Source organism: Trichogramma pretiosum, unplaced genomic scaffold (genome assembly GCF_000599845.2).
Source record: "Trichogramma pretiosum strain Unisexual culture from Peru unplaced genomic scaffold, Tpre_2.0 scaffold22, whole genome shotgun sequence".
In the NCBI taxonomy this organism is placed as follows: domain Eukaryota; kingdom Metazoa; phylum Arthropoda; class Insecta; order Hymenoptera; family Trichogrammatidae; genus Trichogramma; species Trichogramma pretiosum.
Window position 1 is genome coordinate 11,342 of NW_019640932.1, and position 144,179 is coordinate 155,520.

Below are 144,179 nucleotides of genomic sequence, written 5' to 3' on the forward strand. Positions count from 1 at the left end.
AGCACCGCAACAGGTCAGCTGGCTTTTCTCATTTCGGTATATTTCTCTAGTTATAGTTATAAAAAAAATAAGCGAGAGGCATAGATAGCTGATTAGGAAATATACACATCATTGAACTCTTTGCAGGCTCGTATAATACATTATCTTTCACTTTTAACGAATCCTCTTTTGGGGCAATGCAATAATGCACGTAGTAGTAGTAGCTATATTATGTACAACGACCACACCATTCAAAAGGTCGTACGTATACCTGGCACTGGGCACAAAATTGAAATGTCGCACTTTTTAACGAGCAATGCATGCCTGCACAAATTATAACGATCCCGCAAGGATAAATAAATCAAGTCGGTGCACGGCTCTACTCCATAAATAAAAGTAACGCAGGCCCCGAGAGCATAAAGTCATAATAGACATGGACAATCCGCGGCCTGGGCAGGAAATGTTGAGCGACGATGCCGCGTGCATTCATGTATTTTTGAAAATTTATGCAGCTTGCGCGCGTGCATCGCTGTGCTAGCTCATTACCGATCATTCGCGAAGTGCGCTACATATGTGGCAGCTGCACATTCGCGACTCTTCGCGTGCGTGTATGCTGATCGCGAGCCAAGTCGGCTGATGTTCTCGTTTTTGGGCTAAACGACGGCGTTTCGCCGGCCAATTATTGTTATCTCAAGCAACATCTCTGTCCGTTATGAGAGGATTATGCGAGAGAACTTTTGGCACTCCACAGCCGCACCATAAATGTCTCGGGTACTTGTCTTTGATCTGATTCTGATAATGAATTCACTGTTGCCTCGAGCACTCGGTATATTATTGACTCGCCTACAAAGAATATTAATTACTTTTATTTAACAAGTGCATAATAATTTTTTATGATAATACGGTAAACACTTTTTAAAGTACCATGCTTATTTGGCATTTTCCTAAAATTCCTTTAATGAAGAATAACAGAATCTCTGATCCTATAAAAAAACATTTTGAGTTAAAAATAAATTAGCTGTCACACAAACAAACAAATTGTGTCTAATATAATGATTTAAGAACAGACACCATTGATTTTATTGAAAAGAATCCAAAAGTAGATAGCTCTAGTAGACACGACTGCATTAATATCAAGGTATTAAGAAATATGCTTGCCTATGCAAATATGCAAATTATAATTCAACCCATTTTAGAATTGTCGATGACTTCAAATTGAATTATTAAGTGTTTTTATTTGGATAAATTTGATGTCGCACCAAAAAAATTTGAAGCTACAGATAGTAACTCTCTGATGTTAGCTTTCGTCTCTTAGTTTATTTCTATCTCTCTCCCTCTCTCTTTCTCTCTCAGACAGCACAATAAGGCCAATTACTTTAATTGTACCTCGCAAGAAAGAGAAACAGAAAAAAGGTGCGATGGGCGCGCAAGCTCCCTACCAACCAGATAGCAGCAGGAAGTGAGGGTAAATGCTGTAAGACAATCATCCATTTTTCCCTACCCGCATAATATGTGTCTTCCGTCGATTTTATCCATTTTTAAAATTTTTATCCTAATATTTTCTTTAATTTTCAACTCGCTATTCAAGCTTTTCCTAAAATCTAACATATTTTTCTTCACACGAACAAAAATTAACGCTTTTAAGTGGCTCTAGCGACTTAATGGAAAATTATGAAATGATATAAAACTTACAAAACTGGAGTTAAAGCATAGTCCTTTTGAATAGTGCAAAATTTGACCTAGGTCATCTATCAACTTTTCGAGTAACCCCTGAATATAATAAAATTTATAATTTAACATGTAACCTTATGGTAGATGGCACTAAATTGTAAATAGAATTGTAAATAGAATTTTAAATAAATCTCGAATAAAATTAACAAATAAGCTTTCAAAAAAACTTTTAAAATTATTGGGTTAAAGATCAAAATCTAAAGCTAATTAATAACTGCCTAAATGATTGTAAAATTTCAGTGATTATATGAATCAAATCGATTGATACAAGTTTTTTTCTTTTTTTTACGGGCTCAAGCGTTAGAAAAAAAAACGTGTCTATAGAAAGGTCGATAGAAAAAAACCAACTCCCTAATTTATCGACATTCTTGGACTGCTATAATCATCATTTGTCGTCCTTCAAGTCACTATTCAAGCCCGTTAAGGAAAAATCGATGAACAAAAGAGACTTTGAAGGTAATAAAAATTATTATTGATCTTACTGATGGTGATCTTATCAATTCTTTCATTCATAAATATAGTAGTGATAAAATACATTGAGTAAAAATTTTAAATTTACGATTTTAAGATAGAAATTTGAATTTTATAAATATTTTGTTTTAAATTTAATTAGTTTTTTCCAAGACCATCGTTTAGTAAAAGTATCACAAGTTCATTCTTTGAAATGTTTGTTTCTAAAAGTTTTATTGACCTTTTTCTTAACATTCTTATTGGATCGACAGTCCAAAAATTAGAACAACAAAAAACGCATGCAATACTGTAGCAAATAGCTTTCTCTGAAGATCAGTGAAGATATTATTTAAGATCAAATAAAAATGCGGGGTTTAAGTATTTTTTTACCTTTTTCTTAATCCTAGGTTCTATTTGACACATAAGTTGTTTTTCGACTCCGCTCAGCCCCCAACTCTCGTTTCAAGCCCCCATGCCCTTTTATTAATATTAGGTTAACGTTTTCAGTCATGGATTGCATTTTGAGTCTTCTACTTACGCAGAAACGGCTCAATTCTTTCTTAAAACAAATGTACTAAGTCATTATTAATTTTGACCATTTTTACGATGATTCAGAATTCAACTATTGAAATAACAAACTCCTACGTTTTTTATCTTAAATTAATCTTAACAACTCCCTTTTAACATGAATTTGGTGACTCTTAGATTTTTAGAAGACCAAAAAGTTTTTAATGCCAACTACAATATTTTTTACCCTTGCAAGAGTAAAATTGTTTTTTTAAAGATACTATAGCATTCAAACTAGCGTCCTTAAAATCGCATAATAAATCTGAGCGCACCGAGTTGTGACATGACTGGTTCTCTTTAATTTTTGAATGTTTCACTGTCACTCGATAACTTGAAAAGTTCGGTCAGGACATGTGTTATCGAGGGTGAATGCGTTTCTAATTGTATTTTTGGTATCCGATATGCACCTGGGATATCCTTTGTATGTAATTTTTTGAAATAAAAACTTTTTTTTCAGAATTTTGAAACATTTGCTTGTCTTAGTTGATAAAATGGTTTTAAATCTTTCACAGTGTATTGTTTGTTGGTAGATACGTTTTCAATTGTATTTGTGAATATCTGATGTGCAGTTACTATGAATTGAAATTTGAAGAAATGTTCGGGATATGCAGTCGTCTGAATCGTTAAGAATAAATGATTTTCGGCTACTTTGAGTGTAAATATGATGTTGTAACAAACATATTTGTGTGATTTAAATACTATACTTGATATCAACAAAACCATTTAATTAAGCTCAGCTTTTTGTAACACCAGAGTGTAAAACTTGTAAGTAAATTAACTATGTTAAAAGCTCAAAATAATTTATTTGTTGGTTTTTCTTTTCTCCTGAAAATTCTGTATGAATTATATATTAAGAAAATTCTTTTATGTAATCATATGACATATTTATGAAATACATATTGTTTTATTTGCACGTAAAATTTTTAGTTTATTCTTATCACATGTGATACCAATCATGATTACTATTATAAAATCACATTTTATACTTATAAATAAGTAGAAATCCTTAATATTAAATATAGGATTGCCCTAAAATATTATTTAACTATTTCAGATGGAAATTCTTATCGATTTTTTTCGCGATACTTGTTTAAGATTTAAATACTGTTTTTACAATCCCGTTTTCGACGGGTCCCATGGTGTAATGGTTAGCACTCTGGACTCTGAATCCAGCGATCCGAGTTCAAATCTCGGTGGGACCTTGTATTTTGGATTTTTTACAGTTTTTTATTGCATATTTAAGTGGCTATGACTTGTAAGCAACTAAAACATATAGATACTGACTTTATATACGTGTTTTTCATTACTTTTTTAATGTTTCCGACTTAATTATAATTAACATATTTATGTAGTTAATTAAGCTACCTGTTCTCAAAGCGGTTCCATGGTGTAATGGTTAGCACTCTGGACTTTGAATCCAGCGATCCGAGTTCAAATCTCGGTGGAACCTTGTTCTTTTGCTGAAAATTAAACAAATAACATTGTATAAGACCTATCCAAGAATAAAAATTGAATTGGAAAATTTCCTTTTGTACTCTGACCTTCGAACCGTCAATCTTCTTATTTTAAGTTATAGTAATACCCTAATTCCGTAGTTTGGCGTCGAAACAATAAAGATTTTGTTATTTTTATTTTGAATTTCTTAGGCAATATTTATCAAATGTTTATTTTTTATACTTAACACCCGTATGCTTCGTCTACGCATGAAAGTCGTCCTCTTATCATTGAACATTTTCAAAAAAAGGGTTCGCATTAACTATATGACAACCTTACCTTCAGAGAAAATTGAACTATTCTGAACCAAAAAGTGCCTCATTTACTGCTCCCTGAATTAGATATTTTTTTAATCTTGACAATATCATGGTCGAAAACACACTAAAATTGTTGATAACCCATTCAATTCACCACTTTTGGTACCGACTTTCGTGATTTTTTCTCATTTTTGTCCTACAAACTTTTCATCTTGTTTTTTTATTTTCCGAGCAAAAAACAATACTAGCTTATCGAAAGTAAATTACATTTCTGACGCTTTCATATTATAAGAAGCGATTTAAACATTCCATAAAAATTCCCAGTGGTACTTTTACTGTTGGTATACCATTGATTATATTTTCACATTTTTTATTGTTTAATAGCATAACTGTTTTTTCCCGCACTTGATTGCAATTTTGAGCCCGAATATGAAAAGTTCAATAAGCCTTGATTTAGGATCGCAATATTGATATTTCATTCATATTAAAAAGGCCTGTGAGTAAAAATTTTCAAAACAGATGTATCTCAGTGCAAAACCAATAATTTAGGGTTTAAAAAAATTCAATGGAAACGAAAATACTTTCCAGATTTTTTTTTAATTTTAAGTACCATACCCCCTTAATGTTAATCATTAATCGCATATTTTATTTTGATAAGAATCAAGCAGGCACATTTCAGCTAAGACCATATAGATATTATGAACTTGACAAACTGCAGAGCATGGATTTACATTACAATTCAGAAGAACCAGCCAAACATTTCTTAGCTACTGATTTTCTACAAACATGATGAAAGAAGAGTGAAAATTGATCTGGATGCAGGATTGACCTAAACGACATGATCAGCTTGGTAAATAGCTTTACTTCAACAAAAAAATTTTTCTTGGTTTGAAATGCCGTTTAAATTCAATGTAATCATAAATATAATGTATATTGTAATAAATAAATTCGTTTGATAAAATAAACTTGTAGAAATGAGTTATGCAGAATATTGCTCTTTAATAAATAGAAAAAAACTGAAATAATTGCGCAAACAATTATAACAGGTAACTTTAGCGGCGAATGAGTGAATAAATGTATGTGTATGTGTGTATTGTGTTTCGTTGCAGCTTGGAGTGCGCTGCTATATACGTATATAGAAGTGCAAGTGTTGTTTTGTGTCGCGCCGCAACTCGCCACACCATCACGATGCCTATCGCCTCTAGAAACAACGCAGACTTGCCGGGCGATAACGAATATAATAGAGCCTGCAGAGTCTCTCGAGCGAGTTTGTGTATGTACGTAGAGGTGCATATGATGTGATGTATGGCGACTGGCAGAGCACAGGTCGTGGCTGTACGATAATTCAAGTGAAATAATACCCGACAAAAACCTGGAAAAGTCCCCTATCAAGTGCGACTAGCAAGAAGTCGGCTCGTGCTGTTTAAGCTCGCTTATCCTTCATCATTAGTCCGTTATCCGCAAGTCTTTTTTTTCGTCTTTCAAAGTTGTGTTTTGATTTAGCGATCGCTCGTTTCAAAGAAAGCTGATTCGCTCATGGGGCGGTCGAATCGCGTCATAAATTTGCTACTCCAACGCTAATGGTCGATTTATGTTCGACATTAAAATACAGACGACGTGACTGAGATGCAGCAATGAAAATCTCGTAAATATCTGCACGATAAAGTGATGAAAAGCAACGCAGTGGTCATTATCGAATCACGAAAATACTCATAGCCGAGGGTAAGGCTCGATAATTATCGTCCAGTACAGGCAGTTAATCGGTAAAAGCAAGCATCGAACGATGGCGGCTGCTGCTACTAAGCACATCAAATATTGAGTACATAACGCGTAAGAGGAAGAACGCGTGCATCAACCGCAAGTACACACACACACACACACACACAATAAAGGCGCGGGTGGAGAGAAAGAGAGAGAGAGAGAGAGAAAGAGAGAGAGAGGGTCGAGGCTCATTTTGCGGTTGGTCTGCCACTGCTCCGCCCCGCATTGGGGACCTATTAGACGGGATTCACAAACACAGCGGTTACGAGCAACAACTCGAGTCGCTGTATAATATACAGCTACTCCCACGCGATCTCTCTGTACGCCGGTATATACACCTATAATGCATTAGCTATGTACGCGATAGAAGAACGTACAAGTATAGACGCTCGAGCGCACCTCCGCGAGCGACAAGCTATGCAAGCGCAATAGAGCCGATTTTACGCCTGGACCACACAGCCGCGACACTCGCGGCACAGGCTCGGAGCCGCGCGATATCTATATGCAAAAAACAATTTTGCGCCATCGAAGCAAGCATCGAAGCAGATATCGCGCCGGACGGAGTTGCTCGCGTGTGCGTATAGGTACATAGGGGCGGCGGCGAAAGATCGAAGCTGATTTGTCAGCGAGACTCGTCGAAAAATCGATATGTATCGTCGTCAAAATTAGCGCGACCACTCGTCGTGTACATTATGTATCCCGTGCAAGCCCACATGCTTCTAATCGTTTTCCAGAACAGCATCAGTCAAACGTCCGCAGCTTTCTTTCTCTCTCTCGATCCTTCTCGGGGCTCTTCCACTCGGGCAAATTCCCGCGAAATCGAGTTAATTTTTGAAATAACCGGCAATATACGTATGTAGGTAAAACGAAGCGAGCCGTGTATATACCCACCGGTCCTCTTTTTCCCCCTTTCGCCTCCCCACCGCATCGGACGAACAACCCTGTATCTGTGTATTGCTATATACGTATACCACGGTGGAGGTAGAGCAGCGAGCAATTTACGTGTCAGGACTGCGCGCTCGGCGCAACTCACAGAGAGTGAAAGAGAGGAACAGAGAACTGTCAGGTTGTAATTTCAGAAATCAAGCGCGCACACTTGCACGGCTCACGTGTATGTATACACGCATTATGTGTGCTTACCTACATGGGCTCCTCGTCTCTCTCTCTCTCTCTCTCTCTCGCTTTCTGAATCACAAAAGACTGGCAAAGATAATTGGCCGCGCACAACCGAAAAACCACGTTCGGTTTCGTAAGACTCGACTTTTACGTATAATACAGCTTTGCAGATTATGCTCTGTATAATAACTTGCGCACAGCACATATATGTATAGTACCAAAACAGCATACGCATTCGATAACACGTGCCAATTCGAGGAGTAAATAATCACCGCAAAATACAACGCTATTTTGGTTTACGCAGGGCTTGCTATGCGCTGCTCGTATAGTTATGAAAACGTTGGTGATGATCATCCTATGATGTTTACTATGAATGACGATTTACTATCACGATTATTCTTTTGTACTCTGTAACATGTATATTTCCCTTGCTCCAAGTAAAACATTTCTCACGATAATTTCAAATATGACAATCTACCGACAATATTTTTTGACAACCTTCGCAAAGGTCATTCAAAATTTCGTAAAATAAATATTTGGGAGCTCTCTACATATCTTGCCTACGAAACGAATAGGGATTATATGATTATCAATGTTTTCCTTGTTTTCATGGCAATCATTAGGTCATTAGTAGTCAAAGATTGAACAGAGATTTATATGTCAACGATCTAATGAAATTTCATGAAAAATATAACAATCATAAATAATCAAAATTATGGATATAATTGAGAAACAACAATTTATAGTCAAAATTAACTTTCAAAATTTTATTTATCAGTTTTTTTATATATCACATGAGAATTATTAAAAAAAAAATAGATCATTTTACACTCATGTATAACAAGTAATAAATAAATAACTTTAATTCACCTAACTATCTTCTTGCATCAAAACATGCAACCAATTTTCATCGCTTTCATCAATTTCACATTGCAGTTCTGAAGTATATACACTATCTATCAATTCATCCAATTCCATTTTGGTAGTTTCAGTACTATTTCCATTTAATTTAGAAACTTTAGCATTAATTGAATTGTGGCATTCCTTATTATCAATATTTATGGCCTTATTAGAAGTAGAATCTGTACAATTAGTTTCTAAATTTATCATTTCTTTGCTCTCATTCTTTATATTTAAATTATCAGCATTAAACAACTCTTCAAAATTGATCTCATTGGTATTAGATTTGTTTGAATCATGCACGCTCTCATTCAATTCATTAACTTTGGCATCAAGCTGGACTAACGCATCTTTCACTTCATTTTCACTAGAATTATTTACAATTAAATTTTGACTATTTTTATGAACTTTAACATCTTCTGACAATAGATCAATTTCATTTTGATGAGGTTTGTTATCATTAACATCACAACAAGTTGCCTTAATAATTTCTTTCTTTTTTGTGGGTTTGACCTCATTGAATTTTCGTTTGAATATATCATTGAATTCAAAATTGTATTTTATATGTGGCGTAGATAAACTTGAAATAGATCGCCTAACTCTTAAATTTGATTTCATTTTTGATTTATTATTAGAAGGGTTCTCCTTTTTTAATAATAGAATCGATCCATTCTTTGTATTCGACTTTTTTAAATAAAAATTTGTAGAAAGGCATTCATTCTTTATAATTACAGGTGGTTCTTTTTTTATAATAACAGGTTGAATATTATTTTGGGAAGCGTCAGACTTCTCATTATTAACATTAGATGCAATGAATTCATTCTTAACTGAAAACGTAGGAAATTCATTCTTCACTGCAACTTGAGAAATTTCATTTTCACCATAAACACTCGATTGATTGAAGTTATCAAATGATTTAGAAAAATTGATTTTAAACTCAACAGGTTTTGTTTCACCATTGCAATCTACAAGAATAGATTGGGTGATACCATCCATTACTCCTGGAGCAGTTGTGGAATGTGAACTTTGTACATCGTTGATATTGGGATCAGAGCTCGGTGTCTGCGGTGGTGTACAAAATGTAAAATCCAAAGTATCTGGACAAATTTTATTATTCTTCAAATACCTCCTAGGAATTTCGTTCCAATCTGGATTTCCTGATGGTAGAATTTCCCTCTCAATTATGATGGAGTCTTCTAAGTTAAAAGGCCACATACACTTTGAACACAAGCATAATAAAAATCAATAAATATGTTTTAAAATAAAAATTTTTTTAAGTGATAGTAATAATATACCTTTTCTGAAGAACACATAAATGTGGCTTCTTTGAAATTAAGCTGAAACAACTTGATTGGTGTTTGTATCCCATTTTTAGAACAAGCAGCGCAAAACTGCTGCATCCTGTAAAATCAAATGTACAATTTATTATTACTAATTGACACTTGATACACTTGCACTCTTCAGTTTTTCATACTTCTGCCATTCAAAGTGTTATTGAAGTGCGCCAACACTTGTTGCAAAACTCCGAAAAGCAAAATCTTTCACGAGAAACTAAGCGCTAGGTAACACAATTCACACATGCACGGAGCAGTCAAGCGGGCTACCGGCACATCTTTCGCGAAAAACTGAACGCGAAATAACGCCATACACCCATGCACAAACTCCGAAAAGTTGAGCGGACTACCGGCACATGTGCGCGCAATGCATATTATAGGCGAGACAACCTCTAACAAACAAAACGCAAACGGCTAAGCAAATTAGTGAAGACTCGATGCGAATCAGAAATTGCGAACTTAGTTGTGTCTGTAAGCGTCCACGGCGCTTTTGTTGAGCAGAATTTCGCCATCGAGCACCGACTCCGACTTTGCACCGGGCAAAATTCGCTCGCACATACATCTAGCGACTAGTCCCATCTGTGAGTCAAAAGTCGGAGTTCCAAAGTGTCAAAGTGTTTCGAGTCGCGGACAGATGACGCTTGCACGCAACTTTTGACGTGCAGATTCTGCAGCGAGCGCAGCGCGATAATTTTATCATCGGCAAGTAAGCAAGGAACAATATGCGCTTGTAATATCATTTGACAATCTAGCAAAGATTTTCTACGTGAATTGTGCATTGCGTTACAATATTTGATAACCCGAGTCATCGCGACCAAAAAATCTATACAGCTCGTGTATTACGTATCGGTACAAACATGCGGCTGTCATCGTGAAGTTACAGTGCAAACGCGCCATCAGTACAACGGTAAATTTCGATCGGCAAGCTGCAAATTAGAAGATAAAGTTCGTTTACATTATCAATCCATGTAATACGTTTCGTGTGATGATAGGAACACTTTTAAATCGTGAGGCATTCCCGCCGCAGCGTTTCAAACGCTTCTTGAAGTATTCGAAAAAAAAAGTTAGTTCCATCTGCAGTTGTGTGGAAGCCCGACACGATACGCGCCACGCTGCCTGTCTGCCTGCCTGCAATAGTTATTGTACAAACGTCGTCGCGCTTGTACCTACTCCTGTAGTCGCAAATTGCGACTGTATGCCGTTGGCTGTATTGGTAATAATACACAGAGTCGCGCACACAACAACTGGCACTACTGGCAGTCAGTTTACCCTCACTCTTTGGCGCGCGCACAAACACACACGTAGTACACATAGACAGCGCGAAAATATAATCATAACATAGGCCGTCGCGCGAGAGTGTCTGTATAAACTACAGCGACGACTGTGCCTGTCTGTGGTGCGAGGGACGTCGTTGCTCCGTGTGTGCTACGAAACCGATGTATATATATACACAGACTTATGTAGATGTGGACTGAAAAAGTCGAGCATTACTCGCTGTTACACACGTGTAAACGCTTGTGAGACGTATTAAACGCGTTACCGAGTGCATTTTTCTGTTATATTGCAAAAAATTCCAAGTTTGCAGGATCCGGAGAGTGGAGTGCGCGCATGAGTGAATTGTCGCAACGAGGTCGTCGTCATCATCAGCAGAAGCAGCAGCAGCAGTAACATCAGCAATAGCAGCAGTACACAGCGAGCAGCAGTACAGCAACAAATCGACTTATACACACAGAGAATCGAATACAATAAGATATTAGTGCTGAGTGCTAGCTGCAAAGTGACTGTCTCGAGTTTGAGCAAAATCGGAGCATCGGACAGTAGGTGTAGCAGAGACCTCACGCGCGCGCACACACACACTTTTTTGTCGCGCGTCTGCTGTTGAAAAGTCTCTACTCGCAACGACCAGGGCCCGCCGCCCTCGAATTAGGAGTCGACGGTACAATCGACGGCGATCGACGTCCGCAAACGATTCGCGAAACGAGGTGGAGGTTATAAAGCCTCGTCAACAACAACAGTACGAGCAGCAACAGAGGCTGTTATATAGTTACAAAACCGCGAGACCAGTGGTGGTGCTTCAACACTTAAAATGGCTGACTCCAGGCAGCAGGAGTTTGCCGATAATCAAGGTAAGTCATCGTCTCTGCCGAGTACATGCTCTGTGCTTCGCTCGTGTGTGCGTTTGTGTGTGCATTAATACGTGGACTTTGTGCGGACTGCAGTGCAAAAAGCCCACCTAACCTCATTCATTGTCGACATTTCGCGAAGCATAGAAATTGAAACGATCCATAGTCAGGCAGGCAGGCAGGCAGTATTATACGTGCTTAGCTATATAGCAGTCTACACATATACCTACATAGTATATCTATAGAAGCGGCAGTAGCACACGTATCTACACACCCCATCGACGTGAATCATCATTATTATTATTTTTGTATACACACCCTTGCGCTCGTGTTTATGCGCTACGCCTGCGCGTAGAGAAGGTGTATCAAATATTGAGGGTGTCTGCAACGTCGTCGTCGTCATCGTCGCCGTTCGTTCGTTTTTGCCTATTCATTGTCGGTGCATTTGATTTTTTTTTTCGCTACTCGTGTGTCTCGTATTGGGGCCTCCTCTTCTTTCTCATCCGCCTTATCAAGTCCGCAGAAGGCAATATCTGTGACACGAAACTTTTCGTTTGTATTTGATATTTGCATTCGCATTGGCATTTTAAAAGTCGACATTGTGCAGCACTTGCGAATCATATGTGCGATTGTTTGCAAGCGTGTCAAGCTGCCGATATCAAGATTACGACGGGCGTGTGAGACATGACGTCGCGCTGAATAATCCGCGTGAAATATTTTCGCGTTTACACGATAATAATCCGAGACGAAGCAGCAGCACCAGCAGCAGCAGCAATAGCGTATAGATAGATACACGATACTTATAGGTATATAATGTCATCGTTATACGGAGAGCTACAGTACAGTATTGCAAGCGATAGGTATACGAGGAGTAGAAGGCATAGCAGCGGCGACGATGACAATATAATTCATAATCTAGGTTTCGAGTACGCGTTCTGCGTTACGTGTGTACGTGTGATGTGTGTATGCGCGCACTCCTCGTGTATACCTGCTGCAGTTACACTTACCCTACAATGTACTCGGCCCACGACCGCCTGTGCAAGTCTGGCGAGCCTAGTGTTGGTGTAGCCAAACGTAGTTAACGAGAGGTCAGTTACACTTGGCTCGAAAGTCACAAAAAGATTAAAAAAAATATTACAACGACGAATTGCTGCAAGGCTTACACGGTCTTCGCTGTATATGCCCATTCGCGCGTTCCTTACATGTACCGCGTTTGTGTGTGTGTGCGAGTGCGTGAATGCGTGCTATTTTCATCGTTATATTCTTCGTTATATACATCCTCGACACTCGACAACGCGAGCGAGAGCCTAACCTAGAATCTTGCGAGAAACATTCGGCACGCGCAAAAGCAGTCGGCAGCAGCAGCACTCGACGCACGAGGCACTGCGTAACTTTGCTTGCGCTTTGCTGCTTTCTTTGAAATCGACTCCTTTTTGCCGTTCTTTTTTCGATTTATCAAACGATGAGCTTTTCGCAGTAGCCCTCTTCTGCTATATTTCCCCATCTCTTAGAAGAGACTTTGCTCTTTACGTATAGCCCATATTTGTGTGAGTATACATGCGTGTACGGGCACGAAGGTGTATGTGTGCAAGTGCCTGCTTAACCGCAGAGTCCATTTCGCTCGGGTATCTTTTCTATATAATACACCTTATGCTGAATCGGGCATTATTACAGCTGCTGTCCGGTGTAATAACGACACGCATTACCGACTCGAGGCAAGCAATTTAAATGGCCCACTCCGACTGTACAGTGTACACGAGTGTCTCGTTGAACATCTGTTATCGTCAATTTGATTACTCTCTGCGGCCTGAGCTTTCTTTTTTCGACTACCTACTACTCTGCTCATCGCAATTTGCATCTAATTCTCGGAGAGCTTCCACCGAGTGCCTAAGACGTATGTTGCGACTCGGCACGAGCATCCGAGTCTCGGCGATGTATTACGACCGAGCGAATTCGAAGAAATTTTGACGCACGACAATCGACGTCGTACAGCAGTCGAACGTTCCAGTCCAGACAATCCGCTCACGATGTCATACGCAAGTCGAACAATAATGAGCTTACATCGGGCATATGAATTCGCTTCTGTCTGTATATAATCGTTGCGCTGTTTAGCCAAAACGGAAAAGCTCGCACGCGACGATACACTTATAATACGTATTTACAAGCGCGTGCGTTAATAGCGACGTTGGGATTCTTCGGTGCTTGCGACCATGCCAAAAAAGCTCTCCCCCAGCGCGCGAGTTCTGCCTCTGCCTCTCGTGCTCTGCTCTCATTCCATTGAGCTTTCGCTTCAAAACTTCTTTTTATTTTTCTTATTCCTTTCTCTCTACGGCGAAAATAAGATTCTGATGACTCACAGTACGTGTGTGTATGATTGTGTGTGTATGCATCGCCGCTGCCGACAACGCATACGTACGTACATCGCGCAATTTCTCTCACTTGCGCTATTCGTCGTTGTAGAAGACGGTAATTCACGATTTGCATCGAGATCCTCTGTAGACGTTCTGCAGGCGCAGAAGAAAAATCAGAATTATTTGCTTACAAAAAAAAAAAAGAAAAAAAAAAAAAATTAAAAGCGCATACTTACACGTTTCATCGATTTCTTTTCTCTCATTTTTTTCGCGCTCGTAATCATTTTTTCAGTGTATTCTATATACAGGTACCTGGTATAATGAGAGCGTTTACAAGCGTTGTTCATTCGATGAAATCAATTGTGTACAAGCAAAATTTAATCGCACAGACTGGGATCAGGTAGCAGATGTAGAATGATGAGTCGAAATTCAATTCTTGACAATCATTTTTGTACCATGTCGACAGTAAACTGTACTTCTCATGATACTACATTTGCGGTGGTGGCACACATATCCCGATATCCCGCTAACGAAGAGTAAAACTCGCCGTATTCCCTCGAAATATCGAGTATTTCCTCTCTCTCTCTCTCGCCGTTCATTGACGCGAGCTTTACACACACATGCCATTGCCTATACGACTCGTCGATATAAACTATATAGACGCGCGTATATATCGATTACTGTGCGTTGGATTGTATGTGTGTGTGTACGTAGATTTACGTCTGCACCAAGGCGACGACGAGCATATCTGCTTGCTCGGCTCGCGCACACGGATCGATCCCACACATACCTACCTGGCTGGATGTATAAATCGTACACTCGCACGCGAGATTTCGAGTCGGCAACGACTTATCGTACGACCTCGACCCTGTGTGGGTAAATTTTTCATGTTCTCTCTCTATCTCTCCGCGTCCGCAGCGGGACGGTCATCGTTCGTTGCATCATTAATTCCTTTCCAGTAACGGAGATCCTGTGGGATTGTGCAGCTATTCTTGACGGGAAACACCGCACGCCGACCCGTTGAATAATTTTACAGCATCAGAAATCGCTCGGATGTCGCATGATTTTTGTATTAATGTGCTTTATGTGCGTTAGAATCGATTGACCTTGAGATACATAGCCGTAACTCGGCTCGTTACAAACGATAACTGATGCTCGAATCGTTGCATAAGCTTTCTAATCTTTTGATTGGAAGAGAAAAAACTGCATAAATCACGCTCCATCAAAGCTATAATTTGAATTTGCCGTCTCTTATATATACACACGTTTCTACGTTTCCGAGACGTTTACGAGCTCGTTCGATTCAACGTGAATAATAATGGTATTTTTAGTTCCTTCTCGTTTTTCACATTCGGAGGTTTATGATAACTTTTAATCTTAGCCTCTTATAAAATCCTAAATAATATATTCACGCGAGACTGTGACTGAATGTAGTGACCGATTCTTTCGGTAGGGTCAAATTTATACATGTTCTTCGCGCGTACAAAATCCGCGTTGGACTAATCTTGCAAAATATTCACGTTTTTTCCCATTTTTTTCCTCTCGTCTTATTCTCGCAGCTGTTGCACTTTTTGCGGGAGACTTTTTCTAAATATAATTTCGACTCTTCGGAGCTCTGGACTTGCTTCGTAAGTTCCTCCCGGGCGCATATTGACCAACATTTATAAAAGTACCGATCAATTTTAATGGAATTTCATTGTCGAAAACCTAAAAAGTAACACATTATACAGTACAGTCTTGGACGCGCAGCAGACGGGCGTTTTCATAACATAAGCCGACAAGTGCATCTATACTCGCCATCTGCTGCGGAAGGAAGTCGAGTGATGGATTGTATTTATATTTTTGTACGCGACTGAATTCAGAAAGACCTCTAGTGATGCTCGATGCACTTGTTACGATCGAAAAGCGCGTAGCTACGACAATTTTCAACATTAAAAGTTGCGTTAACAATAAAACTCGTTTGGTAAATAAAATAATCTTTTTTTTTCCATAGCCGAAAAGCAACGTACTGATCACGTTAAATTACTACTTTCATGTAGAGCAAGTGCCCAGTACTCAATAATTTTCTGAGTTTCCGTGCTCCCCCATATATTCTTGCGTTGCGGTCGGCCAACGTACCAATGCTTACGCCTACGTGCAGTTAGTCATATCTACACCGGTGCACCTGTCATTTTTATATTTTCATAGGTGTGGACGTTTGTGGCCGAGTTCCTAAGCTTGAACTACTCGGTATAAAGAATAATCATAATTTATATTAAAAAAAAAGAAAAGGAAAGATTTGTACGTATTGTACAAAAATTCATGCATTTATTTGCTTATGTTTAATCACAATTACAAATATAGCACTGAAATAGAGATTGTTTGTAATGTGAAAATATAAACAACCTCTCGCATTCTTGTCAAAATTGTATTCCTGAATTTACGGAATTCATATTCTCTTAATTTAGTCTAACGAAATATTCCTCGACGACTCGCCAAAGTTTGCATATAACATGCGCTTTACGTCTCTTCATTTACACTTTCGCATATTGCACCAACGTGTTTCAAGGATATGATTTCTCTTGATAATATTTCGCTTACACCTTACCGCCACGCATCAACCCATTAATTATATTTTTAATTCGTACTGATGCCAGCGTATCTCTCTCGGTAGGAGAAATGTGAAAAACGATCACTCAACGCGTGCGAAAGCCACCACTGCCGCACACACCCCGTATAATGATCGAAAGAAGCCACTGCACATTTGCGATATTTTCCGAAATCCTGTTAATATTACGCATGCCCTGCCCTGCATGTAACCCAGTCATGAATTTCACCTCTTTCCCCCTCTACCTCTCTATGCCGTGTACTCAAGAATACCATTATACATACTAGCGAGTAATGAGCGTGTTTTTCTTGCATATACATGCACTTTAGTGTCTTCACGAGTTATATAATAATATCTTGAAGCTACATTGTAGTATTTTTTGAAATTTGAGATTTGCAATGAGACGTGAGACGTGCAGGAGAAAAAAATCAACGCTAGATTACTAATTTGCTGGTACGGCAGCTACAGTTTTATTCGCGCGTAGAGATATTGCAGTCCACCCACTCGATTGTGGCTAAACTTGTCTAGCTTCATCTTTACAAGAAGCGGTTTATTTGACCGCGCCGCCAAGAGAGAGTAATGGATCCCAAGTAGCACGCACTATTCGTGTCAGCTAGATTATACAACCCTGAAATGAGTCTATTAACCTGCGGGCTCGGAGCACATAATATTTCGAGCTGATTCTTCTTAAACTTTTAAGCATGCAGGTAAGAGATTCAAATTGCTCGCCGCCCGGCTCGTGACTGGCTGCTGGTAAATTATACAAATTAATGAAGCCATGATTATTTTTTTGTTGATCTATTGTTCATGGTGCCTTGATTACTGAAGAAAAATAATTCGGCTCGTACGTATAAACTCTCCAAGGTTATTCGTTTTTTTATATTGTTAAAAGTAGTTTTTAGGATAAAACAATTCGCTCTGTGGCCACACCGCCGCTGTTATTGTTGGTGCGCAAAGCTGTCAGTAAAGGTGCTAACCGTAGACCGTCTCGAGTACGTTTATTATCGTACTCCTTCAAACTCAATTTGAATAACTGAAAAAATACGCTCGCTGACTTGCGAATCCATACGGCAAACTGCACACTAAGCGCGAATGACAGTTGTCACGGCTCGACGCGATTTTGGACCTTTTTACGAGTAAAGCAATTAGAAAGAAAAAATAATTTACGGCTAATATATTGCGTACTTGTCAGAATTTTCTGTAAGCGCGAGGCGCGCGCGTAAGCCTAAACTCTTTGCTGCTGCCGCTCTGTGTACCTGTGGTGTATGTGCTCCGCAGTCACAGCCTATAATAGCTGGACATTATAACAGCCGCAAGACGCGTTGGACGAGTGCAGTGCGCATCGCAGGACCGCAAGACCAATTCGCGTAAAGATACTTGCCTCGACGCTGCAATTTCATAAATATTGTACACTGTACTTCCTATTTACCTCGAGCTCTGGCTACCTTGCTCGCTATCGCAGCACCCCGAGTTGGTTCTTTGTTTATAATCTCAACGAGTCAAAAGCGAAACATTCTGTCTGCTACTTAATTTTCTTTTCCCCGTGCAATCGCTTTTTTATACTGTCTTATCCCTCGCATAGTGCCTGCAAATTATGCACTTTATAAAATGCTCTTCAAAGCTCCTGTATCTAATACAGATTTGTAAACGTGCTCTACACGTAGGCTTACTTGTACATTATATGGTTAAGGAGATTCAGATAAGCTACACGGGATACACAATGTGCAGCGAATCGCTATTGAATATTAAACTACAATACGTACTGTAATATGTAATACCCTCTGTTGCGCGCAATATACACACGTACACACGCGATATGCAATTAAAATGCTATTTAATGAGCCCAGTCTGCTTATTACAGACGCCGCTGCCTCCACCGCTGACTTTTAAACGCATGCCAATTATGAGACGCGTGTTTGAATTTGAATGCAAAAATCTTATTTCATATTCTAGTTTCGACGTATGCTTGCCGCCGTATCAATAGAGACTCAACGCACTTTTTATATCAAAAGTCGAATCAACTGCGTGCGACATTAAGAATTATCCCCCTGCGAGTATATGCGTTTTCCACACGTGTTATTTCGCAGATCTATTCTATACATCGATTTTTACACACTGTTATGTAAATGCATGAATATATGCATAAAGGACCCGTTCACTCGCGCTTGTGTGTGTGTGTGTTCGCGCGCGCGTGCATATACATGCGCACATAGTAATTGAGGGTACTCACGTATCGTTCGACAGATTTAATTGGAACAGACGAAACGTATCAGACACGCGAAGCTTAATACGTTTACCCGAGCACACGGCCGGCTTGTTCTTCTCCGCGTTTATGCAGCGGCTACTAGATTCATCGCTCCCGCTTCATCTAATTATTCCATCTGAATTATCATTATTACCTATTTCTTCGGTTTTTTTTCTTTCCTCTTACTTCGGGACTTGACGCGAGCTTGGCAGTATTTATACAGTGCATACCGGTATGCCGCACTATGAGGCTCTCGAGTGTTGAGATCGAGCAGATTAAAACGGGCGGCTCAGTTTTTTGCACGGCTCTCCTCCGATAAGATAAGGTGGGCCGGATTTTCACTTTACAGTTATTAACAACTGTTAAGCTAAATTAATTTTTATTATAAATTTTTACACTCAATCAAAGACTCGTTGGCAATTTAATTTCGTATCCGATTGCAGTATCTCGGGCCCGATAAAATTTCTATTCATTGTTTATAATTAACGAAATAAACATATCAGCGAGGCAGCGCGAGTGAAAGTTTTCTTTGCGCACCCGTACACGGCGATCGCCACATCCAATCAATTATAATAGCGCTACTCACTATTTTAATAATTACTCCATTTGCCTTTGCTGCATTGTAATCTTTGGGAATCGATCGATGTTCATAATATACTAGGTATAAAGCAACAACTGTTTACGTTGAGAAATGATAATAAACCGATTTAAAGGCAATAAATCGAGCGAGCCTATGTATCAAAGCGCTCCGTAACACTCCGATTTCTAAGGCAAGAATCTTTTGAGGTTCATTAATTCAGCGATCGGAAAGTAGTATAAGTCTTCTTTATATTTATGTGCATGCACAGCGAGACCACACCTTAGCAAAGCCGACTCCTGCTGACCTTTTTTTGAAAATAAAACTGGTAGCTACTAATCAAAACGTAGGTAAGAATAAAAATAAAAGCATTTGGCTAAGTGATACAAGCACATTTCAATACTTTTTCTGTATGAACATAAACATACTTACGATAAAAAAATCGCTCTTTAAAGTAAACATTCAAAATTCTACCTCCGATACAACTTAGCCTCACGTTCTTCAAAATCTGTTGCGTCGTGGTCGATAACATGGCAATGAACGTAAAAGATTCGACTCGCCAGTTTGACAGCTTTTCGCTACGTAAATAAAAGAAAATAAACTCAGCAGACGGTGTATGAATCGTTCAAGCTTTCGTTATCGTAAGCTTTCAGCGGCGTGATTCGAGATAATAGCCAGCGCGAGCGTCAAAAACCCAAAAAAATATACCGAAAATATCGAGAAGCCAGACTAATCAGGAAAAGTCCCACCACATCACTGTATAATATAAAGTGCGACGAATGGCGCACGCCACCCGAGCGCGAGAGAGCCGTAGTAGGGGTCTGATTCAGCTTCGCGCTCGACGCGAGCGTAGGCTCGGTTTGCGGCCAGCGAGTCATGCCTCGCAGTCAGCGATGAGAAGTGCAGCACTCCGCGTTCTTTCAAAGACGCTCAGCTGTTGTTAATGTTGTTATTGTTGTTGGTTTGCTCTTGCGCTTTGAATGTGCATCATCGTTTCTTCACGATATCGTCGTGCGCGCGTGTGTCTCTCCGATTCCCTCCAATTGCCGTGGAAATGCGACGCGCGACGTGAATATTTAACTGTGCGTCCGCTGAGATTATAGATCTTTTCATTGGTGAAATATTATAGTTGTTAGAACAACTAGTTGTGCTTATCCATTTCATCGTGTCGGTTGAATGGAAAAAGTTCCGATGCAGTGATTGCGGCGCTAATGTGTGTTGTTTATCTGTGCCCACTTATTTACTGATCAGATAGAGTCCCACAGAATGGTCGTGGCCATGCCGGCTGACTACGACGAGGAGCATCGAGCTGATTTAGGTAAATTTCGCGTATAGTATAAATTGTACGTTGTAACACTCGCTTTCGCAGCTGCATTTGTCCCCTTTTGCCGCTGGTCGTCGTTGCGGTCCGGTGACGTCACGCGAGCGCTGCTGCTATATGTGCTCGAGGCCCGCTAAAATCGACGCGAATGCGGCGAGAAGTGACGTCACGTTGTATGTGTACTGTATGTACGTTGCGTTGCACGATGATTTGAAAAATGATTCGCTCGTAGACTAGCACGGCTGTACAGAAAAACTTGTGTATACATCGATATCGGGTCCAGTGTACGCTTGATTGATTTTTTTTCGTCCTCGATATGTTTCGCTACGCTTCTTGACCCGCGAGTACAACCTATTTTTCTATTTAACAAACCAAAAAACGATATTAAGCTCGCTCTCACCAGCAGTTTTTTTTTCTCCCTTTTTCGCGTGAGCCCGTTATTCGTTTCTTTTCTCTCCAAGTTTGACGATTATCATCTTAAGAGACAGGATACTTGATAATTTATTTGACCCGCTTAATCGCAGAATTACAGCTGAGGGTCCGAACAATTAATGCGGTACAATATGTAGGCTGTGTTACGTCGGCTCTTTTTTAAGTGAGCGATCAGTGCGTTCTTTTACATTGCGGTTTTTAATTTGGAAAGCTGAAGAAATATCGGCATCGAACTTTTAGCTGTTTCGCTTTTCTGTACTCGTATCATATTGTACATTTCAAATGAATGCAACTCATTGCAAATCGTTGCATATTATTATAATCATTGGACACTAAAAACTTGGCGCTGCAAAGTAATAGCCGTACGGCGTGTGATTTGGAAAACTTTCATAATCGTTAAATGAAATCATAGAAGATTGATTACTGTACACGGCGCGCGAACACCTTTGTTTTTCCCGAGATTTGAGTTAAAAAACCAATCGCTCCGATCCCCAAGCGTATACGTATCGGCTCGGAGCGATGGATTATGACATATAGCTCGAAATAATAGAATATACGCACGCCGTGCCTCGGAGTAATGAAACGCAAGTTGCTTGCGGGTATATTTTTACTTTCTATCGTACCGCACACACGTATGTATGGTGCTTGGCAATATGGATGATAATAATAATCATCATCATTGGGAACGACGTGCGAATTTATTGCAACGATATTATGTACACCGAGAGCGAGAGAGTACGAGAGAATCGCAATACAATATCGAATAAGTTTCTGCTATATCGATACTCGCGAGATCATCGGGGACACACGCAGCATGCGTATTATACATGTGTATTATATACGCATTGCTAAAAAAAAGAGAGAGAGAAAAAACCGGTGGATCGAGTTGCAATGATTGTTGTTGCAGGCGGAGGCAACTAATAGCTCTTTGGAGTTTCTGCATTCAACGCACTCGCTGCCGCGTACTCGTCTGCTGCTTCTGCTGCAGCTTTGTTGCGTATACTTTTTTTTCGTTATCGAGTATTACTTCACGTATCTTTTTTCCTCTCTTTCTCTCTCTCTCTCTCTCTCCCCTTCTACTATCTGAAAACTGAGATTTATTTTTTACGCCGGTCGCGCTCGTTGACTTTTTAAATATCTTCGCCTGGCATAATGATGTTTACCTTTAACATTTTCGAGCACGCGAGTGGATAGGATGTTTTGGGCTTTTATCACCAGCGACGAAACCGATATTCACATCGGAGACAGTTTCGTTAATTGCTTATTCGAAAGACACATTGGTTTCAATTAAGAAAATTGAATTAATCCCGCACGGCAAAAGAATTTATTGGTGTTTTTTAATATAGCCCCGAGCGAGAAAGCCTATTTTAAACGCCTCGTATACACTTTCAAGATTTGGTTTTCCTAATGCTGGTTTTGAATCGACGCGATCTCTCTTCCGATGCTGCCATAGGCACGCGGCATATTACCAACCCATTATCATTCACTTAACCAAATAATCCGTCTATCGCGCAGAGGGAATGATTTCATACACACCGCAAGTGACACGGAGCAATTTTCCATTTGAAAACTAGTAATATGAAAACAGCACTCGGTGCCTGTACTGTACAAGCAAATGACGACCGGCACGTGAGCGTGTAGCATGCCTGTGTGACAGATAATGCACTGTACCGCTCCGTGCGCCACGGCTCGAAAATCGAGAAAAAGTCGGCGCGTAGCCGATCGATGAAGTCATTGATTCAACCGTGAGGTAATACATCAAAAATCGATGACTGACACACATTAGAATTCATACCTATTATCGTTCGCCGTACCACATGACTGTAATTTCTTGCACTTACGAGTCTCATTTTTTAATGTTCGAATGTAGTAAATTTTTCTTTTCCGCGTAGGTGCTGTCACCGGGTTGACGTTTCTATTGAATTTTCCTCACGCGCGTTACGTGATTATTCAAGTTTATTACTCGTGAGCTCGTTGAACTAGCATATAGTTCAAAATGTAACGAAGCAATCGTTATTTGATGTCGTTTGTGTTCCGCGTACATTTTACGGATGTATAATCTTCAGACATCATTTGCGTCAGATTTGAAGTTTTTTTGTAAGACAAAGTGTAAAGGCTACTGATGCCGTGGATACTGCGAGTTCAGAAAGTTCATCAGAGAAACATTAGTGACTGTCGCTCGGGGCTGCTAATATTAAAGACGTTTATAATTACAAAGAATCATCTGTACAGTTTACACACGTGTGTTTAAACACCTATTCTTTCATTAAATTTATGACTTATGCTGCACAATGTATTCTATTCACGATACAAAACCTTATGATTGAAATAAAATTTTTTAATACATTATGGCATTTTTCTCACAAGTTTCACTATCGAATATCAATAGTTAATAAGCTACAAGCAAAATCCAAAAAATCTAACTTTGATTTTTTCTCATTGTTTCAGGTAAGAACTTGCGATTACTAAGTGGTCCGACTAATTCACGTGAGTTTCGTTGAATTTTCCTACTTCTCTACACTAAGCCATCACTAAACTCATCGTAGAAGCACGAGAGTCCGAGCGGCTTTGCCAGTTTCTTGACAGAAAATTGTGCGTGCACTGCGTATGCCACAGCTCTTTGTTGAATAATAATAAGCTCGCTCGAACAGAAACTTTCAGAGCCGTCCCGTTATAAAAGAAGTCCTGAGAGCGATTAAAATATAAAAAGAAAAAAGTGTTGGCTGCAACCGTGGCGGTACGCTCGTTATAAACAAGCGAAATTACCAGAATATAATTCTGCTTTTACCGGCTACGCGAATGCACTTCCAGACAGATGTGTGGCTCGTAATAAGCTAATGATGGGTAAAAGTGATTAAGAAAATAAAAAAATAAAAATAAAAAAAGGAATAGAAACAAAGAAAGGAACATTATGATCATTCGTGAAAGTGAAGCATTACATACATCTAATGGTCGATAAAACGAAAGATACTTTGGTTTAATTTTTTTGAGTTTTCGATCGCTCTAAGTGCAGCAAAGCACGACAATGGCCAAATTCATGATGGTCGCGCGTCTGCAGGCGCGAGTCGGCATAATCCACCCACGAAAAGCCGCTCTGCAGTTACGTATCGGAGGTCAATCACCCATCGACTTTATCCACGGCGAGCTTTGTACAACGTCGTTGTAATCGCGTATCTCGCGCTCGAACCCCCGAGCCTCTCCGCGCGCTACCACCTCTACATTATATATACTTGTATGCATAGGACGTCTAGCGGAGACCTCGCCTACACAGCAGGGCATGTACGCTCCGATGATTGCGCAAGACGCGTAGATGCGATAATGTGCGTACGCATATGCGCCGAAGAACACTCGACGTCATCGCTCCTGCCAGCGCTGCAGTGGCAAATTTACTTTCGCTTGGAACCTACGCATCGCATAATATATATATACACGAACTCGGCTGCGGACACGATTCCGCGATGTCGATCTCTCTCGAGTCTGAGTAAGCGAGAGCTCGGCAATCGTAGGTGTATTTTCTCAATTTCCAACGGCAATATATCGATCTGATTTTGCTGATCGAAGATCGAATGCGAGGTGAATTATGCAAGCCACCATGACCGGTGCAAGCAAAACATCCACGTTATAATGTTGAAAAAATGACAAACGCGCAACACCTATAGACGCTGCTTGCCCCGTGCTTATATTATAGCTAAGTGCGTGCGCAAGGAAGAAGAAAGAAACGAGGAATAGGATAGCCCTCGAGCATATTTTGCTTAGCAACGAGCAGCTAGCGAGCTTACGGAGGCGAGTCTAGCGAGTTAATCGAGCTCTGCGTGTACGCATACTTTAGTGAGAGAGAGAGAGAGAGAGAGAGAGGAGCACGCATTGTCTGGCTGGCAACGAGGCTGTCTTCCGCGCGCGCCCGTAATGCTCTTATTATTAGCCGTGGCGATGAGCCTAACGAGAGCAGCACACATACCCACATGCGCCTCGTTGCTTCTTCAATGTGTGTTGGCTGCACATATATTTATAAAATATGTAGGCTGATTATTTCATAGATTCGTCGCGGCTCGTATCGTTGAAAGAGACGCCCTTGCATCCTCGCCTCTCCCGCGCACTTTCGGTAAAATTTCAAAGTTTCTCGAGGAAAAAAAACTCTCCTTATGGCTACTTGCGATAGCGAACACGAAGCAATATATTTTGTCACGAACATTTCTTCGAGCGCTGCGAACCTGTTACCGTAAACCAAGATATAGGATATATTTACAGTCCTTTTCTTATCACAGGCAAATATACTTCTGATTTATGGCACACGAGTCCGAATTCTTTTTTGAATCGCTAGAAAGTCTATTTTTCATTTCGAATTCCACTTAGCCGCTATTTACTACTACACATCAGCCGAAGGAATGACTTACCTTGACTGCACGCTGACTTCATTGTCACAGGAGCAGGAGAACGATTTATGTTCTGTCGACGATTCTTTTGATCTCGAAATATCTCAGTCATATGTACACGGTTGATTGGTTGGTGACGCGGTTAAATTCTATTGTTGGCAGAAATTATTTCTCCAGCGCGACGTGCTGTCGTATCTCTAAACTCTGTAACATCGTGTCGCTCGTTTCAAGACGCTTCGCGCGAAAACCACCTCTTTTTGTTTCATTAATTTTACACGCGAGCTTATCGTTGGCACGCGTATTAGCCATCGCACGTCGGGAACGATATATTGATTTTGAAAGGCTTCGATGTCGTACACGATAACGTCAAGTGGCGCGTACGGACACGCGGAATAGAATAGCTACAGACAAAATGAAAACAGCTATCGAAGTTCAGGGTTTTGCACGGTTGGCGCGCGTTACATCTTCCATGTTCCACACACACACACACACACACACACACACACACACACACACTATAGTTACGTAAAAGAGAAAAAGTTTTCCCCTTAGAACAAAAAAAGGTACCAATGATAATGTAAATTATAGCAATTACGGACTAGGCTTCGACTCGCTGCGGACTCGCAATGGCGTTACACGTATCTGCCCACGAAGCAATTTCTTGCGCACACACACGTGTGTGAGTGCATATAACTCCTCAAGGAAGAATAATAATCTTTCTTCCTCTTTCAATGCTAATTCAAATTACTCGAGCATATAGCATTCAGGTATGCGAGCTCTGCTGTATATAGGCCTGTGCAACGCGTATACACGCCGGCCGCAGACTGTCTGGCTTCACCGCCTTATTTTTCTAATAAACTTCGGGAAAAGAAACTATTGCGCAAATCGAGTGATTGGCGCGAGATATCGTCGCTTTTTACTCTCTATCTCCTCTTGTACTCTTCCTGTAAAATTTAAGTCGCTCTTTACAACGCTTTTATCCTCTTAACGGTACGTGAATTACTACGTTCTACTTTTTTTGTCTATAACGCGCATACATTTCTTTGTTGCAACATGTGAAATGTATCATTTCGAACGCCTTTGATGGATGTATTGTTCGATAATTGTAACGCAATTTTATTAACTGCACAATGCTATCGACGTGATCGATTATGCCTTCCACGACGGAACTGCTCCGAAGACTTTTCCTTCGTGGCACAGTTTAGCTGAAAACAAATCGTGTACAAAGCGTAGTTTTGCAGCGCAGTTTCGCGTCGTTTTTGATGAACATTATACCTACAATGAAAACTAAAACGACCGTCCGTTGCGAGCTTTTATACAAGGTCACAATTGTAACGATGATTCAGAAAATATCACCTCGCGGACGATTGTATAAATAATTGTATAGAGTCTTTGCAAATACTATTATTAAATACCAAGAGTACACATACAATATTATAAAACAAAACAAATGACATCCGCTTCCTTTCGTACGAGTTTTCAATCGGTACCAAATCGTAATTCACAGTCGTTAAGATGGCGCGCTCGTTCTTATACGTTTCGATTCGAAATAGCAAAATACATCACGAGAAACGAACCGTTGCATACTCACGAAAAACGAGACAACAGCTGTTTACTTTGCCTTTAAGCATCGAAAACTTCATGACTCCTCACAAGTACGCGAACGAAAGCGGAGAATGTTTTTTTCCCTCACGTGTATTCTTCGCACTCGGCTGTTTGTGCACCGATTGTAAAAAAAGCTCTCGTTACCGTCACGTATACACATTTGCACGTTAGCGAATAAATCATGCCCGGTACTACCGCTGCCACGTGCATTCTTACGCAAGACTCGCGACTGCAATATCTGACGGATATTTTTGCTAATGCATAAATTACTCGCGTGCCAATATCATCTACGAAAAGCCTGCATTGATAAATTGCGAATGGAACTTTTAAAAGGTCAACTTGCTGGTTGTATTTTTAAGAAAACTATATCAGTCGTTAAAAAGATTTCTCATGCATTGTGTGTCTTTGATTTCAGTCTGTTTATAAGTATTTGTCGAGATCCGATGTTATCGTTGCATTAAACAATTTTTTTTTATCTGACTATCAGGGTCTGACATAATAGCAACAGACATTTTACGCAAACTGAATAATGTTTCCTACATTTATTATCTCATTTTTTTTTAAATTGGTCTCTCGAATGATTAGTACTAGCAGTATTTGTTAAATTCACCTGATCGATTGTAATTTTATTTTCTGTATTTTTCTTCGACTCGGCATCATTAAAATCATGCCTACATATCAAAATTGAGCTGCGTTACGTAAACAACGAGCACATATTTTCTAAAATCGCTAACAATTGAAAAACGATAAGCATCTCAGCTGCTATATCCTTTCTCCGTATACGCGCGGGTAAACAAGCTGAGGCTAAAATTGCACTGTACGATATGCATACACGACTATGCAGGTAATTTTTTTTGTTATAGTTACCTTGTCGCATAGTTTGCAATATTTCTGAAAATAATGACGTTACATTCTAAAGTAAAAGTGTCATCGACGACATTATAGCCTGCGTTGTTGTTGTTATTTTAACACATCATTCCCTGAGCATGTAATAATAGCCGTCTGCGCATGGTCTCTGATGCTTTTACAGCGCTTAATTAAGTGCTGCTACGGCAATGAATGTTTTTTCTGCCAGTAAATCGAGTGTACACGCGATGCTCGCGAGCAATGGCCATGATAATCATGAGCACGATCATCATCATCATCATCATCATTTTCAAATTGTGTATCGAGATAGTTTGAGTTTTTGAACGCCGAGTCGATTAGAGGGTCAATTATAATAGCGATACTGCTAATAATCCATAAATCTTTTTAACAGCTATGCCATACGATACTAATTTGTAGTCGTTATTTGAAAGCAGTATCGGTATGTCAGCTTGTTTGCAAAGACCAACACCTTAGTCCTCTCTGGCTCTCATATTTTTTGTGTGCTATCAAATTTTAAAGGCTGATTTCTTACTACTAATATAAATTGATATCTCATAATTTAGCCTTAACGCCATTCAAGCAGTCTTTTAGGTCATAGCATGATACTTTTGATATAAACTCAATAGCTGAAGAAATGAGCGTAACAAACTCTAATTTTTTAACATGACGCACGAATCATCTTCACTCTTCAAGACAAGAATAATCTTTATTCTCTGATTTTTTTGCTATTTTGCGCTCAAGTGCTAAATTATAGTTTATTTTGAGACAACTTTATATTGAAGAATATCGAGACGTTCTTTCCCGAAACCACTTAGAAAATAAAAAAATTTCCATCGAAATCTCTGTGATTTCCACTTAACATTTTTGTTCGAAATTCTACGGGAAATCTTTGTGTTATTGCTTTTGAGGAAGATGGAAAGCGCACTCGAAAATTTCACCTTTTCTTCGTCTTCGACATGCCCTTCAATAAAGAAAATTTCCAAACTACTTTCTAGCCTTGCGGTCGCCAAGAATCGTAAGTGTACGCAAGAATCGCACAAGCAACTTCGTATATTGTAGGACACACATCCGCGACGGTGGAACATGCAAATGGTGTGTTTATATGAAAATCCCGGTCGTCCACTATATGTACCGTATCTCGAGTGTGTGCGTATACGCCGCGCCGTGCGCGCACATGCGCCTTGTTCTGTTTAACGTGTTAAAAGTCCATGGAGCATATACATTGTTTGTGCCAGTGCTTTTAAGTATTACATCGCGAACTGTTATGTGAAAAGCGGAAAAGATGCGAACGTCAATTAGTTTCACTACAAAAAGCACGAGGCATCTATGATCGTAGTTTAATATTAAATATTTAACTTGGACGTTACTTGCTGCTCTCTTCTAAATATTGCACTTATTATGATTTTTCTTAAGTCTTCAGAGTTTTAAGAGTTTCGAAAGCCTTTCCATCTTGAGGAATTTCTGTACTAAAGACAACTTACTGCTATATCGATAATATTTAGCCATTTTTTCATATAAATATAAATAACCAATTTTTCATTTATTAAAACAAATTTCCTAGAAATCAGATAAATTTTCCTGTTTTTTATAAGTTGTAATAAGTATCATGTTGATTGAATTTGTATTATGCTTTATTAGTAATTACAGAGGAGTATTTGTCAGAACTTCCAGAACATTTTTTAACAATCGAGCTTTTTTTACACGAAAAAAAAATTAAAAATTGATATTGTTGACAGCATAAGTCGCAGGCAATATAAAACACCCTTAAGAGCTCGAGGTGCAGCGACAACGTTTGATATCATTGCTTTATTCATTCGGTAAAAGGAAAAGAAAATAAAATCAGGATGCAAGACAAATGTACGTGTACGTAATTACACGAATAGTTAAAAAAAAATACTCCTTTCTCGATCCGCTTGCGGGAACTCGCCAGAGCAGATACGAGGAAGGCAAGTTTTTTTGTTTTTTATTCTCGTCCTTCTGCGTTTCTCTCTTCCTACATTCATACTTGGGATAATTTCGTCGTTTAATCCTGTGCGCCTGCCTGACTTTGATATAAAAGGGAGAGGTTGAAATGTGGCAATGCAGCTGGTTCAACAAGTGGAACCTTCGGTTTTGGGAAGCGCGTGGCGTGCGGCAAGTATGCCGTTCAAACAGAAGTTCGAAGTTGCACATTTGTCCTTGAACTTGGTAAAAGTTTCTTTATTCCAAATTAAGAATCTGGTAAGGCAATCGGATTTTATCGTTGGTATATTGGTTAAATATTTTTGCCACCATCGAGAGAGCAGCACATCTGCCGCATACACGAGCGTACACGTAATATCCAACATTACAACGATTTATCGATCCGCAATGACTGGGCTTGCACTAGCAAGCGCAATACAAATGAAATACGGGGAAAACGTCGCTGTAGAACGCGCGAGTTTTGAATCGATTTTCTTCCTCCGGCAGGCTTGACTCAGAATACCCACACACGATTATAGCTCTGGTAACGTTGCCGTCATCGACGTAGCGCGTTATAATATGAATCTTGGCACTATCTTATCTTATTATGCGTGCAGTAAACTAATTTCCTCGCTATTCGTCGTTGGCTTATCTCGATTTCTTCCTCGGCGCGATCTCGAGGCACGATAATTTATTTAAACGCCTGTCATATGTTCGCGGCATAGAACTATACAGTCTTACGCGAAGATATTCTCGAATTATTTTCCAATTAATTATGGTTATCTAAAATAACATCCTTCCAACCTGTGTTTAAAAGCTTCTCCATGAAATTCACATAATGTACATTCGAGTTGTAGTACAGCTAAATTTGCTCGTAATATTTGAATGCAACATTTGCATTTTTTTGCAAATAGTAACGAGAACGGCAAAAGTTTAAAGCGTAACATTAATAATGGTTTGTACGTGGGCGGAATAGCCAGCCATTGGCCTGACACGGCTGGACTGCTCTGCACAGGCGCACCATACTTTCGACCATCTCGAAGGAGCGTATTAATAGATCGCGCGCGCACACATACACGTACGCAGTATCTCGGCTATTCACACCACGAGTCTCTTTTCTATTTGCGCTTACCGTTTTTGCACATACACACGGATGCTAACAAAACGTATCACGCCTATTGTAAAGCAGCAGCGGCAAACAAAAGCAATTTATTACCCGAGACGCTAAAAAATCTACCTGCGAGTGAATTTTCGACATTCGCGCAACCTTCGACGTAGTCGAACAATATATGTATGAACGAAGCCTCGCAGCGGTATAAATGGCAGGGAGTATGTGTACACTTTCATATATGTATATTATGAGTATATATGAATGTATATATTCGACCTAATCGCATTGATCATCTGTATATTATTTATACACTTGAATCGAGCCTAAACTGCTATATATGCTGCTTGCAGCGAGGGCAACCTCCTTTTATAGGTCTCTATTGTGTCCTCTTGACATCTGCAGCAGTGACATACTTTTAGAGTATACTGCACTATTTTCTTATGTATGCAATTTCTGGCATTGCTGCAGCTGCCGCTTCGTTCGGTTCGATTTCAGTCGTCGATGGGAAGCAGCACCCGAGACTACGCTTTGGTACTTTCCGAAAACTCACGCTGGTAAAATAGATGTTTCTCACAAGATATGTGTACTCGCCAGTTTTCTTGCACTCGTGCGAAGTTGTGACTAGGACCGATTTAAAAATATTACAGCGCCGTGTTAATTTTTTTTGTCAGTTACTTCCGCGGTAATGATCTACCGTTCGGTCAACCTTTCGCTTACAAAGTGACCTAATTACTTTTATATCGTACATTTATAAATCCATTCACATGCACGCTTAATGCTTTGATAGATCAAGTGATATTTATGATATCCGCTTTTTTGGTGTAGAAGATCATTAATAATATTTTTTTTGCATCATTAGAAGATTCATTTTAAATACGTCTAGAAGTTTCTAGCACTCGACTACTGACTCGAGTGTACCGAGTTGCAGAAGCTGTTGAGATAGTCAATTTGCAAAATAGCTCTCTTTCACTTGGCCATTAAGTAACGAATAGCAGTCAGTCACTGCGCTTGATTGGCTGCCCCTGAATTCAAGAAAATATACGTACACACGGACACGACGATTGAATTATCGTACGAAAATGTTATCAGATTTATTTGCATGTTTTTCAGTACTTTAGATTTTCTTCAATATGAAAATTCAACTACTATATAGACATTTTCCTATTCAAGTTCGATGACACACGCGAGGCCGAGTGCTCACTTCTCATTTCCCGACACTCTCAGCCAAAATTAATCCAAACTCAAAACTCTGTGGCTGGGGTAAACGATCTCTCGGTCAGTCTTTCTCTTTCACTCTAATTTTACACTTTTATAAATACCGGCACGCACGAGGGAATCGATGCTCCCCTCGCACGCAGTGCCACGTTAAGCGTACTGCTATGCATTGCTCGGGATATTCGCGATCTCTCCGCGAGAGGCCGGTTCCTGTCAGCCGCTGCTATATACGTATAGGCATACGATACACACGAGCGTAATGCCGTCGAGAAGTGGCGCCGTTCGCGGTTGCTGAGCGAGCAAAAACGCGCCTCGTATACTGACCGTTGGTTCTGCAGGTGTCTATGTCTTATCCGTTACAGATTGATAATCCTTGAATTAAATACAATCAATTTATTACTTTGGCAAAGATCAACGAGCATAGTTTACAACTAAATAATGTGTTCTCATTTTTTTCTCTCTCTTTATGTTTCAGGTGAGTGTTTTTGGTCGTCTAACGCTTATCCGATAAGGGTATAAACATTAGCGTGCGAGCTGATGGCAACGAAGATGAAAGGTAGACGATTAATTTTACGTTAAGCTTTGGTAGCACTTTGAACACGAGCGCGCGTACATACACACCTCTTATCAATTAGAAAGCTCCGATAGGCGGCATGAAACCGAAACGACGCTCGTGAATTTTTCGTTCTATTTTGCTATATTTATGTGCTCGATGAAATTCAGCAAGTGCAAAGTTTATACTGTACCACTGCGAAAACATCATCGACGCGTAGCCACACATAGCTCATTAACGAAATTGCAAAAATCTCGTTTATTATTGGTAAAAAGGAAAAACGGCAACGCGTCAGCCATTGTTCGCTCGAAAACAATAGCTGCACACACGCGTACGCTATAATAGGTACAGAGGCGAAGTGGCGATTGAAAAGAATATTACAATATATATTATATTATACTATATGAAGATAAAACGCTTTTAAAGAGGAGAGCGTGGCGCGAGGCCGAAATGAGCGTTTGGCAAGAGAGTTACTCTCCGTATGCAATTCACTTTGGCTTTTGCGCAAAGGAACTGAAAGTCACGATCGATATTGCTAATCCACGCGCGAAAGCCTGCCTGCCTGCCGCCGCGGATTATTCGGATGAGTTGCAAATAAAAGCAGTAAACAAAGCCATAAGAGCCCCCGTGCATATAACCGTACTGCAGGCGGCGGCTGCGGCGCCTTCGTTTTTTGCGCCAAACTTTTAATTTATCGTATATGTACTTTTTGATCGGGGCCTCAGCAGTTTTGTTTGTTTTTCTCGTGCTCCGCTCGGCTCGGAGAGAAGTGCAGCAGTCACACGAGGAGAAAACGGAAATTCTAACGTATGCTTTATATATATATGTACCCGCGAAAATTTATTATATATAGGCGGGTGCGCGCTCGGGCATGAAAGTCGTGCGTTATAATCTCGTGCATCGGCACCTCCATATGCACACTCGATTCTCTAATCAAACAGATTTTTTTCAATCTCGGAAAATTAGATTCAAGGATTTATCGTTAATTCGAGTATAAAGTATAATCGATTCTCGCACCTTTCACCTCGTGATTTATCGTCGATCTTTCTTTTCTCCCCGGTACGTCTCTCTGTCTCTGGCTGTTTCTTCAATCGGCTGCGATAAATAGGATAATTTTCATCTGGTGGCATGTGCGTTGTTTGCTCTTTTGTGGGAACTGCAATTTTCCAGGCTATTATTTTCCAAGCTGCCTGTATAATTTAGCTCTCTCAATCTCGTACACGCGCGCGGTGTGAAATATCATTATACATTATCCTATGATTTCATCTCGGCCTGCCGCGAGATCCTGCAGCCAGTTTCTGCAGGCTATAGACGCGGTGCACTTTTTTTGCGTAGCGCTCGAACCATTTGCACGCGCGCACGGAAAATGATAAGAGCTCCGACACTGCTGCCTGCGGTGGTGACCAGGTCAGCCGCGTATACTCCAGTCATCGTTCGTTAATTAAGGCCTCGTGTCGCCAACTTTTCATGCGATATACATGTAATATACAAGCCGTATTACAATGTCGGATAGTATAACATCTCTATATAACGAGCGAGCTGGCTTTTCTTTGGAAATCTGCGCGACAAGAGACAGCAAACGCGGCAACAGCAGCGACGTTTACCGCGAGCACATGCTTATAAGCTTGATTATAGCCTATACTTTCCCCATGACACGGAGATAATAATCTTTCTCTCTCTCGCGTTTGGAAGATCGAGGTTATATATACTCTACATATAATGTATTCGACGCCTCGACAGCGTATAAAAGTTATCGAGAGACTTTTTCCCTTCTTTCCGCGCTTTTCACTTCCACAAGGTTGACAATTTGCCAGAATTATTCAGCGTTTATATGTGTCGCGGTGCGGTTCTTGTATATTACAATTGGACAGACGCTTTTATGTATCATGGCGCCCATATAGCCGAGAACACACTTCTCACGCTCTTTTCTTAATGGACTTTTTTCCCCCGTATTATTAACCCGCGTCTCTCGAATCAATTTTGATTGATATGAATTTATTTGCTCGGTGCGCACGTGCGCGCCAAAGTTTTCTCTGCACGCGCGGAATGATAAATCGAGTACGAGCGCCTCCGTTGTAAATATGAGATCTTGATATTTCGAGAAAATTGGATATTATTATAAACTTTATTTCGCTGCTTATAATGGTCATGAGCTTTTATACATTACAATTTATTTCATTCTTTCACTTTCTCCTGACATTCATAGCCAATTAATTTATTTGATATAAGCTAATGGCCCGGCAGGTATTAATTTTTCAATTTTTCATGATTTTATAATCGACGTACACGTTGAATTTCTATGTGTTATATATTGCTATATTACTTGGTCGAATGAAAAAAAGGTCGAATTGCGCGCCGAAAGTTATAGGTTGTTTAATTAATACTGTTAAAAATGATGAAGAACATTATAATTTTTTTGTTATTATTTATCTTTTATTTTTTCAAAAAAAAAAAAAAAAAAGCAATTGACTTTTATTAGTGCATGAACAAAAAAAACATGTTTTACGAAAGCATCAAATCTTCAATGATGCACGTTTGCAACATATCGTTTTTTGACTGCTGCACTTTCTGGGATTCCGTCACAAAGTTAGGTGTTCATGCAAAAAAGTTATCGCTTTCACATTTTGATTTAGGGCCGTTGTAAAAAAATTTGATCGCATCGTAAATCCTCGTAAAAAATGAGTTGATTGCATTGTACTTACACCATCACGCGATATATTACAATACCAAGGGCATTATTCGTATAAAACCGATAGCGTTTATGGGTTTAAAAAAAATATCAACAATTTGATAGATAGCTTGGTTGAAAAATATTTAAGCGAGAGATGGGCATACGTATATAGGCTTTATAGTGTGGCGTAATAGCCATGGTCGTCGTCGTCGACCACCTACATGCGCCGCGCAGACTAATGAAGAGCCTTCGTCTTCCAAGCAGCTCTGAAGGGCCCACATCGTTAAGCCTTTCTCATTCAGCATGCGGCAACGTCATTATGAGCTGTATACTAATACATATGCACGTGCTCTTTTAATTGTATCCATATATTTTTTTTCCGCGCGCTGCTCATTAAAATTTTGAGCTCATTGTGCGTTGAGAGCTGCCACTGTCTATCTCAACATTTTCAGTCGGCGCAGTATCTCTTACCGCATGTCATATTAATAGAAGCCGGAAAAGTTTACTAGTAAATTTGATTTAAGAAAATGGAGAAAAAATAGAAATATGTATGCATCGAAGAAATGGAAGCATAGTCGATGATGGAAATAGTCTTGATGTTCGAGGAAATTTCGACGTTCAAAACGATCGGACACATTGACAGATTAGTGTTTCCAATGAAGCGTCTTTCAATCTTGCTGATTGCAATTTCTGTCGACAGGTCGTAAACGTTAAAATCGATCCTCTGCACGTGTCTTGGAAATTTCATCAACTTTACTCGTACATCATGGGCAAAGCTGCGCCAATCTTAAAATTCCCAAGATCCATGAGGAATGAACCTAAAGGTTTCAAATTGATTTTTCAATATACTTTTTAAGAGTACATTGTTAGTTTCAATTGGGATTTTGGGTATTTTACGATTGACGTAACTTTGTCCATATACCCAAGACATTTGTCACTGCGCTCCTGAAATGCACGCGAGCTATTGATCATTATCCAAAGAATAAAGAGAATCGTTACCCGGAGGAATGTTCATTAGCATCCCAAGTTGTCGTTTGTGCACAATGACCTGCGGCTGTGCCGATGACCCAAGCTGCTCGCTTAAAGGTCGCGCGAGCCAAGTTCGAGTGCTGCGCAGCACAGCACACATAGTCCAGCGCAAAGAGTCTCTTTTGCACTTCTAGCTTGTGTATAATACGTGAGGCTAGAGCAGGAAGTCGACGACCCTTTGCCAGAGACTGGTAATTTAACAATTGCTTATATATGTAGCTCATGCATATTAGCTCTGACACTCGGCCTGTGTATACCAATGTATATCCACGTAATGAGTACAGAGAGACAAAAGTAGCCGTGTACTTACTGCCGTGTGCAGGTGAAAGTGATCAGGAACTGTAGCTGTTGCTGTTGCTGCTGCTGCTGCTGCTACTGCTCACCGATGCACGCTCCAATGGATGAGCTTGAGACTGCAATCTACGGTAGTTCTTTTTTTTTCACCTCGACTCGTTTGTTTGTTTTTCTGGCTTACGTGCGCCTACCTTGGGATTTTTTACCGGGTATCCACGAGGTGTAAAACTGCTCGGCGCATAGGCTAGCTTTCTTTTGTTGGGTGAGAGCGCGCAGCTCGTATAGCACCGATCAATCGTCAAACTTTTCATGCGCATTAGAGAGAAAACGATTTTCTTTGTTGTTTTAGTGGCTGATTGTTTGGCGACACTTGCGTTGTTCCTCCTATGGTCGTAAAAATCGATTGATCGGACAAAGGATGTCCACGCTCGACCTTTTCACACACTTTGACGAAATCCTCGACTAAATGGAACTTGCAGTTGATGCATTTTATGTTTTTTCTTCGGTTATTTCAACTTTTGCCGAGAATGAGTTTGGAACTATTTTGCCCTTTCACTGAGCTTCTTATAAAAATTGTTTGATCTACTTGCATCTTAATTATCTTTTTTGGCGCTTACTCACCGAAGGTTACGCAACCTTTTAAAAGCCTAATAAACGACTATAGGACGTTCTTCGCGCAACCGGAGAGAGAGATAGAAGATTGTGAGTTAAAATTTCAAATATCGCGTGTGCCCCTGCTCGCGTATCCTTGCGTGTGCAAGTACCCCGCGCACCTACTCTGGGCATTAAATTGTATTTATATGCAAATGCCGCAGTTCTAAGCCTATTGAATTTCGAGAGACTTGGAAAAAGTATTTCGTATTGCAGTAGTGTCGGCGGCGGCGGCGGTGCAGCCAACGTTGCACATGGAATGTGGAAGCTTCAATTTTGCGGATAATTTTTAAAGGCGGTGCAGCGAGGCCTTAATTAAAGCTAAATTTATCTTGCGCGCCGCCAAAGCGTTCGGTCTTAAAGTAGTAGTGTGTGCAGTGCAGTAGCCAAGCAGCTTTTGAATTGTTACCGTGCATTATAGCTTCAAAAGAGAAATCTATATATGGATGTATGCACGCGCGTGTACGCATTGATTCTGTAAAAGTGTGGGTTTGTGTTTGCAAGTCCGTTTAATTGTGCAAATTCCCTTCCGCCAGCTCCATAAAGAAAACATCCGCGTGGATAAAGCAGAAATCGCTCGAATCAATTGGTCTTTTTTTGCTCATAAAACTTTAACTTTCAAGCAAAATTATAATAATTAAAAAGACTGTTCACTTCTACTTGCTGTTCGTTGTTGCTGTTTTGTGTGCAACGTTGTTACCGCAAGCGTGAAAATTCCAATGTATTTCATTCTATAATTCGTCTACAGAGCTTATGTATATTGAGCAAAATCAAAGCATTGAAATGTTATTGCTTGATTGTGTGGATGCTAAAGCTGTGCATCACAATTTCTTGGCAATTTTTTCCGTTAAATATGTACGTACAAGTAATCTTCTGACCACCGAAATCGTCACGCCCGAGTTCTTAAATTGTTGGACCATGTGTGAATGAAAAAAGAAAGAAAGAGCACTCATCTTCCGAGAAAATTCAGTCTTTGTTCGTGCGTTCGTACAGGTATTATATGTACTGTACATGGTGGAGGAGCAACGATCTCTAAGCCTCTAATACATGGCGATGAATCTTCTTGGCGATTTTCATGTATATCAGTTAACTGATGTCTGCGCAGAACAACTCGCGTGTATGTGCATATACGTGTGCGAGCGTATATATTTTATATATAAAATAAACACAAGCTCATACCGTTATCATAATTGCGTGGTAACGTCAAAGTTTTTTGTTCGCCGCTCGCATACATATATGTATGTCTGGCACTCTAGCTTAATTATGCATCGGTATGGAATGTGCCATGCTGCATGCGCCGAGTGTTACAGATATGATTATGCTTGTGTAATCATTGGAATATATATATATGTACGTATACGATATAGCACAAGCTCTCGAAAGCGGGAGGCAAGGAGGCTACGCAATTGTGCAACGACACATCAATAATTCATATTGTTTAGTTTATTATCATATACAGGAACAAGTGAAACATTCGTTTTTGTCTTCTTGCACGAAATACGAATTGCCAAAGGCGGCAGGGGGTGGGTGTATAAGTAAAATTTCTCGTAGATTAACCGTTGCGTCGATATATCGTTGCAAAATTCTCATCGAATAAAATTAACGGTATTATTTTTGCTTCTTCTTTTTTTTCAATCGCGATCTTGAAAAATGTCGTGAACGGCGAAGCGTAGATAAGGTAGCCTCTCTATACTAGTGTTTTAGCCTCGAGTACTTTCTATTATTTTATTCTCGATGCTATGCGCACGAAAAAAAAGAAATACATTACTCATGCATTCATAGATCACCAGTGCGGAGCAATAAAATGTTTTACGATTCGAAGGAACCGTACACATGCTCGCGGCAGCGCAGTCTCTAACGTCGCGTGCTTTCGTCTAAACACACGCGGCGCGGAGAATATATACGGTGCAGGAAAATTGCGCTTGTTATACATATTTTTCGAAAAAAAAAAGGTTAGTTTTTCTTTCTTTCTCCCGGCCTAAGCGATGCCAATTATAGACGCAAAAGCCAAAGTGAGAGTATACAGACACACACAGACTCATAGTCCGGTGTATTAGGAAAAAGGAGGGAAAAAGTTGATTTCAAAGAAGTGCCTCGGCGTTTGAATGAGACTAGGCATGGGCTTTTCGACTGGCGTAATTTCTCGGTTTATCTTTTACAAACGATCGCCATTTGTCGCGTGCTACCTGCGAATGCTGAAACCGTTACTATGCACGTACATATACATTATACACACAGACACATATGAAATGCGTGTAAATAAAGGAGAACGTACGTGGTAGTGGTGCATATACATCGCGCCTTGCTATATTACAGATATAACACAACTGCGCCTGCGTGTGTGTGCAGTATAAAATAATAATGAATTTCTCGCGTTCGCGGTCAGGTGTGATTTTAATTTAGCTGCGTGTGCGCGTGCATGCGTAACATACTTCTTTTTTTTTTTTTCATGTAATATTCTCTGTAGATATAAAGCATATAATACGCGCCTAGTAGATCCCTTTAACCGCGTGTGCGCATTGTGAGTTTTTGCGGTCTTGTAAAATCCCTCGCTCGCTTCTATGGATTAGCTTGCATGATTCATTCGAAAAGCGATTTAATAATGATATGCAGTTGGAGTGATAGCACTTGGATAGATTAATTGGCTGCTGAAAATGTAATTGCCTCCAAGAGAGAGAGAGAGAGAGCCCTCGAGCTTTCCGCGAACACCGACTACCTTATACGTGCATGCGCATGTAATACCAGCAACTTCGTGCGAACATGTAAATTCGATACACTTGGAATACATTTTTGCGCGAAAAATTGTTGCGCTTTCGACGTGTAACAGCAGGTGACTGGCTCTGCGGTGGTGCACACCGTGTGCGGCAAGAGCGTGTATAAGCGCACACCGCACAGCATACATTTCGTCACAGTTTTTATGTTTCTTGAACTCTCGTAAATCGATAAACGTTCGTTTGTAGCCATGGCTCGGCGCGCACAGGAGATTTTAATAAGTGTCCATTTCTAAGCGATTAATAATTATAATCGATAATGGCTCGACGTTTCTTTTCTCCCCGTCACCGACACGTTGCGAAAGACAAAAAAAAGTAGAAGGAAAAAAGATATAAAGAAAAACGCTCGCTGTTCTGCGCCTGTTTTATGTGTGCAGTCCCGTTTCTCTTTCTACCTGCCGTTCGCTATGATATTTACTCGGTTAATAGGACGCTGTCCACTGTTTTGCGGAAATCAAGATTTCATGCTTATTGTCGTTTTATATGCTTCTTACGAGAAAATAGAAACTGCTTGACGCGAAGAAAAAAAAATTTTCTCGCGCAAAAACTATATGCGGCCTTATACAATTTGACATTTATGATAAGGTTAATACTTTCACACGATCGAGCCCGTATAAAAGGAAAATCACTTTTATGCCCATTTTTAACGAGATAAAGTTCTTTTTTATACATGCTCAATTTTTTTTTGTTTTATTCCAGTTCACGCAGTTTCTATTGTGTTTTAAGCAATTTTGCAAGAAACATTTCAATACTTTTATTGCCGAGCATGACCTCGTTAGTAATTTTAGACGATTTATGCATGGAAAATATCGACGCAAACTCGCATTCTCGTTCTACATTTTAAAAATGACTATTTTATAAACTCCAACGCATATTTTAAAACTAGAAGAGTTTTCTATGGTTACCAAATTGATGTTTTCCCGCATAGCATTTGATCGCAATGCGTATTTTTCATCAAGTTCAACACGAGTAAGAGGAAAAAAAATCGACGTACTAAAAACCCACTTCAATGCTGGTCTACATTAATATCTGATATGGAATCGTTAAACGCCCCTTCTGAAGATCGATAATTAAAAGTATAGAGCTGCGATCTAATTTATCTGGAATTTACACAATTGTCGTCTGTCGTTGCGAAAGTACAAGACTCGAGCGTGTCATCTAAAATTCATCGAGTAAATCCGAGCTTGCTGCGTGCAGTGTACATAGAAAATCTCGTGCGCGCACTGTGCTGTCGAAGGTGCACAGCGGCATATGCTTATATTTACTTTCAATTTCGCGACGTATATAATACTCGCGAAATGTGTACGATCGTTGCATCTCGTGTGTATATAAAGTAGCAGTGCAGCATGTGGTATGTATGTACCAGCTCGTCGTTGGCTCGTGTATAGGCTGCCGCCCCCGCTCGTGCTCGCCGTGCCGACAACTGCCTGGCACAGTATAGGTACGAGAACAAGAGGCGTGCGCGGCGCGACCGAGCCACCGAGCCACCGACAACGTGTGTGCAGTAGTGCTGTGTGTGCGTGTGTATATATAATGTGCGCGGCGCGCGAATGTCGTCGTCTGCACCGACTCCGCCGCGGCACGCCACTATACAGTCTGATGTGTTTCAACGTCTCTCTCCCTCTCATCAGTCGTCCACTGACCGTCGATGCGCGCGGGTCCGCGAGAGATCTCCTCCTTCTCCTCCTCCTCTGCCTCGTTTGTATAGCGTACACCGCACGCGCCTCTAAGCGATACGTCAAAACGTTAGCCGTGTGTTTGTTTATAGCGCGACTTTGTTTACGTTCACGTGTGAGTGTGCACGTTGCCTCCGCCAATGTGACGTTTTCGGTGCCTTGACACTCCATATGGCTTTTTACATTCATAACCTATGCCGTTCGCGATCTGACTCGTCATTAATGCACAGTGTCGTTTGTTAATGTAAAATTCCTTGTTGTTCTTAATGTGAGAGTTCAAAATACATGTTGAAGTTTTAGTGAACTGTTTTTTTAGTGCAAAAATGCTTCAGTGTTTTCAAAGATAATTCACATGGTTAAACGTTGATTTCAAAGATAAACAAAACATTTTCAAGCAGCGATAGGGAGCTTGCGGTATAACAGCACGCACGTACAGAGAGGAAACAATTGAATAAACGAAGCCAACGCTCGATGCGTACAGTATTATATAGCACCAAGGGGCTCTCTTTCTCTCTCTCTCTCTCCGCCTAGCCATCTCACTGCGCGGATGAATATCAATTGAATAATCTTCCGATGTGCAAAACGCCGCCGACGCAACAGTAGCGCGTCCGATAAACGCACACAAGCAGCTCTTGGATAATAATATGTAATGCGAGTCGTCTTCTTCTTCGTCGGCTTCGCAAAAGTTCATCAAGACGCCTAACGAATGCGTAACGAGACTCTCGTCTATGCGCGAACTCTCATACGCTAATGCGACGTCGTGCTTAGCGAGCGATCGGATTGCGAAATCACGAGCCCGACCAAGTAGCTTTGTTTGAGCGAGAGACTCGAGATAAGGCTTATCCTGCATTACAAAGAACGGCATCGAGCCAGGTTCAACGAACTGCCAAATTTGCTCGACCTTAAGCAAGGTTGTGTGCAGCGCCAGCAGCACTTGAAGCTGCAGTTTGGCCCACTTCTTTTGTAAATCGCCTGTGTGCGTTCGCGAGGCAAGCAAGCGAGTGTTTGTGCCTGTGCGTGTGTGTGTGTTTATGTGTGTGCATGCTGCATCGCGAGAACGTATATCGCGAGCGCATATACGTTCAATCATCATCTCCGCAGCTGCTGTTGTTACTGTACGGAGAATTTCAGTCTACATATAATAACGGTTGGACGTGCCAAGTTGCAATTACTTAACACAGCTCGCGAGGATCTCGATCGGCTGGATTCCTCGTCGTCGTGTTACTTCGTTTCTTTTCTCGCTGCTGCTGCTGCTACTGCTTGTTTTTTTGTTGCCACACAACAAATACCGATAGACTCGAGGAGCAAGACTCGTGATGCAAGAAAATAGTTGTAGACGATAGCGCGCGGGGACACTTATTGCGGGTCAATAAAATGATGCTGAGCACGGCAGCGCGTAGCGCTAGCCTCAGGCCGGGACCCGGTCCCGCGGAGGGCAGCGATCATCTTTTTCTTCTGCCGCAGCGAGCTTTGGGCATGGACACGACGCATCTTCGTCAAGATCTCGCCAGCCTAGATTTCAATCTCCACCTGAATCTTCTGCAGGCCGCTCCCAGAGGCAACGTTTGGCTATGTAAGTTATATCAACCGGCTGCAATTGACATTTTCGCAGGCTGACTAATTCCTGCCTATACACATGTACGAACGTGAATCATATCAATTTCGATTGAACAAACGATTTATACACCACTATATCGCACGTACGCACTGCGCACATGTAGCGTGATTCAGATCTGAATTATCTCGCAGATTCAAGTACACTGCTGGTACGCTCCCGCGTTTCCCCAAATGCGTGCCATTATTTACATCTATATGCGTAAACGCGTGTGCATATGGCGCGATTCATGTCGTCGATCGTGGCCGTTTCGTCTCAAGGCCTCGCGCGCGAATCGCCCAGTAGTGTTGTGCTCGCGGCCTCCATTTCCGACGAGAAGTCGTTTTTCTCGCTATGTGTATACTTGCCTCTTGATCGTGTGTATGTGTGTATACGCATGCTATGCACGTCTCTCTCTCTCTCTTTCTTGGCTCGATCAGCTGATCGATCTGCAATATAAGTCGCTAAACTGCAATCAAAGCGAGCATGTGCGCGTGTGATTTTCTCTTTTCGAGTTTATCGCGAATCGTTCGAGTTTCCTCGTTCCGCCTTCTACTTTTGGAATATAGGCTGCGCGCATTATATGCTCTGACGAATCCTTCAATGTTACAATTCATACATATGCCGAGAGTAGATTTATGCGCGCAGCCGATCAATTATACTCGAATCTCTTTTGTATCTACATTTTGTTTGATGTTTATCGCTCGTGAGGATAAAAGTCGCTTAACCGCGCCAACCGCAAGCAGAAGCTGCCTCGGCGCTCTGCTCTCTCGCCTTCCTATATCATAGGCATTTGATGCATTAGTCTGCAGTTGAATGCGACGCGTGTACACCTATATTATGAATTTCTTGCGTATGAATGAAATCTCGTTCGGCACGTGCGTCGTACGCGTCAAGCTGTACATGGGGATTAAACAGATAAGCTTAATGTATGTACACGAGACCGTTTAAAGATCCGTTTTGTACCTCTCGAGTTAATATACCGCGTCTAGCTCGCATACTCGGCGCCAAGTTCGCTTCTTCGACAATTCCGTGTTTTATGCACTTTAACATTTGTAAACTTTCGAACCGTTAAGGAGGAAAAAAATCGTTCGTCAATCGATTCGCTACAGCGATCGAGGAGAGGCGAGTGTGGGTACTGGGTGCGAGCCGCCATAAAGCGCAGATATGCAATACTCCGTTATAATTTAATTATCGCGCGAATGAACATTAGTGCATTTTCCACAATAGACTCGTGGCTCGTTGTTTTTTCTCCAATGGCTTTCTTCTAAATGGACGTAGAGGGAGAGAAATGCGATGATGATTTTATATCGGACAATAAAAACCACACAGCTGTGCATCACATGGACGAAAGAGAGCCAATCAATTATCTCGAGCTAGAGCTTTATAATCCATAATACTCGTTCGTTACGCCTCGCGCTCTCAATCGTGTAGTTATTGCAGTTGCAATTGCTCTTGTTGTTGTTGTTATTGCTGTTGTTGTTGTTGTTGTTGTTGTCGTCGTTGTCGTCGTTGCGTTTCATTGCAAAGTTGTTGTACAGTAAATACTTTTCTCACACAACTTCGATCTTGAGTCGTTGATTGAGTACAATCGGTGGATAAACTTGCAAGTTGTCGTACAGAAAAATTACCTCAAGTAGTACTTGTGACGGATAAATGAAAAAAAGGCACGTACACGCAGAAAATGCCGAAGAATCGAGCCTCTTCCGGCGCTTTTTTTCTTCTTTTTTTAATAATTCTCTCTCGGTACGCCAAGTTGTGAGAGAAAAGATTGATCGCCCGTCGAAAATGAAGAACATCTTTGCGCTGCTGTTGCTGCTTATGCTGCTGCTTCAAACACCTCGCCTTACTTTTATTTTTCTTTCTGTTGTTTCGTGTATATAGCGTCTATATGCTGGCGTATAACATTATATACATGGAAATCAGAGAGTCTCAACCGGTTTTATCTTTTCAGCGTCGGTTGAGAAGAGATAAAACCTACTCGTGCTCGCCCTTTTTCCGATCTTTTTCGTTCTAAAACTCCCATTAAGATTGATACTTTAGATATTATATGTATGGCTATGTCTATGTGTGTGTATAGGTCTAAAGTATATGAGCGTTCTCACTTGATTCGCAAAAAGGAAGATAGGTTTTAGATGCTGAATGCACTTTTTGCGCGTTCGCGTCCAAGTGCAACCTGTAATATGGAATGATGCCTGTTTTTCCATCTGCGAATCAATCCTTGTTTTCTTTGTTCTCCTCGCGTTGAAAGTCCAAATCACGCCGTACATCCATACACATGTGTACTTGCATAACAATAGGCTCATTTGTGTTTATATTTCATTTTTTTTCCGCGCGCGTAATAGCAGTTTTTAGAGGTGAAAGTGACTAAAACCTCCTCGATACTCCGTGACCATAGAATCGTTAAAAAATTCGACATTACATGGAAACTCGCGCACATATAAGTTAATGTTCTTTTGTGCCACTGCTGATATTGCCTGTTTTGCTGCTGCTGCCAAGGAAGCAGCAACTACTCAGATTTTGCAAGATATTTTCGTTAATCGTTGTTTATCGATTTTACGTCGCGAGAACGTGAATTCGCAAACTCGGATGTCGCGTGCAGAGCCAACGGTCATTGTGAAAAGAGAAAAAGCGGGACAAGCGGAAAAATACAGTGCGCAGAAACTCGCGTCGTCGTCGTCGTAGCACTTGCCTGCGCTGCGCGGCCGTACATCGCGATGCCGAGCCCGAGTTTAACATGGCAATTTTCCATCGGGTGGCGCTCGAGCTTCCTTCGTGCAATAAAGCATGTGGATGTGGCAAAATGAGCGGTACATTGTAAAATGACTGAAATGTCACGGAGCTGCATTTATTATTATACATTATGGAAGCGGCACTCGTATTAACCGGTTTTTATAATTGTCGCGCTTCCTCGTTTATATAGTCCGATGTTCTCGTTTTTTATTCTCTACTTTTTTTTTGTTTTGTTATTTTCTAAATTAACGCATTGGCAGAGTTCGATACTTATCTATTGCGATTTCGCAACACCGAGGAGAAAAAATCCGCGTCTCAGACGCGTAGAGTTGGCCACCGCGCTTCCAAGAATATACGTATTACATCCGAGATTGGCCATTCTCCAGAAATTCATCGCTAGAAAACACTTGTCACTGCAAAATTCGCCCCGTTCATACTGTAATTTCCGATGCATCGCAGATTTGCAGTTTCGAAATAGTCTCCAAACATTAATTGACATCGCTGGCCGATTCAGTGCTTTAGAAGATGTTACCAAGTATGCAAAGGAAGCGACGATATTTCCTTTAGATACGAGTCTCCTGCAGTGGCGTGTGATTTACAACGATGGGAGTGGCGAGCCTCTCGTTTTTTCACCTTCTCTTTTTTCTGGTCGCTCGTAAAGCTCGTCAAACGAGCCTATTCGAGAGATGATCAAGGACACTGCTTCAATTATTCTACATTTCGTAAATGGCATTCTCCAAAGCTCCGATGAGCTTTACCTTGTAAACTTCGTTCGTGTGTTTTGGCAATCAAATTATCCCTCTCCTTCTCGTTTCTACTCGCTCTCTAGGTCATCCAGCTGAAATTCTGTAATCATATGATTTGTCGACATTTTCGAAATCGCCTTTATTGGCGTTCTTGAAAGAAATTAAGTGAAAAAAATATCTCCGCAAGCCGCTTCGCGTATGACGTCAATATTTTGTATCTAAATCTAAGATTTGTATATTGAAGTACGTCGCGAATGCGTGGCTTGCATCCAATGAAAACGAGCCAAGTCACATATGCAATTTCCAATCTTAAAGCATCATTCGCACTTTGCGAGATATTATAATTTTTTAATAATCATTCCTATTGTGCAGAAGCCTAAGTGGGTCAGCACAGGTTAATTTATTAATGGATTCGACACATATATGTCTCTGACTGTTGCATATTATATCTTTTACACATTGAACGCGTGATATCATTTGGCGCTTAACAGCTGTGAATCATCGGTGGGAATAAATTTTAATAGCATTTAACTTGAGAATTGTGAGATGGCGACAATTGATGATTCAAGACACGTGCACCGCGCTTATCGGAATTCGCTCGATCGATCGATATCCGCTGTCAAAAATTTAAAAAAATAACGTGACCGCCTACACAAACATATCGTTCGGCTGGTCCATCATTCATTTTCGAGTCATTCCCTTGTCATTAGGCAACACGTAACAAAATGCATAATTTATGAGTTGGCTATTTGTAGAAAAATAACAATTTTTGGCCTGCCTATTTATTTAAAGTAATTTCCAGAATTGTGAAAAACACGACTAGTGCCTTTTTTACGTAATGTCTCGTTTGCTTACAGTAGTGTATAGATTTCATGACATGAAAAGTCTGTAATTATATTTAGATTGATAAGTAAATGAAAAAAAAATTAATAAATGATGGAAGCAAGATATTTATAGGGTCATTGTACTTTCCCAAGATAAAGATTCTCGTGTTGCTGTATTGACCGTTGATCGCGAGTTCATTGTTTTTTGTACCTCGCTCGTTGCTCGTTATAATAATTCTTTGAGAATCTTCTAGCCAAGATCTGATTTATTCCATAAATTTTCGGGCGATGATGCACTATTCCCTAAGATTGCATACTAAATCAGCTTCAAGTGATGCTGTAATCACAATGACGATGACGACTACAATCAAGTATTCTTTCAACTATAAAACTATTGGCGCATCTCGACGGACACTTTTAAGCATTGAACTTGCCAGGCTCGAGTGTTTTTTCGTCGATCTTATAAAAGAGAAAGTAATTCCAGGGTTTTGTATGTGCCTGAACTTTGGCGCGAATAAATATCGTGCGCGCTTACGTATACACGCTTACAAAGCGGCTATGTATGCTAATCAGAATAAACGTTTCCTTCGTTCGATACCCATTTGCACGCATCAATATCCGATGCATGCCCTTTCACTCGTCTCTCGCTCTTTTTTCCTTCTAATACCCGTGTATATTTTTCCATACTTTTGTGCATCGATAGCCACGTTCGTTTCTGTAAAGTTTCAGGCCGAACAGACAAAGTTAAAGCTTACGCCGCAGCAACGTCGACATCCTAAAATGTTGCTTTCACTGCATAATATACATCTCATGCTGTCGGCCATTGTAAAGGGAAGCGTAGAAAACACGTGTCTTTCTTTCGCGCGTGTAACATGTTATTTAGACAGTGTACTCTGGCGCGCGTGCGCTTCCGTACATATACGTGTGTGCATGCTGCAGTATCGCCATAAATCCCCGAGCTTGTTTATACACGAGATTTTCATTGCATATGGTTGTATGCGTTTAACATAAAGCTCGCTTTGCAATTGCAGACTCTCGATGGAGAGCTCTTAGTGACGCAAAACCTTGTCAATATCAATGGATGACTATCGTTAGAAGCTCGTTTATTTATCGACGAGCAAGAGCAGAGGCGCGAAACTTTATAAGACTAAAGGGTTACGATATTTTCTCTTTCTTTCTCCTCTCTGCTATATGTATACTCGCTGCTCGTAGCATATAAGTAGATCGTACAATACATGCGTGTTGCTGCCGAGCTTATCGCTAGGATAAAATTTTTAGCCGATGTCCAAGGTCTTTTCAATAGACATCTGAAGCCAACGCCAGTTTCACGTGTACGTTTATCAAAAATCCCTGATAAATGCCTACGCTTTTGCAAAAATCTTACATCTTTATAGTTTCGTCCTTTCTTTGGATTTTTAGTTTGCGCTATCGAGTCTTTTTATTACTCTAATTCATAACAAGTTTTGTAACATTCTGCGTCAAACGCATCAACGATATAACACTTGATCATCTTAAAAAAGTATAAATAAGTAAAGGTATTTTTAAACTGCATCGCATACACATTTTGCCTTTTTTTCTGTATACAAAACGTATGCGAGGTGCTACCAACATAATTTAACAGAGATACCGATCATGTTGCTACCACCCCATGCTGTCCTCACCTTTTGCACCGTGACGTTGCTATAAAGGATGTTTTCTTTCGCATATGCATAATGTATACAAAATCGATTCAAGAGTATGTATACCTTACATAGTAATTTTATAAAGCTGAATATAAGAAAAAATCATGGGGGACAGAATGAAGGTCCAAGCCATACACCAACTACGTTTCTGAAACTGACTGACCATCACTTTAATGTATATAAAGGATGAATATTATAAATTCTTACTTGAAACATGAATTTTAATTGCTTATAAATTTATGATGTTTAATTATACGAGCGTAAAGTAATATGTACGTAGAACTTGCTTGAACTGCACATCACGTACCAAAACAAAACGTCTTAATTACAAGATGCTTTTATTTTCAATGCGAAATTTTCAATTAAGAATCGGATTATGGATGATTCACAATTATAACATACCTTACGTATTCGTAGAATATAATTAAATCAAACCTACGTGTAATTGCTTATATCGCAAAACTCGAAATTGGCATTTTAAACGTATCTCATCGTGCCAGTAACGAATGAGAAAATATATAGCAGGTCTTTCAAAAATATTCACATATAGTTACTTTAAACTTTGCAGAATGTACGAAGTAATACTTGTAATTGCAATAAATATTTATTTGCTACTATTTATGGCGCCGAGCAATATTCTGTTTGATGAATAATCAATTATGCAGTGGTTTTCTACTCAAATAAAAAGTTCATCGGTCTGACCTACACCAAGACGCAGTGTTTGGCGTGTTTTTTGCGAAAAAACGATCGTCCGCTGTGTAAGCTTCGGAGTTATTAGTTCGAGCATTAGCCTACATAAAACTTTTTTTTCTAGATAACCCCGTGTTTTATACCTGTAGCGTATGATAATGTATTAGTTTCAAAGTAAAGGAGATCACTTTCTACACATAAATATGTGCACAATAATTAAAGATCGTGTGCACTAATCGAAACGGAACCAAGCTAGGAAATACATATGCGCTGTCTGTATGCTTTGAAAATTACTCGCGAACGCTATGATTTATTTCTTATTACAATTTCCCAACACTTTCTGTAACTGTGACTGAATATTTTTCTAAATAGCTTTGTAGTAGATGTTCTATTTTGCTGATCGTTAGGCTCCAAGCCAGTATTTTGGAAAGACATTCAGGGAAAAACAAAGAAAATTCGATTGCACCAACACATGAATCACATACAAATGTTTTATCCGAGAGATAATTTATTAATTGTACATTCACATAACTGAAATATTGAACTCGAGTCAAAGAAATCGAGTTCAGGTCATGTAAGCTGAGAAGACTGATCTAAATATATCTATTTGTGTATGAACAAATTAAAGTACAAGAGACTGGGTCATTTTACGCTTGATTGAAACGACAAATGAGAGAGAGAGAGAGAGAGTGACTGCTATTATATTCCACTATATGCATATTAATATTATTGGGTAATCGAGTGAAATAAATAATAATGAGAGCTGCATAAAAATACGAAAATCAAATCGATATCTACGATAGAGTACAAAAGATCTCGTCAGTGTACGATATATACTTTTACACTGTACGAGCTATATTTCAAATTAATTGTCAAGAAACCACTTTTATAATTTTGTTGAAAAATCTACGTAACGAGGAGTTACGTGTAATATTCTGCATGCATAAAGATGATGAAGAAATGACACGTAAGCCGTGTGTATATAAGAGCATTAAATTTTATGATGAATCTCTCTGTTCCTTGCGCATTGCGCTAATGCCACCCTTGCCATTCCTCAAAAATTTAATACGCAAATCGAACAGGTTATTCAGTGCGTGCCCTCGAGGAGGTAGTTTTCTCAACTCGATTTACGAAAGTATAAATTTGGAGAAAGTGTCGCTTTTACCGATGCCTTTTATAGTGTATGCAGCTCTGCGTCTATCGGATCCCGATACGTGTTTACATATATTAACGAGGCATAGACCAGGCTAAGATTGCATCTATTTTTATTTACGTAATCACTTTTCAGTAGCCGATGACGAAAAAAAGGTAATAACAAATGACTGGTGAAGTGCGCGCGAGGTCTCATTGAATTTACGCGCGCATCGAACAATAGGGCTGTAGCAGCCATTATTCGGAAGGCGAGGAAAGAGTAATTGGCCGATTGTTGTCTTGCGCTCAGTTCTTCTATATACCTTTAAGCCGTATCTGTTTGCGTGTGGCTCGTTCACTTTTCCAGCTTTTCTTGTACTCGAGTGAAAATAAAGATGAAAAAAAGGAAAAAAATCTACGTTAAATAAATAATTTTCCACAATCATTTACATAATGCTACGCAATAGTGGCAGAATCGCCTCGATCCAATTTGAAATGAATAGTCATATGCAAAACAAATGAATTATGTAAAGTAAGTAATCGAGTAAGCTCGGATCCTTGCAAATATGTTTTTCTTCGCAACGTTTATTATGCGAACACATTTGCGGTACTCGCGGGTGTATAATTTGCGTAACTTTCGTCGCAAAACGTAGCAGAGCACACACACGTGCACCACGATCGTTTGGCGTATTCACGTATCATAATACCAGTTGAATAAGATTGCGATCTCTGGAAAAAGAGAAGAAAAAATAGATCGATCTCTAGTGTGTCTCGATCTGGCGCTTGCAAAACCACGCATATCATAGTTTTAAATAACATTTTTTTCTAGTCTCCACCGCAATTTCATAGCGTGTATAACAGTATTTTTATTCTCTATATATCTTGCTCTCTATAAACACAGAACATGCATTATTAATTGATCCATTGGATCGTGCATTCATATTGATGTACGCGTGCAATTTTACAAATAATAAAAAGCAAGACTTTTCGTGCGTGTAGAAGAGAAAAAAAGCCCAGTTAACCGCATCGTACTGTGCTGCGGCTTACATGAACACGCGTACGCGTACATACACTTCGTGTTTATCGACTGTTATCATCGCGTAATGATGTACGTCGCTGAGTGTATGAGGAAGTGCACATTAGTCAATTTGCCCATGCATTCGTTCCCATTTTTTACTACTTCAGCTTTTTCCTTTTTTTTCTTTTCATCAAAATATTTGAGCTCTTCGTGACAATGAAAGTTGACTGAAATAAATATATGAAAACTCGATCGTAACCGAACTGACATATGAATCGAATTAAACCCCTTTATGGTTTCAAGTATCAAAATTCTACACGAGGTGAAAAAAGTATAAGCTAAGACGAGTTTTCAAAAAATTGGCTCCATTTCCCTGACGTTTAGATTTTGGGCTTTGTGTCATCTACTGTTGTAAATTTGTAAATAACTTCGATTTCGCAAGTTTTTCATCTCTATATCACTTAGTTATACGATAGTTGAATTGTTAAAACTTCTCGATATTAATATATAGCAGACAGCACTATGACGTTAATCGCATGGTGTGTCTCAATTTTGTCATGCTATATGCGCATTAAGACAGTCATGTTTGAGATCTGATAAGATTTTAGATTTTTTGTCTTGGGGTAGAATAAATATAACTTTGAAACCTATTGTTATGTAATGCTCGTACGCTATAAAAACTTCCAAGTCTAGACGTTAGATTTTTCGTAGCAGTTTCTCCCATGTATAAAATACAGGATCGTTTGAATTTCACTGATGTCATAAAGATCTATATACTTAATGTTTAATCGAATGGTCGCGTGTTTTCTGTCCATAGACACATGATAAAATCTCATTACACGACATAGAAGCTCCCTTCTGTTTTGCACTTGCTACTATTACGCTTACAGTCACCACAGAGGAAAGAAAGCAACCATGGTAAACACTTATGAGATTCCTTGAGTTATCTTAATATAGTAGATCTTAATATAATCGAGCTTGCTTTAGTACTTGTGTAAGTGGTAACGTGCATAGCTAACAACACACAAAAAGCGTGAAAATCGCAAATGTATTTGGAAGGAAAGTGTATCGATGCACTTTAAACGTCTTGTATATAGGCCCGCGAGTATGGAAAGTGTATGCATTATACTATCGACGAAGTTTTTTCTCCCTCCTTGAGCTCCTATACACAAGCTAAGTGTTGTTTCAAATTATACTTTGAAATTTCTTCGTTTGAATTCACACATGTTCGCTACTCGCGGTACATAATGACTACAACACTTGTATCGCTTTTCGAAGCAAAAATATTTTGTAATCCTTGAAGAGTTGTGCACTTGAACTCTGCGCGCATTACAAACGTGTCCATACAATGATTATTTTGCATATCTATTATGACAGAGGATGCATTATGTTGTGACGTGCTCGCACGCGTCGCGCATCGCGTACATGAAAGAGCAAAAGAGAGAGAGAGAGAGAGACTTATTCGCACCGATAATCGCAGTGGGCGCGTGCGACAGGACCTCGAAGAGATAATATAATCCTGTTTCATCCATCCGCGATGAGTCAAGTATAAGCCATGCGCTTGTACTATCGCGCCCACGTCAGCTTTATTTACAGACAATGCGTACGATATAGGACATTTTTTTATCTCGACAGATTGTATCATAAGGGGTAAAAATATTCCCAGTGAAAAAAAGCTTTTTTTCTCCTGTATCGATTTATCGACGAAAGCATATAAAAATCATGAAAAAAAGCGTACACTCCATAGAGTTGTAAAAGTCAGTAATGCAATTTTCTACCCCGACATGCAATCACGACGTCAATAAAACTCGGAACGATATGCGTGTGGCGAGCCATGATCGAAGCCGTCCCCTTTTATTTTTTTGACTGTGCTTATGTTGCAAGTCTGCATACACATGGAGCAAAAGGGGTCAGCGTTCACGATTTAAAGACATCGCGGTCTGGTTTAAGGGAAATAAACTTGAGGTAATTATTGATTTTAAAATTTACCGCCGCGGCTTTAAAGCACGATCCTCGCCGAGATAAAGTGAGTTATTAAATCCTTAGAGACTGATCAGTCACGAAAAGTTCTTACAGTAGAAAAGTTTTACGGCAGTTTTCAAATTGTCGAGAGTTTTAATGAATTGGGAGGGTGAATAGAAAGATACTTAGGAAATTACTTGTGTCGAATCGTTTGGAAGCGTAATAAAATAAAATAAATAGTGAGTGAGGATATTATTAGCAAATTTTGCATAACGGAAATTAAAAGTATTAAAATAATTGCGCAAATTTATTTTGAAGCCACCATTGTTCACATTTTGACACCAACATTTTAAAAACTACAGCCTGAAAATTGGTTATCGTAATTTATTTAATTGATTTTATTCAACTGATATTATTTATGCTATTAAAAGAAGATCTAAAAAAAGATGGACACATTTTTGCGCTAGAATTTATCATTTTAAAATAGGTCTCGAAATGTTTCAATTTTTAACATTTATACTTACAAATAGGAACAAGCATTATATTAGGGGGAGCTTTTTGTCAAATTATTGGAAGCAGTTTTAAAATTCATCTCAATTATAATAATTGCTATTTATTACTAGTATTTTCAATTTATAAAATAAGTTCAATTAGGTTTGCAAGTCAAGAATATGCGTTTTCATTTGTACAAAAAAAATGATAAAAATGAATCTTTTCTTTCCAACAATCGAAAACTTGCTTGAGCTTAAAATTTTAGTACAAGATTTGTTCACGTTAAACTTCGAAACATGGTAACTTCTGGTTGTAATCGGTAAAGTGGAACTCTGCCCGTAACTCTACCTGAGCATAGACCGGTACGTCAGTACGATGTTTCCAATTTTACCTCCAGCAAAATTGATCTAGCTCTGCAGTACCAAACATATTTTTTTATATTTAAATAAGAATACGTCTTTATTTTCATGATTTTTTAACTACGTAGTAACTAAAAAAATTGTTTATCAAATAATTGCTTTTCAATTTATTTTAAAATTATGATTTTTTAATTTAAAATAAAATAGGATATAAGTTTAGTTATAATGCAAACCTCGTCAGACGCACAAATTTCACGCTCGAAAAAACGCTTCTACAAATTCATTTGTCTTTTTTTAAACTTGACCTACTAGTTCATTTCGTCAATTTAAAATTTCAAAAAATGTTGTACTTTTAAGTAGAATTAGGTATTTTCGTAGCTTAATAAATAATCACTAAAAAAAGTTGAAAAAGTTAAATAATGTAAAATAACTGTTATAGCTGGTTAAGAGTAGATTATTCACAAAACGTTGTTGACAATAGAATTTTGGAATATTCATGAATTTTGTATTGAAACAATCTAATAATTTTTTTTAATTCAACGATGCTATTGCGTTAAGAATTAAATTAATCGAATCGAAAATTAAATGGATTGTTGATCGAGTACTTAACCCGTAGGCAGCATAACTCAATTATGAGTTAATAGTAATGATGAAAAAACTCAACTATGCGTATACAAAGTGTAAAATTCAACGACAGCCTTGGAAATAAAATAATTCTTCATTATTAACTGCTTCATGCTTAACATTATTATCTAACTAATCGCTATAGCTAGCTGCCACAGTTGACTAATCAATAATTAAAATCTCAATCAACGTAGAGCTGCAGTGACGCGGCATAAAATGTATGATACACGCCCTTACATACAGGGATCGAACAGCAACATTGCAGAAGAACTTTCTCGGCACGGATCAACGGCATCCGAAAATCAGCAAAATAATCGTTAAGTACGAAAGACCACGCGCACATGAGTCACGATCATTCGAAAAGCGCTTTACACTGTATGAAACGTTTTTCACAAGGTAATTGGAATACATTGTCTATCCATATATCTTATGCAACTCAGCAGGGTTTCATATACATTCAGCTTTTCAATATAACAACAATAAACATTCATATACACGTGTGTGAGTGAGAGCTCGGATATGCGTGTAAGTGTGTTTACATACATAATAAGTAGTAAGTTATATAGACAAGTATACATATATTGTAAGCGACTCCCCCACTGCACACTTGATTGGCTCGGTCATTCGAGCGCGCGAATCGAAGTATACTAGTAGTGTTCAGCAAACAGCACGGAGGAAGGGACACTTACCGTGAATATATATGCTTTTTCGTGCGTTCGAGTAGCTGCAGCGGCGAGCGCATGCAGTTGTCCGACACATATCGTTGCGCATTGTATTTGATACGTGTCTAGATTTTCCTTTAAGTTGGTTTTGTGCTTTGTGCTGGTTTTACGATGCAGTGTTTGGTGGATTGTGAAATTAAGCGAGTTACGCAAGTGTTTTAAAATGTGCCTGTGCTGCGTACGTCTAATAAAAAAGAGCCAAGATCTCTTGTGACAAACACGTGTTGCTCATCCGGGGCTGGCGTTGTGTATGACGGCTTATTGTTATTATTTTTCATTTATTTAGGAGTGGCTTTACACATTGTATTCGATCATTAATGCAAATTCCGTTAAATAATTTTAAAAATAATTATTACGCCATTTGAAAAGTTAACATTTGAAACTAGCCCGATCAAAACAATGTGGGTTGGCATACTTTTTTGGAGAACTTTGATTAAAAATATGCGATAAGCGCGCGAGAATTATTCAGTGTAGCAAGTAGATCATATGTCGAGCGAGAACAAAAAAGGCCTACGACCACGACGATATATAAGAGTAGGCAGCAGTAGTCTTGGAGCTTCTTCCCGGTATAAAATCTATATTTGGATTTTGTAACAGGATTGAGGCCATGTGCTCTCGTGCGGTAGACAGTAGCACGTTCGGCTAATGCTTCACGCACTCGTTTGGCCTTTTTTTCTTTCATTCATGCAAAATTACGTAATTAATCGTCGCGCACACTCGTCGTTTACGTCGATTTTTCCGTCCGACGAAGCCGGCCGAATGATTTTAACTTTTTGCCTCTCATTTCAACGATGACGACGACGTCCATGAGATATCTTGTATTATGCCTGTATACATTCGTAACTTTAGAATTCCATGAGATCGCGTTACGCTAAATCGACACTGCAGCTATAAGCCAAAACATGTACCACCGAACGCACTCGTGCTATGATATAAATATAGTCCACACAACAAATTACATCACTCTCGGCCGACGCAGCTGCTCGTGCTCTTGATCACACGAGAAAGGTATACGCCTATGTCACGTTCCCTATTTTGCGCGAATTTATATTTTTACAACGATCGCGATTTTTTTTCACGTACATAAACTTCGCGATAATTCATCTACGTCGAGGCAAGTGATGTCACTCTGTCTCGAGCTAAAACAGCTGCGTTAAACCGTTGGCTGAGATTTCATTTGTTTATTTTTTTTTACGATTTTCGTTATAGAAAGACAATACTGTGACTCTGTGAATTTTTCTCGATCGCGCAAGGTCGTTCTCTTTTTTGTTTTGACCATATACGTGCGCGCTTACTAAATAGCCGGCAGCAAGGACGCCATTATGTTATCAGTTATATACAATTACCTACATGCTTCCTCGTTTGAAGAGTTGAAATAATTACGATAGACGCAATAAATACAGCTAAAAAAGATAGAAAATAACTGCTACGCCTTGTTTCTGCGAAAACGCCGCAGAATTCGATGGGAAATGACGTCAATATTTTGCTTCGAAATTGCCGTCCGGATTTTATCCCTAATTATACACCGGCTCTCATAATAAGCTGGTCAATTAATTATTTTGTCACTTTCACGTCGAGTATGTATGATAATCCGGTACACCGCCGCAATGACCCTCGCAATCTAGTTTACTTAAATATATATACAATCGACGTATACCCATTCAATCATACAAAGTAACAGTGATACATTGGCGATCTAAGCTCGTTTAACCCAGATTCCAGAGAGGTGTGTGAGTGTGTCTCCGATGTAAAGTTGCGTGACAGTCTATAATACTCTGCTGCTGTATGACTCGTTTCATTTCAGCGGCGAGAAGACGCGACGACGCGAGTCGGTCGAGATTAAGCGGAAATCGGAAGAATAGCCGCCTGTCGTACAAGTGCTCTATTTTTGCTACACTGAATACATTTATGCAAGTGTCTAAAACTTGGTGCGTTTCCTGAAATAAAAACCCACGATTACCGCAATTTTTTCTCACTTTGGGGCAAAGTAAAATCAGTCTCGAGATTACTGCGCTGCAAGTAGTTCTGCATTGATTTTCATTGTATTATTTTTAGTTGACCTTTTTTACTTTTTTACCAAACGCGTGTTCAAACATAAAATCTCTGCAGCGATAGTCGAATACAATATGCAAGTCATAAACTCCGTATAGGAAGATGATGGAAAGTGCTCGCTCTAATAAAAAAATATGTAGTTTCTAGTCGTAAAGAATCTACAGATACCATAGCTCATATCGTCATAAATCGAGCTATGCAAGTGCAAAACGGACGCCTAAAAAATGGATCGGCAGATTCCGAGCAGTACCTTGGCGGCACTTCGCGGCATTCTAATAAGATCTTTGTCACGCGAAAATCTCGGACATTACGAGTTGACGCTCAAGGATCAGCTGGCCCGGCGTCATTATTGGCAAAAGCAGCAACACTCAGGTAGAATACAATCAAACAGCAGATTAAACTATTCAGTTAACACTGTCACTCCAATTTTTTTGCAATATAATCGTTCATATTATTATACATGTCTTTAAGGTTTTTATTAAAAAATTTTTTTCATAATATACACAAAACATGACCTGGAAAAACCAACATTGAAGCTATGAAAATTCTTGGACAATACAAAAGAAGCATATATCGTATGCTTTCATAAGCTTCATCGATTTTTTCACTCTCGTTTTAAATTAAATAATAAAAAAAATATATTATTATTCTCAAAACAAATTATTGGTTACTTTTAAATATCAGATTGAATAAACTATAAATTAAGTTGTTTATTTGAGTTATAAACAGCGATATGAGCATTCATTCTTCTGTTAAAAAGTATTATCATGTATTTTCCCCGGTAATGATTTATAATTCTCACGCATTCAACAATATACGTAGTTACCTGAAATTGAAGGGAGAGAACTGAAAGTGAGAGTATGTGAAACGAAATTAATCGGCACTTCATCTTCGTTTTCGAAGCGTATCTAATACCGATCTACGTGAAGCCGATTTTCGCACGATCGGTTTCACTCTTTTATTTTTGCTCATGTATTCGAAAACGCGAATCGCGATCAAGCTGCATTGGTGGATATGCGCTTAGCTATGATTTAACTCTAGAGATATTGCCCATTACGATGTTTGCGAATATTTATGACTATGACCTTCACAAAACCAACAATAAGAGCTAGTCGATTTCTATTTTATTTTATTTGAAATTTTTCATTAAAATTTCAAGTGCAAATATATTTATCGTCAAATATTAATTATTTTTCCTTTTTCTGTTTTAGGTGAGTACTTTACATCCATTTGTGTTTCCTGAAGATTCCTGAAGCAGGGGTATGGCTTGATTAATTTGAAAACTGACTTTTCATTCATTTCATAAGAGAACAAAGCATTTTGAGCCTCAGTTACACATATGAAACAATTTTAGAATATTCAAATAGAACACATAGATTCAATAAATTCAATAAATTCAATAAACTTGAATTACCACAATGCTTGTGAGAGACTCTCAAGTCTCTAATGAGATGTATGAATTATGCGGAAATCGTTATTTCAACTTTTACGCTGATCTGGTCAAGTTTTTGCGTGAATATTAATTCTAAAATGTTTTAATTGCCCAACCTAGTATTGAAATAAAAAATTTCTCGGAGCTCGAGGAAGATATACTCGAAACGTAGAGAGAAAGTCTTATAATCTGAAATAAAGTACTTTTGGTGTAGTTTTCTCGTACAAGAAATATTTGCATCCTTATGAAAGCTCGATTGTAGAGATTCACTTCCCTTGCATGGATTAACATCTGTTTTGTGCCACATGCTCTAATATTGCTTTTACCAAACAAATATTGTGAGATACAATTATCTTTTTTTAAAATACTAAAAAGAATTCCCAAAAAATTGGGGATGAAAATGTATAACAATGCTGTTTTGTCGGAGTTTCTAATTTTGATTTGATTTGAAAGAAAACAGCGTCAATATGTGATGAGCTATTTCATCCAAGTAAGAAACAATTTATAAGAATCACGAAAATTAGGAGCAAACATAACTAACTGAAAACAGATTTATTTGTCTTGTCGTTGCACTTCTTGTATAAAAATAATTTTCTCAAATTACACCATTTAAAAAAAAAATTCACCGTTCATAAAAAATTTAAATCATTTGTACAAATTACGAACTCGTTTTGCATAAAATTTTTTCAGCGATAAAAACAAGCATTATGAATTTAGTTATAGGATATGAAAGTGCCCAGTACAAGGTTAAAACAAAGTCTCAAAATCTTTTCTTTATCTAGAGATTTACTTTCCAGGCAAACAAAGGACTAGATATTAAATCTTACGTACTAATTTATGTTGCAGATATTTATGCTTATCATTACAGCTCTCTTTAAATTCCTTTAAAAAATATGTTTACTTGAAATATCATACTGCAATGATACGAAACGGATAATGTACATGGTCAAATTTAAAATCTGGTTTCGTTCCTTTTTAAAAATATCAAAAACAATATGACGCCTGTGCCGACGATTGAAGACTGTTTTTGGGATCCTAGAAACAAGACAAAAATTTTCGATTGTGTAAAATTGAAATAGGTGTACGCAAAGGGTTGATTAAAAGACGAAATCTGGGAAATGTGGATAATAGATAATGGGCATAATTTTGGGCGAATCAGCCTTGACATTGAGAAATAATATCTAGTTACATAATCTTTTTTAACTCTAAGGTGTTATAAATCATCTGCATCATATTTTGTACTACTCGATAGACTATAGAGGAAAATGAGATGAATAAAATTCGATAAAATTTGTAAAATTTCGGAAGCTGGGAAAGCTCAGCACGACGTTGCTTCCACTTATGAATGCTTTTATCGCTTAAAGATTGACACTAACTGATATAATATTACGCTCCAGTATACTCGGTTTCTTATTTTTTTTTAAATCTTAACTTTTCTAAAAATTATATTTACTTTTCTTTCTACCAGCTTATCAAGTGGTAATAATCGATATTTATAAATTTAGTCAGCTGCGAAATAATTGCAATTTTTATTTGATTTAATTAGAGTTCATTTTCGAAATATTTTAAATATCAGGTCTAAAATTTTAAGTATTTTAAGTTTTTTATGATATAAATTTAAACATTGTTAAATACATTGTTAATATATTCGAAGTACCTTTATTTTGCATAAGTTGAGAAAATTTACAACTCTTAGTTTTCACCACTATGTTTTTGTTTCTTTAGAAATGCAAAAAAGAACCAAAAAGTCAGCCCTTGTAAGCGACGCACTCCCTTGATTAGTAAAATGAAAGTTTCTTGCACTCGCTCTTTGCTCTCTATTGTTTTACTAAAGCCTACAGCACTTGGTAGGATTCAATTTTTACTGAAGGAAGGAATTATGGCCTAATCCTTAGTTCTTGAGTATACTGTTTTTGGACAAAATTCGTAAAGTTTACGTATACCAAGAGTCGGTTAGCTATTTGAAAAGTACTTGCTACTAGAAACATTTTTTTTTAGATGCTTTTAGTTAATATGAAAAGTCTCGTTAGTACGAATAACATTTTCAAAAGAAAAGCTAACGCAAGAAAAAATACAGTCTATTCATGATTGATTCTACTTTCATCGGTGCAAATATTTCTTCAAATTTCACTTTCATATTTGCAAATAACAAAGTGAAGACGATTTATTGGACGTCCTCAAGAGGAATCAGCAGCACAGAGACATTTACATGAAAAGCCGCTAGGGAATAGCTAAGAATATAAAACCTATCGTCTGCAACACAACATTCTACAAATGTCTGTGCATTCTCACGGCTGTCTCTGTGTCATTCTTCTTTCTTTCATACTCTATTTTCAAGCCTCGTAGGCTTAAGTGTGGTTAGAATATCAAAAGTAAATTTTCATGCCATTTCTTTTACCATTTTGAAAATTCAATGTACTCTATTCAAGAAAATTCTTAGTGAATTACTATATATTAATTGAAAATTCAGTAATTTTTAAAGTATTTTGTGAAAATGTAATCTTGAATGTATGATATAACTATGTCTATATACGGTAACAGAAAATTTTTAAGACGCATGGATATTATTTTCTACGTCTTTATTTCTTTTTCTGTGGCAAGAATAACACAATGCGGAATATAAGTAAGATGTTATAAGTTGAAGGTGTACGTGATTCCCATACAAAAACAACTCTTTTACCCTCTTCTGCAGTATATTCTCAATGCATTATTTTTGCATTGTATTTATATTTGATGTTTTAAGTTATTCAGGGGTAAAGAATTTTATTAATAATGTAGTACTAGCAACATATAATACATATTGTTCAATATAGAAAATTAAATAACGATTTTCTTTGGTTTTGATGCATCCATTTATAGAATCCATTTATAGAACAAATAATATTAGTTAATTTTGATCAATATTCATTCAACAGCTCTATAAAAGGCTCAGGTATTTGAGTATTAATACGACATTGAAATATCCAAAAGATAACTCAATTTCTCATAAAAGTGTTAATAAATAGCATGGTCGTTAATCAAAATTTTAAAAGTTGCTACTTGAAACGAAAAATAATAGTGAGCTGAATGATAGTCTAATGTACTTTTACAAGTATTAATAATTTTATACTATAGAGAATCGGACATATGACCAATAGATTTTCTGCCCGCTCTAACCTGATCGAAATCATTTTGACAATTTTCAACTCGAAAAGTAAGCACTATACTAAAAAAACGTATTCTTGAAAATGCTTAGAATCGATTTAAGAATACACCTGAATTACTTCAGGTTTGAGTACTGAAGTCCTGAAACTTCAGGAATGTTTGAGTATTTATATGTAACTAAAAAAGGTGAATTTAAAAATAATACATCACCGAATTTATACTCTTATTGTGTCTCTAAAACTTCACATATGTTGAAAATAATCTATTTTTCACTAAATGATAAATAATCTATTAAATTTCGATTAATTACATAATACTCATTGCTAAAGGTCATGATTATTATCCGAAAGAGATGATTAACATAGATGAATAACTCTTGTAACTGAAGAACTTATTTTCGTCCCGAATTTATCTCCAAATGTACCAGAATCATCTACGCATAAATGTGCATACGTACGTAGGAACATTTGTAGACTGAAAGAAGTTGTCGGAGCAGGACTAAGCATAAAAATCGATCAACGAGTTCTTGCGCCCGCGCGCACGTGTCTATCAACCATTCGATGGTATAAAAGGAATGACGGAGTTTAAGCAAAAGTGAAGTTATAAAGGTTTAAATTACCTCGCGTGAATTTTTCGGTAAAAGACGTAATTAAATTTTTCTCCTCAAAATCGATCAATCTATTAACAAACTAATCTATTATCAATCTATTAATAAATTTATTAACAATTTATCTTATAGGTATTATTTTCACACATTTTCAAAAGGACTAAAAATATTTTTTTAAAACTGTTGAAACGTTAATCAACGCTGAAAACAATTATTTCTTCAATATACATACTTGTAATAATGATACTTGACTGATATTATTTTCAGATTATTAGTAAATCATCCCACGTATTATTTTTAAAACGTCAACAGACTAATATTTCATTAAACGGTACATGCGAAGAATGATCAATAGCTCCTAACAAAAAGGATAATAAGGACAAAAATGCAATAATAGAGTCAATAACTATATATAATGCGATTTTGTGCGAGCTTGCGTCGCGCATCCGAGTTTGCGCGTCTTCACCCTAACCGCCACTCTCGTGCCGCCCGCTTGCACCGGGTTGGGGGGTTGGACCATGCACTCGCGGAAAGCAGCTCGCTCGTCAGTCGGCCCTCCGTGCGTCGTTTGAGCGCGATCCCGTTTATTTTGCTCGGCTTCGTCGATATTTACATAACCTTGTGACAAGCTTCCTTGTTTATTACTTTTATTTCCTTTTCAATTCTTTTTCACTCGCAGTGCGTTTAGTTTAAGAAGTTTTTGGCGCTATTTGCTTTCAGTGACGTGAGTGCCGTTTATTTGCACTTGTTCAAAAATTATGAGACGAGATTGATAATAAAAAGTTGTTTTATATATTTTGTAAATCAATGTTCATGTAAATAGTTACAAAATTTGCTATTATACAGGCATACATGTGGCGGGAATATGAATTTTTGCGGTAAAGGTTGCAAGAATTATCAGAATGCTTGATCTGTTGAACAGTTGCAAAGTTTAATGAATGTACTAACAGAGTATGTGGCTTCTGCTAATTGCTTGCCAACCAAAACTCTTCGATGTGGCTTTAGGTATACTATTGTATTCATGGCATATTGATTCAATTTAATAAATTAACCATTATTGCATATACTCTATCACTATTCATATTTTAAAATGGGATCAATAGAAGTAGTTGTTTTATTAAAAGCTATTTTTTAATTGGTTTCTCTCAAAAGATAGATGTTTTTTTTTTCTTTTTTTGAGTGCCATAATATAGGTAATGCTTTCATTAGGTATTTCATTTTCTGAGCTCAACATGCAAAGACTAAAATTTTTGACTGACATTTAATTGCACCTCTTTTATTTTCTGCTGCAGTGAATTGCATGTTGAGTCATTCATAGCCCAACTGGGCATACACATACTCATTTTTAATTCATGTTTAATTATTTTACCTTAACTTCTAATTTGTTTGCCTCGCCTTCACTTTGAATAATTGTAAAAATTTGAAAAACTGTTTAAATCGCATCTTTTTATGGATTCACAAATTGCAATAGTTCTATTAGGACATGTTCTAAATTGAAATAAAATACTTTTTCAAAGCTGTCTGAAGAAAAGAAAATCCATATTAGATATTATTATGTGCTTCGAATGAGTATGTAACTTCACACTTTTTTTTAGTCGATAAACTCACTTAATAGAAAAATCACAAAAGATGACCGGATATGTTGGCGCATCAATAGTCTGATGCATGATAAGAGCATAAAAGCGACAAAGCTCTATTACAGTTGTGAAAAAGAGGTAATGTTACACAAAACTATGTTATGTAATGATAAAACAATTTTCATAAAATATTTCCAATGGATAGCAAAAGAATTTAGATAGTATTTTTTTTAAATATGCAGAATAATAGTGATACGTCATTCAATTTAAAAAAATTATAAAAATTTTTTTCTTATTTATTTGATAATATTTTAATGTTTGAAGCGTGATGAAAATAACTTTGATTCATTGACACACAGACTTTGGAAATGTAGACCGGAATTTTTGTCTACATTTCCCAAGTGTATACCAATATCAATGAAAATTCTAAGTAAGCTTGGTTAGATGCTACCGTGTAAAAACATCAATTTAACTTGCTTCTGCAACTACTGCACTGCTCATAATTTAAGTTACACGATGAAAAAAGTTGATACTTTCTTATTTCTCAACATAATATTCCACGCTTGATGCACTTTTTTCTTTGTCCCCTTAAGGTATTGCTGCTGCATCATATTCTTCACGAGTCATGATCTTTCCTTCTAAAACAAAAAAATGAACAGACAGCGTTTTCCACTTGAACGTGCCGATAAATTTTAATTTATTATAAATAAAAGATACTCGTTCTGTTATACGGACGTTAAAGGCAATAGTAGTTTTAATCGAGTTATGGTCGTCATTGCTTTGGTATGTTTGTGCTTACGGTATCCCCTCGTATTATGACTTTCGTTATTTTATTTTTTTATATATCTTAAAAGGTTAGTGACGAAAATGAAAGTTTATTAATATTTTAATAAATTACAAAATTCAATTCGAGAGATTGAAAGTATATTTTTTTTTTCGTTTTGTCGTATTCACAATTTTCTTATTCAAGTATGAATACGTTTCGTGTATGAATAACACTTTGAAATTACATTGGCTAAGCTTGATAACTCAATATATAATGTACTTCTATAGGAGACAAGAGTCTAAAACCACGTAATTCCATTGTATGAGGATAAACGACTAGTTATGTATGTATAGTTCAAGCTTATGCGTTAGATAAATTCAAGAAAATTGACAAAAGTCAAATTTAAAGGTTTTTATAGAAACACTTTAGTTTTATATGCCTCGAGATATTTTTAAATCAAAACTTTTACTTTGAATCGTAAAACTTGTGAGTATTATGCATGTCATAACTTCGATGTGATTGGGTTACTAGTGATTTACTGCTACTTATATGTCGATCAATCAACGATAGAACTGCATCGGACTATCGATTGATTAGTAGCCAATTATAGAAGTTCATGTACATTCATTTAATACAACGTACATGTAAAGATCACAGATCTATGACTATACAAGGATCAATAAAGTAATTTACATTTAACAAACAATCTCGTCTCATATAACAAATTTTTATTTCAACTTCTTTGAAAGTATTTTAATGTTATGTTAAAGATAATGCATGACAGATGTTGTGAACAAAAGCAAAAACAATGATACGAGTGAAGAAAATACGTAAAAAAAAACTAGAATTATGAGCAACTTAATTGCTGTGTTAATAACCAGTGGATGAAGTCTGTTTGCCTAAGTTTAGGCAGCAAACCACTAGTGTAGTGCTGCTGGTCGTGTTAAGGTGGCCATGGGGCCACGGCCGCTATGTTCTCCGAGCTATGCAGGGAGACCCTGCGCAAGGCCGCGGTGTATTACAATAGCGGCCGTACTTCGGCCAGTTCGTCGCCGCCCTCCTCGCCACCACCTTCGCCCCAGCGCAACAGCAGGATCGTCGCGCCCGAGACTAGAGACGTCGGATGCTCGAGTCGTTCAGATTATCACCTTGAGAGTGGCTATCTCCCCAAGAGAACCACGGCCGTCTACGAGATTCGAGAGTACGTGTGCTCTCTAGGATCCTATTCTCATATTTTTTTTTACCGATGGTCGATAAAAATGTTTCTTTTGTAAACATACAGAAAACGTCAAGCTCATCCGACGAACGTCAGCAGCCGACGAACAACAAGCGGTCTTGAGTCGCGTGATGGTCGACGCCTGCCTTACGTCGCGAGTGTCGATCTGTCGACCTACTCGTCGAGCAATTACAAAGAGCAGCCATATAAAAAATTCTATTATCAGTGCCATCGTCGGGGACGATCAGCTTCACCAGAAATGCTGCGAAATTGCTACTTTGAGGATCGTTCGCCCGGATCGTCGCCAGAACCTGACGATTCTTCCGGCGACGAAGGTGAGGAATCCATTAAAACAGGCCTTCTTCATCTATTGTGATTTGAGATATGGAGTCAGAACTTTAATTACGACTGGTATATGACGCGCCATTTTAATAGAATTAAGAGTGCACCTCTAAATCTTGTATATGGAAGATATAGCTTTAGTCTATAGACTTTAATCTTCGTTAACCTTTCATTTTAAAAGATACCAAGTTTTCAGCTAGTTCAAATACCAGCTAATTAAAGTATAGGAATTATGATAGGTTTGCAAGTACTGGAGATAAAGTACTCACTCTGTGCATTTAAAATAAATTTCGTTATTTTACGGTGTAAGTCATAATACTCTAATTATAGTTATACCAGTAGAGGGCACCGGATCAATAAAATCTCAATTATTATCCTGAAAAAAAAACAGCCCTTGACTAATTTTTATCTTCACAAGGGAAAAAATTAATTTTTGGTCAATGAACGTGGTAATAACTGCAATCGCGATTGCATATAATCGAGAAAATAAATTGCTGTGAATAGTTGGGTACAGACCAATTGCTACAGATGGTCGTTAAGAGCTTTAATCGCATGGATTTCTGCAGCTCTTATCGCGTCCAACCTATGCTGTATTGCCTATTGTTGCTTGTATGCGTTTAGATACAGCAGTTGAACGTTGCGCGCGTTCAGGCGCGTCCTCTTTTCGTGGCACGTGAGCGGAAGATCGACGAGGCACATAGGTGCACGCGTGAAATTCGCGTGACTCGAATCCTAGCCAAATCAAGTTTACCCGGAGTGCCCCTCGTCTGATCCCTCTCTTAAACTCTATATATTCGCCAGCACGCGTGCTGTATTCTACAGTTTGCTCGCATGTAATTTTCTCGTGCGCTAAGAGCAAATGTTTGCGGATGATTTTGTGCGCGCCTAGTCCGCGCTATTTGTGCGCGATGCGTCGATCAAAATAACACTATCGTGACAAGGTTACATTTTATGATTATTCGACGCGACTCCAACGAATTACGATGCGTGCTATATGTTCGTTATCGATTGCGTATTGTCTTACATAAACGCAAGAATTGTTCAAAAAATTAAATATTTTATGCGATATACATTATGGTGTGTCCTACATTCTAAAGAAGTTCAGGAAACGAAAAAATTCGTAAATCAACAAAGTTTTTTTCAAACTAATTAACATAAATCCATTTGGCTTGGCGCATAGGTTGGACAAGTTATAACCGACTTTTTTTCTTCGTACTGTGCTTCACCGTCTTTGTTTTCAGCTGTTTCCTCCAGATTATAATTTCATTAAAATTTTTAATAAATTTTCTTTAGAATTATTCTAATTCAAAAAAGTTTTCGCCTTGTATTTAATTCTTATAAATAATGCTGCATTCAAGAAGGTTTTCAATAAACATGCAGAAATAATTCGTGTTTCCACTTCATTCTTCAACAAATCATGATTTGTACGTTTCAATTCGTAGCAGTGGTAGAAACAAGTATTTATTGTTCAATTATAAATGAACGCTCAATTATTGAAGCAATCAGTAAATATAGACTACTAATCCTTCTCGTCTCACATATTTACAAATTAATCGAGAATCCGATTAATTCAGGGCTTATACGTCGGCTGATTGAAAGTTCATCGAAAGAATTAAGATACCGACATTTAAAAATCTATTTTACAAAGAAACCATTCTACGTCTGGATCACAGATTTGTATTTTTTTCAATGTATTGGGTCTTGCGACCCATTTTTAAATTCATTTTTTTTTTATTAAAAATCATTGATATTGCATCTCGAAATCATTTATAGATAATTTTAGAGGCTTCTGAAATCTGCTGGACTCGAAGAAAAAAACGTAAACTTCGGGCCTCAGAGAATGGGTGATAGACGATCTTATACATTTTGCTGATTTAAAGACTTTTCAGATCTTTGAATTTTTTTTTCCTAAAATTGTTTCTTTGCGAGATAATGAATAACAAAGATTTCTTGTTTATTTACAAAAAAAGAATGACTTGAAATCAAGTCTTTATGCAATAGTATGACGAAATAGTTATTTATGTAACAGTCTCTGATTGGACTGGAGATTTAGAGTAGAGACAAATAAATTATAATTTAAGAAGAGTTCCAAATAAGTGACACCTGTAGCTACAATTTCAACTACCAAGGATTAAAAATACATGCATGCATCCAAAAGTTACTACTTGATTAAAAAAGGAAATTCATTTAAAAGTAAGCCCCAACGCCTATTTGTTCAAAAGAAAAAATACTTTTTTTCGTTAAGACTACACAAAAAATTATGGCAACTATCTGTGATTCGGAGGTGGAATGGTATTCTTGTTGATTGAAATATAAACAGCTTGACGTGAATTTAAAGACAAAAATTTATTTAAAATCATACATCGCATCGTACATGAATGTATTAAAAAAAATCTTTGGTTAACAAAGTAATAAGGTAAACACAATGAAGTTGTGCAGAATTCATATACATTCTTTTCATTCCATTAACTCTTGGCATGTGCACAGTCAAGTTATCCACGAGTATCTTTACGAATTCCATGTCGAACACATGTAGCTATGATCGAATGCGAATTGATTCAGTCGAAGAGAGCCAAAACCGCATTGAATCTCGTGTTATTATTATTTTTTTTTTTACGTCTTTATGTTGTGTTCTCGAAGGACTTGGTATTTCGATACATTGAACTGATATACGTATTATGAAAAAGAAAAAACATCAAGGACAAAATAGTCGAATAATCTGTAGTAAAATTATTCTGCTTGCTTATTTTTAAAACTTGGCTTTCTTTTTATATCTTGTCATAATGTATATACTTTCAAGTATGTGATTCGATTGCGAAGGTCACTTTCATAAATGATTTTATTTTCTGATATTCATTCATTCCTTCAAGCAAATGTCTTCTGGAGAGGCTGAGTTTTTGAAGTTTATTAATCTCTTCAACACACCTAAACGAAAACTTGCGCCAAGTAAATGTAGTTAAATTTTGCAATAATTGGCCAAACAACACACAGCAAACTACTCAACACCTTTGAGTCTGTGAACTTAAAGGGTACGCTTTAACATTCAAAAACTTCGACTTTTATAGAAAAGAGCCATTAAAGCGAAAAGTTTTCTTTCGACTTTTAGCTAATACAGGTTCCATTATCGTCTGCCTTGAACTTATGTTCGCATGTAAAAAATTGAGTAGAAGTAGAATGACAACTCATCTAAAAATTGATTTTGAAATTTGGAACAGAATATTACGTATAATATTAGACTGGTTTATTTTTAATAATTTAACAAAAAGCAAACAAAGACAATAAATTAGATAAAGTCGCGAAATTAAACTGTTTTAGTTAACGTGTTATTTTGTTTTACTTTTCAAAATTTTATCAAAGAAACTTTTCGTTTGAAATATTTTATTGAGTTCATTGATACATATAATGCGATCTCATGGGTGTATTGAAAGGTTTTATATTCATTTTGCAGATATATTATTATACACGAGCAAAATTTTGTTTGGAACGTACTGTTTATTCCGAACAACAAACTAATTAATCTATCTTTGTTGAGCACAAAAAATATGGAGTGAACTTAAAAATATTTGATCGGAAAATCAATGGTTGCCTTATAGTTTTATCATTATTAAATAGAAAATGCGGGTATTGACCGGTCATTCAATGTAAGATCGTCCTTGCGCTGTTGCAGATTTATAATGCAGTTCACGCAGTATAATTTCCGGCCCTTTCAACTGCTTTAACGAGAATTCATGATTAGTCGAACATTTTTTTAATTTTATTCGATATATGAAAATGACAATTGCGCGTTACGCAATGCGCAATATAATTATTTTCTGATATGTTTGTGCTATATTGTTAACCATAACTTTTTTATGCTACATACCACTCAAATAGGTTCACATTTTTACATTTTATTTAGGAAAAAGTAATATTTTTATCTATGCGAGTGAAAGAATATAAGTAATGAGACGTTACTAGTAAAACATTTATTGAAAATAAAACAACATAATCATAAAACATAACAAAAACTCAAAAAATTTCGACGCAGCAAAACAAAAAATGATTGTTTTGAAATTCTCAAAAATGGTATATAGAGTATATTGGCAGTCTCTTTGATCTATATGCATAAAGAGTTGAACAAATAACAGCTTATTCTATTCCGGTAATACGCTTAATTTCATTGAGATCGAGAAATTCGTAATTAACTATTATCTTTTGCATCTCGAAATCTTTATTGTCGTGATACTTAATTTCCACCACCATGTCACGTCCAGAAGACATGCTCTTAACAAAATGTCCAACTTTTTCTTGCAAAGAAACGTAGTATCTGAAAATCAAGATAGATTAATTGCAAAAGCTTCACAAATTGAGGACAATAAAACGTAATAATTTATAATGATTATAATATCAAGGAAACTGATAAAGCCATTAAACCACGCTTGCATCACCTTTCCTCGTATTATTGTATCTTCGAAGAAGTACATCAATGATTTCAATTATTGTAAAGTTTTTTTCAATATTATTTTCTAACACAAGGCCATCATGGTACGATTTTAGTTCTATTTTCAATACAGAATCGAACGTACCGCGTTAACAATTTATTTTCCTTGGCCTGGGTGCCGTCATAAAGGGAAATACTGGTTGTCCTGTAGTCATCGGTGGTGTTGCTCGGATTTATTTCATCCTCCATGGCAAACAGAACCGAAATAACGTTTACAACGTGATTTGGTTGCGCGTGAAGTTTCCACGTACATTTTTCGCCGAGTTTTGTCGTGCCGCGCTTGTACGATTGCTCGAGTATTCCGTAGGGTTTTCTTATTTTTTTGTTACATTCTGTGCCATATGAAAAATAAGTAATAAATTATATACATTTCAATTTTAGGTTAGTAAAGAATAATAAACGCATTTTACTCACCATCGATAAAGGTCATTGTTTTGTTAGCGCGAAGCGAAATAAATAAATCACTGAAAAATTGTATGAAAGTAACTGCGAGTAACTGAGCTAAATAATTTTTAATCAATGATATCTCGTGTAAAAAATCAAGAATAGTTTGTTTACGACGTGAAAGACTTTCATATACATTCTATAGAAAAGATTCCATATACTTTTTTTTAGAGTGTGAAATCGTCGCGCCGTCGTAAAGTGAAAATATGTTCAAATATAACAGGGAAAAACCATCGTTAGTCGTAGCCTGTCCTATGAATTTTTTCAAAACAGCGTACGATACACGTCGAGAAAGATTTATTTTTTCACGAAATATTTTATAAATCTACTTTTACCTTTTGGCACTTCTTGCCGTAAAGCGAATTTTGAAGCCTTGCAGCGAGTGCGACAACGCGACACTTGTCAATAGCAGAAACAGTAAAATCTTTTCCATTTTGATACACTTTAATCGAAGAGAAGAAAGGATTATTTGTCCGCGCAGTTATCCGAGAGAGAAGTCACTCGCGCAAAAACGCACCGTCGACTAAGCATGCCGAAGCCTGATCTCTACCTTTTATAAACTGCACGCGGAATAAATTCGCACACACGCGCACGTACTATTCATTCGAAGTAGGATGTGCATTATGTGGAAATGAGTAAGTTTCTGAATCAATTAAATGTGCTGGTGAACTTGGTAGAAATAACGAACGCGTAGCCAGGTGTTTTCATGCCACCATGTAGTAATTTTTATTAAAAGTAAATAGTTTTGACACTGAGAGGAATATGTGAAAATAGATTTTGCCGTTTCGACTAATGATGTCATCGGTTTTAATTAATCCGTGCTGTGTTTTTATTTTTTTCAAACTTGAAAAATCATGAATTTAAAATGTACCTTGAATAAAATATTTCAACGTTGAATTTAAGTTTTCATTTACATTCACTTGTTTTTATTGTATACATTTGTGGATTTTAACAAGTTTCTACAGTCACACAAATGTTTGATTTTGAGTGTCAAGTTTGTCACATATTCTCATTTGTAACTTTTATACAATTTTAAAACTTTAAAATATATAAACCATTCATAAATTCAATATTCTATTTACTTCACCAGCATTGAGAAATTCGTAATGAATAACAACTTTTTGAGTTTTAAATGCAGGATTGTCCCGATATTTAAAATCTAGAATCATACTGTTGGAACTCGATATAGAATACTTGAAGTCTTTTATAGCTGATAATCCCAAAGGATATATACCAAATCTAAAAATGATAAAAATGAATGAATTGGTGACTCAGTTAATATCACAGAATCGATTTGCTTACCCAGTCAATGGGTTGCCTCCAAAAGTACTTGAATCATAAATACTTAAATAACTAATTTGTGAGAAATGAAACACTTCATCCAATTCATTTGTTGTCTGATCATCGAGATTAAACTCCATCGTGTAGATATGTATGATTTGATTACTTGGAGCTTGAAATCGCCACACACAGCTCGTTTCTGTTTCCATTTCACCGCTAACAAATGTATTCTTAATAATTCCAAATGGCTCCTGTATCACCAATCCACATCCTAAACACACATTTTTTAATAGAATATAAGGTTCATCACTTAAGATATATGTTAAATACCTTTATGTAGAACAGGTTGTACCAACACCGGTCGCAAAGATCTCAAAGATCGACTAAAATGAATATTTATTATATTTATTGTATTTATTGAAAGTAAAAGAACAAATTGAATGCTGTTTATTTATCTTACTTTACCTAAAAGTACTGTGTATTATATTGTGATTAACGCACGAAACTGACAAAAGTAACAAAAAGCTACCGTACAAAAATAAAAGTTTCGACATATTGAACTTGCTTCTAGAAGAGCTCTGGACACACTGAGTATCAATTCGAATTATTTTTGTATAAATGTATAAAAGATGAGTCTCCCACTTACAAATAAGAAGTATTACCTTCAGCAAATGAGGATTCTCCCGGAATATTTTAATTTTTTTATTATTTTTTATTATATTCTTATGTAAGATACATACTTTTTTGAAAAATTCTTCAAATCTGTTAAATTCTTACACTTATATTTCGTATTTTTGGACAATTACCGTTACTTGAAAAAATTACTATCAAACGAATGAAATAATTAAAATTAACAAATTGTTCTGTTAAAAAGAGTATTATACTAATGTCAAATTATTTTGTACGCCAATTTCGATTCATCGTTGTTTTATCATATACCATTTAAAATATTGCTACATTTCTACTTTTTTAATTATCCGTGCCTTTTTTAAAGCTAATTTTTATATGAAAACTGCTTCCTTAAAATTTCATAATCAATGTATATAACTGATGAATAGTGATTGTCTTTGGAATTCTCAAGTGAGATAATATTGCAATTATCATTTCATAGCATAGAATAAGTATGCAGCTATATTAAAAGTATCTAAAATTGGTGAATGATTTTCATCCATTTACTGGTGACTGAATATTTCATTGAATTTGAAATGATATGATCGGAATGAACATTTTAAATATTCACATAAGTCACACTTTCATCTTGAAATGAAATTTATTTAGTGCCTTCGTTAAAATAATTTTTTTGTAAATTTCATATGCAAAGGTATACGGCATCTTATATATTTTTGCTGCTCTAGCGAACTGTCTTTTTTTTAGTCTCCTTGATGAACAGCTTCAGCGCACTTGATCGACGGTCAAAGCTTGGGAAATGCTATCGATGCATATATCTAGTGAAAGAGAAAGAAAAAGGTCTTATATAGAGTTTGGAAAGTCGAGAACGCATCAGCTGCTCTGCCAAATCTCTTCTTCTCAATACACCCTCTACTATACACGTATGCAGCGTATAAGATCTGATACCGAAAGTTTTTTTCTTTGTTTCTTGTCTTCAACAATAGATGTATATTGTACGCCATAAATGCCCCGAATTTTCACCTCGAGTATGATTCACTATGTGGTCGATTAAAAGTTACGCATTATTATTCTTTTATTGTAAAGCTTATGGCCAACAGTGTAAGTCGCTATCAATTATTCGAAATTCCAAAACTCGATATTAATTATAAACCTTTAAGTATACATTTTAATGTATAATGAAGTGGCAATCTCCGCATATATATTACTTTCATCACCAATATAAATTAGAGCACCCGCCAGTGTGCATTGAATAATGTATTGCATAAAATAACTCAAAATATAGTGCACGTTATATACCTTTCTTCAGAACGTCAATGAAGCATCTCAATTAGATCAACTCTTGTTCAAAAACTTATATCTAATATGTCTGATGCTTTCAAGGCACTTCAGATTTTTGCATTATATTCTCTGCAAGTACGTCACTAGTTTTTTTTAAATATTATTATACAATTGGATTTTCTAGTTGAGGTAGTTATGCTCGTCATACCATAAAAAAAGCAATTTCACCCCTCTGGAAAGATCATTATCGCTGTGTGCACTGTGGCATGATGCATAATAAAGCTAACTTCAATAATAATTTATCCCGATAAAATCCTGCCATACCCAAAACTGTTAAGGATACATTTTATTTTAAAATGGGCGATGGAAATCCGCAGCAGTGGTGCTCACAAAATGAAAAAAAGACTAACGAAACTTTTTTATTTTTTTGTTTCAGGTGAGTACTTTGTCGATTGGGTCAACGAGTTGCTCCAGACCGTATGTTTTTCTGAAAATTGATATCAAAGCTCTCGAGTAAAACACCCACATACCGCATTTTTACTCGAAACAAAATGTATAACGGGCATTTTTCTGGCTGCAGTGGCGTTGCAAGTGACTTTAGCGGAAACGTTAGCCAATTGTGAGCAGAAAGTGCGAGAGAGATGGAGTGTCGGGGGTGTAGGTACTCTCTTGTTCGCGCGAAAGACATATACAGAGCAAAATATCCTCCGCCGCACAAAGTCTGCTGAAATTTATGAGGAATTTATTGGAAAAGCTTTCTCGACAGAGTTAGCTCTTTTTCGACTGGGACAAGGTCTGCGGGAGAAGCAGTCCTTTCATATGCGTGAGAATATGAAATTTTCCTCTATTGCGTTTGAATCGGTCTACTTGCACCTATTGATTTTCCACCGTGCAACCGAATTTTTTGACTCTTTAAATGAAATGAAAAAATTTACCGAGTGTTTTTCGATGCAAAGTAATTTATAAGATATTTTCATTTTTTCTTTTGAACACCTAAAATCAATTGTTTATCTTAAAACCGTCTGGTATACCTTTTCATTCGGTGATAGTATTGAGAATAGTCGAATGAGCTGCAATGTAGAGCTGCGCGATGTCAGTCATGTCAGATCATGACTCGCATATATCTTGATTAAAAAGGTACACGAGAAGCTGACACAAAATCATTGTCGAATTTTATAATACCGCAGTCTTAATTGAAATATCACAAATTAACGTACTCGAAAGAGTATAATATTAGAAATAGTATGTTTTCGCGTATAATTCTTTTTGATCAAGAGCTCGAATATTGTGCTTCAATACTGTACTCTCTGATACAGCTTTGAATGGCCCAATTTTCAATGTGCCAATATAATGCTGCGCATAACTCGAACTGCCTCGATACGTTTCATGTACATAGGTTTTATTTTCGTATCGCGTTTCTTCGCAGTTTCATTTTATGCGTCATAACATGCAGCCAAAATCAATGTTTTTAGCGAGCGTATCAAAAAAGGTCACACTATAGAAAGATGTTTTTTTACTCAATTTCAAAAAACCCAAAACCCGTTGTGTTTTAATTAAGTGTAATTTGAGACTGTTAATCTTTAAATCTTGACTCCATTTTATCTGATACAGATGATTTCGAAAATTCTAAATTTGTTGCGCATGCGATGCGAGTCAGCATTCGCCGAAAACGACACGTGCCATGTATAATCTTACGAATTCAAGCAAGTTAACATTTATATTAAATTCTCAATCTCTTTTATTCTTTGAGCTCAAAAATATTGCCTCATTTTTTGTTCTAAAATTTGACTCTCCTTCGAGCTGGGTGCAAATAACCTGATAAGCATGTACGCAAGCAAGAAAGAGAGAAAGAGCTGCTACGTCTGACAAACTATCTTCTGCACGACGCAGCAGCAACTCCTTTTGTCACGAAACTCGGCCACCTCCTCCTTTCCATTATCTTCACACTGTATACTTCAACTTCACTTCTCTGAGTGTGTGCGATCTTTTACTTCGCAAACTCTCGGCTAATTGAGAATTGCACTTTGCTCGATCAAGAACGGTCGGCAAGCAGTTTGATCGATCCGTCGCTTGAGCGCATTGAAAAAGTAATTGAGATATTTTTCGTTTTTAAGCTTTCTTAATTGAAATCTGTTCAATATTCTTTATAACTCTCCTATTCTTTCCAAGGAAACAAATATTGCTGTTTCGCGCGAGTTTCATGAGATATTTTTTTTGTGCGACGGATATAAAGCGCCATAATTCGTGGCTGCGCAAGATATATGTTATAGTAAGTAATCGTAGCCACCGCATTTACGATGTCAACGCGTATATGATGCACACGGGCGAGATTTTCACCGCATACACCGATACTATTACAAATTTTCATTTTTTTTTTAAGCGTGGCTTTTTTATTATTTGTGATCCTTAAACGAAGATACACCTTCTCACTTTTCTGTTCATCATAAAACACTTTTTTCTCGTTTGTTTTATTTTTGAATTGTGTTCGTATTATATAAGGATTCTCTGCATATATCACCTTAATTATGCTATCGTGAACTAAGATTGTGCAGCTCTGTTCTTTTTTGTGTAATGTCTTTGCTCGCCTTTTACTCGTTCCCTTATCGTTGAATTATTTCAAAAAAGCAACCTTTTCTCTCTAAAAGATGCCAAAATATGCTAAGAGTACGTTAATACTCTTCTCATTGCTGACGAAACGTTTGAACTAAAAATCTTTGCCAAATCTTTAATGTGCTCTCTTACAAAACGAGTTTTTCTTCGAGACCATTTCGTTGTAACTGTGAAGTTACTTTCTGAAGAAAATAAAAAGATTAAGTTGCACCATTTATCTACATCTTTGCCCTGGCATGAAGTGAATTTAAAAAAAAATCATGTTAAGTATGTTTTAAATAAAAAAAAATTAATAAACATAATTTATAATCAATGTCTAGGATCAGAAACCTCATATTCACACTTTAGAAATGCAACATTATTTATGGATATGAAAAATTATAGATTTTTTTCAAACACCAAGCCAAGTCTCACGCGTTTTCTCCCTTTTTTTGAAAATATAATTTCTTACGTAGTTTTCTTTCAACAAATTGCACAACTTTTGCCTTTTTCCGAGGAATTTTCATTGCCTGTCAAACTACCTCTGCAGGGAAAATAGTTTCCATTTTTTCAAGACAATGTCCAACTTTTGTCACATTCAAGCTTTAAATTATTTTCATTCGCTGCATAATTTTTTTTCTGCTAACGATATTGTCATTTAACTGATTAGGGTATACGTAACGTAGCCTTGCATTTGCAGAGAGTCGACCTCATCGATCTCGCCGGTACAGAAACGCAAAAGGTGCGTGCGCACATTCATATATATACTACATAAAAGAGGACACTCATATAATTCTAGTATATTTTGAATTTATTTATGTAAATATTGTTCATGCGTGATAATTTACTCGTACAAAATGTATCTATTATACATTTATGGAAATAAATACGTCTGAGTTAAGAAAATACTTTCTCACTCCATCAGTCTCGTTACGAAATTCACCGCTCTCAGCTGGGAAATGCGCAAACATGACGGCGAAGTTCTCCCTTTGAGTTTCTCTTTGTAATGTGCCACCTACTGCCTCAATACGTCATTTTGCGACGTGGTTCCTTTTCTTATTTTCATACTTTGTTTATTCAGGTATTCTTTCATCAGCATCTCACGAACGTATCTTTGGCAGAACAAAAACTAAGAGATTTTTTTTTCTACCAAACCAGGTGCGTATTTTCGTATACACGCGTCGGAAGGAGAAACATAAATTATCCATAGGTGTGCTTGTTCGACGACGGAACGCGATGCATGCGCGCATATCTCTGTTAAAGTTTGAAAACTCTCTCAAATACCATATTGCCATATACTACTTCTATGTTTGAGCTTGCAAAGCCGCACTTGCATATTTTTCGTGATGTACTCTTTTTCACACGTGTGTTCCATGGCAGAGAGAGAAGAAAAAAAACAGGTTAAGCTGAAACTTTTTCCACGTTATACCCTGTTCTCTCTCTTTTCACTACACTTAATTCCTTTTTTGCAGAAAGATTAATGTTTATAACTCTGCTAAACTTTGCGTAAACCCACTGCTGGCAATATTTGCAGTGTTAAAATCTGAAGTACAAACATTTTTCTAGGTGCGAACGAAAATCGATCGATGGCGAGTCATTGCATCTATGGTAATATTCTAGAATTTCATCGTACTAGAATAACACGGTGATCGAGGGTGTAATCTCGATTTTTTTACGACCTTCAATCTTTGTCGTAAATTAGAATTTCGGGAGGCGCGACCATTCTCACTTATCCCTCGATCGTGTAGTGGGTGAGACAATCGAATTATGTAGCAATTTCCGCTCGGAACGTTAGACTTCATCCGTGCAATTAGGAACAGCTACCTTCCCTGCCGAACAACCTCTCTCCCTTGACCCTATACGTTCAATGTTCGGATTAAAACTACTGTCTGCATCTATATATTCGAGAAAAATAAAGTCCAAGTATAACTCAAAAGTTCGCACGAAAAATAAGTTTGTATGTTTGATTTTTACCCCATCCGAGTTTCTTTCTTTCCTATTTTAGTGGACACTTTTACGGAGAGACATCGACGTTACATTGTTTGTTCTCTCTTGGAACGGCTGGTCAATGGTATTTCATCAAGCGTCTTTTCAAAAATTGCAATGATAAAAGCGGAAAAAGTAACTCGATATTACCATTATTAGTTAAGCTTCGGAGTTACGTTTGTTATCGATATCTTTCCACTCCTTGTTCAATTTCTTACAGAACTAATGGAAAGTTATTTATCCTCATTAAAAAGAAAAAGATTCATAGCTGTTAAATTTCACTATGCTATCAATTTTTTAAACTAAATGTGAATCTCAATCAAACTGATTTCGAAAAAAATAAAAATGTTACTCTTGCAGATATATTTGTAACATAGTTATTTAAAGCAGTTTGTAACTGAAATAAAAGTAGGCAAATTCTCAGGATCACGTGTACACACGTGCTCATCTGTGCACGAGTGAATAAAGCTTGAAAGAAATGAGATTCTGCTAGCTTGCATACGAAAAGAGGCATGGAAATTCTGTCATTACTTTTTTATTATTTTTTACTAACTCAATTTGACTATCAAATAAGCTCATTTAAAAAAAAGTTTATTAAATGACAATTTTTCATATTCGCGAATATAATATCATAGGTGTTGATATTAGAACTTGGGTAGACGTGTCTTGGTTTCCACTTACATGTCGTAGACAAGAACACGGATGGGTCGTAAGTTACTCGGAGGAGAAAAGATTAATTCCTCGCGTTGGGGTCATTTATCATCAGGAGCTTGCAGCAGATGAGTGATGAAGCTTAAACTATATCATGTTCATAACCTCATGCAAATTAGGTGTTTATGCGTGTGAAGAGGTCAGTAGTAAAAGATTACAAGTTTTTTACGAAAATAGTGACAAAGTTGAAATCAGTTGCAATGTAATTTCGTCTTGAAGTTTTATTTACTAGGTAATGATAGAGAGCTGCGTTTCAAAGGAACCCAATGGAAATAAAAATGAATATAAGTCTGATACTATGGAATTCAATAAAGACAAAATTGCATTTCGTCATGCAGTGCTTCAAATACTAAATAAACTCTTCTAGTATTCCTTATTTTCTATATTTCAAAGGTTTGAGTTTAAAATGTAACAACATAATCGGGATAAATAAACATTATGTTTGAGTATAAAAATATATGTGAAACCTCAAAGCTTTTTTATTTTCGTTCAAGTACAGCTCAAAAGAAAAAATTATCTCGGTAAAAGTCACCGAACCCGAGTTTATAAGTTGCGCGCCACTGCACAGTCACGCGATAAAAAGCACACATTTTTTGCTCGCCAACTTTTTTTAACCTATCCATACATTTTTCCTCGGTGAATACTTTGATTTTCAATGAGATACAAGCATCAATGGCAATCAATACATGTATACACGTAATATTCCAATGAAGTTTTATAAAAGTGAAGTTTCATGGCAAAAAAGGGTAAACCAAAGATTGCGTTAAAAAATGAAAAAATTTCTCCAATCATGGGCGCGAGACGAGGCACACATGCGTGTATTGGAATTACCCGGAATTTTTGTGTATTCGAAGTATTGTGAACCTTTATCGATTCGTAGCTCGACTCTGTCAGCACTTCTCGCGTTGCCGATAATAATAATTCACGCAGGACACATAACTGCGCCCCGTGCTGAATGAAGGGAAGGGCGTTGATGCGCTAACACGAAACCGACAGATAAGCGCCCGCGAGTATCAACTGTCGGCCGGGGGCTGTATCTTTCGAGCTTCGCCCATTCATCTCGCGCTGCGGCGACTATTGGTGACATTGCCTATTATGCAACGTTTGTTACCTACTTCATTAAGTGTGTAACTTGCTTCTATTTACTTGGGGGTTTAATTCCTCAAAATTTTGATTATAGATGCAAAAGGTAGCGATTGAAATTTCAGTAATCTAATTTTCAGAATGAAAATTAATGACATGTAGACTTAGATTACCACATAATATCATTAATGGATCGTCTATATATGAGTATAATATAGTAATATAGTAATATGCTTCCAGTAAAGTTATAAACGGTTTCAGCGCTATTTCAGCATTTTATAATAAAAACGGCAAATTGCTTTTTCGTTAGAAAATATTAATATACTCTAAAGTGCGTTGCAAATGAACAAATGTTTACTCGGTAGCAGTTGATTAATGAATTCCACTTTTTTGTTTGTTTCATGCAACGACAGCCGGTGCCGCACCTGATACAAATAGCCAAAAAAGTAGCTCAACACACAACCGTCACTCTCTGCCGAAAGGTAAGGACTTTGGAGTATGGAGTTTATGTAGTGAATGTGTACAATGATTGTTAGCTTTTCAAATACACTAAAAATGATTCAAATTTTTTTATTCCAATGAACGAATCTCATATAAAAGTACATTATTCACGCATGCCTTGCATCGAAAACCATTTTAACATTTAATATGCATGTTTTTCTGGCTTTAAGAGACGACGCAGCGAGCATGAAAATTAACGTTTTCAAAAGTGTTTATTATATTTTCTACAGCATATATTTCTTCAAAAAGCTTCGGGGAAGCCCAAAAAACAAACGTAAAAACAACGTTTCTCCACAACGTTAAAAAAAAGTATTCAGTGAAAATGAGAAAATGTGCAGAAAATTTTTAATTTACACTCTGGTTACGTCGTCTCCTTAACTGGTATTTTTTTGCTTTGATTTACGTTTTCGTTTGATAACTATCATTAACCTGTCCGTATAAACGTCACGGTACTTGTCGAAAAGCAAAGATCAAAACCGTAAAGATGAAAAAAATTTCAAACTAGGAAAATTATCTGAAACATGTTACGTCATGCGATCGTGATTTTTTACAACGGTGCAGAGCTGACGCCTACCTTCTTTTTTTCGAGAAACTCCTAGTGGCATACTAATCTCTTGAAGGAGTCTTTTTTTAAATTCAGTCGTGCTTGAAACGATTTTCCGCATTGTCATTCGAAATTAGACGTTTTGTTTCGTTTTCTTGGCAATCGTATACCTATACAACTATCTCGGATATATTGCGTGCGGAATATCGTCGGCAACTTTTTCAACAAGTTCCATAGCACCATGATAAATAAGCTCAATCGATGAAACGTATTATACGTGTGTAGAGTACGTACATCGTTTTTCCTTTATACATGTATCGGATCCATTATATGTAGCGTGGAAAAAGAAGATGTTCTATACGATAGTCGCACAATATACGACATTCTATAAGCCGATAACGACGAAGGCGACATGAGATTTATATTGACAATACATGTTTACTGTATTTCTGTCTTTTTTCGATGTGTGCATCGCTGTACTTATACGTTTTGCATTTGAAGGTATTGATAAATGATTTTTTTTTCTTTGAAGACTGTTAAATCGTTGAATTTTTGCGAAAACTTGTAGTTTTTTGAAAAAAGATTCATTGGAAATCCCGCAAAACGCGTTGAAAATTATAATTTTGTCCTAGCTTCAGTATTTTTTTAAACTTTGACTTTTGATTTCCGATAAAATCTTCCGATAAAAAATCAGGTTTCAAAAATTCAACTATTAACAGACGTTTATTTCACTTGAACACTTTTACCTGCCTAATGAAAATTTGTTGATTATACCGAGGAAATAAAAATTATTACAAACGCGACGAGATTTCACACGAAGAGTAATAATATTTTAACGAGATGATGGTTAGATGGATGCGTTACTGGGCACAAATCAAGACGCACAGACGTTTCTCGTATATACGCCACTTCTTCCTTCCTTCCTTCCTTCCTCCGTGAATATATACACGTGCTCGGTGTGTATGAGTGCATACATGCACACGAAGAGCTGTGACCCAGATCTCGGCAATGGAGCTTCTTCTTCGAGTTCGCAATGCTTTGCTGCGCGAATTAAATGCTCGCACCGGACGAACGCTTTACCGCCACTGCTCGAGCGAAAGCTAAGTCGGCCTTTATATTGCCACGCTTCTAGTGCTGACCTAAGTAAAAATTTTAATTTGCTCGAAAATCATATTATTCACGGTAACGTAATGAAATTGCTGGCCCTCGAGTTGCATCGGCTGATAACTGCCGCCGAGCTACACTACTTGAAAATTCTACATGTACCATAGCTGCTGCGACATATAGATCGTAAACTACCTGCACGCGCAGTCTGTATCTCATCAAGTGGCATTAAGCTGTCACCAACAAAGCCTGGCGCACTCAGTTCTTGCGCGTTAACATCAAAATTTACCGTACGCATATTATAGAAACTACTGTCCTCGAACTGGCGCAGTACAACGAGCTCGTGCCTCTATAGCGTCGTAATCGATATAGTTCTGCCATTAAATTTATTTCTCTCAACGATAATAATGCGTAATTTTAAATGCATTTATACACTGGCAATGGTAATATGACTTATGCATATTATGCGAATTATGCCCTATTCGCGTGCAAATTGCGATAGACGTTAACACGCGCACGAATGCGAGAGCTACTGACCCCGACAATGCACAATTTAATTTGTAGTATTTTCCGAATCATAACGACTGATGTGCACTGTACACGTGATTTTACATAAATAAACTAACACGATATTGTGTTTTTATTTCTACTAACGACTTTTCGTAGTTCCTCGCTCGTGTTATTTCATTTTTTCATTCAATATGTTCGCTTCGCTAACTGACTAATTGGCGATTTTGAAAACTAACGACGTATTTTTTATTTTATATTTCTTTTTTTTATTTGTAAAACATTCTCATGTCATGAACCACTTTTTCATATCTCGTTCACTGTTTATTTTTGTCTAGAGCAAACTATGCATTGGTTCGCGAACATCGGTTCTGGCGATGATCCGAATGAAAATTCAGGTAAAAAATGCACGCCGTTTTACAGTTGAATTCACACTTTTGTTTTTGTTTTGCTCCTATTTTTTTAAAAACGTTCGCCTCGAAATACCTGTCCGGACTATCAGCTTAATCGTGTTTCGAAATTAATAAACTTTAAACTCAAGCGACCTTAACAGCCGCGTAATATTTTAACGAAGCAATCGTTTTGAAATGAATCGATTACGCGTTCGACGACTAATTTTTCATTTCCTGCTCCCGCAGCGCGAAATAGTTGAAATGACAGATTTAAAATTGAAATCTCGGAGCGTACGCTTTTTGCGACTATACGTATGTGTGCACGCCGACTGACCGGATACCGACTTGTACTACTGAAACGAGCCACTCCTGTGTGAATGCGAGAACCCTTCAACGCAATAACGAAGACAACTGAATTAGAAATTTACGAGGGTGTGTTTTCGTTCTCTGATTATTTCGCTATTTTATTCATTAGAATGTTTCTTCTTTATTTTTGTGTGTGTTTGCTTTTATTTTATGAACCTGCATTGTTTCCTTCCAATTTTTGGTTTTTCCATCTTATATTGAATGTTTATCGTTTTCATTATTATGTTAATTTCATAGCATGTTCAATGTTCAAGTTCATCATATTTACTTGAAATGTCTCAAAAAATGCATATCACTATTCAATGCATACGAGCATGCATGCGATCATTTTCTCGCGATGCATGTGTATAGGCTGTTCGCGAGACTATAAATCAAAGGGAAATTTCCTGGTAAATCGATGTGTGTGCACGTGCGTTTGTTGAACAAGATTTTCACGTACACACACACACACACATACGAACGACGAACATGCATGCGTCAATAAACACGTAGTGGGCTCCCATTGAAGCTCAAAAAGTTTTGAAAAATGATTTACGATTGGATTTGAAATTCGGAATATCAGTTTGATTTGTGATGTGTTATTCGGCAGATTTAAGGCGTAGCCGCAGTAGTCAGTTCGATGCGGATTCTCTCGATGGCGATCATCCATACGAACATCAAGGTGAACATACGATACATCTTTTTCACTTAAACTTCAATTATCATTTCGATTTTAAAATTTATAATGTCATTCCTTCATTATCATACTTTGAGTGCTGGATTGATGCATTCACTAAAAACTTGAACTAGTATTGAGACTCGCTGTTAACAAGTCAAGAAATATTTAAATTTCGCCAATCAAATAATTTTTTTGCATCAATACTCGAAACATATTTCTATTGTATAAGACAAAATATCACAAACTAAAGCGCAGCAAAGCAAAAATCGTTAAGTTAATTTTAAACTCCCCGTTATATGACATTTTTGGCTAGAATGAAGTTTAAAAGTATATTTCAATAAGTTGCGTGTGAAAATTTAGGCCGAGAGTCCAGCGGCAACAATGTCGGCACTGCGTCGGGTGGTCTACCCAAGGACATCGACAGAGCGAAGCTGGTGCGCGAGCGTCAGCAAGAGGAACGCCAACGCAAGCTCGAGGAAATTCGCCAACAGGCCTTGGCAGCTCAGCGCTTTCGCGAGCAGCGAGACGAGGAGCGACGACGGCGCATCGAAGAACTCAGATCTCGCGATTCCGACAGGTATGCGCATAATACACGTGCACCCTATATTATAACCGTTTTCTTTTTTTCTTTTTTTTTTCGAATGTCGCTTGAAGTAGACTTCGAAAGAAGCCCTACATAATACAAGCATCGTGAAGTAACACCGTTCCCGCAAGGTTTCTCTCTTATTACCCATCAGACCGTCGCAAAACACGCTCAAGACGAGCGACGCTGAAATGAATGTTTGCACGTTTCAGGCGAAGTCAAGTGGAGGAGCGAAAACGCCAGCTCTGGGAAGCGGAGCGCGAGCGTCGCGAGGCTATAATACGGAAAAATCAGGAGCGCGAGGCTCGCATCGAGGCGAAGCGCAAGAACGAGCGCTCGCAGATCGTGTTCGCGTTCGGCAGCTCGACGCCTCGTATGCTCGAGCCAGCAGACACCGGTGGCAGCGCCGCAGCCGCCGCCAGCAGCAGCTACTGGGCCACGAGACGCGCCACCTCTACTACCAACGTCATGACCTCGTCCTACTCGGCCGTCGGCTCGTCGCCCGCGGCGCAGAGCCATCATCACCAGGCCAGTAATCATGGCTCTACGCTGACGAGAAGATCGTCGGAGAGGGAGTTGGACGGTGGTAGCAAGAAGCGGGCGACTTCGGCCGGTGGCCTCGACAGGAAACCTGGTGAGCTTTCATCCGTACATATTTTTTTTCTGTTTCGACCTTCCCCTGCCCCCCTTGTTGCTCCCCGTCTTTTGTTTACCGCCGCAAGAAATATGGGTTCTCCTGATAACGTGAGTATTATGTCTAGTGGCCCCCTTTCCGGGCGTATAACTCATTTATGAGCTACGCGCCGCATATATACAGATATTATCTTTTCATTAAAACCAAATCACTGTGCTCTCTGGCTGATTATTTTTTTGTTACCCCATTTGCCATTGTTGCTGTTCTTAATTGTCGTTTTAAACATACAAATATATAAAATGATAAAAGTACTGAAGCTCCTGTGTCGATTACTTCTACCAATGTGAGTAACACAGCATTATTTTATTCAAAATTTATGTTTACAATTCATAGCTTCCAAGTTCGGGAGCAATTGCATTTTAACGCATATTTCTCATTATTCACATTAGTTTATGAACGTTTATTTTCTCTTCGTCTTGAAGCAAGTTTTTTTTTCATTTGTAGTCAAGAAATCAGCTATTGAAGTGTATTTTTCGTTCGACTATGTGGAGTCTGCTAAATTTTAATTATTGCTCGTTTCGTAGTTAGATTTATACATATTAAAGCAATAAAAGTCATAAAGTAACGTATGAAAAATATTGCAAAAATTTAATCAAATTTATCAGCTGCAATCATATACCATGGAAAACAATGATAACCAAATCATCGACACGATTTTTTTTTCACATTGGATACCTTTCAATAAATCTTTTTTGCGCAAAGAACTAGCACTCGATCAAATTTTCTGCTCTTCTTGGGTTTTAATTCTGTGGTGATGGCACTCATAATTGTAAACTTCTTTATTGCAAATATTTTCCATGTTGGTTTATTTATACTCTTAATTTTTTTGTATTTCGTGTCTTGGTCTATCTTACGAAAAATTACCGATATCTAAGGTTCGTAGGTTTTCTTGTCAAATATTTACTTGAATAATCACTTGTCTTCTTTTGGTTTGGAAAGCACTTGTGCAAAACGTATGTATACGGTAATAATAAAGACACGGTAGTCACGTTACTTCTTATTTATTTTGCAGTTCGTCATTGGCTTTCGAGTAATTCAGGTTTTTTACAAGTCCTTAAATTTATAATAAAATTCTGTAATAAAATTAAAATTAACTGAACATTTTTCACGAAATCTTTCAACAAAATCTATTACAAAAAGAAAAGATCAAAACGGTATGAATGTGCGTGCACATGGACCTGTTTTTACAGATATGCGAATGTCCTCGTCCATGTACGAGGTGTTCAATTGGAACGATAGCGTGAACGAATCTATCACGCCTCATTATAAAACTAACAAACGAGCCAGTCTCGCTTTGACCCCTACTACCGCTGCCGACTTCTTCTCTGTTTACGATGATAATCCGTCGTCATCGTCGAGGTTTGACGATCAACCGAGACGTCCTATGTCATTGCGTGGTGAGTTTTCCATTGCCATAAGCAAGAAAAAAATGAACAAGCAATATCTTGAATATTTTAGCAATCAAGCCAATTTTTGCTTATTTTGTATACTCTATACTTTGTATTGTTTTTTCCATCGTGATCTGTGAGTTTTGTGCGTGTGCGTGTGTTTTACTCACTTGAACAATCTGATTATCTTTTCAGTTTGCTATTTTTCACTTCTATTATTTCTTTTCTTCTATAAATATTTTTATTAAAAGTTTCAAATTCTCAAAGTCTATATTTCATGTGTATTGTTTCTTACTTTAGTTATGTATCGTACTTAGAGAATCACTTATATTTTTCTCTCTATTATTTGGTTATTTATAATTTCATTGAGCTTGATTTAAATTTTCGAAAGACAATTTTTTTCAAACCAGTGCCCGAAAATACCTTCTGATATGAAAGGCAGCATGAAACTCTCCTTTTTTGCTTTCAACTTGTATCGTTAAAATTGACGTTGGCAATATCTTCCATTTTGTAACAGTGTCTTCGTCAAATTTTTATTTTATCGATATCACATTATTTTTTGTCGTCAAATTTATTGTCAAAGCTTCTTAGATTTTCTTTATTTGCTAATAATAATTTTTTTTCTATCTCTATACATCTATCTCTGTCTTTTTCGTCTCTGTCTTGTTCATATTATTTTTTTAGATCTACACATTTATTCGACACAAGTAGAATTCAATATTTTCTTGAACATTAAACAATATGATTGACAATTTTCAGTCACTCATCGCATATTAACATGTAGCAAGCTAATTCACCTAGTGTTCTATTAAAATCTAATAAAATTATATTCTTAAAAAATTGATTTAACAAGTTCGAAGATAAGTATTAACGCGCTGTAAAGAAGTGTGGCTAATAAATAAAACGACGCTTATTTATGTTTTAGAATATGCATTATATTTTAAAAAGTAGTTCAAATTAGTAGTTGTCAATAATTTGTAATGCATGCATAGCGTATAAATCTATCGCATCAAACTGCAAATTCTTTAGATGAATTGCAAATTCTTGAGACACAATCAGTTGCTACAGGAATGTCCACATTGTGAGTGAAATGACTCGCTCAAATAAAATAAAATGCATTGTATTTGTAGTTTACACTGAATGCAAACAAACAAAAAAAAAATAATAATATCATTGTACAACGAAAACGCGCGAAAAAGCTCACACGCGCACTAACAGCGAAGCAGTTACGTCCAAGGGCGCGCGCGTCATTCAAGCACGAGCTGAATGAGCCTCCGACGAGCAAGACCAGTATTTCTGATCAGAGATGGTGTTTTGTGTCCCTTGTAAAGCAGGTGACGATAACGACGGGATCCCAGCAGCGGGTTGCGCGACGCGTTTCGCGAATCGTCGCCGCACGGATCTGGTACCGACGTTGCCCTCGCCGCGCGACCCCCAGCAGCAGTTATTGACGCCCACATCGAGCGGTCGCTCATCCAGCCTGGCCAAATCGTCGCCGTCGTCCGCCGGTGGTCTACGGGGCAGCAGCGCAGGTCCAGGTAGGACGTATTCAATGTCTAGGCTCGACCAACTGGCACAGCCACGTCGACGCATTACCACTGCCGCCGCGGCTGCGGCCAGCCTGCTCGAGCACGCGGCCAGCGGCGGCGGCAGCAGTTTGGCCGCTTCGAGCATGAGCCGCAGCATGTCGCATCTGGCTACCTCTACTACTACTACTAGCAATTCTGCAGTTAGACGCTCGGCACCGGTGACCGGCCTATTAAAACGTAACGATAATAACTCGCGTAGCATGGGTACGCTGCCTGGCTCCGGGCAGCATCACCATCACCAACAGCACAATAACAATCTGTTGCTGGACGCGCCCGCGCTAACTGCAGCTAATCATCATCATAACTTCGTCACGACTCCCAGGCCCACTCGGGCCGAGAGATTGAGACGCAAGGCTCGCGAACATCAAATTCAACAGGCAACAGGTAAGGCTCTGCATTCCTTCCATCCGTCGCACGCACTGTCGCCCGCCTTTGTCTTCCTTCTATTGCGTCACTGTGCTGCCCCCCTCTTGTATACAATCTACAAAATGCATACTACTTGTTTCCGTATTTGCATAGTCTAACGAAAAAAATATTACAAAATCATTCAGATATTAAGAAAAATAAAATTTTTTAATTATTATTTTATGACCATTATTTCAATCTTTGATTCATTGTATAAAGTATTCGTAAATCTTTGGAAATCACTGTGTATCTTGGTAATTATAAACAGAAGTAGATGTAATTATCCTAAATAAAACTAACATTTCCACTGCCGAATCAGCGACTATTAACATTTTTCAATATTTTGCAAGCATTTGAAACTTTTTTTCAATTTTTGTAACTGTTTTTTTTTGTAAAAAAAATTTCCGATTTTTAATGATAATAACGCGCAGGGAGCACATACGTATCTACGTTATAATGCATGTAACTGTTGAGCCGAACATTTTATGTGAATCAATTGTGTACATGTACGTGAATTACTCCTCAGTTACTGTCCATTTCATCTTACTAATATTCTTCATATATGTTCTGTATGTATAACTTAATGACAAGTTTCTAAAATATGAAAACTCTAAAATACGCGTGCATTTTCTTTTGCTGTATTTAATGATTGATTTACATAAAAGCTTCATAAAAAAATTCAATAATCTCTTAAAAATGTAAGTCACAAATCAAGCCAGCTTTTTGGAAACCACAGGTGACGGTTAACTCAACTGCTCGGTAAGCCGTATATTTTCCTAAATTAATACAACAATAAAAAATTATGAAGATTATGTTTTTCTGTGACCTTAAAACTAACACCGTTTTACTGTATCGACGAATTTTCAAGTGCACACGTTTCTGTATTTTGAATAACGAAAATAATTCCTTTTTAAAAAAAACAACATCAAATTTCGTTTTGTTTTGCATGAATTTTTGTTTTTCATTTTTATCAAGCATTTTTCGCGAAAATTTCAGCTGCTGGTGGTGGAGCTGCCCTAGCAACAACATAATATTTGTACTAATTTTTTGTCGCATAATTAATACTCATTTTCGCTGCATTTAATTTGCATATACCATGTCATCCCGAGTACATGCCATTTACAAGTAGTTCAGAGTAGCCAGTTTATATTTTCTATATATATTTGATTAATATGAAAATGAAAATTTCACTAACTTATAATTAATAAATTATGAATAACATATGTATTATACAGCACCAATATACTTTTGTACGAATTAACATGAAATATCTATAATAAATAATGAAAATAAGAGCTTTTCGAGCTTGCGAAGTTTAAATAAAAATTAAAATTCAGCAACAAAGAAAGCAAGCTCAAAATATTTTTTGCGCAAAAATACAAGAAATAAGTAGAGTATTGTAATATACATTATAAAGTTCAGCACTTCTTGGAATACCATGGGCCATTGTTTTGAATTCTTGATCATAGGTTTGCGAAGCGGTGAGGTGACACCGAACAGCCCATCGTCGCGTCCGCCCAGTGCCCTGAGTCAGCAGAACAGCGGTGCCACCGGTGGTAGTAGCGTCAATTTGCGCCCACGCACGACCGGTTCGGCGCGCCGACCGCGACCTGCCTCGATCGCCGGCACTGGCATGAGCGTCAGCTGCTGTGAGCATGCACTCCCACTTTTATATCATACACATCCACACACATGCATACGCATACTCGATTATGTTACGTAGCTGGGAAAGTCAAATAAAAAATGACTAAAATCTCATGTAAATTGTCAACTGAGGCGAAGCCAAACTATTTTTTCTTTTTTTTTCTTGACTCTCCTTCATACGTACAGCATTTTCATGAACTTCGGAGCAATTAGGGGCAATTTTATTTTGGACACAAGCTTGAAAATTGCCACTTTCGGTTGAGGTGGCACAAAAATGTCACGAAAAATCACAACAGAAACATATGCATTTTACGCTTCAAAATATTGAGAAAGCTATTTTTGAATGAGTATTACATTTGTTATGGTAAATTTTTCAGTATTTCTTTGTTACATGTAAATGTGTATATAATTAAAAAATAATTTGGGTCAAAGCTTATATACTATATTATATAATATATTTTAAATGTTTGTTTTTATGCTCGTATATATTTTTATTTAATTTTCCAATCCAGTATGTCGCTTACAAATTATCTATTGGTAATAGAAATTGTAAAATATTTAGAATCTTTAAAAAACGGCAGAAAAAGGTATTTAACCAAAAGAAATGTATACTTTCGATAACTTTTTATCAAAAATTACATAAATCCAAAATCATCTATGTTCCGACATTTAAACTCACAAATCATTCATTTTCACAATTTCAAGAAATGAAATTTTATAAAAAAAAATTAATTTTAGATTCTCCAAGTGAATTGAAGCAACTGAAGGACTCAAAACCCCCTCTACCAAAAGTACACGCTTTGCAGAAGAAGCCGACCACTCCAGTGTCCACAGTCACACCACCCTCATCAGCTTCTAAATCAGCTGACAGAAAATCATCAGTCATGTCACGTAGCGTTAGAGCTTCGCCACGAGCTACGCCAAAAGCTACGCCTCTTCAGAGTCCAGCAGTGGAACAACCTCCAATCGTCCAGGAAACGGTTTCCAAACCAAAAAATGAGGATGTACTTGAAGAGCAAAAGGAACCCGAAGTTACCGTAGAAAAGTCTGCTGAAGTTGCAGCGAAATCAGATGAAAATTTGATTGGCGATCTATCAAAAGATGAATCATCTAAACAGGAACAAAAAGAGGAAAATTTAATTGACGTTGAGCCAGTTGCAGAAAAAGAGAAAAATTTTGAAGCCGATACAACGATGGAAGGCGATATTGATGAACATTGTGATATGAGTGGTTAGTTAAATTATATACTTGTTTCGTACACTAGATTGCTTTCATCAAATTCAAATTTTATGATTAAATTTTAATCTATTTTAGCATCGATGATTCAAAAGATCAGAATCACCACCGAGGAAGAAGCTAAAGCTGCTCTTGCAGAACGTCGCCGATTGGCCCGTGAGCAGGCTGAAAGAGAAGCTGAACTGGAAAGATTGCGACTTGTACGTATTATAATTTTGATACAATCCTCGAACTGTTGACAAGTATAAAGACAATAAATTTTGATTTGAAAAATTGCAGGAAGAAGAAGCTAGGCTAGAGGCTGAAAGACAGCGTGCCGAGGAGGAAGAACAGCGCCGCTTGGAAGAGGAAACATTGCGTTTAGCTGAAGAGGCACGTAAGGCCGAGGAACAGAGATTACAACAAGCCATCGAAGAGGCTAAGCGTCGCGAAGAAGAGGATCGGAAACGTCGGGAGGAAGAGGCTCGCCTCAAGGCTGAGAAAGAGGAAGCCGAACGAAAAGCTCGGGAAGAGGCAGAAAAGTAAGGATTGAAGTGATAATTTAACTGGCTTATTTTGACCTAATAACTTTTTTTTCAAACCAATTTTGCTACAATTTTATTCGTTGAGGTTATATTTTTAAAATAAAAGCTATTATTTATTATGAAATTAATAATATTTATTTTTATAGACAACGACTTGAAATGGTTGAAAAACTCAAAAAAGAGGAGGAGGAAAGAATTGCCAGGCGAAAACGCGTCGAAGCCATTATGTCAAGAACTCGAGCTAAGAATCAACCAAATTCATCAAATAAAGTAAAATTATCAATTAAATATCAAATCATATAAAATTCTTATTTTTACAAATTCGTTTAACCATTAATTTGTCTTTAAAGTATGATGGCAATGACGGTGAAAAGTCAAAAGAAACAAGCCCAAATGAAGAGATGAAACCAAATCCAGGTCAGGAGGATAATAAAACGAGCCCAGATCTTATGACAGCTAGTCTCATATCTGAGGCAACTCAACAATTTATCACTGACGAGAAAAAAAACTCCTCAATAAGTACGGCGACTGATAATAATTCTTCCTCCGACGAATCAAGTCAAAAGAGTATAAGCAACGGCACACATGTGGCTTCTAATGGTATTGACAGCAACAATACCAGTGAAACTACAATTAATACTATGACAATTAAACCCACTCAAAACCTGCTAGACAACGTCGACAATGGCCAGGAGTTGAACGGACACCACGGAAATGGCATCGACTCAACTCAACCAAAAATTTCCCTCGACAACGCTACTGTGTAAGTACATCTCAGAAAATGACAGAGTGCGTGTGTGAATATTTATTTTATGCTAGTAAAAATTGAATCCGTATTATTCATACGCGTTTATGTGCTAAAAAATTAAACTATATTTACACGAAACGCACCGCATTTTGAGTGAGACTAGGTCAAAATTTGTAGTCCCTTTTGTATTGCATTTTCTTGACGACATTTTTCAATTTTAAATGCATTTTTCAATTTGTTGCAGTTATAAAAATAAGCATAAATTTGAAGAATATTTTACACTTATTTTCAAGCCAATGCATTTGTAGTATTATAGTAAAATCCGAGAGAGACTGAACACGTATAAGTAATAATCTAAAATTTACAATCAAGTTCTGGTCTCACTCAAATTGTAAATATAAAACAAATAATGGTGTCTGGTGCTGCGCGTTGGAAAATTATGATAATAATATAGATATTTGTACTTTTTCGTGCAAAATATAGAAAACGAAAACGTAACTCCGACGCGTTCAATAAGAATAATTGAATGTGCGAATTTTTAAAAATGTTGAATATTGTTAGACATTACTATATGAATTGTGAAAGTGTTTGTGAGGACTTTTGTTTCTTTTTAGTATGTTTAGCTTAAGAAAAGAACCATAATATGTTTGTTATAATATTTGCTACCAAGTGGTTCATTTAATTGTACAATGTGGTTATTGATTATTCTATGTATAGACATTAATGAAAAAGAATAATCAAAATTTTGTTTAAACTTCGTCAAGTTTTAAAATTTTTCTGTATAATAAACTTTCACAAATGCAAGACACGTGAAAAGATAAATGTACAATATCTTTTTTATAGATTATTCAAATATCGTTAACAAATGTCACGATATTCCACCCAAAAAACTAGTTAAATAATCAAGTGTTTAGTATGCTAATAAAAGCATATACAAAAATTTTACATGATCAAAAGCGCTGTTGCAGATTGTATTTGCTTATACTACTATTGATCCGTGTAATGCTAAAAATATTAAAAATTTGAAATCATGCTTTCATTATCAAAAGTCAGACGTAAGTTTTAATTTTTTTTATAAAAAATCAGCTCAATTTTAATATAGGTAGTCCAATAAATGTGTGCGAATACCATAGATTATAATGTAATCGCAGGAACTGAAAAATCGATCGATTTTTATCACTTGTTATTTATATTCGGTAAATTAGATTTTTTTATCTGCGATTGTAGTAGATGATACAAAGATAGTGAGTATTAGAAACAAATGAAATTTTATTTCATATTTGCTGTACATTGCAAAAGTAGCCATTAAAGTTGACTATTTTATAAATGAATGATAATAGCAACGATTATAAACAAGCATAAGAACTATCAATACTCAGTAATAATATATATATTTTTGATTATACTGCCGCCATTAAATTAATTAATAATGCAACTAACACTAACCAAATTAACTGTATATTGCAATTGTACATTAATCACATTCATGTATATGCCTAGATTGTATCCGAAAAAAATATTGAGCACTAAAAAATCGTATTGTTTCAAGAATGTCGAACACATAATCAAATGAATAACATCACTATCTAATGGAATTGATTCATCTTTTGACATTGACGATGTTTGATCAGGCAAAACTAATTTTCTTCTTAATAAATAGTAATATCAAAAAGCAGGGGCAGTTGTATTTTACATTACAACTGTTAGATACTATAACAATATTGTAAGCTTGTGATTTTTTGTGTTAAAACTATTCCATGAAATGCTTCGTACAGCACTTTTATATGAAACCTACAGATACGCCATTTCTTATGAAAGAAAACGATTTTTTGAATTTAAAAGATAAAGTTGCGGGGTAACTGGTATTGTCCCTTAAAAATTAGGAATATGAAATGGTTTGTCTAATGCTCGCAAGGGACTCGTTGCACATAATAATCTGAATTATGCTAAATTATCAGTTAGCCTTCACGGCATTGAAATAACCTCCAGGTGAGCAGCAAGTAACGAATTTATAACTCAAAAAAAAAGAAAATGTCGTGCGTGGTTATATAAAGAATTATAATAAAAATATGTAAATAATGTAAAGTAAAAGATCAATAGTATAAATTAATTGAATCGTCTTTGGATTGGTTTATTATAACTTCATTTAAATTTTCAAGAGCTTAATAAAAAACTAATAAATTCACTGAAACGTACAAAATGTTACTCAATGAGCTCTTATTCAAGCCCTAAAAAAACCTCAAACTATCTTAATCGTTTTGACGGTGAACATTGAAAAATGTATTGAATATCCTTTATCTTCATGCACGCTTTTAAATATTTGATCATTTTTCATTTGTTATCATTAATAGTGTTATGTACACCTTCATGCATGTAATTACTAATTATTGTTTACACATCTTTAATTTCTCTATATTTTATGTTAAACAATTTTTTTTCAAAAAAAGTGAGAAAACTGAAACCGTCTAGATAATCAAATTTATTTTAAAGTAGTTTTAAAATATTACTATTATACTTTCATGTCAACTTGATGTCTACTTTTGCCGTGTACTATAAAAAAAATTAATGAAAGTTTAAATCACAAACTTTTAGAATTGATAAAAATCTGTGATACATGTATAAATTTACTGACTTTAATACTCAATAGAAATAATGAAAAAAAACTTTTAGTATTAGACTAGATTGAATCAATTTATACATTTATAATTAAGTAGAGTATTAAGTTTTTATAATAAGCAAGAACTTTTTGTTTAATCTATTTTAAACAAATATTTATGAGACATTTCTGTGTGTTTACAATTTTTTATTTTATTTAATTCTGTGTTTTTACGGAGCATTATAATTACAACCTTCTTTATTTATTTTTTCATTTTTTTTTCCTTCAGAAGTATTCTTAACCTATTACCTAGTAGCTATACATATACCTTTATTAATCATTCATATTTTATTATATAATATTTTTGGGTTTGGGCCTTTTCCATTTGCAGTAAGCAGAACAATGTGACGAATAATCTGCTTGACTTGTCGGAATTTGACATGCTGAGTGATACCAATAATAGTAACAACACAAGCAATCAAATTTTGCTAATGACTAACGAGGACAATTTGAATTCCAACTTAAACCCAGCAGCAATGGAATTTACTCCTAGTTTCGGTATAGCTAACACAAATTCTTTTCATCAAGATCCATTTGTGAGCAAACAACAAGATAATCAGTTACCGGGTAGGTGTTGCGATTTCTTTAATAAAATGTTGAATTATAATGGTAATGGCTAATAGTTTTTATAATTATTTATTTTCAGATCTGTTATCCTAAACTAGACTGATTTTCTGTTACAATGATGAAAATCTAGATCAGAAAAAAGGGATGGAATTAAAAAATGAAGCTGCTGAAGTTGATCCATAAACTTCAATTTGAATTTCGACGATTCTGAGCAAGAGATTAGCATATAATTCTCTATCAATGGTTATATGCTATCTCTGGTCGAGGTGCAATATTGTCGTAACCACCTAAATGTTATAATTATTAAAAGTTCTCATTGCGAATGTGCTTTTGTTGGAAAATTAACTTTATAGAGTACTGTGTAAATACATAAATGGATGCGACAAGTTGACAATTGAAGAGAGGAAATAACTAGCTAAACGGGCATAGACGTGAACTATGTGATTAATACACGGATTAGCCAGTCAATTTTTCTATGTAGACTTCAATTGCTCCAACACTCTGTAAAAATGTGTATGAACATTGTTGATGATGCCCACACTGAAAATAGTGTTAATTAATGATTATACATTAGTGAAGTAATAATAAATGTATGTCGGTGTAAAAGTACTACATGAATTATATGCACACTCAATTAAGTGAAAAGATCATTCGATGCAACTACTAATTCATGGTTTATTAGACATTTTATCACAATGAGAAAATTAACATTAACAACATATTTAATACTAAAAGACTAATTTAGTATTGGATTATCTTTGTATGTAAATAAATGCACATATGTGTGTGATAAAAAAAAATTTAAGAAAATCGCGCCTAAAAAATTTACATTAGCTTAATTTTTGTTAAAATATAATGGTACCAGTCAAGCATGAGTAATCTCTACTTCTAAAAGCAGAAAAAATTTATTTCAAGATTTCTTATGGAGTTCTATTGTAACGGTAAATTAAATATATTATATTTCAGACACGTTATGATGATCCGTTACGATTGATTTTTCTCTTAACTGTTTGTCTTTCTATGGTTTATTTAGGACTAAGCATTTTTTTGTCTCATATAAATAGTTGCAATTTTAAACTTTTATCTTTTTATAAGGAAAGAACATTGTAAATTGTTGTGTTTACGATTTTGTCAAAGACTCTTTTTATACTTAGGTATTTTGTTTCTTTATTAAGAATACAATTAATAATGTACGTTAAAATCTTTTGATGAACGTTTAGCCTGAAAAAAATTAAATTTATAATACAGCAATGATATTTTTTAGAAGGAAAACCAAGAGAAAAATGTGTTACTTCGATGTATACCAGTTAGAAATTTTTTATTTAATTTTTTTTGGGTACGCGCTCACTAGTCACAGTGATTTTACTGTTTTTATCACTCAGTTTTCGCAGAGACTACTAAGCGAGATTGTATAAAATAGAATGCAACGAATGAATGAATTTTAATCAATTAACTATTGTTTATACGATCAATTTAGTAGAATAATAATAAGAGAATCCTTTTTTTCTCGTGTAATTGAGATGATGTTGACAGGTTGGAAAAACTTTGTTACATGAAAAGATATTGTATTATAAGTGAAGAAATATTTCGATCTAGTGTGTGATGCAAGCTAAAATCGTGCAAAAAATAGCATTTTAGAATTAATATTATCTCTGTTTCGCGCCAATTGCTATTATTTTAAATAAAGGCATTGCAAAATTTATGTTAAATTTATTAAAACGCATGGTTATTTATTAAACACCTGTTTTGTAGAAGAAAACGATAATTCAGCCTGTAATTTAATTTTAATCGAATGAATTAATAAAAAATGACATTGGTTGATGAAGGTGCATATTTTTATGATAGTGGATAGTCGGCGATACTGGCTATCGCTTTACATTAATACATATTATTCTCATAATACAGAACGAAAAAGCTATTCAGACGAGATGGAAGAAAATTGAACAATATTGAAATATGTACGTATATATTTTAGGCTTTAAAATTAAAAACCAGACGCATATTTATAAAAAAAATTATATTATGAGCTTAAAAATCTGCAAGGCACTCAATAAAAATATATCAAATGGTATGTAATAAATTATACGTTGAATTATAATTTATCACCTATAATCATCCATTATAAGATCCGTTACAGCTATGCCGAGCGAATATTCTGATCATTTTCCAGTCGATTTGTTTCTATTGCACTCGCTCATTACGTCATTATTTTTGTAAATAAATTATCAACGAAAGTGTATTTGTCTTTTTTCTTCGCTTCGTAAGTTTATACTGGCGTAAAAACAGGCTACGAACTCAAAACGAAGCAGACAGCTAAAAAAGAAGAAGAGAAAGAAACGGCTGTGACACAAAGGCAAAGCTACCTTAAAAAAAACAATATGCATTATTATGTAGCGTCGGTACATTTTCACTTTTATACGTTGATGCCTGAATTATTCAAGCAAATATGAATTATCAGCCGTATGAATTTGAGCGCGAGTTTACGGTAAATAAATACTTTTTATAAGCTAATTAGATATTGACATTATTGCAAATGTTTATCGATTCTTATTAGTTTGTTTTTTCTTTTGTTTTGTTAATATTAGTTCAGAGTATAAAAGCCAAATTTATTCAAATATAATAGAAACGAGGAGAAACTATCGGCAGTTTAGTCGGCTCTTAGAACTTCATTAGGCTTTTCCGAGCGTACGTTGAAAGTTACTAACTAATTTAAAGGCATTCTCCGGGCGAGACAAGACGTTAATCTAGCCTGAAACTTTGTACACGGGCGCGCATACGTGGGAGTTGAGCTTTTCGTTCAGTTCACTGTCAATGTGTACAAACGTACATTTAAACACGCCACGAGGGACAAATATAATACGTTCAGAGAAAATAATAATAGCTGCTCGACTAATCTCCGCCGTAACTGTCCGTCGGGCGTAGGGATAAGCGTTAAATTGCAAAATCTTTTTGCAAGACGTGTGTTTTGCCCAATCCGTTGCGAAGTATTTCACTCGATGACCATGTGCACGAGACGAGAATGCATCGGTATACGAGCGTTCGTAAGTATGCGTGTGCTCATAAACGCGTGTTGGAAAGCCATCGTCGTCGTCGTCGTCATCGATGCAAAGGCTGCACGCGTATCATCGTCCCTCGAGAATATTGGAGCACACACGCCTACGTGCAGTATAGCATTCGAGATCCAAGTACTCGAAGCTCCCGCGGTCTACCTATATTCGTGGATGAATGACGGGTCGGATGTGTATGCACGAATACATATAATACGCGTGTTGGTTTTTTTTTTGCGTGATTATTCAACTCGACACCCACGCAGTATAAGCGCAGCCGTGCACGAAATCTGAAATGCAAATACGACTCGCGCGCTCGCCCGATTATTCGGAAGGGACCTTCACACCGGGAAATCTATTATACATGTATCTCCATCCATTATATATGTATCCGAAGGGGTGTACATATGCGATTAGAACATACATAACGATCGAATCTCTCTAAATACGCTACGGCGGTGACGACGCGCGCGCCGGGCCACTCTAGCTCCTTTATTCAAATCAGGCCGCGCGCCCGCCACGCAGCAATAATCGATGCCGGGAGAATCCATCAACTTTTAAAACCCACGCAGCTCGAATAACATCGTGAAAGATAAATAAGTTTACAGACTTTTCCTTGATTGTATTCAATGCATGCCGTGTAGCGTTGACGGCAGCAGCAGTCGAAAAACAAATTAAAAAAAATTCACGCCGCTGCGGATGAGGACGAGCAAGAAAAATTATAATCAAGAATTCAATTAGCGAGGAAATAAGTATAGGATGTATATAGGTTAAAGCAAACTTAATAGGAGCTTAGTTACGTATTTAGTCAAGGGTGATTGTTGCCTTTCTACGAGTACGGGCACCTCCCCCTTTTCTATATTCAAGACCATTGTATATACTTTATTACTTCAAGTCCAACAAGTAGTTCGAAAAAAGCTCGGATGAAATACGCGACTGTACACGTTTATATACTAGCGGCGGAGAACGAGAAAGAATCGAGGGAAACGCGCATTGGTCCGCGCCTCGAGTTTTCAATTAACGGGACACGAAGCAGAGTCAAATTTTATACTCGAGTCGTAATTATCCTAGCCCGAGTCTGCCGTACCCTTTGCGCCTCGATGATTGTACAATATTCATATTTAATCCGAGTGATTCGATAAATGTAGCAGCCAGATGTGTTTATAGCGAGCGTATAAAAGCGCATAAAAAGGAACTGGAAGCTCAAGTTCGTATTGCGACTCGCGCTGCAGCCTTGTTATACTCGCTGCGCGTCCAAACATTCTTTTACACGGAAATCACCAATGGAGTGCTCTTCTCTCTTCGGGGCAAATATTTTTACTTCTGTTTTATTGCGCGAAGCTTTTCAGCTCCATCGAAATAATTACACAGAGACGCGTGCGCTAGAGCTCCGAGGTATATGGCAGCCCGAAGCTCGAAGGCGCGCCCGCCACGAGAGTTCCAAGTTAATTACACGCTCTTGCGCACACACATCGACGTTTCCCTTCTCTTCACTCGTGCACACGTTCTCTCTTTCTCTCTTTCACTCTCGCCGGGCCTCGGTTCCCTTTTTCCCTTCTATTCTCTCCTGGTTTTTTTAATAGTTTTATTGTCACTTTTCGAGCGATCGATATTCTTCACTCTGAAAACGGCTTTTGGCACATTTTTCAACGTCATATACGGCGGATGGTTAGAAAAATTTCCCTGCAAAATTTTTCATGAACTTGTGTCTTCGTGTAACTGATAAATTTTACGATTTTTTCCATAAATAGCATAATTCTAAAAGATAGTTCCTGTGCGTGTGAGAGAAGTAGCAATGTATAAAACTCCTGTAGGTATTTGCAATAAGGTGACTCGAAATTTTAAACAAAATCATAAAAAGTATCATGTTAATTTATGATCCCTCAATTAAATTGCACTCAGGCTGCCTGATTTCACACTTATTGTAATATTGCAGTCCATCAAAATCACGTTATGCATTGAATTTATGTTTTAATGTAAAATTTATCGAATTTCGCGGGGTAATGCAATTATACGTGAAATAAGCAAGATAATATATCCTGGAAAAGCTCGATGCTGCTCGACGGTCAGTTCGAGTGAAGTTATATGATAGGTACAACTATAGCATCACGTGTACTTTGCACACATATGTAGAAAAAAACAAACGAAATCCATATAGAGTCGGAAAAAGTTTGAGCATATTGCCTCCCTTTCATGTGGCTGCAACGCATATACTCGTATACGCGCTCGGGCTTATTTTATTTTTCAAAAGCGGAAAAGCTCCTTGATCTCTTTTATGTGCGCGAACAGAGGGTTAACGCGGTTACCGTCACCTATAGCCATATTTCTACTCCGCAGCAGTAGTAGAAGTAGACGCAGTAGACGGGGCAGCAGGAGAGGAAAAAGTAGCAGTGGTTCGAGGCATATAATATAATTGAATCGCTTCTATTCTAGTACCGCAGAGGGGTCGGTTATTTTTTTTATATACGCAGGGAGCTAGAAGGAGAGAAAGAAAAGAGAAGCGATTGCCTTCTTTATTTTGCGAGAGGATATGCCTCTTTACGCCGCCTAGCGCGTATTACATTACACTCTTGAGATTTGCACTCCGTGTGTGGAAAGTACACACTTTGGGACCATACTTAATGCGAGCCTATACGCGTTTGGCACGCGAAATTTCTTGTCTTGCACGAGCTTTTACTCGGAGCTTTGTGCTAATATGAGCATGACACGACGTTATACGATTTTATACGTTCACGAGGTATAAACTCATCTTTTTTCCTCATCGAATTCTAAATTCGTATTAATTACCTCGGACAAAAGTGAAAAAAAAATAAGAGCTTTTTCCTTCAATTATTCACTTCGGCTTTGGCTGCAAAAAGATGACGATGAAAAGCTCCAGAAAGACGTAATAAAATTACTAATTGAAATCGAACAGACGCGCTTGGAAAGATTAGAGAGAGCAAGAGAGGGGCGTTACTTGGATGCTGCTGCTAGCCGGCTCTCATTCATTTGTCGTATACAGGAGGGTTAGCTCAGAATTGCACGCATCTCACACTCTCGCTCTCGATTTCGGTCTCTCTCTCTATTCTGTTCAATCTAACATATGGCCAATTATAACTTTCTCTCGGTACTTCACCCGGCAGCACATAAGCTTTCTTTTTAACTCTCCGTATGAGAGCTTACACGGATGTACAAGTATATATAAGGCGCTGCAAGAGCGAGAGCTAGGAACTGGCGCGAAACGAAGAAAAAGCCCATGCGTGCCTGTCCCAAGAGCCCAATATACATGCGTAAAGTTTCTCAAAGCGAATAAAGATAGAAATCCCTCTCAAGTTTTGCCCAAAGGAAGGAAGAGTAAATAAAAAAAACTTCAAAAGATTGACTGGGCGCGCGTGACTATACGATCCGCGATTGCCTATACTTTGGTTCAATACAAATAAACAAATAGCCTACATGCCTAAGCGAGATCGGGACGGTCTTACGACTTTACGCGCATAATAGAACTATTTCCTTTGTATATCCATCTCTTCAATATATATTATTCTGCACGAAAGTAGACAAATTGAAATGGGAATTCATTATAGGCTGATCTCTGCTCGAACGAATTGACAGTATACGTTGAAGAAAGAAGGATAACAATGCGCGCAAGCTCGTCGACGCTCCATGTTAACGAATTACCAAGTCGAGATATCAATTCACGTCTATCTTCTGGCTAATTATACCGAGTGCCTTTCTTTTTTCGATGCATTCAGTGGACTAATTAGTCACTCGATAACGTACAACATTTGTGAATGCTCAAATTTATACGAATCGCGTTGGGAAATGACGATTGGCGCACTTGAAAATTGATAGGCGTAGGTACGTGCAGGGCAACGATCGTGTCAATGTCGTCTACCACCAAGGGATAGCCGCAAGCGAAGGGTGGATATCGCTTGGTTACCTATACTTTTGTAATTTTCCCATTTTGTCGGATTTATAACTTGTCTGCGTGTAAGAGGATTAAATATATTTCGATATTTTTTTAAAACACATTGTAAAGCGTATATTGAGTAGCTTTATGTATCCATTTTATAATATTACATTTTATATTATTACAGAGATATAATACGGGTATACATCAAGCCGATGAATCATGCATATTATTAGTCGAGGGAGGAGGGGCGCGTAAAAGGTCCGTCGGTGCCGTTGGTGGTCAATGCTCTTTACCCTATTCTGTCTCTCCTCGAAAGCTGTATTCATGTTTAATTGATTAAAAGGGTTTGTCCCGCGCACTACAATATGCGTTAACGTACGTAGCAGCCAAGCGCCGAGTGCACGTATATGCATGCTACGTAGCTAGGTATATGCATAAAATTTTATTCGAGTCAAGGATCGCGGCAATTGCCGTTCGTTCGACGCCTGTCCGTATCGATAAAATCCTCTTATTCGAGTTTAAGTTTAGAAAACATGCAAAGGTGCTGCATGAAAAATCGACAATTTCCGAAATCTGCTACTAACTTGTGCAAGAACTTGGGCGTCGATCTGCTGTGCTCCCCGAGCTTTTGGATAAGATTATGAGCAGTGGAGTGCGTTGCGGGCGTTGTCGACTCTCTCTCGAGTTGTGTATATCTCTTGCTACCCTTTTAGATGATTTATATGTAAATACTGCCTGTATACGGTGCGAGTCGAGTGTGCACGACTCGCAGTCGTTTAATTAGTCTCTCTCTCTCGCTTGTATACGAATTTCAGCGTTTGTCTCCAAGGAGTCACCACACCGCTGTTTAATTCTACAGTATTATAACAACAACAATAATGTCCTAGGGATTATCGGCCGAGGTTCTCTCTCTCTCTTCGTAACGATTAAAAGCAGCCGCGCGTGCTTTGCAGCTTACATTTTACGAGCTGATTATTGCAATAATATAATTGGAATTTGTGTTTGAATGTATACCGATGAATGCATATTAAGAATTGTTGACTATGGAATGGATGAATCTGATTCATCAAGTTCATGTAATTGGTTTCATTCGAAATATCGTCAAGGAGCTAACAAAAATACATGTATTTATAGGTTTTAGTTTGATATTTGAATTAGAGACGATACGTTAACGATTTATATTTCAAAAACAGCAGTAGTAATCATGTTAATAGAAGGAAACTCTTGAAATCAACATAAGATACACAAAATCAGTAGAGGGGATGACAGAAGAGTCGGCAGTTTATTCAATTTGACGACTAAATAACAGTTTTCCGTCGTATTGAAAGCGGCTCGGAGCTATTAATTCGTTAAAGTGTTTCTGGTCAAAAACTAAAGTGAAACCATGTCTCTCGAAGATTGTGAGTTAAAATCCCTACTCGATGCCGTTGATGCGCAAAATTTAGATTTAATGGAATCCTTATTAAAAAAAGGTACCGACCCAAATGAGGTTTATTATACTTTTGACTGGACAGCTCTACATTTTATATGTTCTGAACATAAGTTGACGAAGATCCATTTGAAAATGATTCAATTTCTTATCCAGTATGGTGCCGACGTAAATATACAAGATGCAGACGGTAACAGTCCGATGATGATTCTGTTTAATAAGGAATATAATGAATCTAATGGTATGGGATTACGCATCGAGGCATTGGAATTACTACTGAAAAACGGAGCCGATGTCACACTCGTCAACAACGATGGTGAAACTATATTCAGAAATATTATTCTTTATAATCCAGCAAATCCAGACACTGCAGTGGCGCTTGAAGTGCTTTTGAAAAACGGCGCTAATCCAAATATGGTTGATGGCGAAGACATGACAGCTCTGAATTTTTTATGCAGTCAACCTTGCTTTACAAGGGTCCACTTAAAAATGATTCAAATTTTAATTCAGTATAATGCCGACGTTAATATCCAAGATCAAGACGGTCACAGTCCTATAATGAATTTATTTCGTGGGGCAAAAAATTACAAATTACGCTTAGAAGTTTTCAAGTTATTACTTGAAAACGGAACCGATGTCACACTTGTCGACCACCGGGGTGATACAATATTACATATTATCTTTTACTACAATGCAGCAAATAATCCATTCCTTCTAGAAGCAGTTGAACTGCTGTTAAAAAGTGGAATAGACGTAAATATCAAAAATGATGACGGATATTCTGCATTTCATGAAGCGAATAGTTACTTGAAACACCGAAAAGTAATCGAACTACTTTTGAAAAATGGTGCCGATCCGAATGGGATGGTTGACAATAGCATGCCACCTACGGATTTTTTAAGTTTTTATTGGCAATCGAAAATGGGGTGAGCGTGAATATACAAAATGAAGTCATCAAGTTTTTAGGCACTGTGGACTTAGTATCTGTATATAAAGTAGTTATAAATTATAAATTTTAAATCCGATACACGTATTGATGTAATTGTTATATAAGTTAATCGTTGTAAACGAGTAAAATGAAAACATTGAATGGTTCAACAGTCTCTCATGTGAAATCGTTCATACATGTAGACGACAAGTCATAATTAAAATTTACATGAATTATTAAAAAAAAAATCATACTTTTGCATGCAACATATGGTTTTTACTTATTTTAATTACCTTTTTACAATCCATAAAATTCAATCCTGCATTCAAATACAGTTATTTTGAAAAATATATTGAGATTAATCCATCAGAAAAAGAACAAGGCAGCTTTTGCTTCGTGCGATTATTATGATCATTGGTAAAATAAAGTATAGTATGCATTATATTGGATAGTGAGTGACGTACACTTTCAGACTTTTCGACGTTTTCATAATCATAAAATTGTTTAATGTTTGAAACCAATAGTCATGACTTCTAGACTCAATCGTTGGATTGATACAGTAGTCGAGTAGTTTATATTCATAATTAAATTGTCCTTAAAATCTACAAATATTCAGACATATTATCCGAATAACTTTAATACTTTTATTACATGCAAATAATATCTCAGAACAGTTTGTTTCAATTTCGGCTCAGTATAATCAATTGTGTCCTCGGAATGTAATGAAAATTGAGGTAAAATATGGTTTGTTGATAACTCGAGAGAAGCAGAATTATTGGATTTTAAACTATAAAAACGCACCCCACAAAAATAACTGTATCTCAGCAAAATTGAGAAACTTTTAAAGTATAAAAACGGCATTGGAAAGGCGAGATGAATGCCTATCAGATTAATTATTGCTTTTTTTCCTATGAGTGATAAAGCTAAGCCGTTTTCTTGAAGAATTGAATTAACTTTTCTCGAAGCATGCAAAAACCACGTTTTTTGGCATATAATTGGTTATAACTTTCAAAACAATGCATCAATCTCAAATTTGGAGCTGGATTTTGAAAGATCGTATAATTTTACATTGGATTACGTGCTTTCATCATTCTCAGAATCTTTGAGAGTCATCTACAGAAGATTAAAGAAAAATAGTAGATTTAAGTAACCGTGTAAGAAATAGTATTTTTTTCCTTCCCCGCTCAAAAGTTTTCATAAAATTATCCAAATAAATTCAAAATAAAAAAATAAATCCAAGATTTCAATGCACATAAGGACTTGTATTTGTTTTTTCTTTCGCATCGAGGTCCTGATTTGTCGTTAGATTGTACAGAAAACAAAGTGGTTATGGTTATTATTGACTTTTACACAAAATCAGTTACATGTGCTACGAATTTTATCCTTCATTTTTTGCATCGTGAGCGTAACGAGTCATACTCAATTTTAAAATACGACTGTAATTAAGCTTCGGATTTTGATGCTCGCCCCCGACATTAGCATCACGACCAAAGCGAGTCTCTAGGTGCAAAATATACTATTTACAGCAACTAGTCAGGGTGCGAGTCTGGCAGATTTCGCCAGACTTCGGAAAATTCGCGATTTTCTAGAGAAAAAGGTCTGCCGAAAATTCTGTCAAATTCGCCAAACTGTTTTAAATGTCCTTTTCAAGTCTGTATGAAAGTATGGCATAGCGGGCAAAGCGAGACTTTGGCCATACTTCTATGCCAGACCTTTGCGGCACTTTTGCCATACTTTTTTTTGACACGGGGAGATGTTCGTGTAAGTATCCACATATAAAATACAAAAATCCTCTGGGACTCGAGAGAGCTTTTTGTTGGTCCGCTCGTTACACAATGACACATTGTTCATGGCTTTTCCCAACTTTAGATGCCGTAATTATGTATATTTAAGCCGTAGGCAAACTCTAAGACTGCTATATAGAGTATCCGTAATCCGATCCTGTTTCTTTTTTTATATCATCCAACTGCCTCAATAAATTGATAAATAGTTTTTCGATTCCTCTGACTTCCATAATAACCTCACGGCTGTGTATATAGAATACGTAATTGCATCGACGAGAGAGAAAGAGAGCCCCGACGGAGCTCCCTGGTGCTGCTGTACATACATTTATTCGAAGCGACTGAATTAACAATCAAGGATTTCGAAGAGAAAGCGAGAAGATAGAGAGAAACGAAGGACGAGGATACAGAAGAGGAGAGAAGCCTGAGCAGTGGGGCAAGATGATAAGAGGGTGGGGGAGGAGAGAGAGAGAGAGAGAACAGAGAGACGTTTCTCTTTCTCGTCATATTTATTCAGAGGGTTATATTGTATCGGAAATACAAGCGCCCGGACGAATAAAGGATAAAAGGTGAAGCGAATTTCGAGCGCGCGTAAGCTCACAGTGAAAAATATGCTATGTGTGCATATATTATATGATACGGCGTGCCGGAGGCCGGTATGGAATTACGCTGAATCTCGTTATGTACATATATCGCATAATAACGTACATACACATGTGTTTACACGCACGATAGTGATGAATCCGAGACAAAACGCGACCGAAAGGTAACTCGCGCGTGGCTCAGGCCATTCGTTAAGATACGTTGTGCATGGGAGCTTTTCGAGCTCGGTACCAATCGTGAAAAGCTCTTACAGTCTGCGGTAAGGACGTATAATACGTTTTTTGCTTCATGTATAAGCAGCAGCGGCTTAAGGCTATTCGAAGTAAACGTTTTTGTTTCACGCAAGAGAGAGAGAGAGACGCGCATATACTTCGAGCCCAAAAGGATAATCGCCTTTTCTTCCGTGAAGCTTTCCTACAACTAAAGCCCTCGGTGAGCTTGCGAATGCCAGATGAAAATCAAACGCGTGTCTCCGAGCTTTATACGTATAGTTATATATACGAGGCCCGTAAAAATCCATCCTGAGCAATCGAATTTGGCGCTTCTGTGTTTATTCATTCGAGATTCTATCTTTGCACCCAATCAAATACTTGAAAAAAAAACTTGCCCTTACCACTGTTATTCTCTCGCTGAATCGTAACGCCCGCTCTATGAGTCGATGTGTACACGAATGAAGTAACTCGACTCTCATAGGAGTCAGTTTTGGCGCATACTTTGACCCTCGATTTTACACTCTATAATAATAATATATCTTGGCCGTATACCTAAAGGGAACATCTCGGCGGGATAGTCACCGCCCATAAAGCTTTACTTTCTCTCTCGCTCTCTCGTTCGGCAGCTTAACTGTCGTCGGAAACGTGCTCAAACTTCGCAATCGTTTTAAATCCAAGGGGTGAATGGAAACGAAAAAAAAGGAAAACGAGGAAAAAGAAGTGAGTGAATTTACAAACAAAAATGGATAATTTAAAGCTTTGGACGTTAATTATGCTTGCACAATTAGCTAAACGATGTTTATTTTCATTTCGACCACCCGAAAAGCGGCAGCTTTCTGCACTTGTGAACATGCGGCGGCCCTTATACATATAACGTTCTGCGCGCATAATATATAAATGTCCCGATGATACTTACATACGTAATTCGTCTTGGGCGAAGGGGCGTGTAATACCGCGTGTCGGAATCTCTTCTTCTTCGTTTTTTTACGTCTTGTGGGAGCTCTCTTCCACCTATCTTTTTATTTCATTCTTTTTTTCTTTCTTATTTTCTTTTACTTAACCCTCGTACGCATTTTAGATGAATCTCTTTTGAGCGCGAAGGAAAGAGGACGATTTTGCCCTTAGGTATTCTTATCCTTAAACGTGTGTACTTGAATATTCCTTTTTCTCGCTAAGCTTCAACTTTTTTTCTCGCTACTCGTTCAGTGATTTCTTTTTTTGTGCGGTTTATTGTTTCGATTAACTTTGCACAAAAAAAAGTCTGATTACTTCGGTCAGATAATTAAATGGAAAAATTGAAAACGATATAGCGTATGCGACAGTCGTTGTAATCAGAGAGAGAGAGAGAGCGAGAGAGAGAGAGAAAGATTGAGAAAAAAGAAGAAGGTGCAGTGAGGTTGAATAACGATGTCGAGTTGGCACGCGATAAAGCATTAGCCAATGTCCAGAGGCGCGCGCGCGCACAGGCGGGTTTTATCTTTTATTATCCCACAAAGGCTCGGGCTCGCAAAACGTATTTTTAGTGCCGTGAAAAATGAAATTTCCTTCGCTTCTCCGACACTACCACCACCATCACCTACCGTCACTGACGGCGGTGACGACGACGACGACGTAGTAACAGCAGCAGCGATGAAAAGGAATCCATACCCGGTCCCTTTTGTTTGACTTTCTGCTTCAAGAGAGCCGGTAACGACGAAGGCGAGAAAAACATTCCTCCTTTTTTTTTATGACGCGGTCGCAAGATTTTGCAAGTGGAAGAAGCATCGTTATATTGAAGAAAAAAAATGTTTAAATTCATTGAAAGAGGATGTATTATCAAGCATAAGGTATAACATACTGTTCATTCTTTTCGCTCGTTGAAGTTTTTGATAGAATAAAGTCGACAAAATCTAATAAGACAAAAATAAAGTGCTACATATATGTATCGGTCTTAATGCTCTCGTACTTGAGAGTCGATTTGATTTTTTTCCCTTGTTGTTGTTGTTGTCATTTTCGTCGCCGGAAAAGGTACTTACCTCATAGGCGCTGACACGAAGGGAAAACGCTGACACACTAAAAGCTCGATGTCTCCTCTTCTGTGCACATATGGCAACGCGCGAATAGGCTCTATGCGCACGGCATATACATCTCAAATCGCCCGGAGCACTTTATTCGTCATTTACCGCTATATATACACACACGCGCATGCATAGGCGCCCTTTCGATTTCAGCGACGCTCGCAACTATGTATACGTATCCGCGCCGTGATAGCGAACTGTCGCAACCCTCCATACGCAGCTGTAACCGATGATTTTCTCTCAGTCAAGCTTGCCCGATAACATCAACGATGTGGCTCTGAATTATTTTTTCATTATTTTAGCATCGTAATTTTTCAATATAAAATTCATGATGCATACGCGTGTATATACGTATTTTTCCATTGATTTACTGAAAACTATACTGGTATTTAGGGCCGAAAAAATCTGACGAGGTGGTGGCGTGCGGTTGCTTTTATACCCGCGTGGTTGTATAGCAGTCTGTGACGCATCGGGGTGAATTTTATTTTCTTTCCCGAGCGTATTTTTTGTTGCGTTTATGTGCGTGAGCTTCCTTCTCGTCGAGCTTTTTGCCTTGATATCTGTGCTTGTGTGTTTGTGCACTAGGCTGCAATATCATAGGCCAGGAAAGCTCGAGGCAGGGATAATACATACACGAATATATACGCAAACAGTCGGCAATACAAGCGTAAGAGGCAAAATCGATATTGCGGATGGGTTGAGGGTGAAATCTTACGGATCGTAATTTGATTAATACGATGTCAGATAAGGGTAAAGTAGCTTTCGTGCGTTGACTAAACGAGAGAGGGGAAGAAAAAATTACAAAGATTGTTTTGCCTGAATACATATCTTAGCTCGAGTCCCAACTATGTAGGTACGTGAAATCGGTAAATTTTTACCTTTGAACAAAGCTCCATTATTGTGGGCAATATTATATCAGATCGACGGCTGCAATTTTGTATACGAGAGCTCCTGGTGCGGAAGAAGGAGAGCAGATAGGATAGCCTTAACGATGTTCGTCGAGCCGTCTGGAAACGGGCTTATAACAATGTAACGAGCGAGACTTACGCACCGTTGAAATTCGTCCACAATGTGTGTGTGTGTGTGTGTGTGTGTGTTTGTGTGTCCGAGTAGGTTCGTTGATACAGATGTAGCAGGCATATATCTAAGTCATCATTGGCAGCCCTTTCTAGCTTGAGAAAGAGAGAGATAGCGAGATAGAGGAAACAATGATTACAACTCGCAGATATACGTGTGTATGCTCCTGAGAGGGTGTACAAGATGAATTATTAATCTCCTCTCCCTCTCTTACTCCCTCCCTCTCTTTATACCGGCACACATGCCGCAAAAAACATCCTCCCCAACGTCGACGTCGACCATCGTGCACCGGAGCTGCAAAAGTAGTAGCAGAGCGAGAGAGAGAGAGAGAGAGAGAGTAATGGCACTCGGAGTATAGAGAGCGAGGAGGAGGCGGTGACTGGGCGCTATATAGACGCGCGAGGCCAGTTTTTGCTACGCACAAAACTCGACGGCAGGAGGGTGACTTTTTGCTGGCTGCCTCTGCTGCCCGTTATACCAACATCGCTAGCAGCTATTCCACCGCCGCCGCTGCTGCTGCTGCCGTTGGCTCGGCTACGGGCAAATGCGTCTTATGGTGCATGGCCGCGCGTATAATATACAGGCGTATGGCGCGCTCGGAGGCAGGAGAGGATTTTCAGCTCCGCTGGCGGACGCACGCAAACTCGAGCCTCCTATATAGCGCGCGCGAGTCTACCTGCGTTCTGCTGCGATCCCTTTTAAATGACAACACGAGCGCCTATTAATATACGTAACTCTGCCTGCGCGTATTATTTCCGAACTGACGAATTACGACGAGGGCATTTTTTATAACGCCGCACCAGGGTGGCGAGCGCGCGAAAATTAATTGCGTTTCGGCGACAATCACAGCACTCGATGCCTGTATACCTATAGCTCATGCCTGCGGGCCCGAGATTATATACATACACTCTGAAGCTTCTGTGCATGTACGCATATAGGAGCGTTTTTTGTGCACGATGGAATTTTGCGCTCAAATCTTCTTTTTTTACTCTTCCGCGTGCGCGCCGAAATTCGCACAAATATAGCCAGCTCATCGTTCGCTATATACATGGCATATTACGAGTTTGCGGACTCTTTGGTCAAGTACACTCGCACACACACAAATAATACACGTAAACGTATACAGCGAGCGCGTAAAACTCATGGCTCGTCGTCGAAAAAGAAGACGTAAAAGGCAGCTCGAAACAGCCGCGGCGTCGAGCGAGCAGGCGTACCTACGCGGCGCAAACCGAGGCTATAAAAAAAAGCTCATTACCGACTGCTCAAGTTAACTCATTTATATGCCTGCGAGTGTTCACGTGTGCTCCGTAGTTCTGCGTTTTATTATAAACACTGCACTCGTATACCATTGCCAGGCATATCGGCGAAGGTTGAAGAGATTCTCGGTTGCACGAGGCTCGGAAACATGCCGGTACTGCAGTGCTCGCGCTGCTGCCTCCACGACCTATTACACGATAATTACACGAACGGCACTTATTATCGCCTCTCCAAAAGAGAGAGAAAATCCTTATGACTTTTTTTCTCTCTCTCTCTCGCTGGTCTTGCTTGAGCTTCGCGTATCGGATAATATAGTCATTGTTGTTCGTGTAATATAAGTGTTGGGTATAGAGCGCGCAAACTCGTTGTAGCGAGCGAAGATCGTTGCACGCGTGCTGTATGGATAATAATTTTTTTTTCCAACTCGTTAGCGATGCACAGTGATCCGTGCGTAAAGGCGATTGCACGTATTACACTCGGCCAGACGTGTACGGCTCACTTGACCGCCCGATTCTCTATATAGCATTATACGATTTGGTATATACACATACGCGCATCACCGAGTAAACTAGCGAGGCGCAATATGCGATTTCGAGATTTTATGGATTTCCGTTATTCCAAATAAATAAGAAATGAGGGGGGAAAAAGAAAAAGAAATTACTGCCTCTCTGGCAATTCGAGCCAAGTTATATATTTATACTTTAAAACATACTTCCACGAGGTTTAGTGGACGCGCTTCTCGGTATTTCGATTCGTATACAAAAGCGACCTCGTGTATCGCGTATAGGTATAGAAAGTTTTTGGATTTTTCTTAGCTTGGCATTTTTACGACTGCCGTTTGCGCGAGCTCAATGGGCGCTTTATCATTCATTAAAAGCGATAGAAAAAAAGAAGTCGCGAGTCAACCTTGTCCAACGTCTTACGTCATTACATAATAATTATGTACGCGTGACGAAATTCAAATTTTGCGTCTGTAAATGAGAAAAACGCGTCTCTGATCTCGATGGAATTTCGTCGATTATCTTAGCTCGCAGCAGCACAAAATAAATCTAAAAGTACGATTATGCTCGAAAAAAAAAGGAAAAAAATGAGACGTGATAGCAATGAACCTACACTTTCTCACCGTTTTTTTCTTCATATTTTTATCGATCGCGATAGGCATTAGTGCGCGTGCGATCAACATCTTGTACTTAAATTCTTGTCGAGATGAAATTTCAGAAAAACAATCATAGCTTTTTTGTGCAATCTGGCGTGCGGCTGTGTGAGTAACTTTGGTGCGATTCGTTTTATCGACGTCGATATCTCTCTTTCTCTCTCCTTCTCTCCTGCTTGCCTGTTTTCCAGCAGGAACAGCAGCTTTTCAGCGCAAAATAATGAATGTACATACCTCCCGATCTCGTGCGCGCACCGCATCCGCAAGTGGCGCAGCGTCGTTCTGCGCTTTTGATGTTGCAGATGCCGATTCGTCTCGAGTCCTGCACAAGCTATACTCGCACACACATTCAAGTTTCGTATTGCGGCGCGCGAGTACAGCGACTCATATCCTGTATACCCTATATAAAGAGCGCAGGTCCGAAGGAGCGCGCGCGAGTACCGGTCGTCTTTCGTCGCCGCCGGCTGTACTGGTCCGAGCCTCTGAGACGATACGTAGTTCGGCTTCAGTGAACGAAATTCTGGAAAATAAGAATCAAATATGCACGAGTGCCGTTACGGTCGAGAAGCGCCCCGAGCGCTTCCCGGCAAGCCTGCCGATCAGACATCGAGACGACCCTGATAACTCGTGACTGATAATCCTACACGTAGGTACGTCCTGGAAAATGCAAAATCGTTTACATTAAAATAAACAAGCACTACGAGCTGCGAGGTCAAGTTGAGACTCGATTCATACAGCGTAAATTGGATAAAAGTTATTTTGTAAGTACTGCAAAAGTACTGCATCTGTTGAGAAAAGAAAAAGAGTGTCCAAATTTTGATGAAAATATCAGAAAAAATGTTTCATATCAGTAATTTCAAACTATTAATAGATTAACCATTATTATTCAGTAAAGAGAATACATATTTGAATGCTTCCAAGCGTTTAATTGCAACGAAGAATGTCTGCATCGATCCCACACCGAATTCGCTTGGAAGCCAAAAAATAAAGGTCGATGCAGATAAAAAGAAGAAAAAAATTTTTTTCGACCTATGGTACATGCAGCCGTACAAACACATCGATGGCATTGATAAAGGTGGGAGAGACTATACAGACGATCGTCTCATTCGGCCCGAAAGTGTCCGACTTATACTGCGCGTATTATATATATCGCAGTGGCAGCGTGAGGAGAAAAAAACGGCCATCCATACAAGAACGCGCGCGACTATACACGTATAAGCCTTACTACATATATATACTCGTAAGTGCAGGTCGGCGCACTGTGCAGAATGAAAGTAGGGGACGAATACGAGCCGATGGACTCGAGCGGCAGTGGCGGGTAGAAGGGAGCATGTATTAAACCTGTCTCTGTGTGTGCGCGCCAATGTTGTGTACATACTACATACTTATAGGTATACACACACTGCGTAACGCGACACGACCATGGTGGCTGTAGCTGCAAACGCCGCCGTCTCGACCATATTCTGATTACGAATAGTACGATGATGACAATGACAACGGAGACTGCGTTGAGTTTCCTAATAACGCGAGGAAGAAATCATTTCTGAGTCTGAGAAATAGCATGACTCGTCCAACTCGGAACTTTTCATCCGGGCGCTGGTGTCACTCGATCATTTTTATCAGTTATCCGTGCTAACTCGACCAATGAATTTTAATTATCTCTCGAATTTTGAAAAATTATTCTGATCGCAAAATCGAAAAAATTCCTCACAACGTTTTTAAAAGAACTTCCAGTATGTTCTTCGTGCCATTTCAAGAAATTTTAACCCTTGGAGATTTTGTCCCCGAGTTGATTAATTTTAAGAAGAAGATTCATGATTGCATGAATAATTGTTCCCGTTTGCCAGATATTTTTAACAGACTTTGAACAAATAAATATGATAGTTTTGTACTTTTTACCATAGAATTCAATTTCGGGATTGAATTTAATTTTGATATTTCACGTCCATAAATCGAAAAAAACCATTTTGACACTTTAATTGTTTATGAAAAGTAATTGCATTGCGGAAATTGTCCTGATACCATCGTGAAGTGGATACAGCGATCCAAAAAAACGCAAAATAAGCCAAAGTTACCGTGGGAAGCTCAGACATTTGCTCCACCGCCAGCAGACCAGCGCCCGGATTAATTTTGCGAATATCTATGTCGCATGCATTGGCTATTATTCGAATGTTGCAACAGAGCTAACAATCGCGAGTCTGTCTAGAGGCGCACTACGAGACGGCTCTTTGCCGACTCCGAGTTGGAGCGCTGGCGGCGGCTGTAGGCCTGCGTGTGTGCGAATATTTGCACGAGTACACGGTATACACACCGGTACGGGAGCAGCGGCTTTTGCGCGTGTGTGCGACATTCGGCCATTTTGTGCGCTTTCGCAGGCGCGCGCGCGCCGAAAATACACACAAGCACGCACGTCGCACACATGCTCACGAACTTTGGGCTTAGAGAGAACAGCGTTGTATATCGGCGCTGGCATGCATCCACTCACACAGGACGCGTAACAGTATGTATACGCTCGCTTCGCGCGAGTATGTGTGCATCTATATAGATATACAGCTGTCAAGAACCTCGGCGCAGATCGGCGCGCATTAGCATTACATGTAGTACAGCTGGGCGAACTGCGAACTGACTCCTCGCGACTGGTGGAGTTATATGGTCGAGTAGCATGAGAGGCAGCGGCGACGGCGGCGGCGAGCAATGCGACAGCCAGCAGCAGCATCGTATAGCGTATACACACACACATAAAACAGTAGGCAACTCGGCGTCAACAGAACAGCGCAGAAGAGCTTCTCTATCAAACAGTCTACCGAACTGATATACGGTGTGTGTCTCTCTCTTTCTGTCTATATATGTGTGATAGTTTTATGTGTGCCGTTCGCGACTCCGATTTCTTCTTCTGCCACGGGCATGAGACCATGAGCGACTTGGTATACTCATTATATATTTTGTACGCTCGCTAGGCAGTGGTAGCAGCACTCCTCCTCTGCGACTCAGTGCACAATCACGAGAGATTATACAAGCTGATACCTGTACTCACAATTTTTGCATTTTTCACCTCGCGAGACGAGCCTCTGACAAATTGTGTGCCTTCCTCGTCTTCTGCTGATATCCCATAGGTATAAACATACTACCTCGCTGCGAGCGAGTCTACATATTTCGAGATCCGAAAGGAATTGAAAAGGAAAAAAAACCTCAGAATTCGCACGCTCGTGTGTCGTCGGACTGCTCGGTCGTAGCGGACGTTTCAGATAATATCTTATATACATACGTATATCGTGTTTAATTGTGTAAGCGCGAGTGTCTTTGTATGCCCACCTAATCTCCTTGCTAATCCACCGATAATATGCATATGAGCAAAAGTGAACAATGTGTCTAGAGTTTAGCGAGAGTGAGGTGAGGAGAAAAACAAGGTGCGCAATTTCTCTCGATGTGCAGGTACAAACGTGCATGGACCTTATACACAAAACACAAAATATACGTATTTATATACATTGCAGCAGTTACATATGTACAGTTTACACATTTTACGTATGTACACAATGTAGCGTTGTATACGATGTACACGATCGGAAAACGACGAACTGTATCGCGAAATGAAAAAAAAGCCAAGCATAAATATAGGCACGCATTTGAAAGGGGGTGCCCGCGATGACGAGAGTACTTAATATATACGCCTCGTATGCGTACAGCCGTATTGTAACCTACTCTTTCGCGCCAAATCGCCAAATTGCACCTGGCCGTGTCTTATTCGCATGGCGCTCAACCCTAATAATATTACCCTATTGCACAGCTGTGGCCGCGCGCCGCCACGCCGTGTACATACGCGCTCCGTATTGCGATATAGCTACATGTTATAACGTGTATATCAGAATTAGCAGCGTCGTCTCGTCCAACGTTTTCTCGATTTGCGCGTCGTGATAAATATCACGCAAAAAGTTATACGCGAATTGCGCCTTCTGCGCGCAACTCTGGCCATTTGTTATGACAGCCACTGTAGACTATTCTATTTCACGGTTTGTATTCGTCGATGCACATAAAATACATCTTTCGAGGTCATTTGCGCGCGTGTGCAGGTCAGTTGCATCGTGGAAATTTTTCCAACTTTTTGTTTTTAATCTCAATAGGGACCGTCTTTGACTCCGATCGCCGCGGTTGTTTAATTATCTTCATTCATATAAATGTGGAAATATAGCCACACGAATTCTTATTATGTTCGAAAAATGACATTTGTTGGGTGCGCTCTACGAGTTCGCGAACTTACTATTGAAATTGTTGTGTGTTTGTGCAAAATTTCATACGACTCATTATGTTGCGTTTTCGTACTCTGTACCTTCTATACACTTTACCTACGTTTTCTACACTGCTGTAGTATACCGTTGCTCGTGAGCTCGCTCCAGGGTTTTTTTATTACATTCTGTTGCTACTATCGTAAATATAATTGCCATGCATGAATGATCATCATGTTTGCAGTTGAGCTAACAATAAAATTTAATTTTTTTTTCATCGCTTTTCAGATATTCACGCCGTTCCATGTGCATTTTTTGCACAAACACGTCATGACTTGCAAGTGAGAAACGATACGGTTCATAAAAAAAGTTAGCTGCTATTTTGTTGTGTGCATTGACTTTGCAATAAGTGACACTTACTTATAATACTTACATGTGGAACACAGTGATAGATGATAGAGTTGTTAAAGTGAGTGAAAATACTGGTGTATCAGTATAAGTCTGTGAAACTTCAACAGTAAATCAATTTTATAAATATGGAAGTTTCTACAAATATAGTGAATGTTTATGGATAATATTAAACAATGTCTGGTGACTCGGGGTGGCATGCTGTTATCCATCATCCAGCAGAACTGGAGTTACCTAATTGGGACTGGGATGGAAATGATGGAGAAACTGATCGAGAGTTACCATCCACTGTGGATATGGGTGCTATCAAAGATAGTGGACCTTGGGATCCAGTTGCAAATGGTATGCAAAATCTAAATAATAAAAGAAACCAATATTATTTACTTTAAATAATCTATTATTAAAATTAAATGAGTATCAATAATTAAGTGATTTTGTCTTTTTTATTTTTGTAAACAAGGTACAACATCTGAAAATTCTGAAGATGATTCAGAGTCAGATGATGATAGTTCTGGTGGGAGCGATGGTAGCAATTCATGCTCAGATTCTAATTCAGATTCAGAAAATGATAGTAGCGATAGTGAGTCTAATTCTGATTACACTTCCGATCATAGCGAGCAAACATTTGCAGTTGAAGAAGGAAATGCTGATCAGGTAATGTATACCAGTAAATTGGCTAGTAATATAAATAGTGTAAAACTAACAAAATTTAATTTTTAAAACTTTATAGGGAGGATTAAAATTAAAAATAAGTATGAAAGTACCAAAAAAAGAAGATTTCGATAAATTGAGATCTGACAAAGTTAAGCGCCTAATGCCAAGAAAAAATAAAAGCCTTGCTGCTAAGGTTATTTAACACCAATGCATTTTAAATAGATTTTTTAAAGTAATTTATAAAATAAAGTAGGCCACTTTAATTTATAAAAGAAAATTTTTTTCAATTTTTAAAAAATTTTTTTAATTCAATTATATGAAATTAGTTTGAAATAAGAATTAACGATAATTTATTTATGATTTATTAAAAATATTTTTGAAACAAATTTTATATTCATCCATCTTTTACATTTGATTATTATTATTTTTTTTTAATTATTTTTTCTTTTTCATTGAAAACTCTAGCTTCAGTTGTAAATGTACTATGACAGTAATTTTTTATTGTTTTACTCACATTATTAATTTTTAATATATAGTATAAAAAATTATTTTAATTATTGTAGATAGTCACTCAAATGACATATTTACTTTCATTTCTTATCTGTATATTTAGCTAGGACATAGCTGTCGTATTTTGCAGATTTTTTTACTTGCTAATAATAACATTCTGTAATAAATTCTAAATTTTTAGTTTTCTTGGTAAAAAATATGTAGAATTGCTATGGATAAAAATTTAAGATTTCATTTTTTTTATAATAAACATTCGTTATATTGGTTTTACTACATTAACCAAAATATATTTGACCATAAAACTAACATTGATTTTATTTATTTCAGTCATCAGACTGCAGTAGCGATGATTCAGACTCTTCAATCATTGAAGCTCCAGTTTTACCAATACCTAATCAGCTGTTACGTCAGCAACAAAAACCACAACCACCAGCATCACATTTGGCTCGCTTACAACAACAAAACAACACACATTTGAATAGCACGGTAAATAAAATAGCAATGTTTCCTAATGCAGAAACTTTGAAGTCCAATGATTTGATTTTAAAAATTTGAAAATCATATATTTCAGAATCAAACTTTGCAATCGCCTTTAAAAATGTTGCCACAATCAATAAAATCACAAGAGCCTTATTCTTCAAATCAGCCTAGTGTAATTCAGAGTCCACAGCAACCGCAGCAACCATTGCAAGAGTTGAATCAAGAAGATTTAGCAGCACTCCTTCCAAATGAGCAGGATCACTCAGATGCTGTATTTGATGGTTTTGAAGATTCTGAAAGTGGACGCTTAGTTTCTAAAGCAATTGAGCGCATGTCGCTAAGTGCTGATTCAGATTCATCTGAAAATGTTAACGATCGAAATTCAATGCCAGTGTATAGTAGCTCACTACTTGAACAATTTGCTGAAAAAACTGCTTTGTTATCGGAGCAACAGTCTCCCCGTAAACGAGGACGAAGTAGTAAGCAAATTACAAAAAAACCTAGTGAGCCTGAGTATGTCAGTTCTTCAAATGTATCGCCTGATTCTGGAATACAGTCGGTTGACAATAGTCCTCTTCATCAGGTCAATCCAACTAGTCCTCCAGTAATGCCAGTGTCCAACTCCAGCAGTGCATCTAAAGTCGTTGTGAGTAAAACGGACAGTTCTCCTAGTACTAATCATAGTAATGTACAAGGTTCAACGTCATCTACAAGCGCAACAATAACAACGTCGCCTTCATCGATGACAAATAATTCTTCGTCTGGTAAAGTTATTCAAATGTCCCAAGCAGCAACAGTAGCTGCAGCTTTAGCTGCGAAAGCAAAACCCGTGGTTAATGTCGATCGAGTTATGGAACAACCGCCAAAACGTAAACCAGGCAGGCCAGCGAAACATCAACAATCAGGATCTCAATCTCGAGGTCCGGGTAGGCCTCCGAAAAAAGATAACGCTCGGAATCAAACTTCTGCTTCAGCGATAAATAAAGACAATCCGTGCCTCAAAAGAGCTAAAATCGTGGTTGCACCGTGCAGCAGTAAATCTCCAGTGTCATCTACCCTAGTCAAATCCACGACATCCGAGGGTGTGACGCTCGAAGAAAAAATTGATCGTCGAAAAAAAGCGAGAAAATCGCTCATGGATGCTGCGCCATCCACGACCAAACACAGTGCGAAAAATCAATCGGTTGATGTGTCCAATAAAGTGTGCCTGACAACGCGTAAAAAGTGCTCGAATAAATTAATACCGGATCCCTCAGTACCTACTGTCGGTAGTAAAAGAACGAAAGAGATTAGTTCTCTAGACAATGAACAACCAAATAATAGTAAGAGAATAAAATATGATAAAACTGTGACTGCGAAGAAAGAAGTCAAAAGAAAATCGAAATCAGCAGATCGAACGATCGAAAGCATAGGTAAGCTAATTTCAACAATAACAAAAAACAAAAAAAAATGAAACCATTTGGTTTTTTATCAATTATTCATTTATAAATTTCAAATTCAATCAATTACTGCAGGTCAACTCGATGGTAAAAAAAGCTCAAAAGAAAATCGCCACGATACAACATCAGTACCAACCTCCGCAAGACGTCCTGGTCGCAAACCACAGCAGTCTACGCAAACACAGACAACTTCGATGACTACAACGACATCGACGGCAACGTCGCGCCGAGTTCTCAAAGAAAATAAAGCCAATAAAAAAGTCAGTGGGTCTACTTTCAACAATAACGAGCCTATGGTAACGAGCGGTATCGGCGTTCAAACTATTATATCGCTACCCGTCATTAATCCAATGAAAAACCGAAGCAGCAAGGTTGGTACTGTTTTATTATTTGGGGTCAAACCATTAGGCGATTAAACGAATATAGTCTTGCTTCAATTCACCAAATGTATTGAACCTCGAAATAAATCACCGTGCTCTACCACTAATATCGACCATTATAATTACTCAATGTTCCGGAATAAAAGCTCTATTTGATACAAAGTTGGCAAAAATATATATTAAAACGGATTTCAATCAATAAATTTTAATAATTATACTAAAAAATGAGATACGGCATTTTGCATACCTATAAATTGTGAAATGTTTTTATAATTTTGTTATCAGTTTCTTTTGCGTGTTTTGATATGTTGATAAAATTAGAATGGCTCAAACCTCGTTACATATGCCACAAAGCTTAATCAAAGCTTTAGAAAATAGGAGGGTAAGTTCGTCGTTGTTACCGTGACGGAAATTGATTAGCGCGCCCGGCTAGCTTTCCCCATTACAGGGTGAGGAAGGAGTACGTGTGCATATGTGTGAGTGCGTCGGTGTAGATGAGAGCAAAGCTGTGCACTCTCACCATCTAGCAGTAATTCTCTATCTTACTCATGAAACATGCATGACCCCGAGTCAAATCGGCCTATGTATTTCTACAGCTGTGCTTCTCTGCTAATTGATGTGCGTTGATGGCCCCGCTGTTACTGTAGCTATTCTGTTTATGACCTTAGCAATACTACATTTTCGACTTTATTTGCGATCATTATCCAATAAAATGTTTTTGAGGGTGGTTTCGTTCGGTCTTTAGTTATTTCTTTTATTATTATTAGATGGGTTTATTGATGTGAGTAAAAGGATTTTCCGCTAGTTGATGTAGCGTTACTAAGAGTTTAATTAATTTTTATATACAATATGTCTTTGTAAATAAAAATGTAGAGCTAAATAGTATTTTATGAATTGTTTATTCAATTAATCATACCCAATGAACGAGAATTTTTATGAATAAAATACTTTATGATTGATGATATGAATATTCAATGAAGCTCTAGTCAATTTTTTTAAATATTCAAATATTTACCGAACAAATACAGTTATAAAAAAATCATTCATTCAAAGGTAAAAACTAGATTTATAAGAAATGATGTTGTAGCTGTCGGCGGGACACTACAGAACGAGGGTTGCATAGATTGAACGATACTTATTTCTCCATTCGATGCCTTCAAGTTTATCGTATTATATCAAATTCAGATTCTGTAATCATCGTTTATCTTACAGCGTCGACATAATGTAGTGCTTGAGAATGGCAAGAGTCACCATCGCCATCATCATAGGCATCGCAGACGATTTCACATGGCACCAAAAACACCAATTCAAGTAGACCCGGCCGTTGGTCAGGAACTCGAGCGGCTTATTGAGGAATTTACCAAGCTCTGCAGTCTCGGCCGTATCGGCACTGTAGGACCGCACAACAATAATAACGAGGAAGCCAATACAGCCTTGGCTGTAGGCGCCCAAATTGGTGAGTTACTACCGCAGATATTTCACACGAAGAAGAACACAAAAAAGAGGAAAAACGATAAGCTGAGTTTGCTCGATAATTCCAACACTGGTGATTACTTTTCCTATATCTTCTGTTAATTAAAACTAAAAACTTTTAATTTCTCATCTTCATTCTTAATCGCGATTTGTTTTTAATTTCAGGTAAAGTACAAAAACGCCGTTGTAAAAGTCAAAAGGCAAGCAGCAGCAGTAGCTGCAGCAGTGCTAGCAGCACGAGTGGTGCAAGCGTCGCTGGTACCGAATCGTCCAATCCAAACGAGCAAAGATTGCCGTTGAAAAAGCGTCATTATCACGTATTCAGCAATAACTCGCATAGTAATTCTCAGGAACGTCGCGGAGACGAGCCAGATCACGACTACGATGATGAAGAAGAGGTAGATGACGATGAGGTTGATGAGGATGATGCCGACGATGACGAGCAGGATGACGTAGAGAAGATGAAGGAACAACGAAAACAGCAGCCTTTGTCTCGAGGAAAGGATAAAAGTGTGGAAAAGAAAAAAGAAGATGAGAAAGCAACAGAAATTGATCAGAGAGAAGAGTGCACGGCTAATTCGTCGGCAATCGAGAAAAAGAAAAGGCAAAAAGAAAATTCAACCCATCCAACACAGAGCAATGGTATCACTAACTCGCCTGATTCTTCTACTGGCCCTACTGCCTTTTCTTCCTTTTCTGCGGCAACAGTTACTGCGGTGGCTACTGCAACTGTTATTTCAACTTTAACTAGTACTACTTCTGCGAATAAGACTGGTAAGGGTATATTTATTTTCCCTCTTACTTTTCTACGCGTATACTTTATATACAGTAGCTTCGATCAATTTATGTGCTCTATATATTATAGTCATAGTTATATGAAAACTCGTACAAGTTTTCTCCTTTATGTTTTCGAGTTGACTTATTTTTTAGTATTCGCCGTATTGTTCTTACAGCGTTTCATCGGATACACTGTGGGAATTTTATATTACGATAAATGAAATAAATAATGTTATTTTCAAATAAGAGCTAATATATGATTCATTTCATGATTCATTTTATGTTTTATTATTTTTTAGAAAATGAGAATGGTTCAACGAACAATGATAAACTGTCTCAAGTAAATGACCAGCAAACAAAACGCAAAAAAACAATAAATGAAGTCAAAGATCTACGAGTCACCGTAACAAAATTATCCGTGGAGAACAATCACATTGTTGATAAAATCGAAAAGATCGAAAAAATGTGTGCAGGTGACAAAACAGTTAAATCTTTTTCTTCGGATAAATCAACAAAAATTGATAAAAGCAGTAGCGGAAAAATTGCCAAGAATTATGCTGAAAAAAGTGAAAAGGCAGAAACTAGATCATCCGAGCATCATCTTCGTCCACTGAAAAACAAACAAAAAGAGGACAAGGAACCAACATCGAATAAATCAAATAAAAAGGATACTGAAGTTAATAATAAAGTAACTAACAAAAAAGATGCCGAAAATAACACTGTCAAAAATTCTAAGAAAGAGTTCGAAAACAATAAATCCACAAAAAAAGATATTGATAGCAGTCCAAAAAATATGAAAAAAGATAGTGAATCTGGCAAATCGAGCTTATTGAAAAAGGATCAGCTTTACAATAGTCCTAAACAAATAAAGAAAGATTCAGAATCATTGAAATCTTTAAAGAAGGACTCTGAATCTAAAAAACCAGATAATAATAAACATCTTCAAGACTTAATTAAAAACAGCGAAGTGGTTCTCACTAAAACGCCTACGGTTACGTGCGAATCACCCGCATTATCATTCACATCTGTTAGTACAAGTACAAGTGGTTCGTTGGCTACCATAATCAAGAAGAAAATACGTCGACGAAAAACTATTAATCGTACAGGTTTTCCGACTATCAAAAAGAAGAAAAAAAAGCTTATTTCGACGATAGAATCTCTTCGAGATGACATGAATACACCTAGTTCGGATATGAGTAGTATTCCCGAAGTGAAGGAAGTAAGAAGATGTAGTCCGAAAGTAACTGAATTAAAAACTGCTCGTATCGAACTTGAAAAGCAAGAAATTCCTCTAGCTAAAAACGATCTCAAAGAAACAAATTCAAAAAGAGGAGGTAGCACCAGCGTAGAAAGTGGAAAAAAAATGGATCTTGATACTGACGAACCGATGTCATGGGACAATGATAGTGTATGTTTGGAAGAGAGAATGCGTACTTGCTCAGCTTTGAGTAAAGATTCAGAGATCGAGTGTGATGGTACTAAACCATGTGATAAATTGTGTCCGGTAAAATACGAAAAAGTGCAAGATTCTAGAATGTACGACGAAAATGCAACACTAGAAGAATCACTTGAAAGGTAAGGCTAATCGCCAAGTAGCATAGCGATAACTTCTTGATAGCTAATTTTTCAACGAATTTTTTAGATACAATCAAAGTCAAAAGATAGCGGTTCTAAGTGAAGAAAATTTACGCAAACTTGAGTGTGCTAATTCACATGTGAGCGTGAAAATTGAGACGCATGCTTACCTAAACAATAACCATCGACGAATGCGTGGTTCGGCTAGTCCATGTCCGTTGACAGTTAGAAATCTCAAACGGTTAAAAAACGAATATGATACTGAGAGCGATGCTGTTCCTAGTAGTGATGTGGCGAGTGACGATCAAAACAAACCAGTATGATTATCATCGTATTTTCTGTACTATCAAATCTCAATGAATTATTTTTAATATTATTGAAAAACATTTTTTAGACAACTGGGAGACGACGGAAACAGCCGCGTTGGAAAAAAAATTACTTGCCCGCTGGTTTGTTTTCCAATTATTATAAAGAGGATGAGCTTCGTAAAGCATCGAATGCAGATTCAGGTACAAGTAAGAATAAATTGACTTATGATCCTGCGGAGCATCCACACGGTCTTCTTCCACCACCATATCATTGCGGAAAATTTTTGAGGCAACGCAAAATACCATTTCAATTACCTTACGATCTTTGGTGGTTACACACACATTCTAGACTTCCTGGACGCGATCTTGTACCATCATGGAATTATAGGTACTATACAAAAATTAGCTTACGAATTTCGTTCGTTAAACGTGGCAAGCTTATGCTAATACAATTTTTTTGTAGAAAAATTCGTTCAAATGTGTATTACGATGTGAAACCAGCAACTCTTTATGAAGCTCAAGCCTGTGAATGCAAACCTGAAACTGGTTGTGGCGATGACTGTATAAACCGCATGGTTTTCAGCGAGTGCTCACCTCAATTATGTCCATGCATCGAACACTGTAAAAATCAAAGAATACAAAAACACGATTGGGCTCCAGGTTTGAAAAAATTCATGACGGAATCTAAAGGTTGGGGTATTTGTACGCAACAACCCATCAAACGTTAGTATTTCGTTTCAATTTATGTTTTTTTTCTTTTCTTAAATCGAATTGCAATTTGCATTTTGCATTTTTATAAACATGTTTGTTTTCCTCTTTTAGCTGGTGAATTCATTCTTGAATATGTCGGTGAAGTCGTATCTGAACGTGAGTTCAAATCGCGTATGGCCACTCGTTATGCTAATGATACGCATCACTATTGTCTTCATTTGGACGGTGGCCTCGTGATCGATGGTCATCGAATGGGTGGGGAGGGAAGATTTGTCAATCACTCGTGTGAGCCTAATTGCGAAATGCAAAAGTGGAGTGTTCACGGTTTACCGCGCATGGCTCTCTTTGCTTCAAGACATATTCAAGCTGGTGAAGAACTTACTTATGATTATAACTTTGCTCTTTTTAATCCGTCCGAGGGTCAGGAATGCCGTTGCGGAAGCAACGTATGTCGCGGTGTTATCGGTGGTAAAAGCCAACGGGTGCCTAGGATTTCTGCAGCTATTAATTCGTCGACGACCGCTACAAGCAACAATTCAACAAATGAAAGGAGATCAGTTGGTAGACCTCGTAAAAATGCACGTAAAGGGTTAATTACACAAGCTTCACCTGTACGAAATAATGTCCCGGCCAATGATGCTAGCACTTCGACTCGTAGATTTAAGGGTATCATTCGACGTCGTAGATTCGGTCCCGATGGTGCCCCACTTTCTGGAATACCTCCTTTCAAATTATCGAATCAACAGCGATGTTTTATTCAAGAGCATCATTGTTTTTTGATACGAAATATCGAGCGAATGCGCAAACGCCAAATGTTATCTGCCCAACTTTCTATACAGGTAATATTAGCATTAAGTCTATTTTCTATATTTCTTTTAAAAATTATTAATGAATTTTATATCAATGATGGATTTAACTCATTTTAGAATAAGAGTGTTGCCAAAGCAGCTGGAACTAGTGGAAACAATTCTCAAGCATCAAAAGAGAGGACCACGTCCGATGGAAAAACCAATTCTGAAGTTATATTTACAAACTTAACTGCCCTTACTAATCCAAGCTCTCGAACAGTAAGAACCAGGAGACTTGCGCAGGCACAAGACGATCCTGAAGTTAATAAGACAGCAAAATTGGCTAAGGTACTCAAAGATCTGTACACAGTCTTGACGAGCGCTAAAGATGAAAATGATGAATTATTATGTTCACCATTTATCACATTACCTTCAAAGCGCAAAGTTCCGGAATATTATGAAAAAGTTCTTGAACCGATTGATTTGACGACTATTGATCAAAACATCGAAGCTGGTCACTACAAAACAGCTGAACAATTCGATCAAGATGTAATAAAATTATTTGAAAATAACGTACGATTCTTTGGAAGGACCTCTGATATTGGTATTGCTGCAGCGAGGTTGAGAAAAATCTACTTGAGTAGAAAAGTAGATTTCGTTTCGCCAATTACCGAAGCAACCGGGCTTCCACCTTCTCAAGCATTTCTACCTCCAAGAGGTTCGACTGCTGGCGAAGAGGACGTCATAAGATGTATTTGCGGTCTTCACAGAGACGAAGGTTTGATGATTCAATGTGAACGATGTCTTGTTTGGCAACATTGCGACTGTGTAAGGGCGGATGCCAGTGTCGAATCTTACATGTGTGAACGCTGTCAACCACGAGAGGTTGACTATGAAATTCCTCTCGAAAACGAAGAAGAAGAAGACGGCAAGAAGTACTATGTCACACTAATGAGAGATGACTTGCAACTTCGCACTGGAGATACAATTTACGTTCTACGAGATACACCAGATAAAAATACGTACAAAACTATAGAGAAATTCAACTATGAGGAGATGGATATTTTCAGAATAGAAAGACTTTGGAAAAACGAAAAGTATAGAAAACATTTATATTATTTAATATATCATTTTTGAATATTTAATTTTCACAAAAAAATTTTTTTTTTTAATTAAAGAGGTGAAAGGTTCGTATTTGGACACCACTATCTGCGTCCTCATGAGACATACCATGAGCCAACACGTAAATTTTACAAAAATGAATTGGTATGTGCTCCTTTATACGAAGCTGTCCCATGTGATTTGGTTGCTGGTCGATGCTGGGTTCTTGATCCTCACACGTTTTGCAAAGGTCGTCCAGTTGGAGCGCCACCAGAACATATTTATATATGTGAATACCGAGTCGACCGAGCAGCTAAGATGTTTACAAAAGTTGCTCGAGCTAGACATCAGATTTGCACAAAACCGTATGCGTTTGAGACTTTTGTTCAAAGACTGAAAATATACCGCGACTATTTTGTAATTAAATTTTGTTATTCAATTAAAACTTTAAAGAAACTTATGAATCATGAATTAATTTTTATGTTTTATGCAGCCTCATCACGTTGACAAAGTTCTAAAAAATACCAAGGAGAAAAAGAAAACCAGTCAAGATGTAGAACAAACCAAAAGTAAATCAGATTCTCGGGAATACACGAAATCATCTGATAAGGATCAACCTAAACAAAGAGGTAGAAGAAAGCTCCTTGAAAATTCATCTATAACAACACATATAAAGTTTGTGCAGGTAAAAATCATAAAAATGTTTATGAAACCTTTGATAGTAAAAAATAAAATTTTTATTCATGAAAAATGATTTTTTCAGAGAGAAACTAGAAAAAAGAAATTGAATACCATTTTACTTAACCTATTAGATAAAATGCCTAATAAAAATGATCCCTTGGATGTAACAAATCTTCTAGATCGTAATAGAAGAAATAGAAAAAGACCAGGAATATTAAACCCGTGATATTGGGTAAGTGACCAAAAGATAATTTTTTGAAAACAACAGGAAAGTATTAGGAAAAGTTTGTGACTTAATTTTTTTTACAGGTAATTTGAACGCGTGATTTGGAACTTTGATTGAAAAATAGATTTTCAGGGCTTTATATTTTTCCTGTGAATTGAAAATCTTCTGAAATTCATGACTTGAAATATTTCACTGAAAGTATTTTCATGCTAAAAACAGCATGATCGTTTAGATAATACAAAAAAGAAAGCGAACTCTTTTTGCCATTTTTGTTTCAATAATTCTAATTGTAATATAAAAGAAATATAGGCATAATGGCTAGATTTCGATTGCATCTTGAAAAAATGATTTTAATCATTTTTAACCGAACAAAATGATAAATTGTGAAATAATGTAAAAAGATAAACTTCCGTAGAATGCTAAGTAACTTGAACTAATATTTTAAAGGAACATCATTCCTCAGACTTTCAATTTATACTAAAAACGTTATTTCTGTTAAATCGGAATCAAGAAATACTGTACAGAACTAAATGTAAATTATTTGATTTGTATTAATTTTTATTTAGTTGATAATTGTTGCGACATTATAGTCGAATGTACAAATTTTAAAATAAGTGCTTATTGAAGTCACGCTAAAAAAACAGCGCAATTTTTAGTATTATATTTTTCATAAACTAGCATTTAGTCATTAAATCTTGTAGATCTTGAAAACTGAAAATATGTGTAATTAAACAAGCGGCTGTTCATCACTCTGTAGTATTTGCGTTGTTTTTTGTTTATCGAATTTTTTTCGGTAACTAGTTATCCGGTTGTATGATACTTAATTCAGAAAAACAACCAAGATGTTAGAGTTCTAATATTTAATTATAGCATTCAATTTTCAGTAAAAGTTTTTAAAACATTGTAGAAAGTATTTTCTAGTTCAGAGTATCTTTTTCTGGAGAGCTAATAATATTTTTCAGGGCTTGATAAGAAACACTTTAATATGATCGTTGAATTTTAAGTCTAAAATTGATAATAATTGTAAATTTTGAATGATTTTCTATATTTCTAATACTTTGTTAATTACTTGATTTTAACTGTTGATAAACTGTTTTTATAATGACCCTTGTTAGAGACAAAGTTTACATTTATCTCAAACGGGGTAAACTTATCCGATATCGAACTCTCGTACATTCATTAGTAAGTTTACAAGAAAAATTCATTCAAAATTTAATTTTTAAAATGGAAATAATAAAATAGTTATTATGTATAAGAATTTTTTTTTATTTTCACAAAGAAGACGTTAATAAAACGTATTCAATATTCTATGCACCATAAATGACACATTATTTTCAAAATCTGAACATTTTTGTGAATCGTTAGTTATAACTTTGATTATAAAAAAAATAATTTTCTGTATGTAAGCATACGATGTATCTGCTCTCTCGCCTGCTCATTTCTAGATTAAATTCGTAAAGATTGAGCTTGTAACATAAGATTAGAAAAACCAAAAATGATAAACAGCTAAAAAGATTAAATTATGAAAGTTATGCAGAATGATTTGAAAAATTGACTTCACAATCTAGGTGAAAAAATTTGGAATAGTATTTTTTATTAACTTTATAGTAAGTGTTGTTGAAAAAATGATATATTGAATTATTAATTGTCTACGTACAATTGTTAGCTGCAATTTATGTATAAGATTTGATATGATTTCTGAAATCATTGATTTTTATCACATAGTTGAAAATTTATTATAACATTTTAAATATTGTCTTGTTTCATAAAAGTCACAAAAAGAATTTTGTCATTTTTTGCATTAATATCAATCATTAATAATAACTTTGAAACATTTAAATATTGCACAATGAAATTTGAACACTATTAATCAAAAATAAATAAAATACTTTTTACCACTTTAAATTTTTATACAATGCTACACATGATGAAAAATTTTTTAATTATATATCTATATTGCATAATTTTAATTTTTTATTCAAGGTATTATGAATATGTATCATTGAAATAACGATTACATTGAATGCAAAAATATTATTTAAAAAATTAATTATTTGATAACACAATTGTTAGCAACTTCCAAGCGCAGTGGTAGTAAAGTATGCTATGTAATCTTAATTTAAATAAATTTTCTGTTTATTTCTTAAATGTGAACATAATTTATTTCTTTACTAATAATTGCAATTTATGAACACATTACGTGGATATTTATTCATCAATAAGATAAGCATCACGCGTAATTGAGGTATGTGCATTTATTAAGTAATGACAAAGTCTATTAGAAGAAATCTGTTTATTATTCTTATTATCATTATTATAAACAAGAACAAAGTTTTAAAGGTAACTGATACATTGAAAAATGATTTCGTATAAAGTGTACCTCATAAAGATACTTACATGCTAAACCTTATCTAATTATAAATTGAATTTTAGACATTCGCCAATTCTTCTCTGGAGCCAAAATTTTACTTCATTTTATTGCTAATATTTTGCAAGCATAAATGAGATAATATTCAGTAGTATAAATATTTTAAACGAACACTCATTCGTTTATTCATCAAGTCTCTCGAGTTTAAAACACACACATTGAACGGACGAAAAAAAACGACAGTTTTAGCTGTGTCGCGTGATTTAAAAAAGGCGTAACTACAGCACATTTTTGCGTTTTTAAGTTTGTAGAAATTTATTTTTACATATTTACAAAAAACTGCCTTTTTTTTTATACATTCAGTAGAGTCAAAACTCGTAAGTCAAATTGCAAAAAATGCAAAATAACTTATGAAATTATAATTAATTTGACAAATCCGTCTCATTGTACTTTTATGAAGTACTCATACCGTTAAATATATTAATGTGCATATAATTTTTTTTTTTAATATTATCATTCTTGCTTAGTGTAACATTTTCTTGACACAATGATAATTTTAATGTGTTTATAAGTTCAAGTATTTTATACTAACAAATAATGATACATTCATACAAATATGCTACATTAAACTGACTTAATTTTTAAATTTACCCAAGTGAGTACAATATACTCGAAGTAAAGCAAAAATAACTCAGGCTCACACATTACTTTTCACTGCAACAGACTTATAAAATACTATTCAAAATGCATTCAACACGTGCGCATAATTATAGTTATAATTTTTCTGATTAGAGTATAAATCGATCAAATTTTTGTAGTTTCTCTGAATATCAGTGAATGTTTTTTTTTCTGAAATCCTCGCCGTCATCACGTTGATCTTGATCAATAACAATTATTTTTTGAAAAATCATCTTAGTTATCTTTAAATGACGCGTAATTTACTTCTGAAACATAATCAAAATTGCACATCTTAGAGATAGTACAAAAACCAAGTAAATTTGAAAGTAGTTTTTTTAATTTTTATTGGACGTAAGGAGAAAAACAATTAAATTTAAAAAATCGTTTGCAGATGGTAATATTGAAAAATATTGCAATTTTTATTTTCAAGAATATGATCATTTAATTATAAAATGTACAAAGCTTATAAAATAAACAAATATTTCGAATGTAAACAAGGGCAAAAATTTACATATGGTTTATTATTTTTCCCCTACAGTATATTCAATACAAACATCATTTTTTAATAGTGAAAAATGACTATTAAATTTAAATTTAGTACTATTTAGTACTTAAAAATGTAGTATAAAATGTATTGAAATACATTGTTATCCGATAAAATGAGAAACTTGTTGACAAGCCAATGCATGCTTTATCTAAAAGTTAAAAATATCAATTTCGTGGTGTGGAAAGAGAATGAATGCACATAGAGTTCAAATATACATTTGAGAATTGTTATTTGTTGAAGTGCATTTACCCGTTATGTTTGAATTATTTGCAATATTACACACATCAAAGCTTTGAATTGAATACGCTTTTTCTTATAAAAAAGAAAAAATATTATATTTTAAATTTCTTAAATGCCCTATATATATTTGTATTTAAATTGTTCTACAAATAGTAAAAGAAAACTTCAACAACGAACTATCAATGATGAAAAACTACCATACCATCATGAATTCACAGTTTTACGATATCGATAATGTAACGATGGACAGTCAAGAGATTGACTCCGAAGAAAGGCAAGTTTTCGATAAAATTGTAACAAATCATAATCGAAAATGTAATCTCATCACAAATTAGTACAAAATACGAATGTATTGATGATTTTTAATGTACCTTGATGTGATTACTAGTCTTCTTCGAGAGAAGTTGTGAACTAATGTAGTTTTTTATTTTTTGACAGCAGGTTGTCCAGACTGCGTTTGTGAACCTGTGATTTGTCCAGATTGTTGCTGCGTCTGTCCACCCCAATACTGTTGTTGCTGTTGTTGATTATAATACTGACCCTGACCACTCTGACCACCACTCCAGCTACTCCAGTTTCCATTCCCATAACCACCTTGCTGACCATAGCTGTCTGAGGTGTAGTTATTTTGGGCTCCATATGCTTTCCAATTTGAAGCACCACCCCATGCTTGCTGTCCACCTCCTTGATTCCAACTAGCAGCGCCGGATGATTGGTATCCGCCTGGATATCCACCACTTTGACCGCTCCAATTGTTCTGATAGCTATAAAATGATAATTTTTACATGAAAGAACATTTAAAATAATTCATTAGGAAATTGCAAAGATTTGATGAAAAATATAAATTTTTATTTTTTATTGTATGCTTACCCTCCCCAACGTCGGTCATTGTTACGTCGATCGTTATTTCTTTGACCAGAGCCTCCTCGGCCTCCTCTCCATCCCCCTGGTGATCCATATCCACCACTGCCACCACCTCCTCCTCCATGCCTCATTGGTGGGCCACGCATACCACCACCACCACGCCAATGACCACCTCCGCCGCCACTACTGCCGCCACCACTTCGGGAAGAGCCTCCACGCCAGGACCCTGCTCCACTTCTTCTTTCATTGTCTTAAAGTAAAATTTTTCATTACTGTGTTATTATACTCTCATATTGTAATAAGTAAAATCTATGTTGTGTGATTAATCAAAACTTACAGTTACTAGGTCGACGATCTCTATTATCTCTGTTATCTCGGTTATTTCTATGATCTTTTTGTCCATTATTATCGTATCGAGATCGTTTGTGTTGGCTTGATTGGTTTTGTCCATATCCAGCAGATTTACCTTCTTGATTGTATGTTTCAATCAATCTTTTACCTTCTTCTTCGCTAACTGGATACCAAATAACTTCTTCGAAAGATTCACCGACGACAGGAGCATTGATAATAGCTTTAACTTCCAGCATGCTTGATTCTCTAATTTCTTCGTTATTAGTTTCTTCTTTACGTTTGGCCATACGGGTTTTGGTTTCATCATCATTCGATATCAACACTACAGCTTTACGATGGAAACCATAAAAGTTCCTCATTTTACGTTTTTGCGCTGAACCGTACACATTCGATTGTTGATCTAAAATATAATTTCGTCTGCGAGAAGGTGCAGATTCTAGAAGTTTGCCAAGAGCACGAGAACACTTTTCGACGACTGTTTCCCACTGTCCTTTGAATCTTGATTTGAAAGGTTGTCCTTCAACCTAAGAAAGAAATATAAATGTCAACTTGACTTTTTTCACAAAATGTAAAAATCTTTTTACATACCTTCATCTTGTCAAGAAGATTAGATATTCCTAAAACGGTATATAATTTATCAGGATATTCAGCCATGTGCTTTTCAGCCCAATCTGTTTTTCCAGAAAATGGTAAACCACATAACAAAATTACTTCGCATTCGTCTCTTTTTGTAGGTCTTCGAGGTCCTACTATTCTATCATTAACATCCACTTTTTGAAGAACTTGATATCCTTCCAGGATGTTATTGCTCCAGGGTTCTTCTTGCCCAAGATTCAAATTAACGGTACAATTTCTAATCAGTATGTGAGGGAACAGAGCCTTGCCCTCAAGTTCTTCTTTTTTTATGACAAAAGCTGGATCTTGAACTTCTCCATTAACAGTATACGTTAGAGTAATATTGTCATCAGTTTCGAAGTCAGCATAACATCCAATAATATCATTTTTGGCAAAAGATTTACCATACTCAGTAAACTCATTATTTGTGCATTTCTTTCCAGTACCTTCATAGCCAAAAGACAATTTTTCTTCACCTATAATTAATCATGTATAAGATGTTTGGTTCCAAAATGAGTAAATCATAATTATGATAACATGAAATTACCCAATTGTAGTGAAGTGCCCATGGTTGACCAGCCTAGCCTCATCAAACTCGGAATTTGCTCGCCATCATCAGGTAATGCTCCAGTAGTATCTCTTGGTCCACTAGCTATATTATTAAATTCAGATGCTACCTTTGCTTCATAGTAGATTTTACCCTTATTAAATCCATGTGAAAGACGGGCACCGGCCCACATAAAATTAAAACCATCACCCTGCATTGGAGAAGCTGATAGATAAGTCATTGGATTTAATACCAAATGCAGGTCGGAATCATCTGTAGAAAATTTTAAAAATAATTATAGTAGATATTTCTAACGGAAAAAGATATTTGAGATACTGGAGATTAGATTTACTTACACCACGAGAGTAGAAGTTCATCTTCTTTTAGTAAAGGTTCATTTTCAGGTCTCGCAATTGGAGGGGCTCGTGGAGTATCTTCTTGGGGACTTGGTGATCGTTTACGTTTTTTGTCATTTGACTTATCATCAGACTTAAATTAAAATCGTTTCAAAAATTAAATAATTGTTCATCCATGACATGGTCAATAGTACTTTGATTGAATTACCTGATCAGTTTCCATTGATTTGTCATCGTTTTCCTCTTGTTTTTCATTGGGTTCTTCTTCAATTTGCATGGCTTCTTCTTCTTCTGTCTTTTGCTTCTTTGATGGACTTTCAGAAGCAGCTTGTTTTTCAGAGCTCTGTTCAGCCACTTTAGAAGGACTTTGTAAATGTGCTTGCTCTGGAGTTAGCTCAGTAGATTTGCAAGGACTATTTGCATCAGTTTTTGTAGTATTGTGTGAATCTGGTTGAGCCAGATCTTGTACATTTGATTTGATGGGACTTTGAGGCACTGACTTCACAGGGCTTACAGGCACAGTTTTAGGAGAGCTCCGTGTCATTGGTTCTACTTTTTGAGGACTTGGAGAACCTATTTTAAGTGGACTTTCTGACACTTTGACAGCTTGAGTGGTAGATTTTACTGGACTTTGAGCATCAGATTTCAAGGGAGAACTAGTGGTTTGTTCAGATGCTGGAGTTACAGCCATTTCTTTCTGAACTTCTTCCGTTGAACGTTTTGTTATCAACTGTGATTCTTCTTCATTTTCATGTTTTTCTGCTTCTTTTACAATTTCAAGCTTAGCTTCAGGAGACTAAAAATATTTTATTCATCAAGTTATTATGTATTTTACCTTACAAAAAACATTATAAAGGAAAAATTAAAATACCTTAGCTTGTACTAATGTACTTTCTTTTTTAGGTGTCTCTTTTTGAGGTGAATTGGTCAAATCTTTTTCTTTTGCATCCTCGTCCATTGATGCTTTTTCTCTTTTAGGTGATGAAACATCACTTTCTGCAGTAGAACTTTCTTTTTTAGGAGACATTTTTTCCTCTTCGACAATAGGTTCTAATACTGGAGTTATTTCAACTTCAGCATGTAATTGCTTAGCAGGAGATTGCCTATTCAAAGAAGATCTTGAACTACTGCGTCTGGTTGGAGTTTTAGCAGGTGTTGTTGGTTCCCGAGAAGACTGCCTTGAAGCTCTGCTAGGAGTTCGAGGCGGTAATCGTCTTTGAGGTTCCTGTTGATCTTCTTCGCTTTCTTGATCTTGGTCAGATTTTGAGCTTTCTGATTCTGAAATAAGATACAAGTTTAAAATAAATTACAATTAATGTGCTTGATAATTGATTTTGTTTTTAAGATTTAAGTTATACTATGTTTTACATTACTTATTTATCATCTTTACAAACAAAAAAAAAGAAAAAAAGTACTGAAAAATTTATCAAGTTTACAAATAGATAGGTTAAAGCTAGCGGCTTGCATAAGTCTATCCTTGTTCAATCGCATATAAAAACGAAGGGCTGAAGCGCGCGAGTTTATCTCGGAAAGCGCCACCCGTGGGAGCTGACATTCTCCATCTTTGTCGCACTCGAGCAAATGCATATGTGTGCGTGAGGATGTGGATAAAATTGTGCACAAATTGTTATCAGGGGGCTTGAACGTGCATTGAAATACATAACACTCGATGGAAAAAAACAAACATGGAGGATTGTTATGATTTGCTGAGAATCAACGTGTACCTGGTTTATTAGAAACAGCATCGGTATTGGATGCACTACCGCCGCCACGTTCTTCATCGAGAGCTTGTTTCAATCTTTCAACGAGCACGGGTTTGTTGCCTTTCGTATCGAGTCCGCGTTTTTGCAACTCTGCACGCAACTCGACAACTTTAAGCTTCGCCGGGTCCATGATCGTCAAATTATAAAAAGAATTCACACGATCGCAGGCGAAAAATATAAGTCAATCAGTTGGATGTATTTGCTTGCGTCGTCGTCGTTGTATGTTTATGTATCGTCGATAGTATTACACACATACACTCTCTCTCTCTCTCTCTCTTTCTCTTCTTCCCACTCTCTGTCGCACGAGCGGCTCCGTCTTTCTCTCTCGCACTTTTAGAGAGATACTGAGTGTGCTAGGCTGCTGGGAAGTTTTCAGGCGTGCACTAAAAACACTGCTTCTGTGTATACCAGAGCGGCAGGGAAAACGCGGAACAAAAAATGTCGTTACACCAACACCCGACGTCGCCGAGTCGTGCGTGTACGTTTTATCTTTGTGGTAGTTTAGTACCGTACAGCGCTGCAGGTTCTCCGCGGCTCATGCTGAACTTAGCTCTCAGGAGTCAGGCTATCCTTTTTTAGCTTGCACAGCTAAATGCTTCTACGGCTGCACACGCACACTCGAGCAGCCCCTACATATACATACATACAGTGGCAAACAAACCAACGCGGCGCGCACATACGCTCGTGCTACGTACTTACACACACGTAATTCACGTACGTGCCTCGAATAGCCGCGTCTCTTTCTCGCTCGCTCGTGCAGGATGGTGCATTGTGTGCTCAGCTCACGCAGTAAATGGTAATGAGTTGATCCCTTCCTTTAGGAAAGCAAAATAATGGACTCCCTCCACTTGCAAGACGATAACGTTCGAGCAAGCGTCGAACAACGCTCTATTTTTCTTGCCTTCAGATCTTTTTCCGCGCGAAAACATGAACACGAGTAAGGTGGCCAGTGATTAATCGGCGATGTGCATCACAACATAAAAATATCAATTGTATTTCACACGCTTATGCACCATACAGAAGCAGTTTCTTTCAAACTGCAAAAATGCGCTTGTTCAACATTTTGAACGAAGCCATTGACACTGCCATTCCCGCGCTCGGAATTCGAAAAATCGTTAGACGCGCAACGCTGTTTAATGTAAAACCGCGACTAGGACCGACTTGCTCCTTCGCAAAGCTATTGTAAGCCAGTGCGAATTTTTTCCACCAGCCGAATCAAAAGAACACAAATGATCATCAAAGCACGTTTTAAAGTCACCTACAGCTGCTTCTGATTGTTATTAGTAGTATATATCGTTACTTAAATTCTATATCTTACTTCCCTTTTTTTTTGTAAACAGAATAATCACTAGTGTCTTCGTATAAGTTACATTGTGTAATTTATTCTTTTAATGATTATTGATATATAACTTACCAAAAATGGATGACGAAAAAAAAATATTGATCGATGCCATTAGAAGAGAACAGGCTTATTTAAAATCAGTGATAAAGGCAGCGGATCGTGAGGTTTTAGATCAAAAGTCAATCGATTTATCCGTGGAATCAAGAAAAATAGCTAATGAATATTACTGTAAGAAAAAACACAGTTCTGATGATCATCATACAATATTTGAGTTTTACTGCAAGTGCATTGCCTTTGCACCTAATCATTCGCAAGAACTCGCAATTGGTTATCAAAATCGATCGGCATTTCTATTTCACATCGAAAAGTACGAACATTGTCTGCAAGACATAAACAAGGCGATCAGTTTTGGTTTTTCAACACAGAAAATAGAAAAATTATTGCTAAGAAAAGCTGAATGTTTAAAAATACTTGGAGAAAATAAAGAAAAGAACTTAGATACAAAAAGTAAACATGATAAATATGAAAAAGATATTTTACATGCAGTCAAAATTGAGTGTAATGAAAAATATGGAAACCATTTGATTGCCAAAAAAGATTTTAATCCAGGAGATATTATATTTTCTGAGAAAATTTATGCTAAGTGTCTGAGTTTGCACAGGATTTATACACATTGTTGTGTTTGCTTATCAGTTTGTTGGTCTGGTGTTCCATGCAAAAATTGTTGCAATGCCATGTTTTGTTCTGATATATGTCAAGAAAAGTCTAAACTGTTCCATGATGAAGAATGTTTGCTGATAACATCATTATTAGATTTTAATGAAGAAATAGTAGATGAATATTCCCTTTCTATTCGATTATTGACTTTAGCAATTAAAGAAGCTGGAGGTTTAGCTGCACTAAAATCTGAATTTCAAGCCAATTTGAAATATGCAGGTAACACATTTATCATTATTGAAATTATTAAAAAATTCATAATATTACTTTCTTTTGAAGACAAGAACTGGAAATTTGATACAGTAGATAAACAATACTCTCCTGTGTTTCAAAATTTATTTAAAATGTGTGATAGTTACACTGTACAGGACACAAATGATCTGAAAATAATTATGACTATACTTGTTTACATTTTAAAAAAAACTCATTTGATCAACTTTTTTAAAATTAATTCTCCTGAAGATATATTAACCAACGAAGATATTCTATTGATTGGCTCTTTATACATAAAATTTGTCAAGATAAAAGCTGCTAATGCTTACGAAGTAATTTCACAACTATTAAGTATCAAATTATTTGTGATACATTTTAAAATAATATATATTTTTTTAGTATTCTGATCCTCTCATCAACCAACAAAGCTATTTTCCTGATAATTTTGTAACAGAAGGAGAAGAAACACCTCACAGCATGAGCAAAATGAGAGGGGTTTGCATAGCACAAATAGCTAGTTTAATTAATCACAACTGCTTTCCAAATGTGGGAAGATACTATACCGAAGACAACTATATTACCATTTATGCCTTGCTTCCTATACAAAAAAATGAGCAGGTAAATAATAATTAATTAGGGAATTTAATACATTTGGTATTATTAACATCTACATTCTTATTTATGCAGCTTTTTGTCAGTTATTGTTCAATTTACTACTCAGCATCCAAATTAGAAAGATCTGATTATCTCAAACCATATAATTTTGATTGCGATTGTACAGCTTGTCAAAAGAATTGGGCGCCTAATTCTATCTCAAGATATAATAAGTATTTGCAGGTATTATTGCAGTAGTTAAAACTTTACTTCATTGATTGAAATTCTATATTCAACACATACAAAGATTTGCTAATAATTTAGAATTAAATACAAAAAATATTTAGAATTAACTTGGAAAATTTTAATGAAAAAGTCCAAATATATTATTTTTTTTAGGCACTAAAAGATAAAAAGGTATCTTCATTGGAAATAGAAATTTATGAATGTGTATTTCCAATAATAGATAATTATCCAGGAATCGTCAGAGATAAAGAAATAAAGACGTTAGCTGAGTCTTTAAAAAAACTTATAGAAAATGTTTCTTTACCAAATCAACTAATAGAAATCATTTATTATTATTTGAAAAAGATGATAATTGCTACAAATAATTTCAAGGAACTAGAAATTTTAGGTTGTTGTTAAAAGCTTATGTTTCATTGCAGCATACAGTTTAATTATATGATAATTTAATGTTATACATCGTTGATTTTCAAACAGAAGCTAAAAGTTTTGCAGTTTTTTTCATGTTAACAAAATAATTATTTATCTACACTATAAGTTTTCATCATATTGTTATCTAATAACTTCTACACTTAGTTTAATGTGTAAAGATAACAATGAATGTCCATCAAAATCAACGAATCAATAACATTACCACCGTAAGAAAACTTTGAATAAATTAATCTTTATATTTTTACAATATAGCATACTGCATTATTTGAAAGAATTTAGATGTGAGTTACAAGCATTTTATGAAAACATAACTTCGTTTTTGTTATCTAAATCTTTTCCAAATGATCATTGTGTAAAAACGAAAGAAAATTTATCTAAGGTGCTTAAAATGGTCATAGTATATAAACATGGACGAGAAAACGAGTTTGATTTCTCTAATAAATATTATTCAAACAAAGACAAAACGTGTCTCCTTGTCGCGTTATAACGGAAAAGGCCCTCTTAAAATTGTGCGGAAGCTATTCGGAAACATTACATTTTTCGATACATTTATAACGATTAATGTCTGAACTTGATTAATAAAATTATATTTTAATCTCTTACCTTTAATATCCTTGAGAGCAGTCATATTTGTGTTTAAATGATGGTGAATATAATTTCTGTAAAAGAATCCCGCTCTAAATATCTAGTTGAAAGAATAAATGAAACTGAATAAACCAAAATTATTGTGTATGAAAATTTTAAAAAACAAAAGAAAAATATTTACTTCGATAACTATGTTGCGTTGAAAAAATTTTATTCAGATAATGCCATTAGAATAATTTTCATCAGTTGTGTCTGCCGAACCAGTACTTAT

At 37.2% G+C, this 144,179-nt stretch overlaps 7 protein-coding genes and 2 non-coding genes across 30 annotated transcripts in view; 6 read left to right on the forward strand and 3 right to left on the reverse strand.

Annotated features, from left to right (window-relative positions):
- Window positions 1-3,857: 3,857 nt before the first annotated feature.
- On the forward strand, window positions 3,858-3,929 carry Trnaq-cug. The gene has a single exon. It is a non-coding gene; the product is annotated as a tRNA-Gln (tRNA).
- A 176-nt stretch (window positions 3,930-4,105) lies between these two features.
- Trnaq-uug lies at window positions 4,106-4,177 on the forward strand. The gene has a single exon. It is a non-coding gene; the product is annotated as a tRNA-Gln (tRNA).
- Window positions 4,178-8,107: 3,930 nt separating this feature from the next.
- Window positions 8,108-10,052, reverse strand: LOC106648867 (putative mediator of RNA polymerase II transcription subunit 29). Its single transcript, XM_014366005.2, has 3 exons — window positions 9,730-10,052; window positions 9,551-9,656; window positions 8,108-9,473 (listed from the first exon to the last, which is right to left on the reverse strand). Exons 2-3 carry the CDS (start codon window positions 9,653-9,655, stop codon window positions 8,226-8,228), a joined length of 1,353 nt encoding a protein of 450 aa, XP_014221491.1. The 5' UTR covers window position 9,656; window positions 9,730-10,052; the 3' UTR covers window positions 8,108-8,225.
- A 712-nt stretch (window positions 10,053-10,764) lies between these two features.
- Window positions 10,765-100,002, forward strand: LOC106648941 (ensconsin-like). Of its 16 annotated transcripts, XM_023457762.1 has the most exons (17): window positions 64,722-64,799; window positions 66,908-67,338; window positions 67,420-67,688; window positions 82,591-82,659; window positions 86,181-86,252; window positions 86,592-86,826; window positions 87,045-87,466; window positions 88,717-88,923; window positions 90,246-90,452; window positions 92,378-92,557; window positions 93,291-93,782; window positions 93,867-93,988; window positions 94,068-94,309; window positions 94,459-94,582; window positions 94,663-95,075; window positions 98,048-98,283; window positions 98,363-100,002. In XM_023457762.1, exons 2-17 carry the CDS (start codon window positions 67,109-67,111, stop codon window positions 98,374-98,376), a joined length of 3,534 nt encoding a protein of 1,177 aa, XP_023313530.1. In that variant the 5' UTR covers window positions 64,722-64,799; window positions 66,908-67,108; the 3' UTR covers window positions 98,377-100,002. The 16 variants fall into 16 exon arrangements, with proteins under 16 accessions (XP_023313543.1, XP_023313544.1, XP_023313546.1 ...); XM_023457771.1 differs by lacking the exons at window positions 64,722-64,799; window positions 66,908-67,338; window positions 67,420-67,688 and adding exons at window positions 56,620-56,807; window positions 58,752-58,983; XM_023457763.1 differs by lacking the exon at window positions 64,722-64,799 and having other exon boundaries at window positions 66,943-67,338; window positions 90,249-90,452.
- Window positions 71,782-73,124, reverse strand: LOC106648942. The gene is made up of 4 exons (XM_014366146.2): window positions 72,955-73,124; window positions 72,590-72,639; window positions 72,261-72,507; window positions 71,782-72,001 (listed from the first exon to the last, which is right to left on the reverse strand). The coding sequence occupies exons 1-4, from the start codon at window positions 73,050-73,052 to the stop codon at window positions 71,824-71,826; spliced, it is 573 nt and encodes a 190-aa protein (XP_014221632.1). The 5' UTR covers window positions 73,053-73,124; the 3' UTR covers window positions 71,782-71,823.
- A 6,518-nt stretch (window positions 100,003-106,520) lies between the features above and the next one.
- LOC106648720 (putative ankyrin repeat protein RF_0381) lies at window positions 106,521-107,845 on the forward strand. The gene has a single exon (XM_014365800.2). It carries the CDS (start codon window positions 106,607-106,609, stop codon window positions 107,579-107,581), a length of 975 nt encoding a protein of 324 aa, XP_014221286.2. The 5' UTR covers window positions 106,521-106,606; the 3' UTR covers window positions 107,582-107,845.
- Window positions 107,846-118,231: 10,386 nt separating this feature from the next.
- LOC106648978 (histone-lysine N-methyltransferase ash1) lies at window positions 118,232-133,008 on the forward strand. Of its 6 annotated transcripts, none has more exons than XM_014366218.2 (19): window positions 118,232-119,126; window positions 120,231-120,692; window positions 120,811-121,004; window positions 121,081-121,197; window positions 121,842-122,000; window positions 122,086-123,406; window positions 123,509-123,804; window positions 125,026-125,359; window positions 125,452-126,060; window positions 126,363-127,638; window positions 127,706-127,955; window positions 128,033-128,334; window positions 128,410-128,669; window positions 128,769-129,496; window positions 129,584-130,542; window positions 130,624-130,963; window positions 131,040-131,231; window positions 131,310-131,459; window positions 131,537-133,008. In XM_014366218.2, the coding sequence occupies exons 2-18, from the start codon at window positions 120,527-120,529 to the stop codon at window positions 131,451-131,453; spliced, it is 7,647 nt and encodes a 2,548-aa protein (XP_014221704.1). In that variant the 5' UTR covers window positions 118,232-119,126; window positions 120,231-120,526; the 3' UTR covers window positions 131,454-131,459; window positions 131,537-133,008. The 6 variants fall into 6 exon arrangements, with proteins under 6 accessions (XP_014221704.1, XP_014221702.1, XP_014221700.1 ...); XM_014366216.2 differs by having other exon boundaries at window positions 118,232-118,832; XM_014366214.2 differs by having other exon boundaries at window positions 118,232-118,537.
- Window positions 133,009-133,746: 738 nt separating this feature from the next.
- On the reverse strand, window positions 133,747-140,349 carry LOC106648960 (heterogeneous nuclear ribonucleoprotein U-like protein 1). Of its 2 annotated transcripts, XR_001339290.2 has the most exons (10): window positions 139,744-140,349; window positions 138,891-139,297; window positions 138,228-138,815; window positions 138,020-138,152; window positions 137,664-137,936; window positions 137,090-137,592; window positions 136,488-137,025; window positions 136,157-136,400; window positions 135,658-136,050; window positions 133,747-134,765 (listed from the first exon to the last, which is right to left on the reverse strand). XR_001339290.2 is itself a non-coding variant. In XM_014366186.2 (9 exons), exons 1-9 carry the CDS (start codon window positions 139,910-139,912, stop codon window positions 135,711-135,713), a joined length of 3,195 nt encoding a protein of 1,064 aa, XP_014221672.1. In that variant the 5' UTR covers window positions 139,913-140,349; the 3' UTR covers window positions 135,657-135,710. The 2 variants fall into 2 exon arrangements, 1 of the variants encoding a protein (XP_014221672.1); XM_014366186.2 differs by lacking the exon at window positions 133,747-134,765 and having other exon boundaries at window positions 135,657-136,050.
- A 161-nt stretch (window positions 140,350-140,510) lies between these two features.
- LOC106648721 overlaps window positions 140,511-144,179 on the forward strand; it is a 6,594-nt gene continuing 2,925 nt past the window's right edge. The window contains exons 1-5 of the mRNA XM_014365801.2: window positions 140,511-142,060; window positions 142,121-142,386; window positions 142,454-142,672; window positions 142,742-142,891; window positions 143,048-143,282. Coding sequence (XP_014221287.1) covers window positions 141,202-142,060; window positions 142,121-142,386; window positions 142,454-142,672; window positions 142,742-142,891; window positions 143,048-143,282 — 1,729 coding nt within the window. The 5' untranslated portion in view covers window positions 140,511-141,201. The remainder of the gene's footprint in view (window positions 142,061-142,120; window positions 142,387-142,453; window positions 142,673-142,741; window positions 142,892-143,047; window positions 143,283-144,179) is intronic.

Coding starts and splice junctions, on each gene's coding strand:
- LOC106648867 (XM_014366005.2), bottom strand. CDS start 9,655: ATGCAGCAGTTTTGCGCTGCTTGTTCTAAAAATGGGATACAAACACCA. Junction 9,474..9,550: donor TTATGTGTTCTTCAGAAAAG/GTATATTATTAC, acceptor TTGTGTTCAAAG/TGTATGTGGCCTTTTAACTT.
- LOC106648941 (XM_023457762.1), top strand. CDS start 67,109: ATGTTCTCCGAGCTATGCAGGGAGACCCTGCGCAAGGCCGCGGTGTAT. Junction 82,660..86,180: donor CCGTCACTCTCTGCCGAAAG/GTAAGGACTTTG, acceptor GTTATTCGGCAG/ATTTAAGGCGTAGCCGCAGT. Junction 94,583..94,662: donor AACCAAATTCATCAAATAAA/GTAAAATTATCA, acceptor TTGTCTTTAAAG/TATGATGGCAATGACGGTGA.
- LOC106648942 (XM_014366146.2), bottom strand. CDS start 73,052: ATGGAAAAGATTTTACTGTTTCTGCTATTGACAAGTGTCGCGTTGTCG. Junction 72,508..72,589: donor AACAATGACCTTTATCGATG/GTGAGTAAAATG, acceptor CATATGGCACAG/AATGTAACAAAAAAATAAGA. Junction 72,002..72,260: donor GAAAATAAATTGTTAACGCG/GTACGTTCGATT, acceptor CTTGATTTTCAG/ATACTACGTTTCTTTGCAAG.
- LOC106648720 (XM_014365800.2), top strand. CDS start 106,607: ATGTCTCTCGAAGATTGTGAGTTAAAATCCCTACTCGATGCCGTTGAT.
- LOC106648978 (XM_014366218.2), top strand. CDS start 120,527: ATGTCTGGTGACTCGGGGTGGCATGCTGTTATCCATCATCCAGCAGAA. Junction 122,001..122,085: donor ACACACATTTGAATAGCACG/GTAAATAAAATA, acceptor CATATATTTCAG/AATCAAACTTTGCAATCGCC. Junction 123,805..125,025: donor TGAAAAACCGAAGCAGCAAG/GTTGGTACTGTT, acceptor TTTATCTTACAG/CGTCGACATAATGTAGTGCT.
- LOC106648960 (XM_014366186.2), bottom strand. CDS start 139,912: ATGGACCCGGCGAAGCTTAAAGTTGTCGAGTTGCGTGCAGAGTTGCAA. Junction 138,153..138,227: donor AATCAATGGAAACTGATCAG/GTAATTCAATCA, acceptor TTTTAATTTAAG/TCTGATGATAAGTCAAATGA. Junction 137,026..137,089: donor ATCTTCTTGACAAGATGAAG/GTATGTAAAAAG, acceptor TTTCTTTCTTAG/GTTGAAGGACAACCTTTCAA.